Here is a 119,703-nt window from a genome sequence, read left to right as displayed (position 1 = left end):
CATTTTCTTTACTAAAGAACCTTGAAGGACCATCTTTTTAAAGTGTGTATCCTTTTAGCTCCAGTGCAAAAACTAGGGAAAAAACAAACGTGTCTAATCTGATTACATTTGAGGGGAAAGTTTGAAAAATATTAAATATTGTGGACTGTCCTGGAGATTTAGACACTAACTGCTGCTACGTATGCAGAGAAAATGTCAACCCGCCCTCTTTTCTAAGAAGCGCTCTTGTTGTCTGGTAACTAAGTTTAGAAGTCTGGCCTGGTAGGCAGTGTGGTGGTGGTTTTCCTTCCCCAAATTGATGCTTCTCTATAATCACATCCTTAATGTTCTGACAATGATATTTTGTCTTCATTGGGAATGTTTATTTTAAAGTCACTAATCGTACCATGAGGCCTTGCATATAATAGTTACTCTCAGAATCAAAACTAAGAAGGTCTTGGATGAGAAATGGCTGAGCTCATGTCTTTAGTTGAGTTGCAGATAAAAATGAATCTCTACTAAAACTCAAAGGGAGACATGTGAGATTACTTGGGACTTTTGCTCAGGAGAACTATCTAAGCAGGAGAATTAAAGGGGAATTCCACCAGTTTTGAAGAAATTCTGTATAATTCAGTAATTCAGACATAAACAAAGTTATTCAGATTCAGTTTGACATGAAATGGTTCACTGTAGAGAAACTTACAGACTCAGATTTCTTTACTATGTTGATGATGGGAACCAGGCGTCACAATGTCTCCAACACAAATGACTCATTCATTTATGACCCAAAATGACCAGTAAACCTACTTGTGTCTTCAGAGTTTTTATAAGTAATGGTCATAATGGTAAAATGGTAGTACATATGAAACTATATGTTTTCTTTGGGCAATATTGTGCTTTACAACACAGTAACTCTTTGCCATGAATGGACATTATACATTTATAATTTTCAAAACTATCGTAAAACTATCGTAAAACAATATCTGAACACTCTTAAAAAGATATTTCTTCAAGGGTTCTTTAGTAAAAAATGGTTCTATATAGAACCATGAACTCTCCACCCTTTGCATAATTAAAGGGTTCTTTGCATCATGAAAGCATTCTTCAGATTGATGAAGAATGTGTTGTAGATGGTTCTGTATAGAACCATTTTGAAAAGGGTTTTATATAGCACCCAAAAGGGTTCTTCTATTGTAACAAGTTTGATATTGCAACAATAGAAGAACTGTTGCTATATAGAACCCTTTTCAACCCTTTAATCATATATAGGGTGCTTTGAGTGTTCATGGTTCTATATGGAACCATTTTCTTTACTAAATAACCCTTGAAGAACCATCTTCTTTAAGAGTGTAGTCCTCAGGCAGCGCATTAGTAACAATTTGTGTATTACATTTCTGTGAAGCAGCTTTTAGAGGCAACAAACAGGCATTAGATATATGGTTACCGCCACTGTGAACAGTTCTGACTCTGCAAGTTTCAAGTTAAATCACGAGGAATGACTTTGTGTACATCTCATTTACATCTCAATTAGTCGAGAATTTTGAAAAATCAGTGGAATTCCCCTTATAGCAAAAGTCCCCTTTGTCTTTCCATGTGATGTTATTGCCATTTAGGAGAAACTACAGAAATCTCTTGTTAAATGTTTCTTTCCTATCCACAGATCAGTGGTGTAGTCAACCTCAGATTCATTTCAATTAACTCTTTACCATACAGAAATAATTACATTTCTATCATGTGGATGATGACAGCCAGGTGGCAAGAGTAGATCTGTCCTGTGTAGCAATGTAACCCCACAACATCTAGCTAACTTTGAAAATGGACATCACCAGTGGAATCTCAGTGGAACCTACACTTACATTTGTCCTTGTGGATGGATTTAAAGAGGCTGATCTACTTATTTTCCTCCCAAAAGAAGTACATCAACAACACGTGGTGGAATACTTTTTCACTTTCTATCGAATTTCTAATAAACTGTTAAATAAAATATCTCTAAACTTTGTTGGTTTTAAAGCAGAAACAACACAATGTGGGGAAGAAAGAATTTGGGGAAGAACATCAAGGCCAATTCATTTGTGACTTCTGTGGAGAGGAAGAGGTGTGTTGTCTTAAAGGGGAATTTCTCAAAATTTCTGCACAATTCAATCAGTGAGATGTAAACAAAGTCGTTCGGAGTGGTCTGATGTAAAACGGTGCATTGTAGAGAAACTTAATGACTCTTTACAGTGGTGATGGGAACCAAGGAGATGCGATGTCTACAACAAAAATACAGCCATTTTACTTGCTAGCCAAAACAGTGAACCTACATGTTTTTCTATGTAATATAAATAACGGTAAAATTATGGTAAATCAGGGAAAAGACATACTATTTTGTATCACAATGCCCTGTATGTGCCTCTTTGCCATGAATACATTAAAAAGGCCAAAATGTTTTTTTTAAATGAACCATTTTGTGTAATTACTTTCTGTGAGGGAGCTTTTAGAGTCATTAAGCTCTTAAAACATCTGGTTCCTATCATCACCACTGTGAACAATTGTGGCATGGTAATTTTTTCTAGAATGGAGCATTTCACATCAAACCACTTTGAATGACTTTGTTTACACCCTAACCATTTAATTATGCAGACATTTTACAAAATTGGTGACATTCCCCTTTAATCACCAAATTTATAGGATAGTTGTCGAACAAAGACTGTCCAAGGGTGGACAGTGAATGCTTTTAGATGATTGCAATATTCTGTACTTGTTGCAAAATAAAAGGATGTCAGTTTCATTTTCCTTCAGATGCATAAGTGAAAATGTATATTTTTACACAGTGTGGGGTTGTGTATGTTATATACATATAAAAGACATTTTGCCTTGCGAGACCGCAGGACAGAAAATCTAGATTTATTTACTGGCGTAATTCCCTGCGGAGTAAACAAATCATCACAGGTTTTCACTCATGAGTGAGTTGTAGGCTATCAAGAGAAAAAGACGGTCTCTTCAGAAAATCTTCTTAGTGGAACTGAAAGTGTTTACAGTACTAAAGTAGATGCCTTTTGCATTAGATTTTAGTGGAACTTTAGTGATGAAGCTGATAAAGATGTTGGTTAAAATTTAAACCCAGAGCTGATCCTGAATTTAAAACTATTATTTCATATAGAAATAGCTGATACCACATTATATCATAATTTGTCGTTTTGAATAAAATAAAACATCACAAATGCTGTCTATGTTCGTCTACGCTCACTGAGCACTTTATTAGGTACACCTACCTTGTATCTACACTCATTGTCCATTTTATCAGCTCCACCTACCATATAGGTGCACTTTTTAGCTCTACAATTACAGACTGTAGTCCATCTGTTTCTCTGCATACTTTGTTAGACCCCATTCACCCTGTTCTTCGATGGTCAGCACCCCCCGCATGATCACAACAGAGCAGGTATTATTTGAGTAGTGGATCATTCTCAGCACTGCAAATACACACGTGGTGGTGGTGTGTTAGTGTGTGTTGCGCTGGTACGAGTGGATCAGACACAGCAGTGCTGTTGGAGTTTTTAAACACTGTGTCCACTCTATTAGACACTCTTATCTTGTTGGTCCACCTTGTAGATGTAAAGTCAGAGACGATAGCTCATCTGCTGCTGCACAGTTTGTGTTGGTCATCCTCTAATCTTTCATCAGTGGTCACAGGATGCTGTTCACAGGATGCTGTTGGCTGGATATTTTTGGTTGGTGGACTATTCTCAGTCCTTCAGTGACACTTACGTGTTTAAAAACTCCAGCAGCGCTGCTGTGTCTGATCCACTCAGACCAGCGCAACACACACTAACACACCACCACCACACCAGTGTCACTGCAGTGCTGAGAATGATCCACCACCCGAATAATACCTGCTTTGTGGTGGTCGTTTGAGGGTCCTGACCATTGAAGAACGAGGCAAAGGTGGGATAACAAAGTATGCAGAGCAACAGATGGACTACAGTCTGTAATTGTAGAACTACAAAGGGCACCTATTTGGTAAGAGAAAGTGTTGAAATGGACTATGAGTGTAGGTATAAGGTAGGTGTTCATAATAAAGTGCTCAGTGAGTGTGTGTGTGACCTCATTTTAAGTCTGAGTTATTTATGGAGTGGCGCTGCTATACTTCTGTTCCACCACCGGAGGTCGCTGTACTCTGTGACTAGGCAGCAGCTGAACCCCAGTCTGAATCTTCCATACGGCGCTGGCTGGAGCTCTGCAGTGTGGGCATCAGTCGGTGCCGTTCACACTGGATGAAGGATTACCGTCCGAGTTTATCGATAGGAAGTCAAGATACCGAGTGATCCGGACGCGCAAGTGTTTGGGTGCCAGTTTGCATCCGCCGGACTTGTACAACAAAAGGCAGAGCGGGAGCCGATTCGAGCATGAACGGGGACATACGGAATCACAGCGGCTGAGTCGTGTTGCTTGGCCAAACATGAAGATCAAACGGCTCGCACGTCTCAATGACTAGCTAACAACACCGAGCACAGGGGTTTCATCAGGCTAACCAGCTAACCGTGATTGTCAGCAAGAGCAGAGCAGGGACTGCAATTCGGTTTTGTGCAGATTTCTTTGTGTGAAGCTTAGCCGCTTGACATTTTGAGGTCATGTTGCTGTGTCCGCCGATTAATTAAGGTTAGACCTAATCTAGCTAGCTAGCTAGCCGGCTAATGTATCACAACAATAAAGGAACCGGGCTGCTAGACAACGCTAGCTAGCTAGCTCGAAACTAGACGCTAGTCGAGGTGGAGACAGAGGAAGTAAGTCAATTCTCCAGGCTGAGGCTCACGTTTTCCTCCTGCTGGTTTGCGTGTTTTGGCTAGTTAGAGCCACAGAGCCGAAAGGACACGGTGGGCAACAAAGCCGACGTCTAGCTTACTGGTACCAACACTGGACTCTTAACAGCTACTGCAGCTCAGGATGACAAAACGATAAGGCGATGAAACGTTAATGCTAGATCTTCTGTAGGTACCTAGCTGCCGCATATTATTCATTATAGATGATGAGAAAGGACAATCGGAGGATCTGGACTTGACTACAAATGACCCTGAAGACCACCTGGCTAACTAGTGTCGAGTGTTTGCAGTTTGCTGCCATTTCTGTGTCGGCCGGAATCTCGACCCTGCAGCCTCCTAATATAATTTAGCTGCTTGGTTTTGCGACTAGTTTCCATTACTGTAAGTGAGAATGGCTGCCGTTGTGAATTATTCCCCACCGTGGTGGGTAAACTTGCTGCATCGCCTTCCTCACTTCAACCTGCAGTTCGAGCAAACCAGCAGTGATTTTCGCCCTGAGGATTCGTCCTATCAGCAGGTAAGTCGTACACAATGTATGCGATTTTCTCCTTTCTTTCATTAAGTCCCAGTCGCTGGGGGCTGTCATGTTGGTGATGTTATTATATAATATACACCGACCAGCCAGTTCATTACAACCACCTCCTCGTTTCTACACTCTTTGTCCATTTTGTCAGCTTCACTTACTGAGTACCACATAGGTGCCCTTTGTAGTTCTATAATTAGAGGCTGTAGTCCATCTGTTTCTCTGCATACTTTGCTAGACCCTCACAGGACCACCACAGAGCAGGTATTACTTGGGTGGTGGTTATTCTCAGCATTGCCGTCACACTGACGTGATGTTGACGTGTTAGTGTGTGTTGCACTGGTATGAGCGGATCAGACGCAGCAGTGCTGCTGTAGTTTTTAAATACCTCAGTGTCACTGCTGGACTGAGAAAAACCCACCAGCCAAAAATATCCAGCCAACAATGTCATGTGGGCATCCTGTGACCACTGATGAAGAACTAGAAGATGACCAACACAAACTGTGCAGCAACAGATCATCTACTGTCTCTGACTTAACATCTGCAAGGTGGACCAACAAGCCAGGCATGGCTAATAGAGTGGACATTGAGTGGACACAGTATTTAAAAACTCCAGCATCACTGCTGTGTCTGATCCACTCGTACCAGTGCAACACACACCAACACACCACCACCAGTGTCACTGCAGTGCTGAGAATGATCCACCACCTGAATAATACCTGCTCTGTAGCAGTGCTATGGGGGTCCTGACCATTGATGAACAGGGTAAAGGGGGGATAACAAAGTATGCAGAGAAACAGATGGACTACAGTCTGTAATTGTAGAACTACAAAGTGCACCTATATTGTAAGTGGAGCTGATAAAATGGAAATACAAGGAGGTGGTTTTAATGTTATGGCTAGTCTGTGTATATTATATTTCTGGTGCCAGGATTGTATTCTCAGTGAACAGTTGGAATCTGAATATATCCCATCTACCTCCACTGCATCAGATCACCAGGTGTCAAAGTCGTTTGTATGTCCTCTGTGACAAAGTGAATGAATGTCAACAGTTAATAAGGGTGTATTGATGTACATCATTTTAGATTCATCTTATTTTCTTAATTTAAGAATCAGTTTGAATGATCTGTTGTATAACATTGTGAATATTACTGCAAATTATAGTTTTAAATTTCAGTACCCCATTTTCAATACTTTGTTGAAATAGTTGCACTCTTGATTGTTACTATCCTGCATATCACTGTTGTCGGAAGAAAACCTCGTATCTCCAAAATGATAACTTTACAGGAAAAGGAAAAACCTACTTTACTTTTGATGTTAGTAAACCAGACTTCTAAGCCATTTTTGGCTGTTTCTTTTTGTCCATTCATGATGAAATTTACACACAATGTAAAGGACAACAGGCATTTTCAAATTATGTCAAAAACTAAAAAACATAAACAAAAATAGAGCTACGAGGTTTCCTTCCGACAGCAGCGATATGTTGTGCTGATAACAGCCACTGTTTGGCCTAGTTTATCTCATTCATCTTGTTCATTCATTCATTCATCTTCCAAGTCGCTTATCCTTCTGGGTCACGGGGAGGGGGGGTTATCTCATTGTCAAATATCAATGCTGCAAAAAAGCGTAGCAGTGTCATCTCAGAAAAGCTTATCCAGTGTTCACCCTGCCAGAGAAAAACACTCACGAGCGTGGCTGAAGGAGGGGCCTTGAACCCCCTCGGCTGTGATTTTTCGTCATCAAGGTAGCAGATGGTGGACAGACAAGTTACGAGTACAAGCCTGTTGACAGTGCCTTTTAATTACCAGCTCATCTTAAACCAAGTTTGACCTGGTCATGCTCAGTTAAGCGAGTTATTTTGCTTGGTGGTGAGCTTGTACAGTAGAAATTGATAGAGAATGTTGCAGAATTTTTCCTGTTTATACTTTTAACTTATGAACTGAATACGTGAAAATGAATCCAGTAAACTTGACTAGGAGGTGGCTTTGCACATTCTGTTCTCCTGAAGTGACTTTGGTGTGTCTGTACATTGGTGTTCGAATGCAAAGAATGTAAACAAATGTTATTTTAAAGGGCTGAGATTTTGGATATATGTACTCACTGCAGTTCAGTTGTGCTTTGCCATATTTATCTTAGGTTAATGTTTAACGTAAGAGAGCAAGTGCACCTTTTAAACCCACTTGTTTGTATTCAGCTATTTTAAAGGAGCATTCATTTCAGAATGTATCGCCCACTTTGTGATTTCAGAGCTTAATTACAATTTGGAGGAGTCCAGGTATTTGGCATTGACCTCTACTTGAACACTAGCATGTCCAGCTCCTGAGAGCTTGAGGAATGATAGCTAAATTCATTTAAATCAACCTAACTGTAAAGAACTGTAAAGACTATGAATTTAACATGTCAGTATAACTTTGTAAATCATTGGCATTTTGAATGAACAACAATCCGTTAACAAAAGATACAGGCATAGCTGTGATGTTTAACTTCTTGTGCACAAATTTCTCAATATATGGTCCATAGCCAAGCTGTTTTTATGTTCACACTTAAGAATGGTTTTCAGTGGTTCTTTAATAAACAGAATGGTTCTATATAGAACCATGAACACTCAACAAAGCCTTAGCATGATTAAAGGGTCTTTTTTCATCGTGAGAAAGTTCTTCAGATTGATGGAGGTAGTGTTGTATATGGTTCTATATAGCACCTTTTTGAAAAGAGTTCTGCTGTTGTTACAAGCTTGACATTGTAACAACAGTAGAACCCTTTTTGGTGCTATATAGAGCCCTTCTCAAAAGTGTCCATGGTTCGAAATTACTAAAGAACCCTTAAAGAACCATCACTACAGTGTGTAGTGTACCTGATGATACGGATGATATGGAGTTTCCAGTCACTAGGGTGGAAAAAGTGACATGATGCAGGGCATCCAAGTGGTGCGACTGGCTAAGACGAATGTCACATCATTGAAAGTGAAGTATGAATCCTCATGATTGCACAGCCATCCACAGTCAGAGGTTCCAGCAGAGCACAACTGACCTTGCGGCTCTCCGGGTGTGGAGAATGGTTTCTCTCTCCTGTTCATCTGCAGTGGCCAATTCTGAGCATCTGCCAGCTCACATAAATAAACTTGGACAGTCAGCACTTTCCTCCAAGTGTATTCAGCTGTCCTAGAGCGTTGAGTGAACAGTTCGAAAAGATGCAGTGGCTGGATAGACATATGTCTTGCAGCAAGTGTGTGCTTGCCTTTCTGTTCACAGATTGAGTGGTGGTGTATGATGCCAGAGATTCAGATCAGAGCACATTAGGGAGATAATTGGGCAAAAATCCCCCCAAAAAAATAAAAGGCTCAAGGTAACATTTGATGCTTCATAGAAAAATTAATCACAATGCTAGTGCACCTTTTCTAGCTATGTCACAAATAAGCTTGCCTGTCAGTCAAGTAGGTTTTGCAGTTATTTAAGTCCTACAAATGGCTTTAATCTGACTTGTGTCAAATTTATTTTTAATTTGGGGATCTGAAAGCTTAAAGATTGATTTGTGTAACAGGTTTAATCCATCTGTCTGAAAGTGAGGCCTCCTCTCTTCTCTACCTTCCACTTTCAGACTTTACTCACTTCTGTCTACTTTGTCCTAGCCACTTCTGTTTACCAAGTTAGTTCTGCTATAAAGTTATTTACTGTTTTATTCGGGTTCCCTAGGTGTTTTCCACCTGCAAGTGCCTGTCACTTCACTTTTTAGTGCCTCTTTTTTGTTAAAGCATTTGATCTTTTGGTGATTACTGAGGCACAAAGGTCCAGCTCGCTTAATCTTTTCTTTTTAGCTTCAAATCATAGGCTATAGCTTACCTGGCAGTGGTCTTTCTAATGTGGATAGACTATATTGTTTCAATTTGTATGTTTTTGGACAGTTTTATTTGTTAAAGTGTTGATGTGGAACATGGATTAAAAAGATGGACTGCAGCTAAAATCGTACATGCTGACCCCATACCTTATGTTGTTGGTCCTCTAAGCTTACTCTTAGTATGCTTTAGTGCTGGGCAGTATTGATAAAATTCAATGTCATAACATTTTCCAAATATATGATGATATCATGTATGTCTCAAATATCCAGAGATATCATAAACATCCCAAATATCTTAAAAACTGGACATATATTGTGTTCACTTTTCTATTTTCCTTTGTTTTCTTCTTTATTTCTTCTGTATTTCTATCAACATGGCAGTATGGACACTATTTAATGATAGAGTGGATTACCTTGGATATAATGCTTGATCTGTATAGATAATATTGAAACCAGAATTCACTGTTGTTGTGTGATGCTAAGACTCTTGTAGACAATGTAAGTGGCCAGCACTAGTATTTTTCATTGTACTTCATCAACAGGAGAGGAGATAAGCAAAGAATTCTTTAGTTAGTTGCTAACCATATGCTAAATGGCACCTAGAGGTCCACAAAAGCTGTCCTTGTTTTGTGAAAATGTGAAAGAACTCAAAATAGCAGCCTATGGGTTTGGCTTGCACCCATTGACAAAGCCTAAGATGGTCATCAGCTGTCCAAAATTTGACTGCTAACTGCTGGATAAACACCACCTGAAGAATATCCTACACAGCATGTAAAGCATACTTGCTCTCTGAGAGATAAATTTAGATATTTTATTTTTGCAGTTGTGTCTGTAGGTCTGTCTCCCCCTGTCCAGTTGCATCTTACTGTTGAACCTATTGTTTTGAAGGTGCTTATTTGGATAGTACCTTTTTGGACACTGGTCTGGGTGGTGTGTCTAACCTTTGGCTTTTGGGATACATAGGCTTATGATAGATGCTGATCAAGTTAGGCATTTTGGGCTCAGATTAGGTTCTGACATTGTGGACATGTTGTTGTGGTTGCAAATATTGCAAATGAATGCCGGAGTCTGTTTTCATTGTGGTATTGAAAAATCAAATTTGTGACCATTTTTAGGGCCCAACCAGTATACAGATACCGGGGTTCTGTGGATTTATCAGTATCATCAAAAATTCCCACAGATAAAGCACCAGTAATTAGTTACATTGTAACAAACCTCTTCATTGTGAAATTTACCAAAAAAAAGCGGATTGTGTTGCTGTTTTTGTAGATCCCAATGGTATTCTGCTATCGGGATTATGTGGCTTTATCTTTATAAAAGATGCTAAAGTGACAGTCATTATTAATAAAGCACTGTTCAACCCAGGGGTCCACGATGACTCTGGGCTGTATTTTATTAATTTTAATGCATTTGTAATTGTCTATAAATGTTACATTTTTCTGTAATGCTACTCAAGGTAGGTCTCAATGTCTGCATTTTGGTATCAGCATTAAAAATATCAGATACTGGCATTGAGGCAGAATTCCCAAATTAGTGCGTCCCTGGTTTAAGCAAATCTGTTGGTTAACAAAATTAAAATATAATTTAATATTTTAAATTTGTACCAGCTAATATTTTTGTTTTTCAGAATTTTTAGCTCTCTAGAATAAGTATCGCTATCAGTCACAAAATGTTTATAGAGGTCTACCCTTTTTTTTTTCTTCTAGGTGTCAGTTAAGTGCATGCCTACATGAATTTGATGAATATCATTAGCATATATTCCTAAAGTGTTAAGTCAGATCACATACATATAAGAAACATTGTGGTGCTTGTTGTGCTTATTTACTGAGTACCCCTGTTCTTTCTGGTGGTGATGCACTGTGTGCACATACTAAACAGAATGCAGTGTGCAGCAGTTAATACTGAAGTAAAAATTAGCATGAGATAGTCCTGTCCCAGACTTGGCCACTTGCTGGGCTAACAAAGCCCTTTCAGTAGAATAAGGCCATAAAGACACTGAATGGGACAGAATGGCTTGTACGAGTGACCCTGCATGACTGAGCCGCTCTCATGATTGGCCATCTTTCATTGCATTTGGATTGAAGCTAAGCTGGGGAGTGGCAAACAGCACAGCTGAGGGTGGGGAGGAGACAGCAGGGCACTTGTTCATGGGATCGGACTTAATCGGAGACGTCAGCTTATTTAGTTAAGGGTTAATCTTACCCCCTCGGTGTTGCCCACTGTTGGCCTGATGCGCTTACGTCTGAACTTTGTCCTAAATTCCATTTTGGCCAATATTTAAAAGTCTGACCCATGGACCTTTCTTCTATTTGAATCTCTGAAAGAACAAAGAAAACAGTCAGGGTTTTGACTGTTCTTTGACCCAGTCATACTAATTATTCATAATATTCCATAAATATTCATTTGATGGGGTTTGGCGGCCACAAGCCTGATGATGGTGTAAGCTCTGTGGTATTAGTTCAGTGTTAGGCTAACTGAGGATTGACACCCCAGATTTGATCCTGCTTAGAAACTGGGGAGTCAAGTCGATTAAAGTTGAAACTGATTGACACTGTAGTTATGCCAAACTAATATGGTGTTTGATACCTTCAGAAGTGATTCCTGCCCTGACCTCAGGACAAGAAAGATTGTCATTGCATCGTCGTAACTGTCTTGATGTGGGGCAACAGTACATCTTTGAACTGAGTGTTTTTCTCAACATGTATGCATTGTTTTGGGGTTGAATGAAATGTCATGTTGCATTTCACGGTAGAGATGAAATGACTGTCCTTGGGGGGTGTTGTCAGACGCTCAGGAGATAAACACATGACCCGAGAAATGAATAGTTTAAGAGGAACCTCTTCTTTGACTCAACAGAAGTAGTACATTATTGCATTTTTGTGGCAAACGTGTCCTTTGCTTGGAAACAATTGAAACAGGTATATGTAATTTGCAATATACATTTTATCCAATACACTGTTGTACTAAAGGAACTTTTGGTTTTATATGTGTAAACTGACAATATTAGAATTGAATTTGGTGGCCTATAATAAATGAAGCTCTGGTATCAGTTAGTATTTTCTGAAATAGTTTAAAGATTTAGATTAATCGTGGTTACTGATGGATGTTGATTTTGCTGTTTAGCCAAGGCCATGGCTTTGAATGTTGGATAGCGCTGCTCATGAAGAATTTGTGGCTAATGGCCAGTCTTACAGGGTCAGCCTTGTCAGCAGTATGATGCTTGAGGCTAAAGCCAAGAGTGTATGGATAAGTACGAGCAGGCAGAGCTCCTGGGGGCTATTTGATGTAGAGAGAGAGTTTCTTGGATGTCCTCACATTTGGAAAACCCGCACATTTTTGATCCTACTGTTAGACAATGGGTTGAAAGTTGTGTTGTATGGGTTACGTCTGCAGTAGACCAAAACTAAGCAAAGCTGACCAAAGCTTTACTGGATTTACTTACTGCTTTTACTGATAGCACAGGCACCTTTTTTCTGGTACTAATGCCAACCTCACTTGATCAGTCCATGTAAACCATGATTGGACACTGTTCTTTTTTTTAACAGGTACAGCAGTGTGTGCACATTTAGCTGTTAGTGATGCACTGAAATGAAAAAACTGAACTGAACGTACTGAGCCGAAACTCAAAACAGCAAAGGTTTTTTTTTTTCCTCTTGAATAAAAAGTTCAAAAAATGTTAACGAGAGAAAAGCACATTTACCATTGATGAGAGTTGACACTGAATAGCAATTAACATACAATACACTGGATAAAATTATTGCAGTATGCGCATGCAAAATCCAACATCCTGGCAACAGAAACAGGCCTTTGACACTGACATTTGTGAATATTTTTTTTTCCATTTCAAAAACTGCAGGGTTGAGGTGCTAGCAGGGACTTTCCTGCCCTCTTCTGTTGTTTTGCTATATTCTGCGTAACGAGCAGGATGTCACATTTTCAAATGGTACGTTGAACGCCCTCTTGATTCTTGATGGTGATTACAAATAGCTTGCCTATTGTTCCTCATAGAAATCATGAAACAGTTCCACACGGCTGACATTTTCACTGTTGATCTGCTGCTCCTCAAACTGTTGGAATGTATCTGCACAGGAAAGCAAAGAATAAAAACAGGAGTGTTCAGTGTTGGATCTTTTGATACTTCATTGTAGGCCTTTTTCATTTTTTGGATAGAAAAAGTCATTTTTTTCCACTTTGTTTTAAACTAATTTAAAAACCAACTCAAGAATAGCGTAGTTAACATGCACTGAAATTTTGGCATTTGAAAATGGCAAAAAGTGGTTAAAAATAGTAGCTGAAATTTCAGTACATCTGTACTAGCTATTAGGGTTGTAACTATGCATCATAATATCATAACATCATGGTATCGCAATAAAAAAATGGTGCCAGTGTACATCATATAGATGTGACAATGGATTGAGAAGAACTGCCATTCTGCTAATTATGCAGTCTAATGCAATGCATTGCTTGAATGCATTGTTTGAACACCAAAGTTGACAATCAGCGCCAATTTGCAACTTACTCCAGCACTCTTCCTGCCCCCCAGCCCTAGTGTTGTTAGTAAATTGTGCAATAACTGAATTATAGTCATCATTTATAGTTCACATTATTTGTGAACCCAGTATTGAGAATTGAACGATCTGGTTCACTGCTAACTGTGCTATTCATTAACGTTTTCTTAAACTGGTTAACAAAGATTCTTAGAAATGACCTTTTTTTAAGCAATAGTCAGTACTTTAACCCATCCAAAGCAGCCCAGTGTATTTCACCTTAATAACACTATCCTTGTTCCCTAAGCCTTTTAGTATCTACCCCATTCCGAGTGAAAAAATGCTTCTTTACTGTTAGATTGTATGTCTCAGTTGAAACACTGCATGTTTTCCCACTCCCACGCCCTCTCCCAGGGCTCTGTGTGGGGGAGCTTGCACTAATCCATGACTGCACTGTGCTTGTAGTGTTGGGTTTGGGGAGGAAGATGGCCTGGCAAAGTTTCCACAGTCATCTGTGCTGCCTCACGCCCGAGGAGGGTCCAAAATGGGCCCTTTTTTTAAAGTGTGATTATTTCAAGCCTTCCAGTATGTCATTCACTGGGATTCCGTTTGAAGAGCAGGAAGAGCGAGCTGGGATGTTGTTAATCTGTTTTGTCAGTTTGTTTGCCTGGTGCGATACAGACTGACGAGGCCGTCTTGTCATGAGGCCAGGCAGGAAACACAAGCTGTTTCTCTCAGCGGAGCGCTGCAAATAAAATCATCACATGACGCTCCTGGCGTTAGGGAAATTGCAAAGGTGCCATCAGCAGCACAGGCTGGTGATGAACTAACCTTCTCTAACGACTCACCATTTGTTCAGTCATGGAGCCTGTAATGCTTCTGTTTGCATTCGTCTCAATAAAGTCCAAACAGTCTGGTTTACTGCTTCCTAAGCAGTTTGACGTTGGGTGTCGTTTGCCTCGTGTGTGTTTGTGCATATGTGTGGTCAGGTATGCTACCATGCACTTCAAAGAACGGGAAACTTAGAAACGCCCCTCCCGAGATTACTGTCGTTTTCTCAGAGAAGACTCTGGCCTCAATTTCGCCCCTTGCTGCTATAATCGCAAGCGAAATGAGCCTCATGTTTTTTCCATCAAAGTGGGAACTGCTTGGAACCCTGAGCAGAAGTAAAGAACGGCTCACAGTGCTTCTTTCTCAGACAGCACTAAATCTTAGGAAAACGTGGTGAGGGCATGTTGTTGCTTTTTCCCCCTTAATAAGTCTGGTTTAAGGGCTGAGGAGAAGATAAAGATATGAAGACATCAAATCAAAGGCCACAAATGTTGACCACGGCTCACAAATCTTTCGTAGAAATGAATAAAAACTAAACAAATTCCAAATCAGTCTTTCAAATTAAAGTTTAATGAAAGCAAGTGCTGTGAAACCAACTGCCAAAATTGTCCTTGAAACCTAAGCTTCAACTGTAGAATCTAGGGGTGCAACGATTAATCGATTTAGTTGGCAGCTAATTTAATAGTCGATTAGTTGGTGACGTCATCACGTTTGTTTTCCGTGCTAACTAGGAATGTTTTGACACTGCTGCTTACTGGAGAGCAGCCTCAAGAACAAAAAAGTGTGGGAGCATTTCACGCTGAACTCCAAAAAAAGGTTGTCAGTTGTGCCATTTGTAAAGTCGACCTTAGCTGGCATGGGAGGACATCCTCCACATCAGAGCATCTGAAGAATAAAGATGTCGGCTCATTGAATGAAGCTCCGTCTCTGTAAGATAGTTGTGCTAACAAGCTAGTTAGCTAATGTTAATTTTGTCGTCATGGGTTTCTAATTTTTAAGAAACTTTCTTAAAAATTATTTCTAAGCTTCTTGGAACACATTTTCAACATCTGACCATTTAGTGATGTTTCTGATTTTTGTGTTAGGTGAGCAGAATTTTATGTGCAGCATTAGGCCTGAGGAATCATATTTTCCTCCAATCGATTTCCTACTCATTTGGAAGAGGACGCCTGTGGGAGACTGAGACATTTCAAATGCGCTCAGACCAAGCAGTTCATCATGAACACGTTCCATACCCCAGAACACCAAATAGCTTGCTGCTTACACTAATAAACACGATGGCATTCCACACAAAGTTTCCCTATTTTTTTTCCTTTGTGTGGCTGCTGATGCCACAGTAATGACTATAAAGCATCTGCCGTTAGAGAAATAAAATGGAACGGCGTCTGTAGGACCTGAAATCAGCAAAGCTGTATAAGCAGGTTTTTCTCTATGGGGATGAGATTCTTTATAAACTGCTCTGTGGTGGACCCCATTCAGCATGTGGCAGGAGAAGGCCCATTTAGATAATCTACAGGATTACAGCTTGTTTAGAGGAGTGGGGTCTGGATCTTTTCCTGTCGCAAAACTGTTAACAGCAGAAAGGAAAACGTGGCAGGATTGAAATCTGGCTAATTGCAGCGGTCTCTTTCGCCTGAGTTCTCACAGGAATTAAGGGGGGGGAAAACGTGAGCGCTGTGACCTATATAGATCAAATGACTGCTGTGCTGTTCATAAGTATGAGCTAGCTCCACACAGCAGAAGTCAAGAGTGCCAAACGCATTACTCACAGACTTGCAGGCCTTTTCTTTTGTTTGCCATTTGCAGGCATCCTTGCTGTAATAGCAGATGGTTTCTTTTTCTGTTGAGAACTTCTTAGGAATAAGCTTATCTTCCTTTATTTGACACCATAGACGGTATCTGTGCAGAGTCTAGTTTCATTGCTTGTGATGTATAAACAAGCCCCCATAACCTCAGCTTGACCCTGCGGCCTACACGTCGAGCCTACATTTTCTTCATAGCTTCCCTTACAGTCTCTTGTGCTGTTGCTCATTGCTATACTGCCTGCTGTGTAGGTTCCTTAGGATGCTGCCTCTTTGTCATCGGTGTCATTATTGAGAAACAAACTGGTCTAAATGTAAGGAGCTCTGCGAAAGCATTGTTAGTCTAGTTCTACAAATGCAAAATCAGCTATGCAGTGCTGGCAGGAGCTGTGATTCCTTGGAAACGAGGGTATTTAAACACTGATTAATCATATCCTAAGTGCCTGCTGGCTCTGCTCCCAGATCGGCTTCAAAATAAGCTGCAGCCTCCTTCATCTCACACCCTTCATCCTAACTCCGTCCTCATTTGCCTCAGGCTAGATGCTGTCAAATGTAGCCTTGGTGGTGTTCTTATATTTAGCAGTTATTTTAACTGCTTTCCTCACCAGGATACACAGGAAACGTTGAGTTTAGTAAAACCTCTTAGTAAAAATTAAAGTCTTGGTTAGATAGCTTATACAGACCACTAATCTTTCTTCCCCCTCAGTCACATAGTCTTCCCTTTTGATGTCTGAAAATTTGACTGTGTTCAGTCTGGATTTATTTGTATAAAGAGCTTGACAATAAATATTGTCGCAAAGTTAAATTAGAGCTTTGGCTTGTGACCTTCTTGAGTCAACACCAAAATTTCCCTGAAATTCGATAAGGAAGTCGCCTTGAGAGGAACAGAGAACATCCAAAAGAGGATCCTGTCCTCGTCTACCTGGAACCAGGCTGGCTTTACATTGTGAAACTTTCATGTGACTGTTTGCATGTTGTGAGTTGCATGCAACATATTTTTTTTGCAACTTGCCTGTTACACAAAGCAAATCAAAAACTAAGTGGCAGGCAGCACATTTGATTACTCCACCAAATAGTCAAATTAACAGCTTGTACTTTTGGGTTAAAAAGTCATCCGTTTTTGCGATATAAAGTCAAGTTCAGTCTTTTGGAGTTAGAATTGTTATCTGTTCTGTGTATGTTAAGTCTTTGAAAATGTATGTTTCAGTAGCATTGATAGTTGTGCTTGATATCTCTTTCATCATGGCTTGGAAGCACTGCATGTTAGTCTTGGTCCCCACTGTAATAATTTTCATTCCTTGGCTCTCAAAGGAATCTCAATACTATGTGAAATTAAGCAGCATCAAGTGAGAAAATGAATAATCTAGCTATGTAGATCAAACAAAGAAGAACAAATGGTGGCACAAGCAGCTGTTTGAACAGCGATTGCTGTTAGCCAGCTGATTATAGAAACTTGCTGTCATGGCCAAAGTAGCTGTCAAAAAGAAAGACTACCAACCTTGCAAAATGTCAGGGGAATTTCCATTTCATATTTCCAATAAACAATCATCTGTTTTTTTTTTTCTTGTTCATTTTTCTATTGGTATGATTTGTTTGCAATAATATTGTTTGATGTGATCTTGTGGTGCGTGATCACTTGTTTTGTGAAATCAAGATGGTTCTCTGTTGTGTCTGAATTTCAGGCAAATTGCAGATGAGTGTAAAGAGGGTTTACATTGTGCATCTCCATTAAAATTTAGTTTTATTAAGTATCTGACATGTAAAGCCAGCCTTATTGTGCAGTCATGTTATGTACTTTATTGATCCTACAAGGAAAGTTAGTCATTTTTCTGCCTAACTGTGTCCAGTCTGGGAGCAGCACACTAGAGCAGTGCCGTCTGGGGGGTTAAGTGCCTTATCCAAGGACAAAACTAGGTATACTCAGCCGATCATGGGATTTGAACTCACGGCCTTCCGGTCGCTGATTCACCTTTCTTACCGCTAGGCATATTATTTGCAAATAGACAGTAAATAAAGAGTTCAAGAGGTTAAGTTACAATAACAGTAGATTTCACAGGTAGAGCAGTTTAGCTAAATAAGGTTATGAGTCATCAATAACAGATCTGAGCAACTACATGCAGGTCCGAGGGAAGAGTCACAAGTCTACAGTAGCAGAAACGTCTTCGAAAGGTAGAAAGGATTCTGGGGAATCAAGTACTTGCAGGAGAGCCGGTGGGCATCAGGCAGACTAAAGACAGTGAAGCAGCAGGTACCCGAGCGTGATCAGGCACTGCCACAGCAGGAACCTGAACCTCAGGATGATGTCCTATGGTGCAGAGAGGAAGAAAAAGACAAGAGGTTTTGCCAGAGATAGAGATTTTTCAAAGGTGTTCATGGTGGATTGTGTGCAAAACTGGAACTATTGCTCAATAAAATGGATGGTTTTGTATGGACATAGAATTTATCCATCAGATTGTCTATTTTATCTTTTCTGTGTTTTTATAATTAAAATAAAACAGGCGAAATCTTGGTCTTATCTGCTTTTTAAGTGATGTATTTTCCACAAAAAAAGCTGATTGCGACAGAGATTGACAAGATCGAATCAGGATGTTATAAAAGATTCTTTTTCTTTATCTGTCTGAATAGTGTACTTTGTTCATTTCTAACTATCCGGTGCAGTGGACAGCCAAAGCCCAAATTTAGAGCCATATTTAGCATCCTCCTCCGGGAACTGGATTGTATTCCTTTTTGGAAATTGTTTCCATGCCTTATATGGTGTAGAAATGTAAAGCAGCTGCTTTTGAGCAGAAATCAGATAATGGACGCTTTCTCTCTAAAGCCTTTCCTACAACAGGAAGAGGTGGAGAACACAAATGAAACATTCCGTTTCACCACAAGCCAGTATCCACGGTCCATTGACCATTCTGATGATTGGAGTGGATTTAGACCTTGAGATAGTTTAATTTTTTCCCAAGCATTTGCCATAACAGAGAGCAGTCTTTGTGATGAATACCTGTGTGAAAGATTGCTCCAAACTTTAGCAAGGAAGGGGGTTGTTTTTATTGTTAGCTTTGTTGATGTGATTGAGCTTATTGGTGATTTATAGCCTAGTATGGGATGGCATTGTTATTAACTTCTCAGTAGCATACTTTATCTCTGCTTAATCATCTTGATTTCATTCTTTCAAAACAATTTGGAGTGCAGCTGAGGGGGGGACAACAGAGCTTCATTTTGCTCTCAGCTGGAGTGAGCTGAACCTGTTCTCCCAGCCTTCCTCCCCATGCACAGTCACAAAGCTCTCCATTGCGGCTTTCCTGAGCGGACACAATGGCCTCCCCAGCCGTCTGCGATCCCACACAGTGAGCTTGATGCTTGATGGATGGCTTGGCACAGGTTGAAAGGGATAAGGACACTATGATTTCGAGAGACTGAAAATGCTCACATGGAGACAGAAGTTCACTGGGTACATTGAGATTAGATGATCTGACATCGAGCCAAGTCCATCCATTGCTGAACCCTCTTGCAGTGATGGTGGGCTTCATTGCAAGTGATGACAGTCCCAGAGGAATTTGTGGTTAGGTGGTCTTAAAGTGCTTAGTCTTAAAGTAATCACAACAAGAGTGACAGAATGTAATCTGCCTCCTCTTAACTAGGGTTAGCCCAGAGCCTTCTTACTCCGTGTTCTGCAACAAACACCAACAAAAATGTCAAACTGGTATTCCATACCTGTGCGACTGTTGGGAATCTCCAGAATGTTCTCCAACCACAGATTTTACAGCGACTCATTTGGACTGACAGTTTTTATTCTAAAACAGTAGGCTAGTGCTCACTTCCTACCACCAGTTATTATCAATCTGACGCCAAATAAACTTTTTCTAACAATGGCCTGCTTAACAATGAGCCTTTTGGAGCAAGACACAGACCCCAAATTGAAAAAAAAAAAAGTTTGTGGCATTATGTCTAAAAGTTATTCAAGTACTTTGAATAACTTCAAAACACTTGGTAACTAGTAAATGAGATATTTACACATTTTTACAAGGCATGCACCAATATGGGAGAATACTGATATCCAGAGTACAACAAATACATGATCAAACATCGGTCGAAAATACAGGTCAAATCTAAACTGATTTTTATTTTAAGCAAATATCTGCTGATGCTGATGTTATGCGTCCCTTGTTTTCAACACATGCTTTGTTTCACATTTGTTCTAGGGTCATTTTGAAAATCACCTGTGATTAGTTGGTTTACATGTCAGTCACATTGTCCCTTCCTGTCAAAGTCAGTGGCTCTTGGCCATGTTCAGGGACAAAACCTACAAGACTCTCTGGCTTGTGAGACTGTACTTATTGATATAGACTTGACCTCATTGCGAACAGAATCACCCCACCTGATAAGACCTGTACATGTCAGGAAAGCATCACCTGGACCATTGTGTCACCATGTTCTTCAAAAGAACATGCAGGTGATATCAGTGCTGTGTGTTTTGTCTTTCTTGGTTTTCAGATGGGTCATAAAATAAAAATTTGCAGTCGACAAATGGAAAGCAATTGAGTAGTGTTGTGAAATTAGGCCAGGGACTTATACATCAGATGATCATTAGTTATGTATAGGCCTCACTTCGTCTATTTAGATGTTGCCCTAGTGATGAGTGCCGCCAGTGTTACACAGAGTGAATGAAAGGCTGCCTAGGGGTGAAAAGTGAGTATTATATTGACTATGAAAGTGTAACAGCATGTGTAATGCTGCTCATTCAGCCAAAAAATAATATATTGATAATATCCAGTCCTTATTTGGGGCTTTCTTGATCCTTCTATTGATCCTCTATAGTCCTTCAGACTTTTCAGTTTTGTCCGGACCTAAATAGCAGGTGTGAGAGGTGCCTCAGACCAGAAGAGGTGGTCTTCGTCCGGATCAAACTGAACCATGATTCTTGTAAAATCACTTTTTTTGAATGGTTCGGACTTTCGGACCAATTACAAGAAGGCTAGCATCAGCTAGTAAGCAATAGAAGAGGCAAAAGAACTGTAAGAAAAGTAAAAATGAGTCACTAGCACATGGGGAGAGGAGGATAATTTGGTCCAAAGAAAAAGTGAAGAGTCAACTTGTAGAAATGCATAAAAATCCTGAAACTTACACTTCACTTTCGGAAAGGATGAGAGAGAACGGACATTCATTTTTCTCAATTCAAACAGAAAAGGCTACCCTCCAAACTGACAACACACAAACATCGGACGCACGCTCCTCTACAAACCAGTCAGTGTCAAGTATAGGGATACACAGCCCACGTAGATGATGACAACAGGACGTAGGTGTGTCGTGCAAAGTTCTTTAGTGCACTTCTAAATTGCAATGTGAAACCAAAACTAACATGATAAAGTGTATGCAATGTAACAAAAACATGAACCTTGCCTTAGACCTTGGTCTGGACTTTCAGGTGTGAAAAGCCCTTAGGTCAGATAAGGTAACATTTCAAACAATACCATGTTGACCTTTTCTCTTTGCTTGCTTGTTGTCCTACAGTCCATTCTGCTGCTGGGTGGGGTGGCTTTGGCCTGTCTGGCTCTGGACCTACTCTTCCTCCTCTTCTACTCTTTTTGGCTCTGCTGCTGTCGCAAAAAGAGTGATGAGCAGCCCAACGCAGACTGCTGCTGCACCGCCTGGTGCGTCATCATTGCCACCCTCGTGTGCAGGTGAGTCCACTCTTTGGTTTCAACTTTGCAGAATAAAGTAACTATGTTTATCTTTCACATCCTCAAGTTTATGAGGGACCAATTCTGGATTTTCTCACTGGGTACAAGTGTAACTAAGCGTTATTGGAAGTAGCTATATTCCCTGAGTGTCCATTACAATTGTATTTTACACACACACTATCTATCATAGTTGCCACTCTCTCCAAAAGCCTGTGGACATCCTAGCAGAATAACAGTCGTAGATTAATGGACTGTATCCACAGTGCATCAGAGCTTTTTATTATGTTTAAAACTGCAATAATTTTCGTTTTAGTGTTTTAGTATTTGCACTGCTGGCCTTTGAAATGTGGCCCTTCCCATAACAGCCAAGCAGAGAGAGAGCAGTGTGGCAGAAGCTATCTTTGATGGTTTGTCAACTTTTATATGTAGCTGATGTGGAGTTAATGGATTACTATTGATGTCTATGTTATTGTGTGTATGACATACGTGGTAATAATGAAATATTTGTCTAAATCCTTCGGTTATTTTTTCACCTCACATACTGAATTCATGTATTCTGGCACCTTAACTATAACAGACATCTGTATATACTGAGAGAATTGTTGTTACTAATTTTGTTTTTTTTTAAACCTCAACAAAAGTCCATTTCCTGTCCGGCCACTCTTTGTATTGATGTCTATTTATTGCCTCGGCTTGAAGTAAAGCACATCTTTTTTCTCTCACTGCTCGCTCGTTTCCCCATTTGGACCCTCTTATTCACTCTTCTTTTTCTCCAAATGACAAAGGCTATTCAGCCTATTGGGGCATAAAAGGAAGTCGTGGTGCATTGTGGGAAGGACTGCAGCGTTTAATTTCTGGATGGTAATGTGTTGCATCAGGCGCTAGCAGCCGTCTCAGCTCTACGATGGCATGGAAATTGGGAAGTATTTTTAGTGCTAATCCCTGCGTAGTGCATTTGGAGCAAGCAATTGGGCGGTGCTGGCCATCAGTGCATCAGGTTAACTCCTACTACTCTTGACTGCTGAGAACGAGTGGCTGGAAGCCTGTATGAAGCTGCTTCAACTAGTGAATCACATTATGTTCTTATGTACATACCACTGCAGATCTTGATCATATTTGAGCAGTATAGTTTTCATTTAGATTTTGATGATTATTAATATTAGGCTGCTATTGATTGCATTATGTGTGTTGAGATGAATATGTTCTCAGATACTTCCATGGGCTAAAATGTCTCAAATTTGGCTGCAGAGAATATTCATTAAAATTCGATAGATTTGATGCTACTGAATATTTGAAAAATCGTGCAAATGACTGATACCCATTTTTATGAAACCACATTCTTCCGTGCATGGTTTTATCAGTCTGACAGGAAAGGTTTGTTTATGGAGCTAAACACTGTGAGTCACCAGTAGCACACAGTAGAAGTGTCAAAGCCACAGTGATACATCGGCTATAGTCAGAAGTCGGGCTGTCAAGACTCTCTGTCTTAATCAGAGATCTTTAATTTTAGGTGATATCAATTTTAATCACTCTGTACTGTCAAGATGCATTTCCTACTGCTCCTGATTGCTAGTTTGCATACTCTCAACTGCATTTATTTAAAAAAATTAACAGCAGCATGCTGGTTAGTGAGCTGCCCCTCTAGAGTAGAAAGTAACTTCCTAAAACTGCACAGGGTGATGGGAACCACACAGCTGAGTTTAGCACATATAAAGCGTTTTTTAAGGATCTTCTAAAAGGATCTAGGATGTAACACATGGTGAAGCCCTAGCTCACTGACTTGACCAAAAAAGTTTTTTTTTCTTCAGTTTTTAAAACAGCGTAGGTTAAAAGTCGCTCTTTCCACTGCTCTCCTGCACTACTCGTGACGTTACAGCCGTCATAGCATTCAGAACAGGGTTGCCAGATTAGGTGGGATCACTCAGCATTGCATTTTATGCATGTTGCTGGGCGTGGACGGCATGGCAAAAATATTGTCACGGTGGTTAAAGATACCTATCACAATATTTTGACAGAGACACAATGTACTAGTAGTGTCAAATAAACTGTGACCAAAAAATCTGGGTAGTTGTCTAGGTACAACTTTTCTCATTCTGTGGTCTTTTTTGTAATAAATCACGCAGTCGGTCAGCGTTCCTTAAGTACAGATGTTATCCACGAAATGCCCAGAACAGCATATTATCATGTAACAAACTTGTCACATAAACACAGTTGTAAAGATTATGATTAAATATTGCCTTCTTGCTCAGTTTATATGGGAATAATTGTTTATTGGTAATATTTTTCTAGTAACACACATCTTGAGCCTTTTTACTATTTTTGTAGAATATTCAAATATTCAAGATAATTCAGTATTCAGAAATGAAAATGTTTGATGCAGCCATACTCAAGCAGGATTGTTGCATGCTAGAGTCATAGCTGTCTGCTCAACATGCAAATGCAGCGAACCAGTCCGTTGTTTCTGGTTTTGAATCTTTAATGATTTCTACATAAGAGCAGTTGATGACGTAAGCCTCTACTGTGGTACAGCAGTGTTTTTTGCTTTGAGCTACAGTCCACTGTGAGCTCCAAGTAGGATTGCATCTATATTCTGCACCCACAACAAGATCAGGCCTAAACTTTGTATTATTTGCACTCTATGTTTATTTCTTACTTTTGCCAGCCAGTGTTTCACCAACAGATTGCAGAAATGCGTTCTGGGGAGCTGATTTGCAAACGTGGTAAGCTGAATTGGTAATATGCTCCTTTGTTGTACTGATGGTCCGAGCAAAATGGAGTGACGATGGCAAATCGGTGGGAAAATCGGGGCTGGGCTATTGTCCAGCCAGACATCCTGCCGCAAATAAAGCCTGTTGCCATGGCAACACCTTTCCTTGCTACACAGGACGCTTGGCTCTTGCCATTATACTAGTGGTGTCAAGCTCGTTCACATGGTGGGCCATACTGAAAAATTTTAATGGGAGTCACAGGCCTGACACACATTCACATTTCCTGGGGAAAAATTGAGGGAAAATTAGCCTACAAGCTTTTGACCTTGTACTGGCAATTATTTTGTTATTAAATTAGCCTCTTCATATTATTTCTAGGTGCGAGATAAAGTTTAAATTGAATGTCCTTCATCAATAGTGCATTCATTTAATTCAGTTCACTTACAGAATTTTTTCGGCCTCTGTGGTATGTAACAAGACAACGTTTGAAATATATACTGCCGTCATTATACCCGCTTCCAGTGTCTTTTTTTGATAGATTTTAAAGTACTAATATTGGTGTTTAAAGCATTATATTGATTAGCACCATCATACATGATGGATTATCTCAGCCTACCCTGAGTTGTTCTCCAAGATCCCACACTGCAGGCCAGCTTATTGTACCAAAAATTAACAAAAAAGGATGTATTAAAGCAGCTTTTTGTTTTTATGGACCTCAAAACAACAAAGTCAGGCAACATCAGTAAAGAATTTTAAGATGCAGCTAAAGAAATATTTTTACAAACTTTTTCTTGTTTTTTCTTTTACTATTTCTATTACTATTATTGTTGTTGCTGACTTTAATTATTATTTCAGTTGCTTTTTTACCATTAATTGTTGATTATTTTTACATTAATTTACTGCATTCTTGCTGCTTTTATGTTCTTGTATGATTTTATTTTTTTGTCTTGTAACCCTCTGTGAAGCACTTTGAGCTGCATTATATGTATGAAAGGGGCCATACAGATAAGCTTATTACTAGTTACATGTGTATCACTGCAAGACGAGTAAAACGTGTTGATACTATATACGTAGTTGTAGATACTACAACTATGATTCCCCTATTGGATCAATAATTATCATTACATTTTCCCATTTATTGGAAAGGAAGCAGATTATCTCACTGACTGCAACAAACAGTAGTTAAAAGGAAAAACAAACACCTGTATTCAGTAGGATGTCCTCAGCAAGGAAGGTTTTTCAGTCCAAGATAGCATGAATACTGCCTCAAAAACCTGTGTCTCAATGCGTCAGGCCTTTGAAAGTGCTCTGATTATTATGAGGGCTCTTTTAAATGACATTGGAGAATAACATTGGCTAGCTATGTTGTGCACGCCCTATCCCCACTCAACCAGTCCTATACTGATTGGTCGAATGGGTTTAGTGGCCTTTGAAAGTTCACAAAAAACGTACCTCCTTTCCTTTTTCAGTACCTGTATTAACCTTCGTGTTGATCCCACATCTAAGTGAGAATATCTAGCTGTTCCTGTGTGGTAGTGGATAAAACTGAAGGCAGAAGACTTGCAGACTCCACTATGAGTCGTCCTGTGTCAGTGAAGGGGCGAGAGAGAGAGAGAGAGAGAGAGAAAGAGAGAGAATGGGATTGTGAATGAGTCTGTGTTTATGGAACAGGACAGGTTGAGTCTGCTGTGCGTCTCTCCTTCTGTATGGCTGATTAGTTCAGCTGTCAGGCTGCACGACAGGTGAGGACTTTATGGTCACTGTGAATTAAGCAGTGCTGTCCAGCCACTAAATCAGCCTGCAGCACCAGAGCTCAGGTTTCCTCAGACAAAGCTTTCTCAGAGCCCTGGAGATAAATTTGACAAGAGAGCCTCTGTGTCACACCAGGTCTCTTTCATGTGTCATTTAAAAGAGCCCTCATAAAAATCAGAGCACTTTCAAAGGCCTGACGCATCGAGACACAGGTTATTGAGGCAGTATTCATGTTGTCGTGCACTGAAAAACCTTGCTTGCTGAGGAAGCCCTACTGAATACAGGTGTTACTTTTTATTGCTTGTTGCAGTTCATGAGATAATCTGCTTCATTTCCGGGTGTCACTTACTAAAGCACAAGACCATGGATGAGTATAATTGTTGATTTAAGAGACTAGCTGCAGTAGCTAGTATGGTCATTGATCAGTAAAAAGCCATTTGCACAGAATTGATGTCACAAAATGCAGATGTAAACAATCAGATTTGCAAAGTTTTCACTCGGGCATCCAAAGAACACTGGGAATTTAACAGTAATTAAACGGAAAGGCATTATTTGTCAACGCAAGCTGGAGTCAGAACCCTGGTAAGGTTGACACTTCAATTTATGTGCAAGCAGCATAGCAAATTACAAAATTACTGGGAGCATTCATTTGAACAGAAGCCAAAACTTTACTGGAAAGTAGCAAACCGTCTAGATTATACCCAGAGAAGATCAACATTTCTGTGATCTTTGTTTTTTTCAGATTTTTGCTTTATTGCTGCTTTTGCTCAGAAGTAATGCAGAATGGTCGGCAAAATGCATCCTGGTAAAATATGAGTTTAATCCAGTTTAATGGATACATGTGTGAATGACTCAAAGCCTGATTGTTATGGGTATCACTGTAATATCCTGGGATTTGAGAGCGTAAAAACCTTGCTCTCTCTGGGTGGATTGGATCGCAATATGCTAGCCAGCATAGGCATCTGTTAGCTGATAACAGAATTGGCAGTTAGTGTTGTCTTCCAAGCGCGCTGAGCTGTCCAATGACCTTATGTTAACGGTAGTATTGGAAAGAAATACTCGCCGGCTTTACATGTCTCGCAGAAGGTATGTGCTAGCCTTTACACTCCCAGCTTGGTAGTATCATTTGATAGGAGACCTAACTAGCAAGTAATATTGGACAAGACTAAATTTGAGAGAAAAAAAACAGTGAAATAATTAATAACAGGAAGAAAAACCCTTCAAGAAAGCTGCTACTGCTGTTATAGCTATGTGGTTTTTGTCCATTATTGCAGATAACCATTTGCCATTCAGTGCCAGAAACCTTGAACAGTTCTATTTGCGATTATTTAACAACTCTATGAGGCAAGTGTGTGATGATTTTGGAAAGCAGTTTGTGTGATGATAATAGGTGTTGGTATAAGCTTCTGTATATATTGATGCTGCATTAGCCTTGAAACTACACTGTAAAAACGAAAGAAGAACATTTTGGAGCTAGACATGTCTTGGCTAATCAACTACATTTGAAGTAAGGGGAATATTGGGGTAAATTTGAAAATATTTTTTGCCAAACTGTTCCCTTTTGTATACCTCGATGCTGGTAGAGGGACTGGGTTTGCTCATATTACAGTATTTATGCCCTCTAGCTTTGGTCCTGTAGCTGGGAGGTGAATTGTGTAGCTGTCAGAGCTATAATAATGCCTCTTGACTCAGTGTGAATGATGGCACTTCGGCCTTACAGAGTCCCCAAGTGAGTAATGACAGCAGAGCCTGCACTTACTGTCATCAAGATAATATCCTGAAGAGTTAGCAAGAGGTAGCCTCTCTCTCGCTCGCTTTCTCTGTCTCTCGCTCACTCTTACTCTCTCATTCTCACTCTCGCCCTCTGAGTAGTGTTTGTGAATGTAGAGGCAGCATCCCTTCCTGCAAAAGACTCTCAGAATGTATCTAGACCCCTAACGAGAAGAAACGTATGCAGTGTGGTTAGGGAACCGAGCTGGGATGTAACAGAATACAAGTATTGGGAACACACATTCAGAATACAGACAGTGTCAAATTACATTTTGAAAAGGCCTGAATACACTTACCTTTTACATTTTTAAGGGAATACTTTTAGAATGCATACATTCTAAATGAATTAAAAACAAAGCGTACAGTCTTCAAAAGAAACACCATCGATGCTTGTTTATTAAATTTATTCAGAATCGGTGCATGACATGTAGCAAAGAAAGCATATCAGTCGACTTCCAAAGAGGACCTCAGATAAAGGCTTCTTTTCCAACACTCAAGTTCCTACTAAAGTCTGAGTAGACTGATAAATCAGTTTGATGAGCCAGTTATAAATGTCAGTGATACTGAGCTCTTTTGAGACATGATCATATTAATAATTTCCTCAGTAGTGGACATGTCTGTGAGTGATAAGTTTAGCATCAGTGTTGTACAGGACTTCTGCTCGGGTGATTGTGAGTGCAGCAGTGGACGGAAGCAGGCAGTGAGAAACAAAAAAAGAATTTGAGAATTTTCTGACCTTCCTTTAAATGATAAGCAAATTTTTTAATGAAATGTATTAACTGAATAATTACATGAAGAAAACTGCTAACGAGTAACAGCAAGTGACAATGTGAATTAAGTAAAATCCTCTAAAAGTATTCATAATGTGTCACTTTTTATGTATGGTAATGAAATATGATGAATACATTTAGGACACCATTTTCAGCATTCAGCCATCACTACTTTTCCAACCCTGCCCAACCCTCCGAAGGAGGAGCCAGTGGGGAAAAGCAGCTGTATACATCTTGAACAGCAGTCAATGACCATTATCAGAATGTTTCCTATAAGAAACTTTCTGTGCTTTTTGTGGCAGATCATTCTGTATTTTTCTTGGTCACCTTGCACGAGTCAGGGAACAAACATTTCTCCCATACAGTCTGATATGGTCAATGCAAGCTTAGCTCTGGCATCTGGCCCAGTCAGTCCATTCCTAACAGTGAACGTTTTAATCAACGTCTGCTGTTTCTTCTGTGTGTTTGGACCTGTGTGGGTTTAATATCACTGAGATAACACACACACACACACACAGACACAGTCTTGGCTGTGCTTCAAAGCTCTGAATCAAGATTACTCTATCAGGGGAGAGACCAAGAGACAGATACACACACACACACACACACACACACACACACACACACACACACACACACACACACACACACACACACACAAACAATCTTTATCCAGCCCTGCCTCCTGCTCTCTGCCTCTGCATTCTTTATCAGGCAGAGAATGGCAAGTTGCCATCCAGAAGCCCAGACGGAAACCTTTTTTTTACACACAAATTATCATGAGTCTGCTCCATCCTCATTCACAAGTGAAGAGGAATAAACCGTTATTCCTCTTCACTTGTGAATGAGGATGGAGCAGACTCATGATAATTTGTGTGTAAAACTGTTTCCAGTATGGATGTCAGCTAGGCTCAGAAAGAAAATTCAATTTTCTTTTTTTTTTGTTTGTAAGATTTTTCAATTAGAGTTTAATGCCAGATCTGGTTTTAGGCAGCTAAAAAAAATCTGATAACTGATATCATCTTATATATAATCTATATAATTTTATACTCCAGTAGTTACAGATAAATAGTGCTTTACAGAGTGATAGGATTGTCAGTTCTCATTTATTTATCTTCATAAAACTTCACAATGTATGTAATAGTAATGGCAGAAAAAAGAGGTGTGTGTACACTCCTGCTAATCACTCTGTAAAGGATGAAATAATTTAAAAGTCAGAGGTGTGGGGTTGGATTTTGTGGGTATTTTTTGAACCACATCATACAGCATCACGCACAGACTCAAAAAGAAGGTCGAGCTCAATGTTTAGGTCTTAAATGCACTCAAATGAGAGTAGTTAATTTGATCCTCGGAAGACATGCCTTTCACCAAGTTTTGACAGAGTTCTGTTTGAATTTTCTTTCAGCATGCTTGCGGTCATTGGATTCATCTGCTTAAGGCCTGATTCACGCATACTGCGGCTATGTGGCATGAGCGATGCGGAAAGTCTTGTTTTTCATTTCGGTGCCCGTGTTAACTGGTCAGTGCTTTCACACAGGCTGTGTGTGCGAAGCGAAACAGACGCCGTACTGAAGCGCCGCAGTGTTTAGAAAGTGGACTCAGCAAAATACACTAAAATAAGCCATGAAAATCAATGAAAATTAAACAAAAGACCACATAAAAACTTAAAAACGCTACTTGTTTTTCATTTAATTTAATTCATGACGAAATACTTGTTAAACAATCCGTGCTGCGCACAGAGTTTTACTGGTTGGTCTCCATGGCTTGAAACTTTTGCCTAATTGGTCAGAATGCTGTTTAGGATAAATAAATATACCATGCATCTCTCACAGTTTTTCATTTCAATGTATTATCACAACGTATTGTTACACCCTTTTTGAAATGTATGTGCAGTCTAGAGCTGCAAAAAACAGATAGTTTGAAAATTGATTATTCATGTGAATGAATTGAATAATGATCAATTAATCAGCTTAAATGTGGTCTGTAAGGGTGAAGAGCTGTAATAATAAAATGTTTAGCAACATTCTGACAAGCTGAAACCAATCACGGATTTCAGCTAGGGGGCTGTGTCCGAGCCAGTCATAAACTTCAGGCCGTTCTTCCCTAAACTCTCAACGATGCTTTACTGGAAATAAAATGAATGGTTGGTTATGGCCCACTCTCAGAGTTCACACAATTTTTAATGGATCTCGTTTGAAGAGTTGAAATATAGCTAACCTCTTCAAAATCACTGATTAGCTGGGGTCAAAACTGGAACAGAAAGGCTTGTAAGGTCAAGTTATTGGTGCCTCTGTGACACTTGTCTTTTCAAACTGTTGTTTTTCATCAGTAACATCAGTTCTTGGCTTTTTAAAGAATACATTGTCAAGTGTATTGGTTCGATGAGCCCTTTCTAGCCATTGACCCATTCTCCTTACAAAAAATGGTAGATTTTTAGAGGCGAACATCACAAGAGCACCCTGTTGATCTGTTGATTTGTTATCACTACTCAGCTGCCCCCATTGTCATGGAGATCACCCTCTATATATTAGATAGGTTTTGACAAATGTCCATATTAAACTCAGTGTCCTCAGGGAGTAGGTAGGTTGGTCATATCACCAGCATTAAGAAAAAGCTAACGTTTACTCTGTGCTACTGCTTCAGAATCGGCACCAGCATGTTTTTTTCTTTTCCAGTGTTGGAAGGTAACGTTGTGCTTCCATGGAAAGCTCACATTTGCATATGTTGTAAGCATATGTTGTAGTCAGCTCACATAGGTGCAGCACTATAAGTGAATTACTGCCCTCTTCAAGTTAAGTCATTAACTCACTCTGGGTTGGACGTCACTATGAAAATGTAAACAAAAAATCAACAACGGAAATATTTGTCAATGATTTTTTAATGTTGACATTATCAATAGTGTTGAAGAACTGTTTCAGCCCTAATGCAGTCTGAGCCCCAGAGCAGTTCAAGTGTTTGTGTTTCTTTTAAACCACTTACTTCGAACCAGATCACGTACCTTAAATTATGATCCGTCTTTAAATTATCCAAGGATAGAAATGTCACTTTGTGCAGAGTTGATTGCTCCATTCCCAATATAGAGATTGCTTTTGTGTTGAATACGGTTGCTCGTGAAGCTTGTTTTTCACAGTACGCTACAGTAGTCTTTGGAGATTTGCTGCTGAGGCCAGATATTTCTGTTACGCTCTCTCACTCGATGGATGTTAGAGAGAATGTAGAACACAAGCTCATATATGAACATTCCAACAACATCCACACTGAGAATGTTAAGAATGTTGTACAGAATGAAGGTTTGCTGAGAAGTGCCCTTAAATCTCCCTCAGTCATTGATTCGACTGGGAGAAGAACATGGAGATATATCAGAAGTGTAACTGTGGAACCATTGTTACATGGCATGGATTCAGTTGTGATGTACAAGGGTAGAACTTTTTAGGGCTTAATCTGGAAGCACCAGTCCATATAAGGTGCTCTGCCCTGAGTATGAGCTAATGGCTTCTACATCCCATGTACTGCATTTTATGTCAAATAGGGAGTAATATTGGCTTCAGCCCATGAAGGTGGTGATGGAATGATGAGTCGCAAACCATAGAATGACTGAAAATGGCTTCTATGAATGTGAGTTACGCTTTGCAAATTTAGGGCGCTAATTATGGGATGATATCTGTCTTTAGAAGAATACACTTAAGGAATAAACAGGAGCAGAAATGGAAATACAGTTCTGTGTCTGTGTGCTGCCAAGATTGAATTCATTTTCAGTGCAGAGCCAGGTTTCGTATTCACTCCAAAAATATGGCTTTGGTTTTTGAGTGGTTTTCTTAGCTTATGCATTATTTAGACTAAAGGGAACGACTTCAGATGCATTATACTCTACAAAGAGAGAGCTAAACAGAGTTGACGGAATGGTGCCTAGAAATAATCTATGAATGGAGTTTCGAAAGAAAATGGGTCATGTGGCTGTTCTTTTCTCTATGCAAGGCCTTTGGTCAGAAATCAAACCACCAATGTCTGTTTTTGTTCTATTTCGTGTTCCGTTCTGTTTCCATTAGTGAATTAGTCATTTAGCCGCACATATACCTCTCAACTGTGTGAAGAAGCTTGGCTTTTGTGCAGTCACTTTCAGGGAAAATACGAGAACTTGATCACCTGATAGTTGTGTTTTTTATTTATTTATTTTGGAAGTTGCACATCAGTGTTTTTGGAAGTGCGTAGCCAGAGTTGCGTGGTTGGATTTCAAAGGCAGCCTGCTTCAGGCCTGTTTTAGTCGTGCTATTGCATAATTGAAGATTATGGAAATCCAGGGCTAGGCTTGAGAACCCTAACCGCATTTATGCTAATCAGCTCTTGCCTTGACATTGAATCCACATCAAAGGAAGCGATAGCATCACTCAGCTTGTTGGCCATAGCTCAGTGTACAGCTCCTGCTGTCCGCTAACGAGCATAGAAGAGCCATAATGAGTAATCAGTCATGCCTAAGTATAACGTGGCTGGTGATGCTACGTATGAACGTGTCACTTTCAGCACATTTCAGACTTATTTTTTCCAGAGCCTTCTTTGATAAAACTGGCAGTGTATCCACGTTTTCCGAGATGAAGGGGCCATATTGCTGGAAAAAACTTTCTGCTTTTTGGAAATAGGAGTTGTAATAGGAGTTAATGTGCTATGCGTATACTATATACTGTATTCCAATAGCAAACTGACTATTAGAGCTAGGCCTACAGTTCAAGCCAAAAAATTCAAAACTTCAAAAAAATGAAATAGACACCTCTTTGATAATGCTGGTTCTGCTAGCACCCCTATGATCCCCAAGTAGTATGCTAGCATTAAGCTAATGGCAATTCACAATTAACATATCTTGGCCCTCCTGTATTAAATATGTTCCTTATATAAACATATTTCTTGCAATAGACTTATTACATATATTTTATGTTGTACCCTTACAACATTTTCTCTCACAAAACTTTACCGCCTGTAGTACATACATCAATCTTGAAAATGAATTCTGCCTGTTTTTGGCATATAGACGCACACAAATTGTTGTCAGTGTAAATAATAGAATGCAAAAAGAAGGCCCTTTCTAGCAGACAACTTTAGAAATGAATAGATTAGTGATCTGGAACAGAGAAGAGGCAAACAAATGGATGTTCAGATCACTGCCTAAGTTTCCTGCTTCCTGTCTCTAAGCCGTAGCTGGCTGAGCCAGTAGTATTTCAGATGAGAGAGGAGGGCCTTTGTTTTGACAAAAGGCAGGCAGGGCAGCAGTTCAACCCCTAACCTCTTACTGAGCAAGGGAAGGTTAGTGGCCCTCCAGGAAGCGCGAGTGCCTGTTTGCGCTGCAGGCACACTCGCACATATGCACACCAGCCGAGCCCATCACTTTGTGACGTGTGGACCCACTTGATCCCCACTAATTCAAGGCATTCTTGTTAAAGTAGTAGTGAGAAGGGAAGGCTAGGAATGGCCTTGACTTCTTAATAGAAGCAAACACTATTCAACCGTTAGAACTGCAGAAGCTACATGATTTCCTTCTCGGGAGTTAGTGTACCCCACCTTTCACGTTTTTTTTATTTTTGAAAAAGAACTCTTGGTGGGTACGTACATGCAAGGTACTGTAAGGCAAAATAGTGCTTTTTTTTCAGATTGATCACTACTTCACCATTATCAATGTTATATATATAAAAACTCAGAAGACACATGTAGGTTCACTGGTCATTTTGGATAGCAAATAAAATGAATACATTTGGTTCCTATCATGGCCATTGTAAAGAAGTCAGTACGGTTCTCTAGAATGGAGCCTTTTACATTAAACTATACATCTCTGTGATTGAATTATGCTGATATTTTTAAAAAATTGGTGGAAAATATTCAGGACGGGGCTACTCCAGCAGCGGTTGGGAACCACTGATCTTGTATAAATGCTATCCTTCATTTGCAGTGAGAGTACCATGCACTTAAGAATCGTCTCACTGCTTTCATTAGTGGCACCTCACAATTTCTTGTAAATATAATTGGGGAACAGGCTGGAAAAGTTTTCCCGTCTGTCTAGACAGACAGCAGTGCATCAGCTTAGTTAGGGTCTGCTGCTGGGCAGCGCTTTGATTAGTGCAGGCCCGTATGGATGGCACAGATCGAGCCCAGTGGGGTAGTACACAGCCTGGAGCACTGCAGCCGTGCACCCAGTCTCCTCATAGCCCAGAGACCACTAACAGCAGTGCAAATCTGTGGTGTCCCCGAGTAGCCCTGCCCTGCAGACTTTGGTATTTTGTGTGCTCTAACACCTGATCCAACTAATCAGCTTATTAGCAAACTCATTCTGAGGCAAAGTGGATATGTTGGAGCAGAGAATGAAGTAAAATGAAGGAACTGTTGCTCACATGTATTGACACAGTGCACACCTCATAGCCAGCACAATATACTGCTTGTTAATCATTATCACGATATTCCCCTTTGCAATACTGTTTTGTAAGGCAGGCCCAAAGAATTTGAATACTTCAGTATTTGTTTTTTATGTTGGCATTCGATTCTACTTTTCATAGCCTAAACTACAACACATTTAATCAGCAAGGGCAGCAGCGAGTGTTACTATATGGAACATATTAATAATAAATAAATTATGGCTACTTTACTTTGGGCATCCACAAGACCTTGCCTTAGAGCGCAACAAATACCATTACATCACCGAGGCACGTCAGGTTTGATAAATAAACTCTGTGTTTGCATATTTATGTAATATGAGCAAATATTTACTACTGTGATATCTAAAACTCTAATATGTAACATGACCTTAATACTTAACATGATCTCGAGCTTGGGTGGTTTAATTGATCAAGGCATTCACATGATTCAACAAACAAGCATTTAGCCATGTTAAATCAGGAGCTGATTAGTGTTTTTTTATATACTGTCATCATAAGATATGGAAATTAAATCAGAGTATTGGAATTTCATCCATATTGTGCAGGCCTAATGCCTGGCTCTTGCCCTGCAGTTCATTTTGCATGTTGGTGTCAGCGTTTTTCTCCTCGAACGTGATTATCTCTGCCTTTAGTTGTGAACTTGAAAAGTGGACACTATAGAAATTCTGCTGTACGTGATTAAACACCAGTCGATAAACTGAAAGTCATTACAGAGCTGCACCTGGAGTTCAACGCAGTGCTAAACTTGGCGCTCTTCTCTCTCAGATAAAAACTGTGATTTCTTTCACTTTGGTTGCTATCTATGAACGCACAGTGATCTGCCACCATGTAGGTGTAGAGGGGCATGTGTGTAAGGGTGTAAAACAGGTATGAACACAGAGACAGGCAGTGTTATATGTTGTATGAGGACTAAAGCCTGACAGATATGAATATTTTGAGGTTACAAAGCTAAAAAGCAGGGCTGCACAATGATGACAATCACATAAGTATAGACTTAGATAGTTGCTTGAAACAAATTATGTGCAGAGGACAGATTTTTAGATTTGGCCAAGATTTGAAACCAATATTTGATGATGTATTTATTGTAATCCAGAGGAGCAGAGTGTTTAGCCAGTGCTGGGCTGCTACACTAAAATATCTGCATTTTTATCTATTTTTCTCCTTTTTTTTACAATACAAGTTTCTCTGTGATGTAAATCCTGGTAGATTTAGTCTCAATTTATAAATTTTATAAACGAGTATGTTCTGGCGTCAGCAGATATGTACTTGAAAAGTACTGAAGATTAGCATCTACCTTCAATTCCCATATTGCATATATCCCAATGCATCTTTACTACAATGGCTATATGTACACACAGTCATATGCAAACGTTTGGGCACCTCTGGTCAAAAAACATCTTTGATGAAGTGAAAATAAGTTGCACATCCTCTATAGAGAACAAACCTCTGCACATTTTCATACAAAATCCTTGTTTATTTGCTGATTGTAACATATTAAGGGGAAAAATTAAACATAAAATGTGGCCTGTGCAAAAATTATGGCACCATTTATATTATTTGTTTTTTATTTTTTCCTGTATTTTCAAATAAATACAAATTGTGCAATGAAATTGGCAAAAAAAAACTATATTTGTTTGTTCCCTGAAGAGGACGTATTCATTTATTTTTACTTGCAAAACCAACAATACATTTGTCCAGGGTTGTTTAGACTGTTGCATACGATTGTAGCCACTTATATGGTCAAAAATGTTATATGGCTTTGATAAACAGTACTGAACTGGCAACAGTTACATATGTTTAATGGACTGGTCGGATTGTGCTTTTGGTGATATAACATGTTATACTAAAGTTTAGATTTGGATGTGTTTAACCATGACTGTGTCCTGTGTCCAAGCTCACCAGTTCAGCTTGTAGTGCTGTACTGGAGATGAAGATTAAGCTAACTGTAATTGCTGATTTGTCATCAAACTTTAAAGCAACTTCAAAGCAGTATCAGTGATCATTTTCATCAATATCACAAAAGAACTGGTAGCATTGTGTAATGAATAGCTAAAGAGATTATGCAGGTTCTGTCACAGGGCTCTGATATCGTCCCCAGAGTGTGGTGCTGTGTGAAAGCCTAGAACAGTAACTGCATGTAGGGTGTGTATTTGTGGCGATGAAATCCTTTGTTTAACTCAGACCCTGCAGATTATCCATCAGATTTACTGCCTCGTAGGAATGCTGGGAACTCCAGCTAGGCCACTCTAATGTGAGAGTCATGTGACCGCACGGCTCCAGGGAGACAACAGGGTGACGTCTCGCTCCTGATCTCTAGAGGCCTGTCCCAGCAAGCCCCAGCACCAGTGAACTAAAAACTGCAAATCGTAGTTGGCGAAGGGAGGAAATCTGAACTCTGTTTGTCCGATACACAAGTTCGTAACACCTACTGCTAAGCACAAACCGTCACAAGCTACCACTGCTGTTTTCACTTCTTCCTGGCAGGCAGTGTTTCCTGACTCATCCTTTTGTCTAATTTCACATTTGCTTTTTGAAAGCAGCAAGTTCACCCCATGTCCGTATTTGACCTCTGTAGTAGGGATGGGCTTATTTGAATACAGATATGCAGACTAATCCTTGTATTTGTCGACTTTATATTTTTATTTGGTATTTGAATAAGGCAGGTAGTTCGGAATAAAGTTTGGTGTAGTTTGGAGACTGTCAGGAATGTCAAGCAGTTCATTTGTGTAGTTTACATTTATTCAACTCTTGTCAATCTGTAGATCAGCTAAAACCGTCTTAAGTCCCACGTGCTGGAAATAAGATAATTCTGGAATCCAAGACTAAATCTAGAAGGTAGAAATACTTCTTATGCTAGTTATCTCTTATACATACAATAAACAAATGGTATTTGTTTAAAAATGCAGATATTCGAATATCAGAAATGCTTATAATGCTCATCCATACTCTGTAGCAGGGCTCCCTGGCGGTCTGCAGGTAGGCACTTGAAGAGCTGACCAGGCCAGCCACCAGGCTGTCTGACACAAGAAATGCTCCTTGAGTGGTGGTGGTGCTCCAGCTGAGAGCCACAGTCTAGGCCCTCAGCTCAATGGGTCTTTGTTCAGGCAGTCGGAGCTCCGCAAAGCCCCCCGGCCTGTGTGGGGCCACTGATTGTGACGCCTATTGAGCTCTTTACAATGGAGTTGGGTGACATACTAGAGAGGGAGGAATGAAATCAAGGCGGAGGAAATGCCCACATTGATGGTGTATTCTAGTGCCACCTGGTGGTGGAGCAACAAGCTGGATTCAAGAAGTTACTGATGACTCTCGTCACCTATCCTGTCTGTCATCCTGTGTGTGGGTCAATGACGTGACGCCTAAATTTTCTGTCCGACAACATTTTTTTCAGTTTAAAAAAGGTTTAACTGCAGAAAAAAGGTACTATATATATGTAGTACTTCTCCCACATATCTGCTCACTTTAACTTTTCAAAAAATATTAGTTAATGGTAATTTTCCTGTTACTTAAAGGGTCAAAATATCATGCGGTGCGACCGTCCGTCGCTGCTGTTTTGAAAACTTCTTTAAAATTACTCTAAATCTATTCATTTTTATTTTTTATCCAATTTGGCATGATTCCCAAAGTGTTTTGTAGTCCTGTTCAAAACTGCAAAGCATTTCTAAGTTTATTTCCATCATAATATACAAAGCAAACTTTGTCCGATGATGTCCATTTTATGAAATATCATGTGGTGTAACCATCAAGAAACAACCACTTTGGGACGTTTATGTTAAAACCATCTCAAAACCAGGAGATTGCGTCATATAGCAGTTTGCCAAGGACCCATGGAAGCAGCAGGCAAATTTGTAAGTCTCTCTGAAATTTGGGAAAAAATAATCTTTTTAACAGCTGGCATGTCGCTGCCACTTTTGTACATCATGTGGTATGACCTCAAAAAAATAATGAATATTAAATTATTTCTACAAATATATATTTTCATTATTAATTTCATAGTTACCTTTTGTGGAAAGCTAGCTTATTTTCTTTCGGTGGCCAATTCTGTGCTGGTAAATTTTGACTGAACTTAAATATCATGTGGTGCGACCGATGCAGAGTGTTTTCTATAATAGATATATGTCGTAGATTGGCAGTTTTTGTGCTTTATATTCAAATGATGACATGTTAATTCTGACTCTGTAGCAAGAGTAGAGTACCTTGCGAAGAGAAGAGAAGTGAATGTAATTTTTTTTTTAATTTTTAAAAATAAAAATTGCTCTTGTGTATTTTTTCATTACCTGGAGGAAATGCATTTTTGGTAACATTGCATCTGCTATCATCTATCATTAGTCCAAAATGAAAATAAACTATACAACGCAGATTTATGGCATGATGCTGTATTACATCACTGTTTTAGCTACACTGTAAGAAGTTTCTTCAGTTCTACCTAAAAAAAATACTTTTTGGTAACAATTGAATTAGCTGTACTCAACTGTACAATTTACTTTGAATAAAAAAAAATGTTCATTCCAAGTAATTGTTTAGTTAGTAAAAAAAAAATGTTCATTTCCTTGTTACCACATTAAGTATTTTTTTTACTGTGAATCTTTTTACTGTGTACCAGAGAAAAAATGGCAAGGAAAGGTTCCATAGGTAAAAATAGTATAGTAGCAATAGAATTTGTTTTGTCGCCCACTTTTACAAATGTGGGATTTTTGGTTCTGATCAAAATGATTTGAAAATCAAAATGAATTTATTCCATTGTTAAGTCAAATAAAATGTTTGTTCTAAACAAAGCTGTGAATGTGCTGCACTTATAATGATTTGTGATAAGATTTTTAGTAAGTTTATGAAACATTTGACAAATCTTTGAAATATGATAAAACTGGTTCATATCTATTTTTTGTATGGAATTTACCGTTTATTGATCTTTTAAAATATTATTCATGTCATTTGGAGTCGACTCCATCATGTGGTGTGACACATAATAGCAATAACTGTATTAAATTTAAAATAAAATCTCATTTTTGTGGCTGAAATGTTAATTGCTGATGCAGTATGTTTGAGTTAATGGCTTTTTAAAAAAAAGTTTGTTTTATGCAATTTGCAGGAAAAATAAGTCTGTTACTTCATTTAAGAAGGCGACTGAGACATTACAGAACAAAAATATGAGATCATTATTTAAAAAACTCAAAAGTAATGCAAACCCTTTGTTTCTAAATGCTTTATATTACTGAGAACTTGTAAAAAAAAAAAGTTACGTGTGTCAAGGAAATGAATTTTTTTAAGGCCACAGCCATTCATCTAGATGAAAAAATGCTAAAATAACAATCTAAAATTTAAATATGAATTTATGGGTTCACAACATTCTCAGTGTTTGAACAATTGCAATTGATATACTTATTGTCTGTATTTTAAAATTGGCCTATTGAAAATCCTTATACGTCAATGACCCGTATATATGCAAGTATACAGAGGAACAAAACAAACTCTATGGCCTCGGTGCAATGTACTGGACAGGGCTTATGTTTTCTGGACGGTACAAGTTACAAACACGGTGCAGAACTAAAGCACAGTGCTACACCAGTATACGTGCAAAACGAGGCCCTGCAGTATTATACACTAAAGTTAAACAAAATAAACAGTGCTTAAAAACTAGGTAGTGCTATGTAAAAGTCTGACACCAGCCTTTATTTATTTAATGTTCAGTTAAAACTGCCGTTAAGTACAAATTCTTTATTTTTCTGTGCCAGGAAAAACAGAACATGTGTAACAGAACACAGAAGCATCAACAACTAAATATCACTTTTTCATAACTAAATATCACTTAAGTAATTAGTGTGTCTTTTCCAAAGTTCAGTCTTACAAGTTGGTTGCTTTTTCTGCTAGTCACGATCTCCTGAAAAATGAATAACCTGTCATTTTCACTGGAAATTAAGTAAATGAAGGATGGTCTTTGACATTATATCAATGTCAGAAGTGCAAAAGGGTGCACAAAATAAAATGATACTTTTTCCTGCTTCTCCCTTACTATTTTTAGTAGCTAAGCAGTGTTGGTAGATGAGAATTGCTGTTATCCAAAGTACTTTTACACCTCTATAGCAAAACTGTAGGAAAGCCCTTGTGGGAAAAGTGTCACACAGACCTCCCTTTTAATGTTGTTTTTGGGGCAGCACATTCCCCATGTGGTCTGTCTTCGGAGTAGGTCAGTAGAAGCCAGTGGACTGATCGATTTGTGTCTGTCTCACTCTCAGAGCGGCATCTGTCTTAACAGTCCATCAGTGTGAAGTACAAGTGTTGGGTTTCAACACAGGGTGTTATTGATCCTCATATGGCCTCGACTGGTCACTTTGTGTTTCCCTACACGTTGAGATCAGTTTGTACCCACCTGGTCAGTGTGACGGTCAGTATAAAATTAAACCTCATTGGGTGCCTCACACTAAAGTCTCAGCCTCAGATGCTCCACCCACACGTCCACAGAGCACCTGGTAGCTATAGTAAGCTAAGCTAGAGTTATCTAGATTTTATAGTTCCATTCTGATTGGGTCTATGCACGTGTGAATGTACTTCTGTGCAGCAGTTTTGATCAGTCCAGTGGAAAATCTATTGTCCAGCCTGACCACTTTGACAACAACAAGCCTTTCAGAGTGAGTTACAGTCAAATGGACTTCAGACTTTTCAGGTTCACTTGTCTAGAAGTTGTATAAGAGCTTTCTTGGAAGCATTTAGTAAAAAATATACAGAATTAAAACTGTAGCTGTAAATGTAGATAATCAGCCAAGACATGTTTGGTATCTTAAGTCTCCTTCTTTAGTTTTGCACTTGAACTGTGAGGAGAACAAGTGATGGAAGGCCCACAAATTGGCATTGTACATGCCTAAATCGTCACATGCTTACTAACCCTCCTATGTCATTTCTGAAATTGTTAAAATTGGACCCATACCTTCTAAACTAAGAAGCAAACGTCAGACATGTCTTGATATCTTGACTGCATTTAAGGCATAAGGGGAAGTTGTATATAGATTTGATTTTTTCCTGAATTATACTTGTAATAGCTTTAGCATCTCCCTTTCCTGATTGCACTGTCCTGTGAGGCAGCTCTGTTTTGGTCATCATGGCCCAGTGTCCTGAATGGAGGCTCCTCTCTGATTTCCCTGCTGTTATGTGCAGGGTTTAAGGCATTGCTGACTTCCTCCACAGGGTTGCCAGGTTCTCTGTGCTGAGGCTTTTTTCAGAAACTTACTGTGGCCTCCATTCTGTTCCTCCGCCTCCTCCTCATGCCCACTCTCTCTTTGTCCCTCCATAGTGCCGGCATTGCTGTTGGTTTCTACGGGAACGGAGAGACCTGCGATGGAGTGAACCGGCTCACTTACTCACTGCGCCATGCCAACCGCACTGTGGCTGGAGTACAGAAACTGGTAAGGATCTGAAAAAAAAACGACTATTTTATGCCAACCTGCATTTTTCAATCGCAGTGGTCCAGCTTTAGCCTCCTACTTGTATGACAGGCAAATTACCAGGCATGTTGAAATGTAGTAGTTAAACTAGGACTGGGTGATATTGTAAAAAAATCATATCTTAATACTTATTTTCACGTAACACAAAATGACAATACATATCGACAATGTTTTGACAAAATGCACTAATAGTGCCAGCTTTTGAAAACTGCCATCAAAAAGCCAATGCAATCATTTTTTTTAGTCAACGTTTCTCATACTGTACTGCGCTAAATCCAGTTAAACAAAACTAATTATGCTCTCTTTTTAGTGAAATATGCAGTTGATCAGTTGCAGTTGATCATTAAGTATGGCCGACATGTCCACAATATTCTCAGAAATGCTTATTGTTTGTCATGATAACAATAAAATATCATATTGACACCCTCTAAATTGAACACAGTGCTTTGTGAGGGCAACATAGCTAATGTTTGTTAAACGTTAATTAACATCGATAACATCTAATACTAAGGAAAAGTATGATGTAACCTTAAAGGGACATGTTATTTTGTAAGAGCGATTCTAATGAATTTTATGGTTTTCTGTTGTTTGCCTTATTTAAAATATTAACTGAATATTAAATGTTTCTTTAAAAAAGTATTGAATAATTTGAATACAGTAATTTTTAATAAATTCCTGTTCAGGCCTGAGGGGCATGGTACCTGCATGCATGTACTTTTTGATTACTGTTCTACTGCATGTTTTGATTTGTTGATCATCACCACTGAAATCACCTCATACTGCAGACTTTCAAATGTAAAGCTCTGAAACACCAGCTTGGGTGTAAGCCTCAGATACAAAACCATAACGGGTATTTGTCTGTGGGTGTATGTGTGTAGGTATCAGACAGCGCCACCTCCCTGAACCAGACCGTAGACGAGAATTTGCAGGGTTTGGAGACTCAGTACGCGAAGCACACGGACTACCTGTCTATTGTGCAGAAGTTACAGGGCCAGCTGGATGAGCTGGTCAAACAGATGGTGGAAATACCCTTCTGGAACAATCCCAGCATCTCCCTGGAGGACCTGGCCTTCAAGATCGAACTCTACGACTGGTACAGGTCAGAGACAGGGAATGATATCTGCCATTCCAGAACTTGTTTTCTTGTCTCTTCTTTTGTCTGCAGCAGTGCTTCAAATGTAGTGTGGTGTTGTCTGTAGGTTGTTTGTGTACTTTGTATCAGAAAGGTTGTGTGTTTATGGCTGTTAGTGAAGATGTTTTTCTGAAAGTTTGGCGTTCAGATGCAAGCATGTAAATGAGAGAAGAGAAGAAAAAAAGCTGAAAGGAATTCTGGCTGTCACGTCAAGCGTGAACAGTGCCCTCTTAGAGAGTGTGTGAATTAGCATTCTGCTCACTCTCTGCGTCTGTCAGCTTCTTGTCACCATTTACATTTCTCACTGAGAGAAACTCTGCTTAGGGATTTGCGTTCCCTTTTTTTCCTCAGTGCTTGCAAAAAAATCCTTTCCAAACCTTTATTCGTTTTAGCGGGGGGGAGGGAGATCAATCCTAAAATCAAAACCATGTCTCAAGATTCCTCATTTTTGATGTCGTCAGCATTCCAGCGTTTTCTATTTCTGCCCTAGATCCCATCAAAGACAAAGAGAGGAGAATGGAAGTGATTGCGTTAGACGTGTCCAATAATTTGTGGTATCCCAGCCAAAACTTCTGCATTAAAGGAATAGTTTGGGAAAAATCAGATTTACACAATGTCCTTCTTAACCGTAGCTTAGTCTGCCAGCCTAGACATGTTTGCTGTTTAAGTTTGCTTCTTTAGCCGCAAGGCTAATACAGCTAATAAGCAGTGGAAGCTTAAATCCAACCATTTAACATCATTCAAATTGCGTGCTATTGCATACCTCTGTCATTCTGTATCCAGTAGTTTTTAATCTCATATAGACTTGCTTATGTGCTTTTTGACACTGTATGACAAACTGTTTGACAAAAGTTTGGACAAAACTTAAGCTTCAGAGCTGCAACTACTGTTTTAGTCTTGCAGGGCCAGACGTGATCTCAAGAAGAATACACACAGACTATTTAATTTTAGCATTACAAGTCAGGGTGGTTTGATAGAGGTATGTGATAATTTAGGCATGTAATTTGCACAGTGCTAATTGGTGGGATATAAGCGCTCATTAATTGTCTACATTTGGGCCAAAGGAAATTTATGAGATTTTTTTTTGACTTTTTTTTAATAAGTATATTTATTTTTATATAACTATAATGCAGAAGTCTTGGCTAAGCAACTACAAATTATTGGACTTATCCAGTGCAATTGCTTCAATTGTCTTGGATGGGATTTAGAATAAAATAATAATAATGTTGGCATTACATTAACCTTACTGTGCCAGCGCACAACTAAAGAAGAGAACTTCAGATACCAAGCGTGTCTTGGCTGATTGACTAATCATTCTTCAGTCCAAGTTTACTGCAGCTCCAGAGCTTTTTGGCTTTGACTCCATATTAGAGTCTTCTGCCCTCTCCTCTGTCATAACATTACATGCTCAGTACAGTAGCACGCTCGAACGGTTCACCCAGGCCAAGCTGGAGCCCTGCCAGCAAGGGCTGTTCAGCTGAATCTGTCTGCTGTTGAAGGTGTAGAGAGCAGACAAGTTGAAGCAGAGGAGCAGGAAATCCTTGGACAGTAAAGGTTTAGTTAAATCGGTGCACTTCTGCAGCTGAGCCCAAACACTTACCTGTCTATCAGAGAAAGGGCAAGTTGACCACACATAGTCTATATGCCATAACATAGTCATGGTAGCCAATCTTTGTTCTTTAAACAGGCAGATTCACAATTGTAAGTTATAGAATATAAAATCTTTTCAAGTTATATACTTTCATTCCCTTTATTCTACAGGGAAAAGTGGCGTTCATTGAAACCATTAATTGAAAGGTTCTTTAGGGAGCTAAAGGTGGTTTTTCTATGGCATCATTCCCAGTAACCCTTTTTGGCACCTTTCTTTTTCTGCACATTCTAAATATGTATCATAAATGTTGATTAGGGGTCAGTTTGCTTCAGTGTTGGTAATATATCTGTGTTGTGCTCAGGTGGCTGGGCTATCTGGGACTTCTCTTGTTTGACGTGCTCATCTGCCTGCTGGTGCTTTTCGGCCTCATCCGCAACTCTAAAGGAACTCTCATTGGGTGAGTCACTACTTGTGCTCGTGAGTGGGAGAGTGTCGTGTGGGAAATCAGGGCTTTTTAGCTCAGTGAAGCTACCAGCTGGCCACTTCCATTTCTACTGCGCCTACCACTGATTCAGAAAAGGTGGCTGTGTGTGCTCCTGTGCCTTTACCAGAGATTTTCCAAGATTTTATGATATGGTGTCGACAGAGTGCACCAGCAAAACAGTAATGCCATATTAAAAAAATGTTACCAAAACCTTTAAGTATGTTTTTGTTTGTTTGTTTTCAAGTCGTTTTATATTCTGTGCATCCAATTCATACAAGCTTGGACTTCCGGCATTGTCCAGATTAGGGCTGCAACAGCTAATCAACATCATTTTGACAACAAATCCTGTTATTGATTAGTTGGCTTGATGATGTATGTATGTACCAAACAGTTCAAAGACATGACAGCACTTCACTTTAATATCATCTCAAGAGCTGACATGGCAAAATAATTGTGCTTCAGTAATAATTGTGTGTTGTGCTTCAGGATCTTAGAGAAAGCACTACATCCATGGCTTAAACTGTGATAAAACCATTATGCAAAGCTAAGAACAGTGTCAGTGGCTGCTTTTCACCCAGCCTAGGTTTAATTTAGTAATAGAAAAATAAATGATTTTGGCTGAAAGGGCGAGTTGTATCTTGAAAATGTTCATTTAAAGTGTGTCACAAAATTATGCTATTACATTACCACAGTTAGGAATTTTTGTTATTTGTTCGTTTTTCTCTGTGATCTGTCCTCCTCAAATAAAACATATATATATATAAAAAATACAATATTATTATATTACCCTCACCTGCTGGCCTTGGGTGGCATGTGGCACCACTTACAGTAAAACTCAAGTCCTAATATACAGTCTTAACTGCTTTGAAGAGCCATTTCTCTAGTTTGTTTTAGCCATGCAGTAAGAGTGGCTCCTTAATATTTCCAGTTGCACTATTTGAACGTGAAATTATCAATTATTCTCATCCCATGTCAGGCAATTTCTTTTACACGTTCTCCATAAGTGACTTCTGACCAAGATCAGTTTATCTCCATGAGAGCAGTTAGATGAAGCTAATTTGGGCTCTATAAAGTGCCCATTATCGGCAGCTCTTTTTAGCACAGGCAGGGAAATTGTAATCTCTTAGTGATTTCTCCCTACGGGATGGCAACTGCAGCGACTGCAGAAAAAGCATGTTATCTGATTCTTACACAGAGGACAAGCTATCGCCAGTGAAAGTGTCTGCATTGGAACCGTGCATGTGTACAAGTGCTTTAGCACCAGAATTGCTCTGAGTCATATTAGGTTTTCTCTTTGCAAGTGCCTACTGCAGGTCTGCGTGCCAGTTATTTTGCATTTTAAATTATCCAGAGGGGTGACACGTGCTACAGTTTCTGTTTTAGTAAACAGAGGTTGAACAGAAGATGTATTTCTACACGTTTCTTTCAACTATTTATCTGATACTTAAGAGCATATTATGCTACGCAGTATCAGGGAGAGTTCCCTGAGGTGCCTTCTGCTGGGGTCGGTCACATCCTACCCTGGAGCAGATTTAAGGCACACTGACATTATTAAGCTGCTGTTCTCTTTACAGAGAGGACCACGTTGCCCTCACTGCCATTCTGTAGAGCTCAGGTTCAAGACTTTTGTACCTGCCCTATAGATCAAGCACTAGATGTACCACCACTGTTTTCATAGCGATATGTTTGGGCATCTTAACATTTAGATTCACATTAAACAGCAAAAAGCCACACTAGCCCGAGGGCATTTTAGACAGAAGATAAATGTCAGATCAGTGATTAGAATCTCTCTGTGTTTGAAATAAACAGAACATATTTCTCAAAGTGCTAAAATGACTTGAAATGAATGAAAGCTAGTGGCCTCCAGTTTGCATGATCTTGTTTGCAAATGTTAAACAGCTCACTGGGATTCATTATTTTCTAGTATTATTAGTAGATATTCCTTCTTCAGTTTTGAATGGTTCAGCACAAAACAGGTTTATATCATTTTACCTTTACCCCAGATGTAGTCAAGCGGTCAAGACATGTTGGGTGCTGAAATTTTGCTGCTTTAGTTCAGCACTGGAGCTACGAGGCTAATGTTGCTAACAAATTCTAGAAGTCAATAGTCACCCAAATCTTTTCCTTAAATACATCCCCAAAACTTTTCTCAACTTAATAAAACTGAATCCTGCAATTGGTTTAGGCCTTGCAGACTTGCCAATGTTGTTTAGAGAAAATTATGACTCACTGTGAACTGGAAAAGGGTACAAAACTTCACTGCGAAGCTGAATGCAGCAAGCAGCCACTAGACAGCAGGGTGTTGGGCCAAATTCTGACCCCATGTGCATGGACGCACACTGCATAGGTTTATGGGCATCACAGATCATGTTTGCAGTTCCTGCTGTTTCTTTTTAAATATAACTAGTTTTGAATTAGTTTTGAATTGTTGAACTGAAAATATACGTGTATAAATGGAAACAACAGAAATTGCAAATGTAATCTAGCATACGAATGCCAGTATTTAACTACGTGTTGATTTCAGCTGAGTTCATTCTGAACTTTGAAGTTTTGCAAATTGAAAGAAGTTTTGCTGATTTATTTACGGTAAAGATTTGGGTAACTATTGACATCTATTGTTTATAGCCCCAGTGCTAAACTAAGGAAGCAAAGTTTGGACACCAAACATGTTATGGATGATTACATTTGGAGTAAGTGAAAAACCAAACCAGTCCCTTATATGTGGCCTTTTGTACACGCTCCAGATGTTAGGTACCCCTAAGTTAATGACTTTTGCACTAAGAGAAGATTTGATTACAGACATGGCAAGTTGACCTCACAGCGAGGTGTAATGAGGGTGTTTTGCAGGGAATTCAGTTCACATTAGTAGATGCTGAGACCTTCCTCACTGTATGACTACTAATAGTAGCTAGAATAATCCTTATTGTTGTTTATCTGTGTCTGTTTCTCTGTCTCTTGCACAGTGTCTGTTTACTGGGTGTGTTGGCACTGGTAATCAGCTGGGGATCGCTGGGTCTGGAACTGGCTGTCTCCTCGGTGAGTGTCTCCATAGCAACACTACCCTGTACAGAGGCAGGGCAAGATAAGTGTGGTTCAGCCTCACCACTGTGCTTCCTCTTAAAACTGTAAAAGTCATGTTCACGTCTACTCGCATACCAAGAAAGGCGAGTTCAAAACAATGAGTTTATTTATACTCCGTCACTTTTTAATTGCAGTTTTGTCTGGAAAACACACTTTAAAGCGTGATTGATGTTATATAGCATTTTGGGAGTAAAACTGCAGTGGGAATTAAGGTACACTTCCAATTTAGGTTTTGCCACTGAGAGCGCCAGGCTTTATTATAAACGACTAATATGCAGCGTTTATGTATGCAAATGTACCTCCTACTCCCTCGTTTGAAGTTGGTTCTATTATTCAGCAGCCTACATTTGAATAAGTTGTCACTCTAGCCTCCATCAACATTTAACTCTGTTTGGAACAGGTCCATTTACCCTTGAGTTAGTCTTTTATTTAAGAGAAGTACATCGTACACTTCCAAACAACTTTTTGAATGTTTTCACTTTATTTGGTCCATATCAGCCATTCCATTTGGTGTTCTTTCCAGACCTCCAGTGACTTTTGCGTGGCGCCAGACATGTACGTCGCCAGAGTGGCCGAGCAGTACGGAGTCATCAACAAAGGTGAGATGATATCGACATGCTTTCACTTTTCATCTGTGCGTTTGCTTGGAAACAGTACAGGTTTGTAATCAGTGCAGTGGATGTGTTGTTTCTCACTGGTTGAGTCACGGGCTGTCAGATCTGCTCTCTGAATCATTCCTGAGCATGGTCTCGCCCTTTCATGTCGGAGGAGTTCGCACATGTTTTTTTTCGACTCGTGGAACATTCCCTCAAACAAGTTCTCATTTCCTTTTGGCTCTCAGAGGAGCTAAATCACCCGCCTTCACTGTAGCGGCGTTACTCACCACTGTGCACGCTTTGCGAGTGATCTGACCTGCACAGAAGGCCAGGGAGAGTAAATTACAGGGGTGAGGCAGCAAGGAGTTGAAGCTGAAAAAGAATCTCTTCTGGAGCATTTCTTTCCCCCCTTTCTGAGCTAGTATTTTGTTTGTGTGTATAAGTGTGTGTGCGTGTGTGCGTGTGTTCCTCACTGGGTGGCCTCAGCAGATGGAATGATGAGGGAAGAGACAAGAGGGAAAGCAGTTGAGACATTCCAGTCTTAGCCATGTGAAAGGCCTTCTCTCTCTCTTCATTGGCCTTTGGAGGACTTTCAGAGTGGGCTATAAGTTATCTGCTATGGACATTAGTGTGATAATATGAAGAGGAGGTGATTCAGCAGATGACCCCAGCATCTGTGGTCTGTGTAGAGCACATGCAGACCCAGTTTATTGGCCTGTCCAGCAGCGCCCCTGGTGCGATTAGCCAGTCTGCTGCACTGATGAGCAGGAGGAAGTAGGGCAGCAGAGACAGAATGTAGGATAGTGATAAGAGTTCTAATGCAGGAGGAAAGAATGCTGGGTAATGGGAAAGCCAGGCAGTGTGACTGTCGGCCGTGCAACTGTGTGGCCTGCCTCTCTCTCTCCCCCACTTCTCTCTCTGATCAGAAAAACATATTCTTCAGCTGTCAGCTTCCACCCGTTCACTCTTTTGTCAGAGATGTCCTCATAGCCCACAGTACACATCCACCCCCCTCCCACAGTGGCTAATGGCAGTAAATGGAAACGGTGGACAAAGTGATTACTGAAGCTTTCACTCGTCTTCTTGCCCATGGCATTCCAGCACTGAAATTTGAGTCCTTCAGCCCCTCAGCATTGCCACCAAGCCCACAAGCCTTAGTTTTCTCCTTCTTGTAATCATTATCTTTCACAGGGCTTTGACTGTATTGAACATTCAGAAGCAGCCACCTTAATAAATTGCGTGCTGTTTCTCTGTGTAAGCATGGCAAAACACTGCTGTCATGCTCATATACTACAGAGGAAAAAGTCTACAATTCTAAGAAAGAACTACTAAAGAAAAGCAAGCTGAAGTCAACTCATAGCCAATGTGCAGGCAGGGCTGAGTATCAAAATTCAATAGTTTTGTGGTACACTTAGTTAATACTACCAAGTGTCAACAAATTGTCATTCAATGCCAAATTTTCTACCTAAGCAGTTCGCTCATCAGCATCCATAAGTCAATAAGTGTGTTTGTCACAAAATCTTGGATTGTGATTGGCTTTCTAAATTATATTCCATGTGTTTTTTTTTTGTTGTTTGTTTTTTTTAACACAGCACATCTAATCTGTCAGTCTGTTAATAGCACTTTTGGAGCAATACCCATCCCTGAGCTGAGGAATTGGATTGCTGAGCAAACAGTTGTATCTTGTTTTTTCTTGTATCCAGACACAAATAAATATTTCAGTAAACTTGCTTACATTTTATCCTTTCAGTCTAATGGATTTTTTAGTTTCTTCAAAGGTCACAAGATGGGAAAAAAAATTTGTTTCATTTAGTAAATCTGGTCATTATTGCAGGTTGTTTATAATATTCTTGATGGAAACAAATGAATAAATTGTTGTATTTTATTTTTATTTTTTTTTATCTTTAGCTTATAAAAATGGTGAATGTCGGCATTATCCCACAATCCCATGTCAATGTCTCCCTCTTCATCATAGCTGGCTGAAACTAGGGATACGTGCCATTTTGGTCTAAATTGTTCAAGCCTCCTGCCTCAGCTGTAGGATGCTCTGTGCACTCCTGACCCATGAGAATCGCCCACTCCCTGCCCCGAGGCCACTCACCCCTCTTCAGCCTCTAAGAGGTCAACACCGCCATAATGTCTGTCTCCTTTAGTTCCGTTCCCTGTTTTCCCCACCCACCCCCACTCCTGCCCCCACCCGATCTGTCTGAGATGAAAACGACCCTTCTGTGAACACGCTTTGAACAGGCCTTACCGTTTCATTCATCTTCTGAAGCTTTTATGACACGCAAGTGTTTTATGATCTATTTTCCTCCTCAAGCGAACATTTTTACAGAGGACCCGGCAAAGCGCGAACAAGATCGTATATCAGATGCGTTTCCCTCGGCGATGTTGCGAACAGACCTGTGCTTCATTTCCGTTGACTGCGTGGTGGTGATTTAAAGTAGGCCCCCCTTTCAGGTCACATTTTATGTTGGACCCCCCATTGTTTGTGGTCTGTTTTACCCTGACGTCTCCAATCACCCAATATTACACCCAATTACTGAAGTTCTAGTAAAGATGATGGATGAGACTGCTGGTTTCTGGGTCTGTGGAGCTGTTACAAGCCATAAAAAAAGGTTCCTTCATTCACCCTCTTGTGTTTTGGGCATGTGCGGACGTAATTGAGCGAACGGTTCATTCTCCTCGTCATTATGAGGTTTATGGGGGGAGTGTGTGCGGAGGCCTGTGAGAGACATGAATTAGCTCATCCACTACCAGGCCTGATGGAGAGGAAGGCTGCTGGCTGCTGCTCCGCCTGGTGCCCACTGCCATGTGCGTATTCGTATTTGGCTTGGAGAGAGAGTGATTTTTCATCACTCCTCCAGAATCCAAACCTACTCATCTGACTCACACGCGGATCTCTCCATTTGACTCAACCTCTACGCAAGTCTACACGCTGTGCGAATATCACGATTACGTTTGTGTTGGTGTTTGTGTGTGGGGAGAGGGAGGGTGGTGTGAACATGCAGCACTTCCTGCGCAGAAATAGAGCGTGGGAAGCTTTTTATAACCTGTCTCCTTCACACATACACGCGCTAAACACTGTCCTACATCTCCTGCTTTCCAGCTCGGTGAACAAGTTCTCAGTTGGCGTTTTTTTTTTCCCAGCTCCTCACCCCACTCAGTTTAAACAGCCTGCACTCTCGTTCCTCATTAACAGGCCAATTAGCCACCATAGAGGTCTCCACAGCCTTTGCTTCTCCTCTATGATGGTAAGGCAGGGAGAGAATGTGTTGGTGTGAGGAGACTGACCTCAGCCGCCTCTGCTTGGGCCTCTGCTTGGTTAGTGGGCTGCAGAGCTCCTCTCTCTGCTCACATCTGCCTCAGGCTGCTGTGTGAGTGCATGTGCCCTGAAATCCCAAGGTCAATGAGTCTGAAATATCAGCCAGTAGGTCAGACCATTCGCCTGTGAAATGTTCATTGTGCCCAGTCCAACGAGGGCTAACCCTTCCAGAGCATTGTTCTAATACAGCACTGGGTGAAATAAGGGGAGAGGGGTTTGCAGTATGTCTAAGTAAGTAGGTTTGTTGTGCTGTGGTCTGTGTGGAATGACCTGAGAAACCTGGCGTACTATCAGTCTGATACTACCAAAAAAATCAATGTGAATTGGGAGTCAGGGAAGCACAATCATAGTGTAATTATATCAGTATTGGTAGATAATTGCAAAAAATACATCTATATTTCCGTCGGACAGATACTGAGATTTAATGAATGCTTGATGTGTTTACTGTACTCTGGAAGAACAAAATGTTGAGGCAATGCTGAGCTTCTGTGCTTAAATATCTGCATTGTATTCATATTATTGCCTTTGTAGTGTGTAGAAATAAATGTTAAAATTCCCATTAGTGCTAATCTAGATGGATCTAGTGTCAAGTCCTATATTTTATAAATGTCCGTATCGGTATTCATTTGGCATCAGCAGATACAGTGAGGTCCGAATGAAAGAGAGCACGTTTGTGATTGAAAGAGACATTTTTCGAATTTTGGAAAATTTAAAACAAAGAAAAGTTATGACAAAATGAAATATTCAAGACTCTGCACTGTTTGTTACTATTCAAGTTCAAGCAAAATTGGGGTAATTTTTTTTTCTTCTTTTTTTTTCTTACATTAAAGCATGTGTTCAAACAAGTTCAGGTGAATTAAAGTATTTTTCTCAAACCTGTAAAGTCTATGCCAGTCTTCGTACACACTATCATCAAAGGAAAAGAGGGACAAATACTGAAATGAATGTAATTATTTTAGTGATTCTACTTTTCGCTCCAACAGTTATGCCAATAATCCAATTTGTAATGGTGAATGTTATATTACATTTGAAAAGAATGCAAATTAGCATGTTCATCTCAGGCTTTTGGACCCCACTGAACGTGAAAAATACTGTATATCTGCCTACGATTTCCTTTTTTTAATTTTTGGTGCATGGTGCTGTAGCCAAAAATCAGAAGGTGTTTTTGAGTTCGGCACATTTTGGTATTTGGCATTTTGATAGAAGATAAGAGAAAAAAACAAGAATCTTTTCTTTTAACTGATTGGATTTGGTGAATTGTGCTTAGGGACATGAATTAATAAAGTAAGGCAGATCTATTTTGATTTCGTGTTGACTGATAATTTTATATAATGTTACAGAATTGCTTGCAGCCCAACATTCCATAAAGCAAAGTAGGTCACATGCTGCCACCCTAACATTTGAATGATAACTAGCTAGCTAATTCCTTTTGCGCTCCATTTTTGAAGTGAATCATTTCATTTTAAAGCACGGTAGTTTTAGAATTTACATCAGGAAAAAAAAGGTATCGTTCCATCCTAGCATTGTGTGAATGTGCAGTTAGAGATCAGAGGATTTTTTTAGTTGTGACCTGATTTTCATTGTTCAGTTTTCTTGCTAGCATCACAGGTTTTAAATTTCCATCTCTGCTGTCTCCACAGACATCCTGCAGTATTACCTCCAGTGCAGCGTGGGGCAGGCCAACCCCTTCCAGCAGGTAATATAAAGCTTCCGTCTTCAGTCTGTCTGTTCGTCTTTGCGTCTCTTTCTATATCTGTGTCTTAGCCTTGCACGCCCTTTGACATTTGCACAAACTCTACAACCTCGAACCTCCTACATTCAGATCTGCCCTGATTCAGTCCAAGCGTATCTTCCCATCCATCTTGATGTCCTGCTCTGGAGTCACAGTTCAGTCCAGGTTTCAAGTTGATCCAGTTTTCCTCACATCCCCCATAGCTGCATTATCCCTTGTTTCCTCCGTTACACACTTCAGTTGTGTATAGTAGAGCCTGACAAATCTAATGAACCTGAACTTTTGACATTATTTATGTGAATAATGCATATAGTTGTAAAGGCTCTCACCACAGCTGCCTAATCGTGATGGACGACGGCAGCCCCATTCATTTCAATCTACACTTTATTGCATCTAAACACCAGTTAATAGCCATTTGGAAATGGTATATTGATCTCTGTGGGCCAGTGATCTCAACTATTATCCGACCATCATGAATGAGGGTCCTGAATATACACCTACAGCAATTGCTGGAGGCTTTAGGTTTCAGCAGAAATTAGGATGGCATTTCCTGAGAAGGGCTCGTGCCTTATCTTTCTGATGTCATCTAAATCAAGTTCAGTAACAATTTCTACTTTGTTAAAGAAAAGAAAACTTAACTCTCACAAAAGGCCTATTGATCTGGAGGTGAGTAAATCACTGCATCAGCGTTTGAGCAGCACAGGCAGAGTTAGCGCTTTGCTTTTTGAGAAGCAGAACAGACTGTACAGTCACTTCTGTTTTTTTCTTTCCACAGCCTGTTAATCTGTAATTTTCCAGGCTTTCGTGGCGATTTTAAAAATAGAACTGTTGCTAAGAAAGCTCTCTACTTGCCACCACGACCACTTGAAGCTGTCTCAAATATTAATGTGTTACATAGACCTTGTGATGCCGTCAGCAGCAGTCAGCCAGTAATGGACTTCCTGGGTTCCTTTCTTCTCCCACATTTCTCTCCTTTTTCTCTCAGCTGCCTGATCCAGCAGCGGTGTGGGCAGCTGCTCACCTCTCCCGCCAAAGGAAGGGCCCTCATGCATAATTCATGCGCGCTCACTGCTGAGAAAGAGTATAGCAAGTGTGCTAACATGTCAGCCAGCAAGTGAGAGGGGGGAAATGGCCCTGTCAGCACAGGAAAAGAGGCAGAATGACGTTTTTCCAGTGGAATATAGTGTTTTTGTAAAAGCATAGACTGAAACCACATGGACAGCTGACATTCTGCACTCACCTCAGTAACATCTGCTGATGAGAGAAATTTGAACGGAAGTGGCTGCTCTGGCTGGAGCCATCCTTTCAAAATCCCTGCCTTCTGTTGAGTTTCTTGGAAATCTGAACCATAATGAGCACTGTCATGGATAGGTTGGTACAGTACTTATTAGAAATCCTAATACATTAGTAATACAGGGACAGTTGCCAGTTTACTGCTTGGCTATTGTGAAGCTGAGAGAAGTTTCAAATTTGCAAACACAAAATTGAAAAAAAAACATATTTTAGTTTTCTTCATTGTTCTTTCATTTCTTAAATTCCTTTACTATTTTCTAATACATCAAACCCACATAAAGATCTAAAGATTTTTTTAGTTATTTGTATTGACTTTGTATTGTGTTTGTGTGTTATAGAAGCTGTCTGGAAGTCACAAGGCTCTGGTGGAGATGCAGGACGACGTGTCAGAACTTCTGCGTTCCGCAGTGCGGGAATACCCCCAGACCAAGGTGTGTGCCACACATAAAAGCCACTGCACGCGTCACACAGCATCTATAAATGCTTAAACATTGTCTCTAACAAATACCATCTTCAACGCATTAGCCCTCATGGCTTCCAGATCTGCGTAATTTCCATTCAGCATTCTTGCACTACTTTCCATTTTGCTACTGCAGCATTAAATTAAACCCAGGATTAGATCACAGAACATCATGAAAGTTACTAGAAATTTACACCAGAAAAGGCAGTAATTCTAAAGGCTGGTGGAACTCTGTGGTGGAAATGTGTAATTGTGTGCAAAATACAGAAGAACATTTTGTTACACTGATTGTGCCTCAAACCCTTTCCCGAGCGGATGAATCTGATGATTTTGTTGAAAGAGTATTCAAAGAGAACTTAGTCAAAACTTGAACAATGCATCTTCCGAAGATGTAAGTGAATTATCTTTAATTGGCATCATATCTTCATTAGTATAATGTTGATTTTGCAAACATTGAACTTCTTTTTGACCCTGTGCATGTGACAATATTATACAAACATCTGGCCTGACACCTCTGATTTTTAAATTATTGTTTCAGGCTTTACAGAGAGACTCGCAGCAGCACATGTTCTTATTTTTTTTCTCCTGACTCAGAAGATATTAATTTTAACAAAAATGTACATAACACAGCTTTCAAATAAACAAATAATATGCATCTGTTGTCTCAGCTAACGTTACTAGCCTATTCACTTCATAACTTATTTCAACTCAAGTTAGTCTGTGAATAGTTAGTTATTAAATGTGATAAATTCTCTAAATGATGTCAAATGAACATAAGATTGACATTTCTTGGTGCCCTCACTGCGATGTTTTCCTATGTGGAATAGCAACACTACACGTCCAGTGTGTTGTAGCTTTAACACCTACATACACAGACCTGGCAAAGGCCCACCGATCCAAAACCCTTCTGCCAGCCTGAACCAGTGGCTGTCGGTGTATTGCCTCTATGGTTTTGTCCAGCACTGACTCCTCTTGGCCCTTGCTCTGAGACAAAGCGACAGCTGACAAGCTGGACGTGTGAAAAGGAAGCACTAGCCCTCCGTGGCGCAGTGCCATTGTGGGGAAAGTGCTGAGCTTGTGAAAACACTTCACACACAGAGCTGTTCACCAGCTATTTGCAGCTGCAACGTCACACAACTTGGCCCTCACACGACAGTGAACTTTTGACAAAAGCATTCCTGTGTGCATAGAGAAGTGGAATGCTCCTCTGCCTCTTTTGCTTTGTTTTGTCGTTGAAAAACTTCGGCAGGCTTTGAAAGCACACCTGTTAAAGAGCAGAGGGAATTATAGAAAAGATAAATGTTGTAACTGTGTTGGTGAGTGTTAACAGTATATAATGTATGCGTAGAACTCACATTAAGCCCAACTCAATCTGTACCACTGACACATACACACACACAGCAGTCCAGTCGCTTGCCTGGCCCAGTTTAGGTCTGTTAGAGGAGGACATGACCCTGTTTTTACTCTGTCTGTGTAAATGTTTCAGAGCAATCTGGAGCAGATTCAGGGAGTTTTGAATACCACTGAAATTGGGCTGCATCAGCTGACCGCCCTAGTGGACTGCCGCAGTCTGCATATGGTAAGTGTATCTGTATGTAGCACATCATATTCATTACATACTATTGCTCATTCACAAGACAACATAAGCACACTACAGCTGTGCTGTCTGTTAATGTGGCACCTTACCCAGGACTCCATTATTGAACCATTATTTGGTTCTAAAGAGGTACCTAGCCCCCCACATGCAGTACTGTGCAAGACCACCTTTCATGATTTCATTTCCAGTCAAAATGGCCATTAAGTACTTATTAAGCTACTTATTATTCAGTGTCAGGAACAAAAACACACATTTCACTGAAAATTTCATAGAAGCCTCAATGACTGAATATATAATTTCAGTGTTTAGTGTCCACACTTTGCATTTATATCAGCTTCCATTCTTTTCAGTAGACTTGCTTTCTTTTTTTTTCCCAAAGAAATCTGCAGCGATTTTTTTTTTCCACACCTCCAAAGTTCACAGTCTTTGGTTGCGTCTTCTGCTTCTCACAATCTAAGTAATCCCAAACAAATTTAATGATGAGCTCTGGGCTTGGGGTGGTCAGTCCATTGTCCTGAGAACACCAGCAGCTTCTTTGTTTGATGTGCAAGTTTTTTGTAGAATCTCCTTTTCACAGCAACGGCTTCTTGAGAGCTGTGCATCCTTTCAGACCCATGGTATTGTCTTCTCACCATGGATGGACAAAAAACAGCTGTGGAATTTTTTTCAGATCCTGAAGCTAACATGAAAAAATATCTCTTATAGATCTCTGAAAGCTTGAAGTACTGTGTGTCTCCCATGTGTCAAGCACAAGGCCCACAGGCCAGATCAGACTCGCCACGCAATCCTATCCGGCTCGCAAAAGTCTTTTAATTTTCTGTTAATATTAGCCTGTTTCACAATGTGCAGTACTACCATCCCCAAAATGCACTGCAATGTAATGTGCTCTGATTGTCCTACCCAAACAATAAGCTATAGTATAGCGGTTACACCTAAATTTTACACAATTCTGTACAATTCCACACCAATCATATCAACAAAATGCATTTTAGCTGCAGTTCAACCACTGTAAACACTTAACATTAGCTTGGAAATTGAGCCCAAGTCTTAATGAACTTGCAGCAAAGAACAGATGCCAAGTGTCTAGTTTAAGCAAAAAGGTAGGTTTAAAAGGCTGAGCACCCAGACACATTTAAATTTTGAATATTTTAAGTGTCCATGTAATATTTTTACTACAAGTTTAGTTTACTATTGAAGTTTTTTGCATATTTTGAATGAACAGTGTCCAGTTTGGGTTACAGAACAACATTAATTAGAAATTAAATAAAAACTTTTTTTCTCTGGCCGACAGATGTGATGAGACTTGATAATATGGCCCTTTGACTGGTTGAGTTTAATGCCCCTGGTTTATCTGATGGTGACAGTTTTGGTGGTCTGTAAAGTCTTGCACAGCTGTTAGGAGTCCCATCTTCTCTATACCTTTTAATAATTTTTGGAACTTGAGTTTTGGAAACTGACTTTTCCCTTCCTTATGCAAGTAGATTATCTTATCTAATCTCTAAAGAATGACTTGTACTTAATGGCTGTTTTTGACTGGAAATCAAATAAATAAAGGGTAGTCTCTGACATTTTTGTACTCTACGTGATTTGCATTCTAACAATAATCTCAAATGGCCATCGGTCATGGAGCAAGCTCCCTGCCTGGGCGAGGTGCCTGTATCTGCTGTGACATTACTGGAGTTGATGAGGCCACTTTTAGAGTAGAGTGGGGCTCTTCTGGGGAGAGCTACTCAGTGGGTGGCCTCTTACAAGAGGCTCCATAGCGCTGGAACAAACATGAAAAAAGCAGACTTGGCCTTTTAGGCTTTATTATACATAATTAATGTTGTTTTGGTGGTGGTCATGCAATCGCCTTTCCAAAAGCATCATTCACCTGCTAGTGATTGTGGTGGAGCGAGTCTTTCTTCGAAAATGCTGTTTGTCCAAGCTTTTATGGGTTTATCATAATCATATTTTTTAGGTTGTGAAGCTTATATAAAGGACAGCCCTTTTTCTCCAGAGCCTGCTTCCTGGCCTGGATGTTCCACTGTGCAGTCAGCTGCATGGTAATCATGAGCGGAGCAGCTAGGTTGTGAATAATAATGGTGATTTGCAGGAGGGAGTGGCTGCCATGTTGTTGCCTATGCAGGATCTGCAGCACTGCGTACAGTTTGGGGGGGGGTTCTCTCCAGCTTCTGCAGCATATGTGCCTATTGCCAGCTACTGTCTGCTGCAGAGACACAGAATTCCACTTGAGTCTCTGTACAGCAGCGTTTGTGTGGGCAGAGTATACAGTATTATTCTAGCATTTACAGACATTCTGTATGTTCCAGAATAGTGAATATGCTGTGTGTTTGTACTGAAATCTTGTACATTCTGTGCTCTATGAGGTTGTGGAATCCACAGATTGAATTACTGAATGCCGCATTCTTCTGTCTGGTCACGACGACAGGGTTTTTGACTTTGAGTGTGGGTGTGCGAGAGCGTGGGTTTGTGTCTGATTCTCTCTCTCTCTTTCTCTTTCTCTGTCTCTCTCTGTAGAGGATTATGTATAGCATGGTGTTGTATATCTGTGTGTGTATTTGTGTGCAATGGCATGTTTCTCTCTTCTAATGGTTTGTCTCTTTCTTGGCAGGCAGTGTGTGTGTGTGTCTCTGTGTGTGTGTGTGTGTGTGTGTGTGTGTGTGTGTGTGTGTATGTGATGTCTCATTCTGTCTCTGCAGGACTGTGTGCAGGCAGGGACATGTGTAGTGCTGAATCTATCTAGGTCTATGTCTCTCTCTCGCTCTCTCTCTCTCTCTCTCTCTCTCTCTCTCTCTCTCTCTCTCTCTCTCTGTATGTCTCTTAGTATCTCTCTCTCTGCAAGACTATGCATGTAGGATGACCGTTTTGTGTAAATGCTAATATGGAACTGTCTCTCTTTGGATGTTTCTCTGTCTTGGTGTATGTCACTCTCTTGCTGTATGTCTCTTTCTCGCTCTCTGTTTGTTTGTCTCTCTTCCTTGTTCTCACTCTCTCTGTTTGTCTCTCTCCACCTCTGTTACTCTCTCTGTATTTCTGTCTCTCTCCACCTCTCTGTCTCTCTGTCTCTCTCTCTCTCTCTCTCTCTCTCTCTCTCTCTGTCTCTGTCTCCATCTTTCTCCCAGGACATTACTAGGTTACTTTTACCAGTAATGTTTGAGCTCTTGGTCATTCTCACATGCAGCCCTTTAACTGTGTTTAACCAGGATGTTCCCATTATGCATGCCATGAAAAAGCTGATAAGGAGGAAATGACGTACTCAGCATTTTTGACTCTGACATGCGTTCACACTTAACTCCTTACTATTTAGGTACCATGAAATTTCTGGGTAGATATTCTCTGTCCAAAGAAAAACATGTATCTCAATTTTTTCAGTCTTTTCAAGCACAGCGGCTGCTCTTATGTGAAATTTTCAAGATGAACGGATCAACAGAAATGCTCCAAAATTGCTTGGAATAAAATCTCTTTGTATCAACTTAAATTGGAAGCAAAGACTGTTTTGCCCTCCCCTGTGAAGTTACTACTTAGGAGATGCTAAGATGAAGTTTCTCTCTGTCTCTCTACAGGACTATGTGCAGGCAATGACTGGCCTGTGCTATGATGGTCTCGAGGGGCTGATCTATCTGGTGCTCTTCTCCTTCGTCACCGCTCTCATGTTCAGCTCCATCGTGTGCAGCGTGCCTCACACATGGCAGGGCAGGAGGTGAGTGCTGTGTGTGTGTGTGTGTGAGTGAGAGAGAGAGGAAAGACATAAAACTTCTGTCATCCTGTTATTTATCTCACTTATTGTCCAGAATCATTAGGCTAGTCATTAATTCTAAGGAAGATGTGGTTTTAAGTTACGAGAGCCGAGAATAAAAGGAAGGTACACGTTAGAAATATAACTATAAAACACAGTGACGCACTGGAAATCCTGCTGTATCTCACGATATTGTGCATGTGTGTGTATGTGTGAAGCTTGTCTCTCTCTACATGTGTGTTCCGGGCACTGTGGTTGGTCAGCTCTGACGCATTAAGCTTTCCTGCTGCAATTCTGAAGGACAGCCTGCACAGCTTTCTTTCTCTCCCTCTGCCATTTCCTCTGCAGTCACAGGGCACGAGCCTCAGTATACAGCCAAGCCATAATCTCATAAAGCTCTGTCATTTCCCTGAGACCGGACCTTCTCCTGGGCCAGGCCTGGTTTAGAGGCGGCTGGGATTAGACAGGCGTTTGATAGAGAGTGAGGTGGAAGAGGCCCCAGCTTAGCTGCTATGTGTAATTAACCCTGCTCTTCAGGAGCTGTGATCTGTTCCTTTCTGTCCCAAGATACCATACTAAGCACCATGCTTCTTCATGGCTGTCAATCATATGGCCTGCACGGAGCACAAAGTAGGTTAACTTAAGTAGGTTAACAACATTAGGAGTGGTGAGAATGATAATGACTTTGAGAAATGTCTGAGTCACAGCGATCAGCACGTAAAACACATTGATATACATATTAGAGAGCCAGGTAGACAGTGGCATCATTCAATACCTAGCAACTTAAAGCTGCCATTTGTGCAGGTGAGAATAGTGATGTTCATGATCGCTTTTTGAGCAGATAACAGAACAACTGCAGCGTTGTATATCATGTCATATTGAGAGCAAACATGCACAAGCAATGAGCTAAACAACTCGTTTCATCCATGTTCTCTGAGAGAAAGTGTGATGCCCCATAGTGAGAGGAAACCACACATGGCAAAATTACAGAGGTTATCAGTCCATTGCGTTTACTTTTAATAAAATCCAGTTTAATGTTTGTGGCATTTTATGTATCCGTGTAAACGTTTAATTTCATTGCTTTTTATGGGAGCCACTGAGGACCTGATATAGCTTAACATAGGCCATCAATTCAGTGAATGACTGACCTTGTGAAGGATGTTGTATTCGATTTTGCCAAAGCACTAGATTGTTTTATTTAGTTGCATAATTGACTAGCCTATTAGTTTTAAGTGCTGTTTTTAAATAGCTTTGTTGACCCACAATGGTTTACTTCCATGACCAAGACACTACAGGTCACAGAATATATGTGCAATCATGATGAAACTTTTGAGTTTATAATTTGAATTTTCAGTTGAAAAGGATCAAATGTTCTCTACAAAAGAGAGAGAGAGATTCTGTTGCATATATAAAGACTTGAAAAAGAACTCTTGTGCCTTAGTATTTGTCTAAGCTATGCCATCTTAACACACCTGCCTGTATTCTCAGATGCTCTAGTCAAGGTTTATTTGCAGTTTCCAAGTTTCTGCTTGGTCTCCCAGAGAGCCTCTGTAGCATCTCCTGCATCTCTGCCTTTAAATGCCAGTTAAAGACTTACCTATTCTCTCTGTCCTATTCATCTGATTGTGCTGTTGTCTAGGCAAATCATGCTGTATCACTGTGCCCTCTACTCTGCGTTATGTTGCGTTTTGCTGCTTTATTTCGCGTCTGTAGATGTGTTCTCATTGTTCCTTTTCTGGTGGGTGGCAGACTTTTTATTTCTTTATCCTAATATCTATTGTCATTCTGTTATGGAAAATCTGTTGTTAGTTTCAAGTGACCTTGAGCTTGGGAAAGGTGCTATATAAATAAATTATTATTATTATTATTATTATTATTATTATTATTATTATTATTATTGTCTTTAAAAATGACACAAATCAATGCATATCTATTGAGGACACTTCTGAGAGAGAGAGAGAGAGAGAGAGTAAGAGAGAGGGAGACTATACAGTACAATAGGTCTTTGTTTGTCTCAGCCTTGGTGAACAGAGCACTACTGAGCTGAAAGTAGAGGAGTGTCATTTTAAGAGACTGATAGACTGAGGTCTGGAGGTTGAGGAGCATTTTGCTTCCTGACCGTAGTGCCCTTGTCAGGTGCCGGAATTACCAAGAACGTTTCTGTTCCTCCATTGACCAGCAGGGGGAGATCGAGCCAAAAGGATGACATCATCCATTCTGTGATGTCTATTCCAGCGCTCTGGCTTTTTTGTAGCCATCTGCAGTCGAATCCATCAAGCCAGGGTACTGTAAAGACTGCATTCTGTTTGTCTGTGGTTACTGTGTCCATGAGGTTTGCATCTTCTGCCTTTTGTTTTTTTTCTGGACCAGAAACAGACAGCGAAGCCATTGCCACACGGGAAGATTGGATGGTTCTGATGGTTCTGCTTAATACTAAATTAATAAAGAAAGCTTGGCTCCAGGCAGTTATTTTGTTGTCAAGTTTGCCCACAATATGTCCGTCGTTTGAAGAGGAAATGGAGAGGACAGAGCAGGCGCAGCTTCTGTTGTTGCCCGTGGCACCGTGGATACTGACGACTGCAGATAGGCACATGTGTGTTCCTGATGTGCTGCAGCCTTTTGAGTGCAGAAGCATAGGCAAGGGCTCCCTCTGCTGGCCAAATCACTCTCTACTGGTGTTATCTTTAGGGGTGTAACCTAGATTATGTGCTTTCATGATTGTGTAAGCAGAAGAGCTTGGGCAAAACATCTAAATGCAGTTTTTCTAACCGGTATTGTGACTGTGGTTTAAATTACAATTATTTGCTATAAATTCAGATCCAAGGCTTTTTTGTTTTTGGCCAAGAACACTAACTATTCAGATTTTCTGGCTTGAGCGCTGAACATAGAGTACCAGACAGGCATATAGTTTTGGTTTTATTATTAGGTTGTATTTCTTGTCATTTGAAAATTATACACTAAGTTTATAGAAACAGTTTCTGTATGAAACTGCAGATAGGCACGTGTGCTCCGGATAGTGATTAGTTGATAAAGTTATGACTAAGGTTATGACTAAGGTTATGAAAAAGATATTAGTGTTATTATTGATACATCATTTATTTTAATCCTTTTTAAATGCTCTATAATGTTCATATAATATCATTCCAGTACATGGCAGTTTTCTGTTTTGTTGCTGCATGACAAGAAATGTCTTGTTCTTACTGCTGTAGTATATGGATTGAATATCATATTGCGTATATGTTGAGATTATATTGCTACATTTTGCGATCGTGATATGCCTTGCAAAAAACTAAAAACTTCTATGATTGCTAGTGTTGTGAAAGCTAGCGATCACTTTATCTCTTGTTCTTTGAGTATTATCTGACATCGATCCATTATTTCTTTTTTTAAAAGCTGTTGTAAATTGAAGCGCTTCATTTAAGATGAGCATCTAGAAGTGGTTTCATGCTGAAACTACTTAAACACTACTACCCCACAGGACAGAATATACAGCTAATATGACATTACACAATGTGTGTGTGTGTGTGCTATTTCAGGATACATTTGTTACAGGATTGGATCGGATTCATTATTTTTCTTTCCTCCAATTTCCGATTCAGGGATGTGCATGGTTACTCAAGTTTAGGTGCCAGTATTCGAACACTTTGCTACTCCAAAACGTAAATGCCTAATTGTGAGTGCGTTGCCAAGGACGCGTTGTTAAGGATGTGACTGAGAAAGCAGAGATTAGGCTTTTAGTGCTAAATTGGCTATAATGATGTTAGATCTAATTAAAATGTGTTTTTCTGACAAACATGTTGGCACATCGTCATCTGAAGGGGAAAAACCTGTAGAAGATGACGAGTCTCCATCAGATCCAGTGTTGTACCGGTTACCTGTGGTTTTAGCTTATTAGCTCATCTGAGCCAGTCTCCGTTATGTTACTGATCTGACCTGAAAACCCACTGATCACCCTCGGCTGTTTTTAAACAGTAAAAAATATTTTGAAATTTATTCCTCTACGTGATGCAAAACTTTTGCGCAATATCAGTGCAGTTACCTAAAAAAGGAAAGCCACGGCTGTACGTTTTCATTTTTATTTGGTGTGGTGTTTTTTCTATTTCCATGGTTAACAGCTATCCATTCATGAACTCTTACGGATACTCATATTAAAATTAGTACAGATTGCACATCCCCAATCTGATTCAGCATTTTTTGCTGATATCATACCGATACCGATACCCATCGACACCATCTCTAGCGAAGGTCTGCGTTGCAGTAATGATTAAAGGAATATATTGTGCAGCCATACTTGTGGCAAAGAAGTTTTGAATAATGGTAGCAGCAAAGGGAGAGAAACTGAAGAAGACATAAAAGTCAGATTAAGTCAGATTGTTAATCAAATTATAATAGATCTATAGATTCTATTACAAGTTAATTATTAGTTACGGCCCTAATTATGTGTGTTTGTGTGTGCACAGGCCTGATGAGGATGGTGAGGAAGACTCTGGGGCTGCCGGAGGAAGGCAGAACCATGATAACCTGTACCGGGTGCACATGCCCAGCCTGTACAGCTGTGGCAGCAGCTATGGCAGTGAGACTAGCATCCCTGCAGCAGCACACACCGTCAGCAATGCTCCTGTTACCGAGTACATGTGAGTGAAGCACACACACTCACCTGTCTGGCATACAGAGCAGATCGGGTAATGTACATCTTTAGGCCTTTTAGTCATTGTGTCATATCACTGACTACTTAGCCTTTCATGTTAACATTTGCTGTCAGCAGTCTGTCTCAGTGTTTATGAAGGGACATCTGGCCTCTCCCCTGCACTCGACTGACTGAATGCTCACAGTCCAATTTTAAACCTGAAATAGTCCAGAGATGGGAATAAACCTGCTTCTTATAAGCTGGTCCCGGCATGTATATCAATTACACTACCCCCTCCACATAAAAGATACTAATAAAGGATGAGAAGAGCCCCCCAAACAGAGCCAGGGTTTGTTTGTTTTTAGACTTGATGAAGAAGCAGTGCCAGCTCCTCTGTAGTCCACACCATCTGCCCCATGGATTAGCTTCAGGCCCCCAGAGAGGCCTGGCTGTCCCTGTGAACTGGGCTTGCAGCAGCTGCTCCCCTCCAGCTGTGTGCACACAGGAGAGGAGCTGAGAGATACCACCAGGGGGAGTCATAGATCAGACTAAGTCAGTGCCACCCGCAGAGATAGAATACCAATGTGCCAAAGCACGCCTGACGGGTCTTTCTTCCTTTAAATTTTAGTGCCAAGCTAGTTGTAACACACCTGACCTCCAGAGGGCTGTGATTAGTTGGATCATGTGTTTGTTTTAGGTTGGAACCAAACTCCACAGGGTGGGCATGAGTAATTTTCAAACTGAGTACTCATTACACAGCATTTGACTAGTTTTCACAGATTGATTTTCCATTACTTACTTTGACAGGAAGAGGCTGTTTAACTGACATGTAAAACAACCAACAACAGACCATTTTCTCATGTCATATGTAGGGGACGGTCACCTCCCCTATAGACCCATGTGAAATAAAATGGTATACAGTAACTCTATCAGCAAATGCTGTGTTGGCTTCAGAGACGTTTGTTTCTTAATCTAGCAATTGCATCTTTCTCCAGAATGCGCATTTTTACTTTTCAAGTAGTCAACTTCTCATTCACGTTAGAGTACTCAAAACTACTGCAAAATTACTGAAAATGCCCATCTCTAGATAGTATATTTCTAGGATGATGCCTTCTACACTGAGCTACTGGAGGACATTTCATGCTATACGAGACATTAATGGGACTAGGCTGATTACACTGTAACCAAATTAGTAACTGCTTTTGAGGTATTATTTTTAGAATTGCTTAGTGCCAACTACCTCCGCTTTTCTTTTTAATTACAGAACTACAGAATTTTATAGTTTCACTGTGATCTTGGCTTACTCTATTCTGGTGGGTGTGTTACGTGCGTGTTCATGCATGTGTGTGTGCCTCTCCTTCGTCACACAGGACGCAGAATGCAAACTTCCAGAATCCCCGCTGTGAGAACACTCCTCTCATTGGGAGAGAGTCACCTCCTCCCTCTGTAAGTGTCTGACTTACTTAACACTCCTTAGTGAATGACTACACACGCTCCCACCCACACATGCACCCACACGCATACACAACACGCTCCACAGAGTCATTTTGACAGCCTTTTTGTGGGTAGGCTCACCTAATTCGAACAGCACTACGTAGTAGGTGTATAAGCTTTTTTTTTTTTCTTTTTTTGGCTTCCCACACTGTAGTTCATTCACTTCACACTGTAGGCAAGCGGGAAAGGGCATGGCGCTACAGCTAGAAGTCCGTCTGCGTGGGTTAGGAGGCTGAAACGACCGTTCTGGACAGGCTGTCAGCCAAATTTAGAGTTTGGTGGGATCACGCGAAAGGGGCCTGTTAGACCTTTCAGAGCTGCTTTGCTATCCCGAACTGGCAGTACTTCGGTTAGAGGATCTAAATGCCAGTTCCAGGTCAATGTTAATGAGATTTTCATAGGAGAGATAGATGGAGGAAGGGAGTAACGGGGTTGGTGGAACTGATGAGGCCTCAGGACTACGGTCTTGCTGTTGTAAGTGGACCCTCGTTAACACTCTGATCATACTGTTGTGTGCCCCCACCTCCACCCCACATCCTCTTTTGTGCTGTGCATGCCCCTCCTCAGCTCTTATGGCTGTGTCTGTGAATGGAGATGGACACTGTCATTCTTGTCGTTGTCTTTTCTGCTTCCCCCCCTCCGCTGCGCAGTCATATCAGACTGCCACGGACGCTACCCAACAGCACAGCTGGCAGTTAAAGGCATCGGATAGCCCACGTTCGGTTTGGTAACCGCCGCTGCCGTTTCAACAGGTACTGAACATGCCCGTCCACTTCCACATACTGATCCGTCCTTCTTCCCCAAACTAAGAGACTGTGTTGAGTCACTCCTCCTTTGACCTCCTGTTCCTGACCAAAACAACCTTTCTTTGGTGTGTGTCATGGTGTTTCCTTTGTCACTTGTGGGCAGCACCGTAGCCCCCTCTGGTCCCCTGTTCACTCCTGTTGTCAGTAGAGACGCAGAAAGAATGGCCTTTGCCCTTACATAAAGAGATTTGTGCATCATGTACTGTGGCAGAGTGCAGGTTGTGCTTTCTTGTTAGACACTCTGGGTAGCAGGTAGAATGTTGTACATGGATTGCTTAGGCTTTGGCTTTGATAGTATGTGCTTGTGAGTAGTTATATTAAGCAGTTAATGGAGCTGTTCCTGGTTTGTACTGGTTGTGAATGACAATGTCACAAAGGTTGTCTTGTGTTTTTTTTATATATATTTTTTCATCCATATCTGTCTCTTTCTTTCTGCCTCACTTGGGCCAAGCGGCTAGGACACATTCTCTGCCACTTACGTGGAGTGAAAGAGAATTAAGCAATGATGATTAATAGTAGCAGCTTGATTATTTATAAGCATCCTCCTGCAGGCTTACTGACTGCCTTAAGACATATCTAGAACTTGTTGTGTTTTTAGTTTTTTGTTTGTTAGAGATTATTTTGGTAAAGTTGTACTTAATTCTGTTTCATTCCCAAATAACAACAGTTCTTTGTGTTCGAATAGGCGGGTTTATCTTTCAAGTTGAGGAACATGTTTAAATTGTATGCATGATGCCACAGTAGGCAATTGGTCATGCTTGCTAGGCCTACTAAAAATGAAGCAAACAGTTGAAATAGTAGTGTTTGGGACCATTGTTCAAGAGGATGATAGAACAACTACAGTAATACACCAAATCGAAGCAAGCATAGGACAGACAGACATCTATTTCATCAGTGTTTTCCCTTGAGAAAGTGTGATGTGCAGCAGTGTGAGGGAATCACACATGGCTGTGCAAAATTATAGAGAAAGACATGATGGATGGCTCAGTTACTGAAGTACAGGGAGCCAAAGCCAGTCCTGGTCAGGCATTTATGTTAGTTTTAATGTGGGTTAGTAATTAGTGGTAAATACTACTTTTAAACTTTCAGCAGACCATCATTATATATTCCACTCGTTTCATCAACTTTTAAATTTTTGCTCATATGTTTCTACACAGAATATGTTTAATATGGTTTTGAGCCAGTTAGTTCATGTATTTGCTTTGTGCCTAGCCACACTTATCAGTTCTACAGTCCACATAAGAAACTCTTTTAATGTCTTGGCACATTAATATGGAATTCAGTTGATGTGTGCTTTCAGACGTTTGCATATATAGTTCAGCCAATAAGATTTCTGAACTAGAACTATCCATTTTGATGAGTCACGTCTTTGCTTTCAGCCTCTCCAACTTGACGATTAGTTGCCGGCTGATGACGATTAGTTATTGGTCACGTATACGAATGTGTCATTTCTATGTAAATTTGGCACACAGAATTTCTGAATATCTCAAGAACCTTTTACCAAAGTCCACACAGCAACACAATAGCTCCATTCCTCCACTACTCGCAGACTTTACATTCAGCAATTTTTTTACACTTAAGGAAAAGTAAATGTCCCTGTCCTTTGCAAGCTTGCTGTCAAACTGTTCTGAATCTCTCGTATCCTTTGAGTTTGAGATTCCTTTTGAGTTTGAGATTCCTTTTGAGTTTGTTAAATGAAGTAGTGTTTTAAGATGGAATTTTAAAGAAAACCTTTCATAAGTCTGTTAACTAGCCTCAGCTGTACACCAGCACATAGTCTGTTATCTACAGCTCAGTTTCTGCCTATTGCATCTGTTGTATATCAGCCCATAAAAATGCCAGTGATGAAAACTAGTGTGGCCCAATCTGTCTGCTTGTAGTTCATTTAACCTTTCATTTATAACTTTATTTGAGAATATACTATATACACTGCACGTACAGTAGTGTAACTGTGTGTTATGTAAAGCTCACATTACAACCCTGATGCATTGTCTTGTGTGATATGTTTTGTATTAAGCATTGCAAGCTATTTTGGGTGTTGACATTAGCTGTAGTAGACTTCATGCACTGTGTAATGAAAGTATGCTTCTATAGTTCTTCTCTACCGTAGACGTGTTTGATCCATGACCCAATTTCAGTGCAGCACTGCGGCAGAATAACATTTCCTTTAGAAGGCTGTTGAAATGATTCTGTGTGTTCTAATACTAGAGCTGAGTGCTTCTTTAAACTCTTGCTCAATGTTCATGTGTCAATTGTGAAGGTGTCAGTGCATGACAACTTATTTATCTTATTCTTCAGTTTCCCCATAAAACCAGAGAGAGGGCTTTTGTCCACTTCCTGAGAACTGAAACGGCTTCATTAATATTCATTTTACCTGCTGCCACATATCTTAAAACATTTCTTTACAGATGCTGCAGACTAATTGAATTTAAAGCAGTGGTTCTCAGAACTGCCTTCAGGCCCCCCAGGCCCCTCTGTTGGGAGTTTGGTTTGAGCAAAAATGTGGACTGTCTGGGGGAGCCTGAGGACTGTTTAGAGAACCACTGCTTTAAAGCAATAGTTTGTTGAAAACATCTAATTAACATAATTTACCCCAAACATAGGAAATGAAACTAATGTAAATAAAAGTAATGGAAGTCTATAGCACTATTCGGATAGGATTCGTTTACATAGGAAGGTAGGATAATTTAATTATGTAGCTATTGTTTCACTATGATTTTAGGCCTGTCAAATTCACCATAGTGCTTATGGACTGAGATTCCACAACATTTTAACCACGATAAATTGAAATGTAATAATAACCTCTTGCTGTATTAATCCTGTGAGAATTGCCATGTCGATAAATATTCAGTCATCTCCAGTAGAAAAGGAGTTGTTGCAGTATTTCTTAAGTATGGTGAAGCATTTTTTCTTTGGCCCAAATCAAGCCGATATGTATTGTCCTAACTAAACTGTATGACTGCAAACATTGAAACATGTAAACCCACTGAAAAAAAGGTTTGATTTTTTGCGGTGATGTTGACTTTTGACTGTGAATTCCCAAGTTAATGATGTGAATGACACGTTGCATTCAACGAAGACAGGCAGGTAGATGTATAAGGTAAACAGACTGGTTTTACAATTAAATAAAATATTTGGAGATTTTACATTTGGAACTTCTTAGGAGTGACAGCAGTGTGTAAATCGAGTAGCCACTGCCATCTCTGTAATTTATACCGGGATTTCTTATTCCATGCGAAATCAAGCAAGTCATAAACATGTTATTTTACTACCCTGTAGTAAAATAACATTACTCCACCTCCCCATGTTAAACTGAATAGTTTGAATAGTATTTGTCACCTAAAATATTTTTCACTGTCATAGACTTCCACTATATTAGCTTCAGGGCAAAACTTCAGAATCCTTTAACCATTCTCCTAAATGACAATTTAAACGACAATTGCAGTGTCTAACCCAAGAAAGGAACCTAATGCTTACCACAGAATGCACTTTGTGAGAGTACTGACATTAAATGGCAAGAGTCTATGAAATTGAAACTTGTTACAGTTGAGTTACAGTTAAGCCTAAAAAATAATTTTTTAGGCTCATTTGCAACAAGTCCAGTTGAATGAGTATTGGGCACTTCTGTCAATGCAGGTGTGTCCAGACCTACTGCTTAATCTGTAAGGAAATGTCCACTGTTTACACTAGTTTACGTCATATGCTTGTCCTCTCTTTGTGTCTCTGCAGTACACGTCCAGCATGAGGGCCAAGTACCTGGCAAACGCCCGGGCTGACCCCAACAACAGCACTTCTGCAGCACACTAGAGAAGCACTGGGCCCTCTCCCCTAATCCCACACACTCACACACGTTCACACACACACTCACAGATGAGCCCCTGTTTCCACGGCCCAAGCAGACTCCAGCCCACAAAACCCAGCCTGGCCTCATCACCCAAGCCCACCCATCTAGCCACTACAGGCCAGAAGGTGCGCTTGCCCTTTGATGTGCACTCGCCAAGCCCAATCAACACAAGGACATCCTGGCATCATGGAAACACACTCGAGCAGAGGGCCCCTTCTGCTGTTTACAGATGGCTGACCACAGTCCCAACCAGAGCCCAGCAGGCAGAGCAGTGGGTTACTTCTAACGAGCGCGTGTTTGTGTGTGTGTGTATGTGTGTGCGCGTGTTTTTGTACACGTTTATGTGTGTGTACATGTGTTTGTTAGTCCGTGCTGCCCTTGCTTTCTTGTGGTGCTTTTGCCAGAGGACCCTAGAGCCCCATAAGTACACAGCCAGAAGGGGGTGATGGGCCTCAAATCACATTCCTGCATGACTTCTTCTATAATGTGACTTCCTCTATTATATAGGATTTCTATTCTTTGACATACAACAGTAACATCTACTCTGAGTAGCTGGACAGGTAAAGCGATATGAACTCCACAGCAGGTAACAAGTCAGACAAGCTGACGTCAACGATTTGCAATACTAACTAATATGAATTACCGGACTGGTATGAACACGGCGTGTTTTTTAACTTCACTGATGCAGTGGTGCTAGTTATCCTAACTAAAATCTGAAAAGAATACTGCCATTATGTATATGAAAAGGGGAAAAAAAGTAGCAATAGTCAGCTTGGGGTTGAAAACGGGCTTGGGGTTTAGCTCTAGTTTAATCTTTCATTGTGAGCTCTCTTAGGTGGGGTAGTGTTGATGGAAAAGCTGATGTGGAAGCTTTGGAAAGCCCCTGTGCAAGTTTGTCCTTCCTGTTTTCCACCATACGAACTGCATATAAACAACCACTCAGAGGTTCCTGGTGCGGTCCAAATGAGACCAAGCTGTCTCGCTTACCCACGCTGGAATACTCCCAGCAACACTGCGATGCCTGCACATGAGAATGAGGTTGAGTTTGAGAAGGAGGTTGAACTCCGACTCAGCTGCGTTGGATTACTTGACCACAAACTGGCATTGAGTGTTGTTTGGGCACTGAGTCTCATTCAGCTGAGTCCACTTTGACATATCATCGTACCCACTGGAAGGGAAGGCAAGCCTGAGATAGCTTTGGCCGCTGTTGACCTTAGCTGGATACTGCATTTGACACAATACTCTGCAACCGAACTGTGGAGTGTCTGGGGACCACTTAATGTTATTTTTGCTCTTACATGTCTCTGCCTATGGTTTATCGGTTATCTGCTACATTTGTCTTGCATGCTTGCAGCTGTTCACCCTCCTCAGAAGGGTTCGTCGTTGAAACGTGTCGCCACTGTTGTTAAAAAACGATGAAACGTACTTGAGAACTTCTCTGTACTGTACATGAACTATGAACTGGACGGACTGCTGAGCAAGCTTGGACATGGACTTTGCTGTTCAGGTTGCGTTTCTTTTCCCCTCATCTGTGAAGCAGTATGGACTTGAGGTGGAGAAATAGGCGGCCACTCCCAGAGAAAGGATGGTTGCCTTCTGGAACTCCTGTAACTCTGCAGTTGCTCGGTATGATCTACCAAGGACCAAAATGTCCAGGGTTTTTTCTTCAAGGTCCATATTTCTGATGCATCTTAGAGTGCTGATCTCATACATCCATGAAATAGTAGTTATTAGGCTATTACAGACCATAACTTATACCTTTGAACCTTAGGCTGCAGCATTCAGACAAGAGCACATCTGGTCCAAGGAGAAAGTGCCATATGGAAGTGTGCACTGTCTCCTCAGGAGACCTCTCGCATGCACATAATGCCACGGGATCTGCTATATCTCCTCTGCTCTGGATCCCTCACATTAAGGTTTGGAAGTTGCAGTTGGTCTCCTGCAGTGGCAGGTGAGCTGGTTATCAGTCTACACTGCTGGAGATTGTGGTTTTCTCTGTCGTCCTTCTGAGCCGCTGTCTGGTACGCAAAGTCCTCTTTAACCGAGTGGACCTACCAAACACCACTTCAAGAGAACACTCCCATCTCATGAAAGGCCAAAAAAGGCCGAGCTGTTCTATGTACAGCTACTTTCCTGGATCAGAGACATGCATGCTGTGTAAGGACAAGCTTGGGACTAATCATGCACAACAAAGTCAAAGATCCTGTGATTCTCTGAGGAGGTCATACTAGGAGAAAAGAGCAAAAGGGAATACTTTAAGACTTATGGAAAATAAAGCCTGGGTTATTTGTTTCATTAGCTCATACCCTGAACATCTCTCGCTTACTGGACTGTGTGAGCTTCTGTTCATTTACTTCTCTGAGGCATGGTGACCTTTCAATGTGGAGTGTGAAGTGTTCTCGTGTGCTACTGATGCTTGCATTGGGTTTCTTGATTGATGCTTTTATCGCAATCAATAACGAGGCGAGGTTCCTCGACTGTGCCAACAACCAAACCACAACTCTTTGACCTTCCTTGTATCTTTTAAATGTTTCACATCTTTTAAATGGGCCTTTTTTGTACATTCACACAGCTCTGCCTAGCCTGAGCGACCAAACTACTCACCTGTGAACATGAGCCCGACGTTCTAAGAATTGTATTTTTTTTTGTATGTGAATGATCATTTGTTAGTGAGGCATTTTTTGTTTGTTTGTTTTTACATCAGCATACTCTGTTAATATCGTATTGCTAGACCAATGTATATACCATATATAATACAATGCAAAATGAAGAAAATGGCTTGTGTCAAGGACAATGAATTTGCAATACCATAGTGCAAACTGTCACACTTCATCTCATTTTTATTTTTATTTTTTTCCAATTTCTAGTCTTTGTGGCAAATTTTTAGAATGATTATTAGTAAGCACAAAAGAAGAACTTTTGTCTCATGTGAATAAATGAGTTTGGTATTTCATTGAATTGTTTTGATAAAACTTCACTGTAGAATTACTTTTGTTTTTTTCTTTTACTTTTTGCATTTACTAAAATATTGTACATGTTAAACCTGTGGTTTTATTGAGCTTGAACTCAGTGTTTTCAGATTAAAGTACATTAACTGATGACCAGTGTCATTTTCTCTGCCTTTTTTGGATGTTCACTCTTGCCTTGCATCTTCAGAATGATCTTCACTTTTTGTGGATCTTTTGGTGTTTTACATCACTCAGTTATTATCTGACATTTGGTTTAGCTTGACATTAGCGTTGTTGATTTTGGATACATGATGAGACCAACGATATTCTTTGCTTCAGCAGTCAGTAATCTTCCGGGTGATCTGCTGGTTGCCATTGCCTGATGCTTTGTGTGGTTAGATTTGTCATATGAAGGCTTGGCAATGTGCTTCTTTGGACGTGGGTTGTGATTTTGAAATTAGATACACAGTCATGCTGAAGATTGCGGTTTGTTTTGGGGAGGTTTACCACAGGGAAAATTCCTGCCATGTGCTCAAGTTCCTCATCAAACGTTTCAGCTGAACCATCCGGGGGTTTGAAGATGGTTCTGCATTTTAGCCTTTTTGTTTGCTGCACTGTAAACTTTCACATGATGTCACTGCTTGACAAAATGGCTGACTGTAGCTTGGCTTGTTTTCTTAACAGAAACACTAGATGGCAGTATAGCAACAGTAAAGTGAGAGTGATGAACGCACTGGCTGAGGATAACAATGTTAGTGCTGTCCAGAATCATCCTCAGTTCTTTAGATCATAAGTCAATGAATAAAACTATTTGTGTTATTGGTGAATATTAGGCAGAATTTCAATTTGATATGAAACATGGTTCTTCAAGGGTTATTTAGTAAAGACAATGGTTCTATTTAGAACCATTTCATGCTTACAGGGTTCTTTGCTTGGGGAAATGGTTCTTAAGATTGATGGAGAATGTGTTGTATATGGTTCTGTAAAGCACCAAAAAAGATTCTTCTAATGTTACGATGTCAAGGTTGTAGCAACAGAAGAACCCTTTTTGGTGCTATGCAGAACCATTTTCAAAAATGTAGAACCATATACAACACATTCTCCATCAATCTAAGGAACCTTTTCACCATGCAGAGAACTATTTAAGCATGAAATGGTTCTATATCGAACTAATGGTTCTAAGTAAACCTGTTCGCTTTACAAAAAAAAAAACTTGAAGAACAATCTTTTTAAGTTTATCGAAAAAAATTTGATCCATTTTGATCCAAGTGCATTCATTCCAAACCTGTTCCAAGAAAGGATGTAAAAAAAATGCATCACTGCATCTTTATGCATTGATCTGATAGTGAAGACTTAATATAGTTAATATTAATTGTAATTGATTAAAAAATACTCAGTGACTGTTTTTCCAGTCACGTGCACATGCGGTGTATGTTAAAAAATAATAATCCCTGTTCATTTCATTATGCATTGATGGTTTACTTAAAAAAATTACCTAATCAAATTGTTGTGAGGATTGAAATGCCTACATCTGTGTGCGTGGCAGCCCTCACTTTCTGTACTTTTGCATCTTGAACATAACATTTTATAGACCAGGGGTGGGGAACTGAGAGCTACGTCCAGCACAGTAAGGCAGTTTTCCTTCTCTAGCACACTAACTAAACCTGGTAATTACCTGATGAGTTGGGGCAGGTGTGCTTGAGCAGGAAAATCACCAGACTCTGTAGGAATCTGTGCTTCCAGGACTGGAGTTCCCACCCCTGCTGCAGATTTTAATTTGGTATCTGTTTATTGTATTTTGAGATGGTTGCATGGTATGTAAAATAACATGTACGTAGACTGACAGATGAACTTGGTTAACAGATTGTAGCATTCTGGTTCGCTGAACACGGCTGCAGACGTCCTTCCCCATCTCATTCGCTGTAGTTTATTTCTGGTACAAATAAACTCTCTATACTTACTCAGAGCCAGAAACCGAGGGCAAATGGGATGACATATTTTTAGCCCGTTTCACATCCAGTGCATCTTCTTGAACCAAAACAGAGTATGACAAGATGTCAGTCCATTTTTGTCTGAACGTGGGATGCACCACATCAAAAGAAAAATGTGCCAACAAAGTGCATGCTATAGTGCAAGTAGTTCAACACAGTTTGAGATAAATATCACACGTTTTGTTTTTGTGTCTGATTTATGAAGACTTCTACTTGTTTCCTTTTCCTTTTCATCTTGACGTGTCTGTTTATCTCTGAGAGCCCATCAAATTTTGGTGCTCTTAAGAAAGTATTACAGTAGTTTGGGCAACATATTTTCTGATCACCTGTGGAAACCCAGCTTCTAGACAGCTACATAACGTACATAACCAGATGTCTTGTATATTTCCACCTGTAAAACACTCATTTTAATTATAACTCCAATATGTTTTGATAGACAAAATAATAAACAGTCTGTTGTTTAAAGAATTGAGAAAGAAGATTCTCTTCAGTTCGTGGTATCAGATGGTTATAATATCATGTGCTATCATGATGTCAATCAAATGAAAAAGATGAGGACAACTTTAACATAAATGTGAATCGGAAATCGTAACATATTTTCCCTCTACTGTGATTTTAACTATATTAGGAAGTCTGAGTTTACTGGGCTTGATGATAAGGTAAGTGTGGTGGCAAAGAGAAGTTGAAACATGATATTATTGGTTACTGTTATATACTGTTGTATGAGTTGGTCAGAGCAGGTTAAATCTAATTTGTTTTGATGAACATGAAAAAACAAGAATTTTTAATTTTTGCAGTGAACAATGTTTATTATGAACATGAACTGCTGAGGTAAAAGAGGTCGCTTTTGTTTTCAGGTTGACTTTCATAGAGTCTTAGCAGTCTTTCCAGCTCCCTATCCTAACATCATGGGGGTTGTCTTGACTGGACTAGGTGCACGGTCAGTGTAAAGCCTTTTCTGGCAGGCAGGTTTGGGAAATATTAGGCATAGAAAGGTACATGTTCCTATGAATTCTAGGGGAAACATGTAGCTTACTAGAAGCCTTCAGGCACACTTCTCATTTAAAAGTCCAAATATAACCGCTCTCCAAGAACCTCTTCAGCAAGAAAATAAACTTGGGATTTTGGCTCTGTGTCTCTGTGCTGCACTGTGTAGCTTTGCTACAGTCAGGAAGCCAAAACTATGCACTTCTTATATGATGTGCTGTAACACAGCACCTTGTTCTACCATTTTTCACTAATTCTTACTACTGTTTTTCAAAATATTTAGAAGAATAAAACAGATGGGAGTAGTGTGGGGTTAGTCAAGTTAGCTGTTTGTACAGGTAGGACTTCTGTTATTGGGAGTTTGATTTAAGATTGAGCTGTAGGCTGTTAGGGTTATGATTAGAAAGTTACTCAGGTAGGGTTTGAGTGAGGTTAGCAATCATGGGTTTTAGGCTTGTGGTTGGCTGGTGGTGGGTGAGGGTTATTAGACGGTTTTCTTTCTGTGGGCTTCTGTAGTTTTTTCCTCTGCTGAGGAGATCTGACAAAGGATGTACTCTCATAGTGTCAGTTAATATACCATGATTGAACTGAATGGAAAAGAAATGCTTTCTGAAAGCTTTCTGTTTTGTTACTCTGCAAAGGCAAATTCAGTCTTTCCTTCAAACTTTTGTCTTTTTCATCATTAATTTTATGGTCTATACTTGAGCTAAACTTTAATTCAGTGGATTAAATCTGAATTTATAACCTAACCTCCAGCTAAGTAACCTCAAATGTACAACCCAACAATTTACACTGAATTTTCATGATCCAGTATACACAATGTGAGGTTTCCAGCCCACAATATGGCTAAACATGGCACTCTCATCACTTAATAAAATGTTTTGTAAGCTTGAAAAACAGTGGATGAACCATCAAGCTAAAAGAAGACAGAAAGAAGTATAGCTAGTAATTATGAAGGGACTCCCTCTAACCACTAGGTGTCAATATTTACTAATGGGACAATCATTTCTGTTCTAATTAAGCAGATAAAATCATGGAAAGAATTATTTTGACCAATTCCCTAAAGTAATCCACTATTGCATGTGTCTAAGGCTGGCAAGTCTAGCCAAAGGGTCAGTAGAGACAGTAGATAAACTACTAACTGTGTAGATGTTTGACATTGCAAGCTTTGCTGATTGGGCCTCTGACGAGAAGGTTGAGGCTCTGTAATTCATGGATGATGCGAAATATACCTGAACATGGGGACGCACAACCTTGGAACCCTTTAAGGTCCAGACCCTGGTCCACTTGGCCTGCATGTCCAATTGCTGATCCAGCCACCAACTCATCTAAAAGATTAGAGGTGGGTATAACAAGTTATATTGACTCTGTGACATGCACTCAAGTAAAAGTTTGATGGATTTGTACTTTCCTGAATCTTCTCAAATCATATGTTTACTCAAACTTGTGTTACTATATTTTGTTACTAATTCCTTTTTTCTGCTTAATTTCATTATGTTACATTGGTGACAGCATCTGTTCTGCTTTGTTATCGGCCACCTCTGACTTTGGAGCTTTAGCATTTTGTTTTAGACCAAGAGTGCTGTTATGTTATGTACTTTATTGGTACTACAAGGGAAATTCATCTTTTTGCTGCCTAACTATGCCCAATCTGGGAGCAGCATGGCATCACCAGTGGGGGAGTTAAGTGCCTTGAACAAGGGCACAACCAGGTATACCTGGTCAGTTGTGGGATTTGAACCCGGAACCATCCAGTTGATGGCTCACCTCACCTACCACTTACATACAGTGTCGAACCATGCCTATTACTGCTAGGCCTTCAGTTCTGAGCCATAAATGTCAAAATAGAAAAAAACCACACACAAAAATGCTAGTTTTATGCTAGTGCCCATATGTGATTCTAGTAGTATGTTAGAACTAAGATAAAGGCAATGCACATCAACATTTATGGTCATTTTGGAACAAACATGGACATCTGAAGCTTGTAAAAGATGCTCTGTGTTTTATTTGAAGCTTGAAACAGACATATTTTACCCTGTGGTAGTTTAATAGTGACTTTAAGTAAGGAGCCCTGGTATGGAGCTGCTGCTATTTTCCTTTTTCTTACATCTGATTCACATCTGGTTAGACTACAGCTAATATTATCAGTCAGTGATATATAAGGGTGTCACAAGAGATTTATGGATAGAGGGGCTAAGCCTTAAGGGGTCTGGGGGGAGTCAAATTTGGTCAAGTTGACACACAGAAGATCTGTTTCTTTATAGTGTTTCTTCATCTTTTACGACTTAAATACTGTCCATGTGCTCAGTTTACAGATCAAACACAGGTATTAAGGTCAAGAAATGTTATCTCCTCTTTCTCAGATAAGCTGCAGCTCCTAAATATGTTATTCAAATATATAGATTATAGATCGGGACAGCCTCATTTTGTGCAGACAGAGTGCGATTTTGTTCTGTAGTAGTGTTTACATCTTTAATAATCTAGGTGACATGCTCATAGTGACATTTGACAGCAGTACAGTTATACTGTCTGACTTACTTTTATATATAGTCTCGCAGATAAGGAATATGCGAACGACATTTCTACAATAATTCAGTATTAATTTTAACTGAAATCTTAAACAACACTCACTCGCTTTCTTCCTGATCACTAACCTTTATCAGGTCTGCTTCTTCTGCTCTGTCAGTCTCCTTCAGCTTCTTTCTCTCCCTCTTCCTGCCTGTGGTTTTTTTTTTTATTAAACTCAAGATTTATAAGAACTCAAGGATCAATGAGTTCATTCTTTTGTTTGAACTGGCAAAAATCTTCTCACCTGACTGGCCTTCAACAGAGCTGCCACCTCTTAATGACTTTCTGCGTGTTGAGGAGTTCAGGGATGTAGAACTGTGTTACAATCATCACAACACGAGTATTAGCTACATACAGTATAAACAGTGTATTGTTTTCCGAACACTTAATAGAAATATCAAAACAAATAATCTGTCAAGTTTCTTAAAACTGTTAAAAGAGTTGACATTTCAGCTAGCAAATGTTAGCTAGCTAGCTAATCCCCTGTTTTACCTCACGTGAACTTAAATTTAGCTAGCTAGCTAACAAGCAACCAGCTAAAACCTCAACAGCCAGCCATATTCACCACAAAACAACAATACAACAAATGTAGCTATATTGTAGGTAGAAATCCTCGCTCTGTAACTACTTTCTGATTCAGGCAGTATATTTTAGATTTTGAATAAGTCCTAATCTTTGTTTTAGCACGCTATCAGCTAAAATCCTGTCACAACTTCAGCGGTTCCTGATTGACGTTACTTCACAGAGCGAGTAGAACCAAAGACCCACCCCCAGGTCTGATATGATTGGCTTACAACTTTACAAGGTCTGATGTGATTGGCTGAGTCTGTGTTATGCTTTTCCCCAACAGCAGAGGATTGTTGCCTCCTGTTATGTTAGAAAATCTCTGGTAGCCCCACCAAGGCAGAGCAGCAGCAGCAATGCCCTGCTTTCACAGTATCTTGTAAACTTAAAGCAGTGAATAATGAAGAATAAAAGCAAAATATTATTGATGATTTAAACTAAAAATGTACATTTATTTAGAGGGACTAAAGCCCCCCTATAACTGGCCCAGCGACACCTCTGGTAATGTATCTAGGACTTTCAGAAGGCCTGAAGTAACTTTTTGTCCACAAAATATGGTCCCACCCATTGGAAACTGGAAATCAAATTGGCTGGTTCCTCTGGTACTTCCTAATTATGCTGGTGGTAAATTTAAGGCCCTCAGTTCAGCTCCGACTAACCAACTTGGCTCATATGGAAGTCACTTAAAATCCTGAATGGCTGAATGGATGATTTTGCTTTTCGCACTTAAGAGTTTACCATTTTTTAATTACAAACATGTATTTTTTATTTCCCAGAAATCATCAGAGATGACGTAGAAGGCCCTGATCGTTCCCATCGTTTACTTTTATATTTCTATACTTGTTTCTTTACTGATTTATTTATTTATTTAATACGTCCAAGAGATGTGCATATGAACTATACTGTACACCCTATACTATGCTGCTCTGGAACATCTGCCCTTCTGGAATCAATAACCTTGCCTGATTTTATCTTAAAATGGAACCAAAAACATGAAACTCTATGATAGCAGCCCATGTGTGCTGTTAGTGTATAATGGCCTCTTGCTCTACTAAAGGTGGGAGGCAGCCAAACAGCCAGAGAGAGAGAGAGAGTGAGAAAGGCTGTGTTGTGTTGCTGACCTCAGTGGGGTGACAGCAGTCAGGAGGTCAGTGTCACAAACAGGACAGAGGCCCGCCATACTATGTTTCCTGTAGACCGCCAGGCAGCTGCTGCCTCCCCAAGGCTTGTGTTTTGTGTGTGTGTGTGTGTGTGTGTGTAGAAAAGGGAAAGCAGCAGACTGCAGGGAAAACAAAGATCGCCCACAAGCACAAATTAAGGAGGAGTACAAAACGGGCCTTCACGCTGGCCATTTATCTGGACTTGTCACAATGTACTGCAGAAGCGCTCAGTCCTATTTTTTGTGGCTCGGCCTGAATTCAGAAAGGTCTTTTTGTTATATTGTTGATATGAGTCTGAAACATTCTTCATTCAGTTTGTATTAATTATCTCCATATGAAAAGCTCTTTCTTTGTAGACCAAATGGAAACTATGGCATATAAGACTGAAATACATAAAAGGAATGAAGTCCCATTGCATTTGAATGTGAAGTTCTGCCTTACAATGATGTCAGTCTCCAAGCATGTGAGCTTTTATACTTTTATGTCAAAGTACATTTTTTGGAGCTTTTGGACCACTGCAATGTGGCTAATCTAATAATTTAAACTACTGTATTTCTTCTGTTGTCCTTTTCTTTTGATCAGTAGGTTCAGGAGTCGAGTCAAAGACTGTAATCATGTGAAGCAATCATCCAAAACATCAGCTTAACTCAGAAGTCCAAATCCCCACCGTGTTTGCTGAGGGACTTCTTTCCTTTGGTTGAAGGCAGAGGGTGTTTATGCAGTAAGTCAGGCCTCTACTGAAATTTCACACTGCCTAACTTTTCCGGAAATCGAAGTTGCTACGCTGGGGGAATGCACAGTGAGAGCGCACAGCATGTCAAGTGAACGCAGAGGAAGATACATTAACTGCTGTTACTCAGTGTGATTCAGGCCAAGCCCTGGGCCAGCTGCAACCTAAACGGAAGCTAGTTGAGCACTGATGTCATTAAGCAGTGGTTTTCACATTTTATATCAAGTGACTCATATTTTTTAAATTATTTTTTAACAACCCACATCCCCTACCCCCAACCACCACCACCACCATCATTCATACACTGTTCATCTACTTAATGACATGAGTGGACTTGTTTCAAATGCTTGATGAGATTCTCTTTGGGTTGACAGGATGTTAGAGCCAAGTGGATGTCAGGACTCCAGACAGTTCCTCTGCTTAGTCTCCATTTAAAAAAAATCTGAGGGATACTCTTCTCAATAACTGATCCAGAGGGAGGGCAACCTATCATGACTGGTAAACATTGTTGGAAACCAAGGACACAGAGTGTCGTTGATGCAAAGCACCATTCTCAAGCACTAAAAATACGGGAGGGCTAATAGCAGGGACTCAATTTAAGGTACAGCAGGAACTTTCTTTATGATATCCAACATTAATCAGTGAAATAATATCTGTTAGTAAAACAGTAAATTTGAGTTTATAATCTTGGGATTCTCTTAATATTTAATTGTGCTGTATGTAGTTGATATTATGGGCTAGGTACCTTTTGTTTTCAGTTTTTGTGTTGTTATTATTATCGGCTTGTTTTGTTATCAATTCAACCACTAGTTCAGGGGTCGGCAACATGTGGCTCTTTTACTGCCCTGTTGCGGCTCCACAGCAGAATTCGATTTTTAGGTAAAAATAAAATAATCCTCCTTTGCAATAAAATAAAGCTCTGCTAATCATTCTAACACAGTTTTAACAATAAATGGTCTCAAACGCTGGAGTTAATGTATAACTGCTTATTTACCCCTTAACCCTGAAGGTTGGCGCATAGACTGCTGGTCACCACAGCAATGCTGATAACAGTGTCACCTAGCTAGTAGCTAACAAAAAGGCAAAGAGAAAGATTTAAGATGAATATTGATAATTCAGATACAAATGGATTTGTTTGCATTTATAAGCACTGAGCTGGTTTTTCTGATATGTTTAATCTGCAACAGGAAACTGCCAAACACTAAAAAGTCGCAAAGCTGAATTCAGCTTCTTATTCACCAGCTTCTTATTCGGCAGCTTCTTGTTCCACTTTAAATGGTGCAGCAGTTACATTAAGGTGGAACAGGAAAATTCGAACAAGAAGCTGCTGAATAAGAAGCTGACTGTTTCCTGCCGGAGATGCAAAAAAAGCAGCTATAGCTGAGCTAAAGCTTAAACAGAGCAAAGTAGGTCTGTGTTATTTTTAGCCTATACTAGTACATTAGCCCATACTGAAACTTATTTACATTCAAGATGGCAAAATGGACATAAAATGTTGTGGTTGCCAAAGTGGTTTGATTTTTGGACAAAATGGCTCTTCTTAACATTAGGGATGCCAAACCCTGCACTAGCTATACCTGAGGAGGGAGGCAGGGACTCAGGAGACACATGCTAGTGGCAGGGATTCCTTAGAGGTAATCTCTGAGAGCTTGCCATATGGTGATGATTCAAAGAGGCTGATGATGAACTGTGGGTAGATTGTTATCGTTTTGATCATAGGTGTCCCGGGGAAACACGCCTACACCAGGCCTTTAATCAGAACTCACCATCTGCTTTGAAAGGGAAATTTGCCATTCAGGGGATTCTTGGGGCTTTTTGGGCAGATGTCACCTTTTCTGCTGGGCTCAGTCAGTCTGCCAGAGTGGGTAGGACAGGACAGGGAAGGGTGCAGGGTGTGAACTTTCAGCTTTGTTTTGGCCATTTTTTCCAGAAAATGCTCTGGTCATTTTCTTCATCAGCTGCTGAGCTGCTTTGTGTCTGGGACTCAAGGCAACAAGTCATGCTGTTGCTGGGATCCATAGAGAGGGCAGCTGTGTCTTGGGTGTGTGTGTGTTTTGTGCGCATGTTCTTCACACCTCAGCGCCTCTTTTGAACACTCTTCTCCACCAGCAGGCCATTCTGAATGAGTTGTGCCTCCTCGCCCTCTCCTTTTACGGAAGTGTGTTACTCTTCCAGCGTTTCACCTCATGCCCCTTTTCATTTCAAAAGACATCACACACTGCCTGTTCTTGGGGATATCCCCCTTTTTCCTTTGCCCTTTTTGTAGCCCTTGTTCTCCTCTATGTTTAGATTTACGACTCCATCGTCTCTTTACCCATTAGCTCACAGAAACAAGAGGACGTTAACAAGACATAACTCCACATTAACTCACCACACTGCACCTCAATACCCCAACCATCTACAAGAAAGAGGAACAGCAACAACAAAGTCCACCACTGCACAAAAGCCAGTGTGTTCAAATACCAAGTCACAGGAGCTCCGTTACAAAGGCAGAGCATGTTTTCTGGTTCATGCAATGAAGAGGCCATGATCCTCCATCAGATACTCAAATTAAGGCCTTTTTCCACAATCATCAGACTTCCTTTTCCTTTGCTCTCAAAACTACATACTTTACATATTAAGCCTTAAAGGAGCTGGATTTGTTTTACCTGGAGACATACTGTAATTTAAGTGATTACTGAGAGTTATTATAGATGCGAAGCACCTCAGGGATCTGGAGTCATATTACAGAAACATTCTAACTCTGAAATGTTTTCTTATCTGTTGAGTCACTATGACAACTTCGGTTATGACTGAGTTTAGGAGATAAGCTATTACAGATCAACTGTTCTTCAGTTCAAAATCTTATCCTTACAGATAAGAAAACAGTGTTACAGAAACATCCTAACTAGATTTAAGGTCCTTAATACTGTCGTAACTTTAGGACAACTCCAAAGGTGTTCAGACTTTTTTAACCGTCTGTTTCTATCATTTTAAGATAACACTTTATTAAACTCAAAGGGAAATTAGTGCTCCAGCAGCATATATACAAGACCAACACATAATACGCATAAGTTAGGTAAAAGTGGTAGAATAGAATAAGGAACTGTGTTGCATGAAATACTCTCTGCTAAGATGCAAAAAAAAAATGATATGGGTGTTGCACTCGTCTATATAAGAACTGAAGTCACAGTTACTGTTACAGTTAGTGTTTCAGTGTTATAATAACAGGAATCCACAAATGAGGTAGTTTGCAGTTCCAGTGTTGTTGTACAATAATAAATAAGGTACCTGGTGCAGTACTGCTGCAATATACAGTACTGTGCAAAAGAGCACGACCAGTGCAGAATAAGCAGTAATAAAGTGCAGTGCAGTTGACACGTACATGTACACTGGCACATGGGTAATAGATGAATCAGAGTGTCAAGTTGTACTGCAGAATAACCTGTGAAAGCGTTCCTTCCTGCAGCGATGCTGGAGCAGACTGCTGCTCATTGTGCGCCTCTGTGCCTTCAGTGTTTTGTAGGGTGAGTGAGAGACATTCTTCATGATCACTGACATCTTTGCCAGCATCCACCTCTCCACCACCGTCTCCACTGTGTATGATTTATGCAGTGACAGGCAGCATAGTTAACTATAACCAGCGTAACGATGTTACATTAATCTACTTGAAAACGGTGCTTTGACTTGTGAGGTTTTTTTTTAAAAACCCCAGACACTGAAGACACAATCTCCACCGTCTCCTCTTATTACCTTCGTGTGTTAATGTTGATAAAACCTCGCCAGATAAAATATTACAGCGATGGTGGAGTGTCTGTGTATTAGGAGGAATAACGTTAGCATGGTTGGCTAAAGCAGGGTTTCTCAACCGCTAGGCCAAGGAGCTCAAGTGAGTCGCGAAGCACCCCTTGGTGGTCTTTGGACCTATCCTGAAAGGGGCCAGTGGTCTGTAGTGGGCCTGTATTGCCATTTTGTCATAAAAATCAGTAACAGTGGCTTAACAGTGATAGTTAACAACATCAATACAAGTCCTGCAATAAGAGTGCACAAAGACAGCTTTGTCAGTTTTTTGCCCTTTGCCTCTAGAAACACCTGACCTCTCAATCGTCCACTTGCACCAACATTCTGCTGATATTTCACTGATACATCAGATTTTGCAAGAATTGGCCCCCACATATCACTGTACTGAAAATGTCCCAAAAATGACACATTTAAGTAAAAAAATTTAGTTTTGTTTTTTGTGGGCCTTCATGCTTTCTAGTGATAAATGAGTGGGCCTTGAGGTGGAAAAGGTTAAGGACCCCTGGGCTAAAGTGTTTAGGAAATAAACAGAAACTGAAGAGCAGCGATGCTCTGATAAACAGCAGGGGGCACTGTAACAATATTCCTAACTTCCAGTTTATTGTACTTTTGTTTTGATCTTTTTCACATCAGTAACGGTAGCTAGCTGGCTAACTGACTTTCTTTTTTGACATTTTGATTGTGTTTACATTTCAGCAGTGCGTGTATGGTCAGTTGCTAGGTAACTGGCATGACAGTTGATAGGCCCTGTTCACAAGAAACGGAAGTGCATAAATCGTGGGTAAAACAAGTTTCGCTATTGCCTTAAACGGACAGTTATTAACCTCAGAAATATAGACATTTAGTATCACTTCAGCTCACCATGGAGTGTGTGTCACTTTAACTTTATCATAGTTGCCAAGATTGAAATTCAAGGATGTGTCCAGAATTGTTGGAGAACACCAAACACACAACAATGCAGGAGTCCAAACTAAATAAGGGATATTAAAACTGTGGAAAAATTCCTTCACAGCTATTAGTGTACAATAACATCAGCTAATGTCTACAGAGTGATAAATCAATGGATAGGCGAAAATAGTTATAACCAAAACGCCAGATTAGCCATGTTAGCTGGAGATGCTTAAACAGTTTGCTAACAATAAACTAGTTGTCAAAAAGCTAAACACACACACACATGCCAGCAGGGGGTGCTGGGTCGTCATGGTCCAAAGTGCCACTGTAGACGTTTTACACAACCAGATGCCGACAGCTTTTGAGGGAGAAAATGAAAACTGTTTCTCTGAAAGTGGCTGTAGCAGCAACTTTAAAGCATGTACTGCACGTTAACGTTACTCAGAAATGGTGTAAAGCTGATACAGAGGTTCTTTTCCTCCGTGTCACAAGGTTTGTTCCTTTGTTAACCGCATAGACTTATTTGCTTCTGCTCATTGTCAGCTGACAAACTACTGAAACCGAGATAACATTGTTTTTGCTTCAAATGTGAACACTTCAGACAGCTGTACAGCCTCTACCTGTCATTGTTGTTGCTTTAGTGGAAGCAGCATTACCCTGCAACAACTACTTCCAGCAGAAAAATGCAGAAATGTGAAAACGGCCTATTGCCGACTTTGATCGAGTAAGATAAGATTTCCTAACTTGAGGTAAGATGCGGTAAGATAAGATACCTAAATTAAGATTTCCTGTAATACGAATTTGTGAAAAAGTTTATCTTGATCTGTCAAGATAAGAAGTGCCTTACATCAGTGACAATGTGTATCCCTGTTGAGGTTTGGCAAGTAATAGTTCTGGAGTGAATAACCTGCTGTAATTCGATGAACCAAGAGCTTTCACAGTAGTCTTGTTCAAATTGACCTCACGTTAACATGACATAAACCTGGTAATAGACACAGCCATGTGCTGTGTTGTTATTGTTATTGAGTGTGGCACTTGTCAAGTAATACTGATGTGCATATCTGGCTAATGACTTTTCAGTCTAAGCTATCTGTGATAATTTGGAAAAATTGCTTAGAACATCCTCTGGTAAAACTAATCTAGTTATTCATAATGTTTCAGCTTTGTAATGGTTACTGTAGAATTCATATTAGTTACTGTAAAATAAGCTTTGAGATTGATAACTGAACAATAAGCCTGGAGTTTAAGGGGTTAACTTGATTTGAGTTATTGTTGCTGTTGTCATGGTTGCTTCAGTTTGAACATTCCATTTTTCCTAATTTCAGTTGTGCAGATATAAGCCTGCATTTGCATGTTATTAAATAACCTGAGCACAACTGAAAGTTTGTTGATAGACATAAAGCTGAGAGGCATTGAGCTTCTAACTCTTTCGTCTGAAATTAGATATGCCAGGCTTTTTTGCATTGGGAAAATGTCTTTTAGCGTAGCTCATTCTGTGCTTATTTGCATCCTGTTTTGCATCTCAGACAAATGGCATCATGCTGCTCTCCTTCAATACAACACACACAAACGGGCACGCCAGCACACATCACATCTGCTTAATAGCGTACAAAAGCTGAGTGCACTTTGAACCATATACCTCCAGTGCCACATTTAGAGCAGTGCTCTTAGTTTCAGTATTAAACTTACTGCAGACTTTTTCTATGAAATTCGCTGATTTTAGGGTTGTTATTTTTGTCATGAACTCTGGCTAACTGACGACAGCGACCATATCTGTCAGAGGAAATTAAATTCGAGACGAAAATTCAGTATGTTACATGTCGTCGCTGCCGTGTCAGAACCTTGTAACTTGCTGTTGTTGTGATATGTATGTATATATATATATATATATATATATATATATATATATATATATATATCAAACAATAACAACAAGTTACAAGGTTCTTAATTTGAGTTTTTAATTTGAATTGACTATATATATATATATATAAAATTGCCCCTAGCATTGTGTGAACATTTCCTGATGAATGGACTACTACATGATCTATAAATGATCCATAATTACAATAACAAATAAATTTAATTCTCTTTGCATTGACTAACATTAACAAATAAGAGCTTTCTTCTTTCTCATGTGAAGTTACAATTTCAGAGATATGAGTTTTAGTATGGAGGGCAGAAAGATTAGCTATTCAGAGTGCTCGGACAGTAGGCGGCCTCCATTATGCTTGGTAAAAATGCACCACAGTGATGGTACGTGCCCAAACCTACATTGATCTACATAAACACAGGCTGAAAGTCTATTTCGGTAACTGCTTAATGCACCACCCAAATGACCCGGAGAGACAGCTCTCATTATTAGCTCATAGTAATGCACAGGAAGCCAGCCTGCAGAACAGCATCTGCCCCAGCCTGAATTTAGCCATGCATGCTCCTTATCTGTCTCATCAGTGTGGTTTCAGAGCCTGCTTTTTTGAGTCTGAGTCACTGCTGTTGGTGTGAATATCATGAGTTTCTCTGAAAGCAGAACAGGATCTCAGTGGTGGAGTTTACCTCAGAAGTGACAGGTTGTTGCCTCTGCTGTAAGGACACATGTTCCTGCAGTGTGTGTAGTTTCAAAAGTTCTAAACTTAACTGTTTACATTCTGAACATGTTAGAGTTGGGGATTTCCAACCAACCAGCAGTGACGAAGTACATGTACTTTTTTAAGCATCCAGCCTTTGATTGAGTATTTCTGTTTTTTGGTACTTTTACCACTTTTACTTTCATCACACTCCATTTCACAGTAAATATTTGACTTTTTATTCCACTACTTTCTGCAAGACACTGTGATATAAAACTAGATTATCTATAATAAAGGAAAGAATATGGTGCACTTGCATTGAAGTGCACCAATCTAAAGAAACATATAGTGTCAGAATTTTTCACAACTGTAGTAATGGGAACCAGACATCCAAGGAGTTTAATGCCTCTGAAAGCTACCTCAGAGAGAGCTGTTAGATGAAGTGGTCAAGAATACATTGTCTGATGCCTGCAACATAGTTTTACAGTAGTTTTGAGATTTTGGCCTAAAATGTACTTTTTAAAAATACATTCATGGCAGAATAGTACATACAGGGCAAAACAGCACCTAAAGAAACTTTTTTTCCTTTTCCGGATGTACCAGTATTTTACCATTATCAACATTAGACATAACAACTCAGAAGACACATGTAGGTTCAGGCCATTTTGGACACTAAATAAAAATGGCTGTATTTGTGTTGTAGACATCATGAACACTGGTTTTTATCACTACTTGTAAAATAATGTGAGTCAATAATTTATCTCCAAAAAAATCTATACAGTTTAACCTTTTCACATCAAACCACTCTGAATGCAGGAAAAAAGTGATGCATTTCCCCTTTACCAACTGTAACTAAACTCTGCAAAGTTTTCAGAATGAAAGAAAATATACAGAAGTACAGAAACGGTGTACTTTGTCCACCACTGCACTCAACAAAATGGCAGCTCCAACTGTCAGCGATCTTTGAAAGGCCTTGAATAATTGGTTTCTGTCTTACATTGTTTGTAAACACTGGAGGCAGAAACTAGTGGACTTATAACAGTTGTATTTAACATGCTAGCCATCTATTAAGCATCACTATCCTGAAACAAACTGGAACTGCCTGCTGTGAACAAAAACAGTTTTACCAAATCATGACAAGCATACACGATTGCCACTTAGCTTTGGTGTTTGGTCAGTACAAGCAGGGGCTGTTCTGTGTGTTCTAGCAAAGAGGAATGAGCTTCATTAACATATGATATGTTTGATGAGTGCTTGATTCTCAGGACACCCAGGAGACATCTCTCAACAGGTTATAGTAGGATGATAACACCACGCTGTGCAACAGTCCTCAGAGACAGAGGCATTTGGCTTGGGCAGTAAAGGCACTCGGGCAGGGGGTTATCTGATAGCTGGATTAGGAAGAGCACATTCAGTGCCTTGGAGCACATGTCGAGGGGGATTACAGCCCGAGCCTGTGGCAGCGGAGCCTGTGGCAGCGAGGCCTGTAGCGGCGATCTGGCACTGAGAACCGCAGAAACCATGTTTGCCATTAATTGGACGCTCTGGTCTTCCAGGGAGGTGGAGACTTCACTTGCTACACACTAATCCCCAGTGTTTAATAGATTTAAACCCCCCTTAACATTCACAGACCCACTGGTGGGTCCAGCCCTTTATTTTTCACACCCTATAACTTGATATTAACTCAACTAGTTACTGTATTTTGGAAGTTGCGTGAAACATAATGTTGAAGCAATCCAAAAATAATCAAATAATCAGTTGCATGCAACAATTGCCATTATTTTACTAGTTTTCTATTAGATAGTATTTTTCAATTAGATATATATTTATATTCGCATTCGCATTCAGTCTACATTCCATTGCTGTTGGAACAAAACTTTTTTCTTTTCCATTTTTGTCTTTTTTTTTCCATAATGATGGGAGTATCAGGCTAACATAGCGGGATAAATGCAAGCAAAAACCTGGCTAGCAAACTAGCAAATGAAACTAAACAGACTTACCAGAAAATAAGCAACATTATTCCAAGAAACCACACACACACACACACACACACACACACACACCACACACACACACACACACATTTTCTAAACTGGGTCGCAGAGGGGTGCAGGAGCCTATCCCAGCGACCACTGGGCGGAAGGCAGGATACACCCTGGACAGGTCGCCAATCCATTGCAAGGCTCCAAGAAACCATCCTCTGTTTTTTTTTCATTTTTTTGTCCATGATAGTCAGTTAAACTTGTTGAAATCATATTGTCTGACATGATAATGTGGTATGTGGTTCGCATTTTGATTGGTTGTTTTAATAAACTTGTTGCAAGTTTAGACAGTTGCATCTGAATTTCCAAAAAAGTTTCAAGTTAGTTGCAAGAGACAAGTGATTTTAGATCATATGGCATTCAAGCAACTGAAGTTTCACTATATTTTTTTGTTTTAATCCAGGTCTGATTAATAGATGTCTCCCTCCATTTATGATCATGTAAAGCATGACCTCATGGAGAGCTTTAGTTTGGAGTAAGTTAATACTCCCCTGCAGCTTCTCACTGATCTCAAACACAATCCAATGAGACAATCATTTAAGCCTCCAAATCCCTGGTACTTCTCCTTTTTGAAAAAGAAGAAGTCAGAGTGCAGATATGTGTCTCTCTGTGTTTCATTTTTAATTAGATCATGAAAAGTAACGTTTGATTTCTGGATTCGCTTGCAGTACAAAGCAGTACATCCCAATCATTTGTAAATGTCTGTATGAGATTTCCCAGTAGCAGAAAGTTTAAAGTTGTCTCACAGAGGATGAAGGAAGAACACAGCACTTTTGCCAGCTGGTTTTTCACTTATATAAAATGGGTCACATTTGTGCTGTTCCAAGTGGCAACAGAATAAAAACTTTCTTTGTGTGGTTTTTATTAAAAATATAGGAGCTGCTTCCTGCATGGATGTAGCCAAAAGAACAGATTTGAAAAATAAACTCAATAAAACCTGATAGAAAGCATGATTTGTATCATTTTTTTGGTAGGATATCTAAAGACAAGAGATTTGTTGCTCATTTTGTTGGAGGCTTAACTGATTGTTCCATTGGAAGTTGTGCTCTGTGTGAATGTAAGTGATAGTAAACTACAATTTTACATGTTCTAGATTGAAACAAAAATCCTTTAGCCTTCTGAGGTCTGAGGGCATTTCTTCAATTTTAGCATATCTTCTTAAATTCGCCTTTAAAGGAACTTGCATATATCATTATACTCATATGTTTCATGTCAAAATGCTGCATTATCTTCGTTGCTACTTTCCAAAACCACTTCAGCAGCTGTAAACTGTGTCCATGCCACTTTACATGTGTCTCCGATGCTGACTGAATGAAGAATGAAGGGTTTTCGACGTGATAGGTCAGTCCATAGTGTTTTCCTTTGTGTCCGTTGGTCAGTTTACACAGAATATAGACGGACCACGAATTCACCAATTACACACGTGAAAGGCAGATGATGTATCTCAGCCCCTCTTCATAGCCTCATAACTCTGGATGTGAGTCATGTAAAATCTCGCAATAAGATGGAATCGAAGGGGCGACACTACAGATTCAAGAAATGTTTGAATCGTATTTCTGCGCTGCAAAACATCAAATTTAACACATGGGTGAGTTCAGCAACCTCGGAGGGTTAAAGCTGCACTATCTAAGATTTAAGTATTTGAAGACCTCCCTGATGGAAAATGTGTTATTGCACAACATGTGTAAGAACGTTCTGCAGGGTCAGTTGTGCTTCGATCCCTATCCCTAAGGAGATAAATCTGATGATTGAGAGCATGTTGAAAGGGTATTCAAAGAGTGCTCAGTCAAATTGTCTATTATCATCATATATTCATCAGTATAATGTTGATTTTTGCATTTGAGACATAAACATCAAGCTGGACCTTCTTTTTGAGTCTGTGCATGTGATGTCAATACATAAAGACATATGACATGGTCTGAAAAACTCCCAGGAAATCTGACCAGATGCATCTGATTTTTCAATGATTATTTCAGGCTTTACAGGGTGCCACAGCAGTGCATGCACACCATATTTTAGTGTGTTTTTTTTCTCCTGACTTAGCGCTGCAAAAACTATAACAAAAAAATCTTATCAGGGCCAAAAGCCCACAAAAACCACTTGTGCTCCACTCTTGCCAATACTAATGCAGATACCTGCGCAAAGGTCAAATGAATTGACATCATCAGTAATTTACAGTAAGAGTACAAAATGCTAACTGTGCATGTTCAGCATGGACAATTTCTCTTGAGTTTGGAAAAGTAGCAGTTAGAGGAGGCGTAGGAAGCAACAGTTCCGGAAAAAAGTGTTTATGTTTATTGACAGGAAGTCGATCTTATCATGATTCTGATCACTATCATTCATAAAGAAGCTCACCACTGGCTGCGTTTCAGTGTTCAATTTCCTGTTGCACTGCTGTTGGTGGAGCCCTGCTGGACAAATATAGAGTTAAAAAGATGTTTTTTTACCTCTTGTACAAGAAATAGTGCATTCATCATGATGAGGTGTTGCGAGAATTCAAAAATTTCCAGGCTGAATAGGTGTTAGGTTCCCAGAGCCTTGTGAGTCAAAATGAAAATAGACATCCTTTTTCCAAGCAAACGCACAGTTTCTACTAAACATAAAGCCAAATATTTTTCTTCTTCCTGCTCAATCAAACTGTAGCTCTTAATGAAGCCATTTGCCATTGCTTACATGGGCTAGATGTTGCATAAGCACTGAATTAACCCCTTAAACTCCTTAAGTACAGCAGTTACACTCTCATAACTATACAACCTAATTTTTTGTTTTAAAGAAGTTATTGAATAATACATATTTAGATTGATTGCTGAATAATATGCCTAGGGCCAAGTGGTTAAGCAATGCATGGAACCAGCCAGTACGCTCCTATCAAATGATCTTCTCAAGCTCTTAAAGCAATCTCTGTGTATCTCGTATATAACCGGAGTAATTACTGGGCTTTTGTGAGGTGAAATAAATGACTGGACAACATCCCCTGTCCCAGTCAGCCAGAGCCGAGGCATTGTGTGGTCTGCCTGTTTCACGCATCGCTGCAGAAGCAGTCATAACAGAGCTCTAGGCACTAATTACAGATAAGAATTTAAAGGGTGGATGAGAACGGAAATGAACTGTGTTCCCTTAAAGCCGTTCTCTGCGCTGCCAGTTCTACCATACAGTTACCGCAAGTGGGTGGCATAGCCAAAATCCAGGCCCAGAGAGAGCAAAACTGGCAGTGGTGTGAGTGTATCCATAATGTCGGCCCAGCTGTGTTTGCTGCAAAGGAAGTGACTTTATTACCAGTTCTGAAAGCTGCAAGGCATTCTGGTAGTTTAAATTACTGTCATTTAAATCACTGTCAAGACATGGGGTGTGTCTTTGTTTTCGTAGATCTTTAGGATTCTGATTTGTAGGAAAACTACTGTAAACACAAGGCTAACCTACACTGTCATAGACAAAAAGATGATCCTGACTTTTGTTTTCACAAAAACATTTTTTTGTATTGAAAGAGCAAAAGCATTTCTTTTTGGTTTCTGGGGTTGAAGGCTACACTCACAAAGACGTTTTGCAGGGGTGTCAACTTTGGTGAGGTGACTGGAGTGAGATTTTCAAGTAACTGGAGTGAGATTCTCAATTTTCCATGCACACATGCATATACATTGTTGGACTGCTTAAAACATTCATTTAAATCACAGTTGACAGTCATCAGCATGTAGACCTGTGGTTCTCAAATCAGCTTGATCACAACTGTTGGTGAAGTTTCTGCTCAGCATCAGGGAGTAATTTGGTGAGACAATGCCCCACCAACCAGTCTTCATGCTCCACTAATAGTGAGGCAATGCCCCACCAACCAATTTTCACGCCCCATTAAAGGTGAGGCAATGCCCCACCAACCAATTTTCATGCCTCACTAAACCTTTACTTTTTTTCATGCTTCTATAGGGACAGGCAACAAAAAACAAGTAAATATGTGAAACTAAATTGTGTATAATGATACTGCTTGCCACATGCCTGGCATAAATGGCTACATCAATTAACATAGGATGGTTTGCATGCATCACTTTCAGATTTTCTAAATGGATAGATTTGGTGATTAGCTGTAAATGTGGCTCTACTGTTGATACTTTCCTGAGTAAGTGATTCCTTTGGATAGATCTTCCATTCTTCTATACATTTATCACTCTGTATTTTCCTTTTTGTTCCTCATGGATATGTTTGCACGCCCAACGAGGGCAGAAAAAATTACTCTATTCAAGAAAATTGGTGAGACGCATGCAAAACCTCTAAGATTAAAATGCTGAAGCTGCACTTTGTAAGATTTGGGCGTTTGGAGACCTCTCTGGTGGAAAAAGAGATAACACCCAGTCTATCAAGGCTATCAAAAAACAAATGCATTAATAAGCAGACATTGCTTGTTTATTGCCCCGCAGTGCTGTCTTGACTAGCCTGCTAAGATTCATTTTTTAAAAAAACAAGTAAATGCAACATTTTTACAGTTATTTACAACTACTGAAATTCAAGCAAGTGTCATATTGAGGACACAGTCATTATCTATGATATCCTATAATCCTTTATTTTCAGAATTTTATCATAGCAAGTTATAGTGCTGTTATGAAGCTTATGAAGCTGTTACTGATGTCACTGACTGAAGTCCCAGACTCTCTCCTATTGGCTAACACATGGTTACATCAGAGTGTCTGGTAAAATTTTTCATTTTTATGTATTGCCATGTGTTAGCCATGTCTTGTCTCAGTCTTAACATCATTTGGCCTCTGTATTGACTTGGTCTCAGGGTAATGTGAATAAAACAATAAAACCCTCCATTCTCTACATGTTTGAATAAAATCTGCCCACTGTTTGTTAAGGAGTTACTTTATCTTTTCTGTGACAGCCTTATTTTTCACTTACTCATATAGCAGGGGTTCTCAACCTTTATCATTTCAAGGCCCACCTGTTTATCACTAGAAAGCATGAAGGCCCACAAAAACACAAAACTCAATGTTTTTGCTTAAAATTGTTCATTTCATTAATTTTTGGGAAATTTTCAGCATAGTGATATGTGGGGGCAAAGGACAAGAAGCTGATGAAGCTGCCTTTATGCACCCTTATTGTGGGGCTTGTATTAATGTTGTTAACTGTCATTGTTCTTGTTGAGGCAGTGTTACTGATTTTTATGACAAAGTGCCATCACAGGCCTACTACAGACCACTGACCCCCCTCAGTATAAGTCCAAGGACCACAAAAGGGTGCTTCGCAGCCTATTTGTGGTCCTCAGCCCAGTGGTTGAAAAACGCTGCCATATAGAACATATGTATGACCCTATGTCCTGACATTATATAAAAAAGTGTGTGTGTATGTGCAAGGCGTCATTGTTTGTTCTCAACTGATAAGCGTCTGTGCAGTATTTTTGGTCTGGGTGTTATCTCAGTGTCCAGGCTTTCTGTCATACAATAGTTGTCTACTCTGGTTAGCTACTCTTTATAGAAATTATAGCATAAAACAAGAGCTTATCTTGTTGCACTCAGCCAAGCACCAGTTCAGAGGCGCTAAAGTTCTCAGAACGGCATCACCATGCGAGATGAACCAGAGCCCATAATTGCTACTTTGGTCTGTCTCCATGTTGTGGGTGAGGGGACTAACCCAAACGTGTCTGATGTTCTGTCCCCAGCTGACATAGCCACTAGAGTCTTCCTTCCCCATTCACAGCCACACATGACGAGCAGACACTGTTAGATCTTTGTACTAAGGCTGTGTGAAATATGATTTGGGGTTGCTTGAAGATGTTTTGCTAACTTGGCTGCTTTTAGGCAAGTCTCTGTCTGTGCTCCTGTCAGACTAATGCACAAGAATGCAGAAATCTCCCACACTGCTCATGGGAAAGCAGAGAGTGGCTTAAGAAGAAAAAGTCCATTACAGCATTAAAGCAGGCATGGATATGTCCTCATAAACATGTGGTTATGTCAGAAACCAAATCTCTTTGATCTGGAGTGGCTTGAAAACAATAGCATTCACAAGCCCAACAAATATTGGAGTTAGCACGGAATCGAAGATGCTACCATTGCAGCCATATCAAAATATGACCCCAATAATGGCATCCGGAGTGCTGGTCGAAAAGGACTGGAAAGGCTTCCTGTCAAAATAAAGCTCTCACAAGATCTATAATCTCCAGCAGGTGGGGAGGGGGGCCTCGGCTCCATTTTTGTTTGTTGACTTTATTATCTGTACTATCAGACTGTAAACTGAAGGTACTGATAGGGAACTGATTTCGTATTTCTGTTTGCACTTAAAACAGGCAAAAAATGAGACCTGACAGATGACAAGATCCATGTGAACATACAGCACTTCACTTTCTGCACTTTAACATACAGTTGTATGCATAAGTTTTAACATGTTTTAATTGTAAGGGGTTAGATTCAGCAAATAAACAGCAATTATGCATTAATATGTGCAAAGGTGTGTTCTATGTAGAGGATATTTTAACATATTTTACCTTAAAAACTCAACAAAAACATGTAATTTGATCAGGGTTGCACAAGCTTTTGCATGACTGCTGTAGTGATTACATTTTTGTCTTTATGGATTCATTTTGCAATGTTCTGCCACAAAGACTTTTCACAAATCATAAACTGGAATAATAAACTTTGCTGTAAGGAAGTGTGCACCACGGTGTGCCCCATTAGCACAATCTGAATGCACTGGGTCACTTCCAGTATTTGGAACCACCTAGGGCTTGTTTTCCCTCCTCATAATTCAACAAAAGGAAAATTCCAAGTAGATGTCGACACAGGCTTTTGAAATGCTGGCTTATTTTCTTTAGCTCTCTGCATTGTATAAAAATGTCCATTTGACCACATATTTACTGGGATTGTTTAAATGTGAATTGAATGTGGAGGTGTGGAAGGGCAGCCAAGGCAAAACAATAGAGACGCAAGTAAAGTTTCTCAGCGAGTATGCTGTTTTATTTGAAAGCTAAAAATGCACAGTTACCACAGTGGCACCTGTGGTAACTTAGTCAGGACACTGATCCCTGAGAGACAGGCATTTGAACAATTGGAGAATCCAGATACTGGAGTATAAATTACAGCCATTAGGACAATTCAATGCAATACAAAAAACTGAGAAGTGATCAGAACCACGTCTGATCCACAGGTGAAAAAAAGCATATACCATCTAAACAATAATGTACAAATACAATCATTTAAACATGGCACAGTAAATAAATACTGCTTTAAAATAAGATACAGTGCACCCAATATGGGTAATTTCCACACAGAGAAAGCTGTTCTCTGTATAAAGAACACTGCTGTTGCTTGTGTGAAGTGTTAACGCCTGCAAGCTTTAAGAGGGTACAGTGATGCCCAGATGGCAGACTATCAGAAAGGTGAAAAACTCAGTAATGACTGCTCTACATTATAGCTGCCTAACATTAAAAATGAGTAATATGCACATTATAGTCTATGGAGCAGTGGGTGACTAAGGCAAGTTCTACTCTTGAAGGACATGTAAACATTTGCAAGAGAGGCTTCACACGAGCAACAAGCAGTTCAAATCAAGCTGTGCAACTTTGCATTAAATATATTTCAGAGCAAAGCTAACAGATTGTTAAAATCTCATAAAACTATATGCCAAGATTGTTTGAATGCAAGTAATGGCATTAAATATAATAAAATCTAAAGGCTTGGGGGGGCTTATGTTACATCACACAGCTTTGAATCCCGTCATCATCATTTTCAGATCAGTAAGGGAGAAAAGTGCTTTATCCCAACATACCACAGATTCATATAACCTGGTGGCACATAAGGAAAATTGCCTATTGCCAGCACATCTTAAAAAAAATCATAATGTTATCATATCACATAAAAGTAACAATGAGATTATAACACTGGAATTGAAAATGAAATCAACAACGGAATTAAACTTCATCTTGTTATTCTATCCGGAGTCTTGAGAAAAAAGAAAAGACAAAAGCACCCATATATAAATAAATCCCTCTTTCTAGGCCATTAAATCAAACCTGAGGGAAAGGATTGGATAATCCTGAATAGCATTTGGAAAACGGGAGAAAAAAACATAATATGAACTAAGCGTGTAAAGCTGGCAAAAACGGCTTGGAAAATGTTATAAATGCACATTCTATGAGAATTGCAAATTGGATACAAGCAACATGAAGGACGTAAAGCGCAGCTGATTGCCTGCAAAGCTTGGTGCTGAGAGCAGACAGGAAGCTCAGGCACCAGGCAGGAAGGAAGCGTCCAAAGGCGGGCCGCACAGCAGCCCAGTAAGAAAAAAACACGAGAGGCCGTGTTCCACTGCAGCGAAAACACAGCAGCCACACGGGCCAATACCACACTGGTCCCAGGTGCCTTTCAGATACCGAGGCACAGCTGAGACGAGGATACAAGAGAGGAGCTGGTCACCTTAATAGGCAACCTGAGGAGGACACCACGGAGTGTCTGGATAGAGCAGACAGTGCACAGACTTAAACCTGTAAGAGAGAGAACAGAGGAGAGATGTTGAATGAACCCCTTGAATGTTAGGCTTATTATTCAGTTGGCCATCTTAAGACTTATTACACAGTAATTACTATGAATTAGTGTATACTGTGTAGGCTAATTATTGACCAGTAAGCTCTATGCACAGAAAAAAGTGTATTTAATTTCCACATAAAATATAACAGGCTACATTAAGGCCCCATACAGACCCTTAGGGTTAAGGCATTGGTCGCCAACCCTAATCCTACAGGTCTACCTTCCTGCAGAGTCTAGTTCCAACCACAATCTACCACGCTCTAGATAAATAACGTCCTTAGAAGCCCTTGATTGGCTGGATGAAATGCATTGGTGTTAGGTGAGGAGAGTGCAGCATTTTATATGCAGGTTGGAACCAAACTCAGCAGGAAAGGAGCTCTCAAAGAGTTTGTGTCCACTGCCTGAAAGGTTTCCTAGGGTATTAATTTTTGTAATTTAAAGTGCATGTTTATATATCCTTATATTGTCTAGAACCTCTGGTAAACATATAATATCTGCAAGGCTTGAAGAACTCTTACCTGGATGGGTCCTCCTCAACTGAGAAAGCCCCTTTCATGTTGATGATATTCCTCTTGTTCTCAAACATTCCATAACTCAATGTAATCTGAAACAGATGCATAGAGGAATTTAAATTACAACGGTTTCCAAATACACCAACAGGTCACCACCTCAGAATTCGAAGTGTATAGTGTTTAGTCAGAACTACAGTCTCACCTGTTTGTGTACTTCTGATCTGGACACCTGTTGCAGGTTCTCCAGATGTGAGTGGAACAGGTTGCTGCGGGTAAGTGGAACCCCCAGAACCGACTCAATGATGTAACCGATGGTGCAGTCGTCAGGGAGACGGATCTTCTCTGCAGTGTTCATGAAATGACCACCACTAGAACAAAGATAGTAGATTTGGCTCAATTTATGGATGTTTAGGAGTGAAAAACTACATAATGTTTGTACAGGAGAGCCAAGCAAAAGATGTAATTTATTCATACCTTGCCCAAGGGCTCATCTTCAGAGCCAGACCACGGCTCACGCAGAAACCTGCCCCTCCAGTGGCGAACCAGAAATTAACAGGCCGCTGAAAACAAGAAAAAGCCACTCTAAGTCCTGACACATCATACCAAATTCGGGGTAAGAAGAAAATAAAGTATTTTCTTTATACTATTAAAGCTCTAATGTTCTTTATTCACTTACCATTTTGTTGTCCCCAAGTCTCTCAGTGGCCTCGATGGGCCGGTCCAAGCTGGGTTTGCCAATGTACATGTCTTGAGTGTGAGGGTACTGAGAGAGCAGTTGGACAAGGGTCTTCACGTTCACATAGTTATCGTCATCCACGTGGCAGAACCACCTAAACACGACAGGATCTTGTTAAAGGTATGCATAAAAAGAGTGCTGAGAAGTCCAAACACTTGTCCAATCAGCACAATTATAGTAAGACATTTACGACTTACTTATTGCCTGACTCAATGAACTTGTCATACTCCACTGCCATCTTGCAGGACAGAGCTTGGCGGCTGTGGGCAGCAGAGCAGTTGGTGTTGATGACGTGGCTTCCTGTAGAAGGCAGAGAAGGCAGAGAAGGCAGTCAGTATACAAACAGTACCTCACAACACAGTCACTTCAGAGTCTTAGTGCTGGACTAATGCATATCATTTGACACCACGGTGGGGGAAGCAATATGACCGCAAGTTATAATTATAGTGGTATACTACTTCACAATACACTTCTCCATATTATGGGTGATCAATAATTTTAGTCAATACTTCTAAGATACTAAACAGCTGTATGTAGCACAAAAAGACCAACAGTTAGAGCCTGAAAACAACCACTGTACAGTAACTGCATAGTAGGTAGCAGAGTTAATGCCATTATCTTGTTTTATATTTATTTACTTTTTATCAGTTTGATTCTTCCTCAGGTCCCTTCTTTAAATCATTCATTTTTGCAAGTGCTGTTTTTTTCTTTTTTCTCTTTTGCTAGTGCATGTTTAAACTTGCCTGTAAATCTCAGAACAACTGAATGTCTTGATACATTGTGTTATGTTAAAATGTTTTATATTTTGCTGTGTCTAACCATTACTTGAGTTAAAAAGCGGTCAAACTTTTTGTACCAACTGTCTGCCAGTGCTACAGCTTACTGCAAGATGTTTGAGTAGTATAGGCCTGGTTTCACTTAAACTATGCAAGTTTCAAAGCAAGAATTTCAGCCTCTCTCTTAGTTCATGATGTTGGCATCAAGGTTGTGCACTCACCCATTTTCTTCTTCAGCTCCTCATCCTCGCCATCTGTGAAGATGTACGTCTGTGGAAACAAAACAAGATGGTCAGAACTTTTTGTGCAGCCCAATGATGGTCAGAACTTTTTGTGCAGCCCAATGATGGTCCATCAAGAGTCCAGCTAGTGCAACAAAGCCAAGAACTGCACAGGAACTAGTGTGTTCCAGGCCTGGGCTAAATGTGTCTTTGCATGCTATTTATCTCATGGAGGACTGATTGGGAGCCACTGTCTGCCGATTTACGCCATGGAAAACTCATTCGGTTAAACAAGCCAAACTCGACCCCCCTGAATAAAAGAGGCCTTGTTGCTGCTTTTCCAAGCTCGCCATGGAAACTGCTCTGGAACCCCAAAGCATCCCAGACACAGAACAAAGAGGGGGGGACAGGCTACCCCGCTCACCCCCACACCTCCCCATGACACATACACAGCAAAAGCTCCATTCTATTCCTCCTATCCCCCTCTCCTCTTCATTCCCCAGAATCCCCCCCCCCAAATCCACTTCACACATGCAAATGCTGGAATGAAATTAATCCACAAGTCAAAAAAAAGCACTCCTTCAAGTTTCATTCTCCTCTAACCAGTCCACAGAATGCGCAGGTCAAGATAAACCATTATGCCATTGTGCATCAAGTCCTAGTGTAGCAGTCTGAGTGACGTGCAAGCCTCCGCTGTTTTGTTAAACAGAGAATGGTGGGAGGAGAAGGGGGCTGGATTAGGAGCTTTTTTGTGGTGGCTAAGACACAGCAGGTGCGAGGCGGCGGCAGGCCGGGCTCAAAAAGAAGGGCCTCTCCGACACACTCCTCACACACAGGCTGATGAAAGAGAACATCCTGGCTTCAGCCTCACACACTGCCGTTAACTTGTTTACACTGCAACTCAGGTGAGACGGCACCTGCCGCCTGATGCTTTATCTCAGCCACGTGTCAGAACAGGCCTCTATGGCCATGGCCTCCTAAACCCACACCCACAAATAGGAGCCCAATTGACTCCTTTTTACACTCAAGATGTCAAAAGCAGCTTGAACTCATGCCAAAACTGGCTTTTGTCAACCGTCCTCTTTTGCACACACATAAAAGCATGCAAACCCGTTTCTGTGGCTTTTTTCCCTTTTAACCTTCATGGCTGCCAAAGTGTGTTTGATCGGTTTGCAGAGCAAACTTTGAGCAGATGTTCAGCGCAGGGTGCAGAAGGCCACTGCCCGCTGCCTCTGTTTGTATAGTGACGTTCTGGCGGTTAAGGCTGCTGAAGGATCATTTGGCCAATGTTGTTTGGGCCCAGTTCCCTTGAAAGGCTGGCCTAATCACACAAGCAGCTGCCAGCAGTGGCTAGCCACAGCCAGACCAGAGAACAGGAAAGAAACCTCAGAGCTGATTAGTATATTAGAGGCCCTGTGTGTGTGTGTGTGTGTGGCCATTTACCCCTAATTCTCTTCCATCAACACCCCCCTCACCCCTTCCCAGCATTCTCCAGCCTGCTCTCATTGAACCACTGAACAATGTGGAGTGTTTTCAAGCTGGGTAAAGCTCTCGCTGGGGGGAAATTGGAAATATGTTTGCCCACATTTGCATACAGCTGCGGTGGTTAACTAAAGAGTGGTTCCACATAGCCAGCTCTTTGTTCTTGCTTCTCCCTTTAACTGAACTATGCACTTATCAAAAGAAATCACGTGCCAGACACCAAACGGTGATTCATCGCCTGCTTTTCTCTTCTGGCGTAAACTAAAAAGCTCTTGCATTTGAAAATTTTCACATAAGTGAGAAAGTCTTGGAGGTTTTGGGGGGGTTCTGTGCAAGGGGACACTGGAGAGGCCCTCCCCACTGCAGGAGCTGGCATGAGGCTAAAGAGTGCAAGAGCATGGAGCCTGGCTGGCTGTCTCCAGCTCCCCGGGAAGGAAACAAATAGGCGCTCCTCCCTCCATTAGCCACCCGCACAGGCCACTTTCCTGTCTATGCCAGGGCAAACCACAGACTCCCACTAGCCTCACCCCTCCCCTCCCTTTATTTAATACAACAGGACAGAGTAATACAGTAATCACTACCTGGGGGATTACACCCACACCCTAGTAAGCACGGGTAGTCCAGGTAGAATTATGTGCTAAATAATGGAGGCAGTCGAGCTTTATGGCATTCTGGACCTGTCTGTGTAACTGGACACCTGATAGCATAACACTGGCTGTTCTCCTCACATATTGTTGTAGAGCTCGCTTGCTGGGGAAGCTGCATTGTTCCAGGGGGGAAACTTAGAGAAACACCGGAAGCCAAGAGCAGCAGCGTGAAACAATCCAAACAGCAGTGAATCAAACTAAAAAGATTATAAGCTATTCAAAGTTACCAACTCATCAAAAACTATTTGGACAGTTTATCTGCTCTATTGTGATAAAAAAAGGCTTGCAGTGCACTTAAAGAACAATAGCTGTGAAAGACTGCAGTTTCTATTTAAGACTTCTGAGAAGAAAGCTGTGCGATATCTAAAGTCTGATGTCTATTTTAGCTCAGAATTTGGCTGACCTAGACTCAGCGGGAACAGAGTTGGTTCCCAGCCAGGCTGTGTCACCGGCAGGAACAGTATCAACAGTATGTCCTGATTGAATCTACCTGCTCTATTTACATGTAAACAGCGTTTCAGAATGAGCTGTTACTCACCCACAGAGAGCTGTACGGAGTGCAATGCAGCATGACCAGAGACTGAAGCCAGATACAGCCCAGGGAACAATCATGGGCCCACATGACCCTGTTTATCATGCTAGTCAAGCTGGTAGCCTCCAATTGACATATGCCACTTAGTTCCCATGCTGCACCTCAAACAATGCTTGGCCCCCTTCAAACACTTATTTAGTGCCAGCTATTGTGGATGGAGGCCAACTGGTGCACCAGAGACCTTGGGCTAATCCCCAGGCAGTTCAGATGACAATTACTGGGATTTAGCATGCTCAGGTGTTGCGGAGCAGAATATTGAAATAACCTCAGCCCGGATGCCCATATTTACACACTGGGAATGCAGGGATTCATATGGCTGGCATTAGGGCTGGATCTATTGTTCTCTGAGGCCCAGCCACCTGGCACCCATCCTCCAGGAACTCCCACTTGTATTCGGGGTTTGTGTTGGTCTTTTATGACTGCAGTTCTCTCAAGCAGCTGCCCCAATTAAAGTCCTGCTGTTAACTCTCCCTGCCGCCGACTTAACTTACATCAACCAATGTAAGGAAGAGGCCCTGGGAACGCAAAGCTCATTTTGAAAACTATGACCTGATGAGCCTGGGAACTTCTGCTGAACAAGCGGTGAGATATGACTTCATGGAAGAGGAGAAAACTGAGCTTAAAAAAAAATCTGTGCTCACTCTTATTCAGCCAGCTACTCCTGCTAGGCTAGGAGAACCTGCTAGGTCTAGGAGTCTAATCTGTCTGCACTTTGATGCTCGTGGCAACCTAGAGATCATGTCCTTTGTGCTCAGAGAGAGAGGAGGAGGAGAGAAGATAAGAGTGAGGGAGAGACTTAGAGAGAAGATGTAGCTACCACCCTGTCAGCAACATTAAAATGACAATAATGAAAGCAGCAGTGTTTTGAGCCGGGCGAGAAACTGCCTCAAATCGACAGTGCCCGAGGCGAATTAACCTGACTTTTGCTAAACTATGCGTGACTACTCTAGGTGGTGGACAAAATCACTTTGACTGCTCCGCGTTCGGTCCTGTCGAGGTGCTACGGATGCCTTTGTTGCCTACCGTAAAAGGGGCCTTTTTCTCAGGGCCCCGTTTTCACACAGTATGTACCACTCAGCATGCCGCTCAGAGTGCTGAAACTTGCCTACAGATGCCGTGCCTTTGTGTCTATCACCCCCCCCCCCTCCTTTGCAGCATCGCCTCAACCAAGCCCTTCTTTTTCCCACCGTTTGGATCGCTTGACCCAGCCGCTGCCACAGCTCCCAGGTTCCCATGGAGAGTGTTAGGCAAAGGGCTGGGAAAAAGCTTTTCTTCCCCTTTCAGAAAGACGCTTTGTTAGCCCTGGAAGGGGGACAGCCCTGAGGCCGCAGCCGCGGTGCATCCCCTGGCCTAGTGCATTCACAGGGATAACCCCAAACAATGGGGACGATGGCGGGGGGAGGGAGACAGAGAGGAGCAGAGGAGATGAGGGGGGCTTCCAAGCTGTTCTCCCTCTGTGTCTCAGGGGTGCAGGCAGGGAAAGATAACTAAAGGTACACTAAACATTCATAGTGCCTAAGCAGACATCATGCTGGGACAGTGTGGCCCTATTTGCTATTGAGATGCAAAATTCACACTTTAAATTGGTTTACAGTGCTTAATTTGAAAGACGCAAAGATGAGCCAAGCATTCAGGATCAAAGCAAACGTCACGTTGTGTCTGTTCTAGAAAAGTTTTGTCTGACTTAAAACTTAAAACAGAAACGCTTTTGATCTCAGCTGCCTGAAAGACTTAATTAGCAAGAGTAAACAGCTCATTACGGTCTCCATGACAACCGCATCAAAGGCAATTGAGCCCGCGCTCACCTGCTGCAAGTTCCTTGAAATCCAAGTGTCGAGCAGCAGCTCCAGCCTGGACTTATGGAACTTCTTGGTGGTTTTGACGGCGATGAAGATGTCATCCGCGCTGATGTTCTCGGCGGGCGGAGGGCTGGTTGTCGCTCCCGCTGCGCCGCCGGGCCTCTCCGCCTCCCTCCTGTTCCGAGTCAGCTTGGAGAAGTACGCGGAAAAGCCCCTCTTCCCGCTGGCCTGCTCACTCTGACCCCCGTCCTCCGTGCCCGCTTCTCCCAGACTCTGCAGCGAGCGCAGGCCGACCTCTCTCTCCCTCCGCGCGCCCTCAGTCGCGCTCCTCTGGCGCTGCGCGAGCAGCAGGAGCAGCGCGAGGCAGGTGACGCTCGCGCCTGCTGCAGAGAACAGAGTCTTTCTGCTGTGGCTTTTCAACATGTCGACACGCCTGCGGTTCTAACACGACGCTGAAGGCACTGCATCAATCTGGACGTGCCTCCAAGCCAACACTGTCATGTGCCGTGACTGCCCCTGTTTAAATGTTGGGAAAAACTCCTCGTTGTGGCCAAAAGGGTTTTTTATAAACTGCGCGTGTGGAAAGCCACGCCCCGTGGGCGGTCTCAGCAGGGGCATCGTGCTATGAGATTGCGTCGGGATTTTTTCCCTCCACCCATTTTCCGGAAAGCCCCGCCTCCTGAGTTGGGGTTAGCGAGTACTCACTCTCACAGGCAGGCATGTTCAAGCCATAAGAGGTGTTCCTGCTCGTGAATGCAAACTACCAGCCAATAATAGTGAAGAAGAACGGGCTTTGTCAGAATACGGGTGGGAAATAAAATGACGCTGGTGGCGATAGTTGTAAATGGGAGGAGTGGCTAATGAGAGCCATCCACAGATGGTGGAGGGAACTTTTGGGGGGGAATATGTGCTGGGGGGAGGAGGGGGTGCTATATGGAGTTAACTTTGTGCCAAAAGTTGCTAATGACAGTTGAATACTGCTCATTTTCACTCTTTTTTTAATATAAATGCATCATTCATGTTGCCAGTCTTTGCTTTCTTTTTTTTTAATTCAATGACTTTTATTGTATATTTTTTGCTTCTGGAATCTTTCTTTTGTTTCAGACTTTTGGCACAAGGGGCGGGTCTTAAAAGGGGGCGTTCAACTATAATTATTATAAACTTGTGGCACAAAATTAACTCTAAAAAAATGTATCAGCAATGACTGAAAGAGATATGAGAGCACAGACTGGCAAATTAAATAATATATTTATATAAAAAAGAGTGAAATTAAGTAGTCATAATAATCATTTTAACTGCCATTATTTGTATTTGCCACATATTTTGGGCATTTTGATACTTAAAATTTTGCTTGTGGATTTTATTTTATTTGAAAGCTTTGGGGCAAAATTAATTCCATAGAGGTGTCCTAACAAACAGACCCTTTATGTGGCATGCAGGGATGATATCATAAGAACGGACTGCAGCTCATTCTGTGTTTTTTTCCAAACCTCTAGTCTTCACTATGAGTGAAACACTACATTCACAGGACATTCTACTTGCTTTATTAGTCACCAACAAGTGTTGCATGCTCTTTGTCATGTTCTATAGTTAGGCCTGCAGTGCATTAGGCAATAACAGTTTACTAAAGAACAAATCTTGTTTGTTCTGCAGATCAAAATCTTGGCCATCCTCATGCTGCATATAAAGACAGTAAAGCAGGTGCTGTAGGCAATAAAAATTTATTTAGAAATTCTTGTCTAGAAAAAACAACTCTGCAGGTGGACAGCATGACAGTTTAGCTTTTGCCCTTGTTTCCGGTTGACAGTTGGGTATAAAGAGTGAGTGGGTGTCGACTTTCAAAGATTTATTGCTCTTTAGTGCTCTTCACATGCGTCACCCATGCGCATGCACTGTCTGCAGGTGTTTCTGGTAATAATCTGCTTCCAAGAAGTGTGCTCACCACACAGACTTGTCTCATGTAAAGACATTTAATATAGATCACTAATCTGTAGCCTGAAAGTTTAACATGTAAGTATGTTATTGTTACTGAGTTAAGCTGCCTTTACATGCAACATGTGAGCATTGCCCTCAAAAGACTTTTCGTCAAGTCAAACTCCCGCCACTTTTCAGCGACAGCCCATTCACATTCAGGCAAGTTTGGCAGGCAGGCCCTTTGCTTGCATGGCATGATCAATTCTTCACAGCTGACCTTATGGGGCCTTTAAACACTTGCGCACTCCCGGGTGCTTGTTATTGAAATGGCTGCTCTTCCACAGTGGAGCGGCTGTGACCCCACCAGTGAGCTCTGCAGACAGCTCGGCAGCTGCCGGTGACAATCCTGCTCCCTCTGCCAAAGCCAATCAGATCAAACTGTGTGCTGTGGGTGGGGTTTTGAGGATGGCACAGCTAGATGAGAAACCAAGGCGAATTAGCCATTTAGAAATGAAAAAAAAATAGTTTGGAGTTTGAACACCATCCTCATAGTTTGGCTGGATTACAAAGTATTAATTTTGTGAAACAGACTTCAGAATCTTCTCTGTAAGTGAAAATAAGTTAACACATCCTCTACAAGTAAATATTCTGCTCATTTTAGTGTGCGATTTCTATATTTGCTGAGTTTTACATATTAATGAAAAATAAAACAAACAATATGTTTATTTTTTCCCCACAGCAGAGAAGCAGCAATTGTGTATTTAAATGTGCAGAAATGTGTTAGATGTAGAGGATGTGTTAACTTATTTTCACAAATTAAGTGACTGGGGCACCCACACCTTTGCATATAACTGCACATATAGGTATAAATATATAGGTATAGGTATAAAGAGCAATAGGTTTAAAATGATACCATGACAGAGTGATACATTACTGTGGTACGTTGTACAAAGACACAGATAACGCTTACATACTTTTGTGTTTTTGTCTTAAATTAATAGTCATAATTGATAATTGACATGAGTCATATGGTGTGGTTTACATTTTCAATAACAGCTGTCAGACAAACACTCATTGTTCGTAGCAGGCCACAAATAATTAAGGGCATTAAAACAAGTATGAGAAACCAGGCAGAGGGGGTTGTCCCCCTGGCCTCTGTTGCTCTTGGATCATCGGCCTCTTTCTCTCCCCACTACACAGACGCTTTGGCCAGGGCCCTTCCCTTTAGACTCAACAGACAATAGAGGTGGTTAAAAGTGGGGCTAATACTGCACAATGCGAAAGTTCCGCTTGCACCCTGAACTGCAGCAAGACAGCCCCTTCAACTCCCCCCCTCCCTGCCAACCTATCGCCCTCCTTCTTCTCTGCCTGGACTACCAAAAAAGTTCCTTTCTTTTATTCTCTCTTTCATCCCCTCAAAGCAAAATCCCCCCCCCCACCACCACCACCACATCCCAGATCCTTCCTCTCTGAAGACGTTACCACTGAATTCCAGTGGGATGAAAGCTCTCCGCTGAGCACGGCCCACTTGCCCACAAGAATGCCCGAAGAGCGCGCTAATAGCCCTGAGAGCTGGCACAGGCATCTGAAGTAGAGCTCAAGGAGCCTTTGGGCTCACGCTGGGCCGGAGATGATTACACCATCACTATATATAGAGTCTTTTTAACCGTTCAAAGTCGCAGTTATCTTTTGACAGCATCACAGTTATCTTTTGACAGCATATGCTATTTATAAAGTTCCTTTTACTCTTTGAAAAGTTATGACTGTCAATAACAAAAGCATGTTGTATTTCTTGCTTGTAGCTCCAGAGAAAAAGGAGAAATTCTGTCAAAAGTGCAGATTCTAGACCTTCAATCAATACCACATTTGTGCTTGTAAGCAGAAGAGATGATATTTTTATAGGATTTGAAGTTAATGGAAAGTTACTGTGTATGCAGTCTTGTCCCTTAAAAAAAACCCTCCTTTACATATTTGTCAGTTAAAAGTCTCTAGCACAGCCTCATATTTGCCAGTAAAGAGTGTAAATCAAATAATTAACTTCATGGTTACCTAACTAATCAATCAATAGCATTATCTGTTAAATTCCTGTACTACATAAATAAACCAAAATGTAACTTGCTCTAATCTTTCAATATTTACTTATTTGTATACAGACGGAAAAATCACTGATGGGTGAATGCTAAATACACTGTCCTAAATGTATTCATTAATGTTATATATTACAATCCATAAAAAATGATAGGTATTCAGAATACATGTAGAGTACATATTGAGAGGGCACATGGGTAAAAACCCTGCTGTGAATTTGATTTCATTCACATTCTTCCTCACTATTACTGGTTGACAATTTTCTTCATGTACTTCAACTGTAACTCACTTATCTAAATAAAATTGTACATTCCTCAACATTATTTAGGCTTGACCCTGCTTCAGTCTCTCATAAGCACACTGTCACCTCTCTCAATGAACTAAGCAAACAATTTGCCAATATCCCAATAACAACATCTTGCAAATTGAAAAACTATGTGATTTTCAGTGAATAACATATGTAAATGCATGCATTAGTTCAGTACAACACAGATGCTAAACTTATCGCTCATGAATATGTCCACTACTGAGAAGACTGTTCAGTTTCATCATCCTCAAAAGAGCTCACTAACACTGAGTTTGATAACTGATTAATGCATTGATTTATCAGTCTACTCAGGCTTTAGCAGAGCTCAGTATCACTGAGATTAATAACTGATCGCATTGGTTTTTCAGTGTACTCAGGCTTTAGCAGAGCTCAGTAACACTGAGATTAACAACTGATCATCACAGTGATTTATCAGTCTACTTAGGCTTTAGCAGAGCTCACTAACACTGAGATTAATAACTGATCATCACAATGATTTATCAGTCAAACTTTCGCAGAAACTTCAGTGTTTGTAAAGGGAGCCATTTATTGAGTTCTTCGTTTGAGTATGTCTTTAGGCATTGCACGATCATTTAAGATAGTTAGCAATCAAGCACTTCCAAAATGTAGCTTGGACTGAATACAAATGCTTGATTTCTGTGTTCTGAATATGCATTCCATACACTTGTATTTCGGTATTCCATTACTTCCCAACCCTGCTTGTATACTTGCTGTACTTAAATGTAATTAAATACAGTGACCCTAAATCTATTTATGTTTAAGTAGCATAGCAAGAAAATAACAATATAATGTTAGACCTCTAAGGATAATAGTGTTATAGTGATGCACAAAAGTGAAACAGAGCAATTTTATGTGTTCTCAGGGCATCCTATCAGCATTGGCTAGCCTGCTCAGTGGGACCATATGTTTGGAAGGCCAGCCGATGTTTATCCCCTCACTTCTCCCATGTGCCAAGGCACAAGCTCCCATGGCTTGGCACAGCCATTATTTGTTTTTGGATTTAAATGTTTTCTTGTGGCTCGAAAATCTGGTCTTTCAACAAGCGTGCTCAACACACGGGGCAAGCTTATCTTATCTGACCATTCAATTTCTGCAGTTTCTACAACAGAGTCGAGCCCAGAGTGGAATTGACCCTGATGAAACGCTTTCCATGCTTTTTTGAACACAAAGCACACAGAGTACAGTTAATTACACTGGTCGGACTGAGGTAAGCGGCCTGTGTCCGAGCGCGTCCTCCCTTCATCTGGTCCTTATTTATATTTTCATCTTTGTGTGTGCCCTGGCCTCCAACCATTCGGCTGGTTCCCCCGGCTTTTGAAGATGCCAGTTAAACTCACACCAGCTGGCTCTGGAGGATGAGGTCTGTGTGGTTTCCCATCGTCTAACCACATTGTGGGTATGAGTGCATGAATATGACGCTCGTCTATCTGTCTCCGATCTACTGTTTGTTATTCCAGTCCAAATCATGAGTTATTTAAACATAACCCATTTATCTGGTGATGGCCTGTCTCATACTTTGAGGATTTGAGTCCAATTGGCCATAGCATGCTTCAGTTTCTCATGTGCTTAGAACTTTTAGAGCTTTGTGAATAATGCTGACTGTTAAGTGACTAGAAAATAGCTTGAATAAAATGAATGCCTCACAGTCATTTCTCTACAAGACTAGACTTTTTCTTGTGATGTCACTCTGACCTTGACTTCCAAATGGCTCCAATTGGAAGTGCATACAAAAGCCATTATGCAAGTGTTCATTCCTGCCAGTTCCCCAGTCTGCTAAACCTTTCAGCGCTGAGCTATTGTTTCTAAATATGTTACCAATAAACAGTGGAGTCGTATAGAGTGCCAGGCCTCAAAAAACGACCCAGTCATCCATCTCTCCTTCTCTTTCCCTCTCTCTGATGCGAAGGTCACAAAAACAATTCTCATTTAACCCATCAATTTCCAAACAATGCAGTCATGCCACAGCCTAGGTGTCCACTGAATGACAGCGAAGTGCACAACAGTCCCGTCACAATGAGACTATTTTCGTCCCATCTGGCCAAAATCCATCCCAGTTGATGGAAATAGTATCTGTACACTGTAGCGAGATGAACAAAAACATACTCTATTTATTTGTCTTTGGAGCGGCAAGCTCTTCTCCCGTTATAAACCCTGTGGAGAGCATCCTCTGAAGTGGCGTCCCTAGCAGAGGAACATGAAGCGCCTTCTGAGGGGCCGCGGGGTCCCCTGGCTCTCACTTCGGCTGTGACCTGTAATCCTATCAGCGCTAGCACAGCCATGCTGGGAGAATAAACATGGCTATTGGCTTCTGCCAGGGCCCCTTTGAATTCGCTGTGGCCTTCTCTCATACAGCTCAACTGCACTGGAACAAACAGTGGACGGTAGGATATGCAGATGGACAGGCTAACTGAGCTTCTTCTTCACTCTGTGGGCAACTCAAAATCTTGTATGCTATGGAACTATGTCATGAAAGAATCACTTTTGGTTCCCTAATGAACCTTGCAATGGATTGTTCCTTACAGTTCAAATGCGAAGAAGTTTTTTAAAGGAGCTTCACATAATGTAAAACCAATTAAAGGTAAAGTACTGTGCAAGTTTCAGGAGATACGTCTAAGAAGATTAGATATAAAATAATTCACATGCACAAGTAAGGGGAAAGTAAGAGGAAAATATGTGAAAAAACAGAAGTTTCCATAACTGGTATGTGTAGAAATATAGAGAACATGGACATCCTAACAACTGTGCAAGACCTGGCACACCACCAAAACTGTCACCATCAGATAAACAGTACTTAAAGCTTTCATCTTTGAGACAGAGGAGAAAATCGAGCTCCACTATAGCTTCAAATCTGAAGTCTATCCTTCCTGTCCATCCTTCCACTGTGAGAAGACAACTCCACATGAGTCTGAAAGGACGTGTAGCTGTCAAGAAGCTGTTACTGAGAAAATAGACAAAAAAGAAGAACATTTCTATATCGAACAAAGAAGCTGCTGGTGTTCTTAGAACAATGGACCCACCACCCCAGAGTCCAGACCTCAATATCATTGAGTGATACTGACAAATGAAAAACTTGCACTTAAAGGCACTTTTGACTGGAAATTAAATAGATAAATGAAACATTCAGGCCATCAATCGTTTATTTTTAAGAGTGCAAATGAACCACCGCTGTTTTCCTTCAAAAACTTTTGGTGTGCCTTCTGTTCCAGGCTTGCAGAATTCCTCGGAAGAGATGCACATACCAAGCGGCTTTGTAATTTGGAGAAGTGTGGAAGAGTCGATAGGCATTTATTGCAGATGTTCATAGTCCAGTGTATGTGTGCGAGGGTGCCAGCTGCAGTTGTTGCAGACTTGCGCTTTGTTTCCACCATGTCCAATGGATTATAGAAAATTTAGCAATGGCTTGGATGGCCAATCTCTGGCAGTGTGGCGGTCAGATTACACTCGGACTTGCCTGGACTTGTCCAGTCGAACTATAGCTCAGTTGAACATCTAGTGTACATTATAGAGCTCAAAGTAGTCCAAATACTGTGCACATACACTCATTCACTACTGTTGCCAAAACTCTGCCATGTTCCAACACACTGTTAGAAATTACAAGCGCAAGAGAATTTTCATTGAAATCAACTTACTGAAGGCAGATATTTATGGTGTAATGTATTACTCCACAGCGTAGCATAATAATTGATTTACAACTGTTTTTAAACTTCACAATGACAATAAGGCAGTACTGCAAGAATGTGTGGCTTCGTCATACAAGAAGCCCAAGTTTTGGTCCACCCAGTGTGCTGACAGCCGATGATTTGTGGATGGTTTTCAGTTTGAGGGAAAAAAAGAGGGAGATTTTGACGATGGGAAAGTAGCTGCTTGGCTATGTCTCTATAGCCCAGGAACAGAGAAGCCTGGACAAGAAGGTGGCTGTCTGCATCTGAATTGGCCAGAAAGCCCACAGAAAATCCTTTCTTCAACCTGTACCGGTCCCCTTTTGTGCTCGGCCACTACCTTGCTGAGCCGGACAATGGGGGAGCCACTGAAAACTGAGCCGTGCCTTTGCACTGCCTGGAGCCCATTAAGGCCCAAAGCACTACTGTAGCGCTCTCTCATCAGAGCCCCATTCTGATTCAAATGGCCCAGCGCATCTCAATGGGCCACTAGAAACAGACGCTGCATACCAACAGTAAACGAAAGCCATTTTGCAGCTTAAAAGTGCTTGTTCGGTTCACTCTGAGTACTGTACTCATGCTGTAATCGGATGTGGTTCGGAGTCGTGCACGTTTATTAATCTCATTCTTCTTCAACAATGCGGCCACAACCAGAATACGCCCTGTTCCTCACCGTAATTGTGGTGTTGTAATAAAAACTAAATTTATAATTCTGCCCAATAACTGTGTTGATGCTAAAACAGCTCTTAAATATTTGAGTGCAACATGATGGTAACAGGCGGAATCAGAAATACCCTTGGTGGTTGTAAACACTGAAGGATCAACTGAAGTTTCTTTGTTCCATTGAAAACATAAAGACATTGCGGGTAATGAAGTAACACTGGATGGGGAAGAATGGTGGTGGTGGGGTGGGTGGATTACAGAGGAAAATGACTGTTTCTCCAGACCACTTGAGAATGCAGAAGTGGCTCCTCAAAGAGACTACAGGAGATCTCATTATGTTGATACCTTGTTTCATTCTGCAATTGTAATTAATGGAGAGATAAGTCGCTATTGATATTCAAATGGTGCCCTGGCTGACTGGCTCAGTTCCCTCTCTAAATAGAGACTTAGAGAGAGGTGGTGGAGTTCTCTGACTGTGGCCGAAGTTTGTCCACCCTCTATTCAGTGGTGTGAATGAAAAGAGTGGTGTGGAAGCTAAGAGAACGGTCAGGGGTCTAACGGGTGCTGCAATACAAGCTGATATGTGAGTGTAGACCCTCAGAAGTGATATTTCTCGCAACAGAGGTTAAACGTCATAAAAGATCAATTCAAGTCGGCAAGGAGACCAGCATGAGACGGCCACTCAGGTGTGAAGGTCTCTGCGTCCAGTGTGAAAAGTCTCAGCTCTGTTAATTGAACGTCCTCCTCTAACTTCAAAGCCCCACAGTCACCAATTAGCTACAGCAAACTTCGGATCAGTCTCTTAATCTGTTTACTCTGCTTGTTTATTTTGCCAATAATGGAAGCCACATGTCGATGAAGTGACTGGAAAACAGTGGACCTCTGAAAAAGGAGGGGTTGGGGGTGTATATTTATGTCTGGATCTTTTGGTAGTTCATTTTTTTTCTTTTTTTGTTTTTGTTTTTTTTTTACTCAAACCTTTAGAAGTTATTGCCAGTAATAACAAAAGCTTGGGTTAATTTAATATCAATTATAACTCAGTGAAACATGCAGAGAAATTCTGGTGAAAGTGCAGAGTCTAAACTTTTAATCATTATCACATTTGTGTTCAGAAGAATAGCAGTTATTTCATTTTGATTTGAATTTCATGAAAAGTTATTGGTGTGTGTGCAGTCTTATTTTGTGGAAAGATAAACTAGCCATTACATTGTTGTCCCTCTAGACATCAAAACAAATAAAAAGCACAAAGTGCAGCCTTGAACCTGTTGATATGGAATGTACATTGGATGAAAATTATAATTAAATGTGCAATTTATTCATGTATTCATTATATATGTAATAAATATGTAATTACATAATTATACTTGAAGAGTATAGCAAAACAGTAAGAGTAATAACAGTACTAACTCTAAGGGTAAAGAGTCTGTATGTGGGCTTACACTTCAATTTCTCACAACTTACATATTTGTAGTTTTGTAGTACTTACTGAATAATTTATAGTAGTTACTGAATAATTAAGATTGATCTTACCATTAATAACTGAATAATAAGCCTACAGTTCAAGGAGCTAATGTAGCTTCATTGTACACATGGGACACAATAGATGGCAGGACATTTCATGCAGAACAAGGCCGTCTCAGTAGGCTACAGTGACTTGCAATAATTAATACAGTGTACTGCTATCTAGAGCAGCACATTTGCATAACTGTACTGGGACACTGGGCTGAGCCCCTGTCTTTGCCCTACTTCCACCTCCCTCCCCTTGGCTTTTTCCCATAACTCGGTCTTTGTGCTGGGCCTCTTCTCCCTGGGAAGCCCCTGATAATGAGAGCGTTTCTTGTGGCCCTGAGTTGGGAAGCTTCACTGTACCTTAATTGGGGCTCTAGTGCAGGAAAGGAAAAGAGGAACTGGACTAACAACAACAGCGGCCACTTTTGAATGGAACCAATTAAAAGTGGCTTCTCTCTCTCTCTCTCTCTCTCTCTCTCTCTTTCTCTCTCTGTGTCTATCAATCTTTCTCTCATTCTACTTTCTTTCTTTTCTTTTCTTTCTTTCTTTCTTTCTTTCTTTCTTTCTTTCTTTCTTTCTTTCTTTCTTTCTTTCTTTCTTTCTTTCTTTCTTTCTTTCTTTCTTTCCCTCTCTTTTCTCTATCTCTCCCTTCTCATTCTCTTTCTCTCTTTCACCCTCTCTCTCCCTTTCCCTTTTTTCTCACTCTCACTATTGTTTTTGACCTTGTAGTTCTCTTTGTTTCTCTCTCTCTCTCTCTCTCTCTCCTTTCTCTTCTCTTCTCTTCTCTTCTCTTCTCTTCTCTTCATCTCTCTCTCTCTCACTCTCTCTCTCTCTCTCTTTCTCTCTCTCTCTCTCTCTCTCTCTCCCTCTCTCTCCTCTCTCTCTCTCTCTCTCTCTCTCTCTCTCTCTCTCTCTCTGTCTCTCTCTCTTTTTTTAATTACAGGCAGGGCATTGTGTGTATAAGGGACATGACCTACCGGTGTCACACAGGGGAAAGTATGGAAGTGCTGGGAACTGATACTGTAGGCAAATTGAGAGAGAGAGAGAGAGAGAGAGAGAGAGAGAGAGAAAGAGAGAGAGAGAGGCGGAAAAGCCGTGACGGAGTAGAATGACAGTGAATGGTGGTGCGTGAGAATCTCACAGTGATTTCTCCCAAAGTGCTGAGCTGGAGAGAGTGTGTGTGCTGGGAAAACTGCTGAGTGCCTCTGTGTGTGTGGTGTGTGTTTATTGTGTGCGATGCTAATCACATAGTTCACACACTGAGGGAGAGGTATGAGACGTGGGAAAAATAGCACACACAGATAGGGGTGTCTGTAGATTCTAAACATTTCCCAAAATTTCTCCTTTTATCTCTTCAGGCTGGACCACAGTGTCCACTCCAATGCACCACTCCTATAAGCCCATAGTGTATATACATCATCACATATACATCATCATACATACATCATTATACATTCTTATTGACATGC

The 119,703-nt window shown here is 40.5% G+C and overlaps 2 protein-coding genes across 3 annotated transcripts; one reads left to right on the top strand and one right to left on the bottom strand.

Annotated features, from left to right (window-relative positions):
• Positions 1–4,168: 4,168 nt before the first annotated feature.
• On the top strand, positions 4,169–75,677 carry ttyh3a (tweety family member 3a). 2 transcript variants are annotated; one of them, XM_036566748.1, is made up of 14 exons: positions 4,169–5,298; positions 21,760–21,929; positions 42,625–42,736; positions 43,654–43,874; positions 45,860–45,955; positions 48,946–49,018; positions 49,587–49,662; positions 54,625–54,680; positions 56,348–56,440; positions 57,956–58,048; positions 61,633–61,769; positions 66,266–66,439; positions 67,803–67,878; positions 72,462–75,677. In XM_036566748.1, exons 1-14 carry the CDS (start codon positions 5,173–5,175, stop codon positions 72,537–72,539), a joined length of 1,581 nt encoding a protein of 526 aa, XP_036422641.1. In that variant the 5' UTR covers positions 4,169–5,172; the 3' UTR covers positions 72,540–75,677. The 2 variants fall into 2 exon arrangements, with proteins under 2 accessions (XP_036422641.1, XP_036422642.1); XM_036566749.1 differs by lacking the exons at positions 66,266–66,439; positions 67,803–67,878.
• Positions 75,678–100,733: 25,056 nt separating this feature from the next.
• On the bottom strand, positions 100,734–108,605 carry lfng (LFNG O-fucosylpeptide 3-beta-N-acetylglucosaminyltransferase). The gene is made up of 8 exons (XM_036566747.1): positions 108,080–108,605; positions 103,554–103,602; positions 102,754–102,856; positions 102,497–102,650; positions 102,295–102,380; positions 102,023–102,188; positions 101,827–101,912; positions 100,734–101,265 (listed from the first exon to the last, which is right to left on the bottom strand). Exons 1-8 carry the CDS (start codon positions 108,494–108,496, stop codon positions 101,199–101,201), a joined length of 1,128 nt encoding a protein of 375 aa, XP_036422640.1. The 5' UTR covers positions 108,497–108,605; the 3' UTR covers positions 100,734–101,198.
• Positions 108,606–119,703: the final 11,098 nt, after the last annotated feature.

The sequence above is a fragment of the Colossoma macropomum genome, unplaced genomic scaffold, assembly GCF_904425465.1.
Source record: "Colossoma macropomum unplaced genomic scaffold, Colossoma_macropomum, whole genome shotgun sequence".
In the NCBI taxonomy this organism is placed as follows: Eukaryota; Metazoa; Chordata; class Actinopteri; order Characiformes; family Serrasalmidae; genus Colossoma; species Colossoma macropomum.
This window is presented reverse-complemented; position numbering and strand designations above follow the sequence as displayed.

Coding starts and splice junctions, on each gene's coding strand:
- ttyh3a (XM_036566748.1), top strand. CDS start 5,173: ATGGCTGCCGTTGTGAATTATTCCCCACCGTGGTGGGTAAACTTGCTG. Junction 21,930..42,624: donor ATTGCCACCCTCGTGTGCAG/GTGAGTCCACTC, acceptor GTCCCTCCATAG/TGCCGGCATTGCTGTTGGTT. Junction 58,049..61,632: donor ACTGCCGCAGTCTGCATATG/GTAAGTGTATCT, acceptor GTCTCTCTACAG/GACTATGTGCAGGCAATGAC.
- lfng (XM_036566747.1), bottom strand. CDS start 108,496: ATGTTGAAAAGCCACAGCAGAAAGACTCTGTTCTCTGCAGCAGGCGCG. Junction 103,603..108,079: donor TTTCAAGGAACTTGCAGCAG/GTGAGCGCGGGC, acceptor TTGTTTCCACAG/ACGTACATCTTCACAGATGG. Junction 102,189..102,294: donor AAGATGAGCCCTTGGGCAAG/GTATGAATAAAT, acceptor TCTTTGTTCTAG/TGGTGGTCATTTCATGAACA.